This window comes from Calliopsis andreniformis, unplaced genomic scaffold (genome assembly GCF_051401765.1).
Source record: "Calliopsis andreniformis isolate RMS-2024a unplaced genomic scaffold, iyCalAndr_principal scaffold0018, whole genome shotgun sequence".
In the NCBI taxonomy this organism is placed as follows: domain Eukaryota; kingdom Metazoa; phylum Arthropoda; class Insecta; order Hymenoptera; family Andrenidae; genus Calliopsis; species Calliopsis andreniformis.
The window spans coordinates 14,211,739-14,355,917 of NW_027480430.1; positions in this window are offsets into that span (position 1 = coordinate 14,211,739).

Sequence of the window (144,179 nt, forward strand, 5' to 3'; positions counted from 1 at the left end):
ATTGAGGATTGATGGTTGAGGACTGAGGATTGACGTTTGAGTATTGAGGATTGAAGATTGAGTGTCGTGGACTGAGGATTGAGGTTTGAGTGTTGAAGATTGAGATTTGAGGACAGACAATTGATGATTGCGGACTGAGTATTGAATACTGAGAATTGAGGATATTCTATTGAGGATTGAAAATTGAGGATTGAGGATTGAGGACTGATGGTTGAGACTGTGGGTTGAGCATTGAGCGTTGAGGACTGAGGCTTGAAGATTGAGGATCGAGGATTGATGTTGAAGATTGGGGTTTGAGAATTGACGATGGAGGATTAAGGACTGAGGTTTGAGAATTGAGGATTGAGGCTTGAGGATTGTGGATTGAGGATTGAGGATGAGGATTGACGATTGAGGATTGAGGGTTGAGGATTGAGTATTGAGGACTGGTGGTTGAGGATTGAGGATTGAGGATTGAGGGTTGATTACTGAGGGTTGAGTGTTGAGGATTGAGAATTGGGGATTGAAGATTGAAGATTGAGTATAGAGGATTGAGCATTGAAGACTGAGGACAGAGGGTTGAGTATTGAGTATTGAGGATTGAGGATTGAGCATTGATGGTTGAGGATAAAGGATTGAAAGTTGAGGATTGAGGATTGAGGATTGAGTATTGATGATTGAGGATTGATGGTCGAGTATTGAGTATTGAGGATCGAGGATTGTGGATTGAGGATTGAGGGTTGAAGATTGAGGATTGGGGACTGAGTGTTGAGCGTTGAATTATGAGAATTGATGTTTGTGAATAGAGATTCGAAGATTGCAGATTGAGTATTGAGTATTGAAAACTGTGAATTGATGATATTCTATTGAGGATTGTGAATTGACAACTGATTGTTGTGGACTGAGGTCTGAAGATTGAGGATTCAGGATTGAGGATTCAGGTTTGATGTTTGAGGACTAAGGATTGAGGATTGAGGATTGAGGATTGAGGATTGAGGATTGAGGATTGAGGATTGAAGATTGAGGATTGAGGATGAGGGCTGAGGGTTTAGGATTGAGGTTTGAGGACTGAGGACTGAGATTGAGGATTGAGAATTGAGGATTGATGATTGAGGATTAAAGATTGAGGATTTGGTATTGAGGATTGAAGAATGAGGATTGAGGATTGAGGATTGAGGATTGAGGATTGAGGATTGAAGATTGAGGATTGGCGACTGAGTGTTGTGGGTTGAGTGATGAGAATTGATGTTTGTGGATAGAGATTTGAAGGTTGCAGATTGAGTATTGAGTAATGAAAACTGTGAATTGATGATATTCTATCGAGGATTGAGGATTGACAACTGATTGTAGAGGACTGAGGGCTGAATATTGAGGATTCAGGATTCGAGGATTCAGGATTGAGGTTTGAGGATTGAAGATTGAGTATTGATGATTGAAGATGAGGGCTGAGGGTTGAGGATTGAGGTTAGAGGACTGAGGACCGAGGATTGAGGAGTGAGTGCTGAAGATTGAGGATTCAGGATTGAGGATTAAGGATTGAGGTTGAGGATTGAGGATTGAGGACTCAGGATTGAGGATTCGGGATTGAGGTTTGAGGACTGAGGAGTGAGGATTGAGGATTGAGGATTGAGGATTGAGGATTGAGGATTGAAGATTGAGGATTGGGTATTGAGGATTGAAGAATGAGGATTGAGGATTGAGGATTGAGGATTGAGGATTGAGGAATGAGGATTGAAGATTGAGAATTGAGGGTTGAAGATTGAGGATTGAGGACTGAGGATTCAGGATTGAGGATTGAAGATTGAGGATTGGGAATTGAGGATTGACGATTGAGGATTGAGTACTGAGGATTGAGGATTGAGGATTGAGGATTTAAGGTCGAGTATTCAGGATTGGAGATTGACGATTGAGGATTGAGGTCCGAGGATTGATGATTGAGGATTGAAGATTGAGTATTGAGGATTGAAGATTGAGGATTGAGGATTGAGGATAGAGAATTGAGGATGAGGGCTGAGGGTTGAGGATTGAGGTTTGAGGACTGAGGTCTGAGGATTGAGGATTGAGAATTGAGGATTGAGGATTGAGGATTGAAGATTGAGGATTTGGTATTGAGGATTGAAGAATGAGGATTGAGTATTGAGGATTGAGGATTGAGGATTGAGGATTGAATATTGAGTATTCAGGATTGGAGATTGACGATTGAGGATTGAGGATCGAGGATTGAGGATTGGGGACTGAGTGTTGAGGGTTGAATTATGGGAATTGATGTTTGTGAATAGAGATTCGAAGATTGCAGATTGAGTATTGAGTATTGAATACGGTGAATTGATGATATTCTTTTGAGGATTGTGAATTGACAACTGATTGTTGAGGACTGAGGTCTGAAGATTGAGGATTCAGGATTGAGGATTCAGGTTTGATGTTTGAGGACTAAGGATTGAGGATTGAGGATTGAGGATTGAGGATTGAGGATTGAGGATTGTGGATTGAAGATTGAGGATTGGGTATTGCGCATTGAACATTGAGGATTGAGGATTGAGTATTGAGGATTGAGTATTCAGGACTGAAGAGTGAATATTGATGATTGATGATTGAGGATTGAGTATTGATGGTTGTGGATTGAGGACGAGGACTGAGGGTTGAGTATTGCTGTTTGAGGTCTGAGGATTGAATATTGACGATTGAGGATTGAGGATTGAGGATAGAGGATTGAAGATTGAGGATTGAAGATTGAGAATTGAGGATTGAAGATTGAGGATTGAGGATTGCGGATTAAGGATTGAGGATTGAATATTAGGGATTGAGGATTGACAATTGATTGTTGAGGACTGACGGCTGAAGATTGAGGATTCAGGATTGAGGATTCCGGATTGAGGTTTGAGGACTGAGGATTGAGGGTTGAGGATTGAGAATTGAGGATTGAGGATTGAGGATTGACGCTTGAGTATTGAGGATTGAGGATGGAGGATAGAAGAGAGAGGACAGAGTATTGCGGATTGAGTGTTGAGAGTTGATGTTTGAGGATTGCGATTTGATTATTGAATATTGAGGATTGAGTATTGAATCATGAGAATTCAGGATATTCTATTGAGTATTGAGAATTGAGGATTGATGGTTGAGTATTGAGGATTGATGGTTGAGGGTTGTGTGTTGAATATTGAGGATTGACGATTGAGGATTGAGGATTGAGGATTGAGGATTGAAGATTGAGTATTGATGATTGAAGGTTGAGGATTGAGGATTCATGTTTGAGGATTGAGGTCGGGGACTGACGGTTGAGGATTGAGCTTTGAGGATTGAGGATTGAAGATTGAGGACTGAGGATTGATGATTGAGGATTGAGTATTGATGGTTGTGGATTGAGGACGAGGACTGAGGGTTGAGTATTGCTGTTTGAGGTCTGAGGATTGAAGATTGATGATTGAGGATTGAGGATTGAGGATTGAGGATTGAGGATTGTAGATTGCAGATAGAGTATTGAGGATTGAGGATTGAGGATTGAAGAATGAGGATTGAGGATTGAGGATTGAGTATTGAGGATTGAGGATTGAGGATTGAAGATTGAATATTGATGATTTAAGGTTGAGGATCGAGGATTGAGGGTTGTGGATTGAGGACGAGGACTGAGGATTGAAGACTGAGTATTGAGGAATGAAAATTGAGCTTTGAGGATTGAGGACTGAGGATTGAGGATTGAGGATTGACGATTGAGGATTGAAGATTCAGTATTGAGTGTTGAAGATTGAGAATTGAAGATAGAGGATTGAACATTGAGGACTGAGTGTTGAGGGTTGAGTGATGAGAATTGATGTTTGTGGATAGTGATTTGAAGATTGCAGATTGAGTATTGAGTAATGAAAACTGTGAATTTATGATATTCTATTGAGGATTGAGGATTGACAACTGTTTGTTGAGGAGTGAGAGCTGAAGATTGAGGATTCAGGATTGAGGATTAAGGAATGAGGTTTGAGGACTGAGGGCTGAAGTCTGAGGATTCAGGATTGAGGATTCAGAATTGAGGTTTGAGGACTGAGGATTGAGGATTGAAGATTGAGTATTGAGGATTGAAGGTTGAGGATTGAGGGTTGAGAGTTGAGGATTGAGGATGAGGGCTGAGGGTTGATGATTGAGGTTAGATTACTGAGAACTGAGGATTGAGGATTGAGAAGTGAGGATTGAGGATTGAGGATTGAAGATTGAGGATTGGGTATTGAGGATTGAAGAATGAGGATTGAGGATTGAGGATTGAGGATTGAGGATTGAAGATTGAGCATTGAGGATTGATGATTGACGCTTGAGGATTGAGAATTGAGGATTGAGGATTGAGGATTGAGCATTGAAGACTGAGTATTGAGGATTGAACGTTGAGGATTGTGGATTGAGGATTGAGAATTGATAATTGAATAATGAGGATTGGGGACTGAGTGTTGAGGGTTGAGTGATGAGGATTGATGTTTGTGGATAGAGATTTGAAGATTGCAGATTGAGTATTGAGTAATGAAAACTGTGAATTTATGATATTCTATTGAGCATTGAGGATTGACAACTGATTGTTGAGGAGTGTGTGCTGAAGATTGAGGATTCAGGGTTGAGGATTAAGGATTGAGGTTTGAGGGCTGAATATTGAGGATTGAGGATTGAGGATTGAGGATTGAGGATTGAAGATTGAGGATTGAGGATTGAGGTTTGTGGATGGAGGACGAGGTCTCAGGGATGAGTATTGATGTTTGAGTTCTGAGGATTGAGGATTGAGGATTGAGAATTGAGGATTGAGGATTGAGGACTGAAGATTGATGATTGATGATTGAGGGTAGAGGATTGAGGATTGAGGATTGAGGATTGAAGAATGAGTATTGAGGATTGAGGATTGAGGATTGAAGATTGCAGATTGAGTATTGAGGATTGAAGATTGAGGATTGAAGATTGAGGATTGGTGATTGAGGATTGAGGATTGAGGAATGAGGATTGAGGATTGAAGATTGAGGATTGGGTATTGAGGATTGAAGAATGAGGATTGAGGATTGATGATTGACTGATTGAGGAATGAAGATTGAGTATTGAGGATTGAAGGTTGACGGTTGAGTATTGAGGATTGAGGATTGAGGATTGAGGATTGAGGATTGAGGATTGAAGATTGAGTATCGAGGATTGAAGATTGAAGATTGAGGATTGAGGATTGAGGGTTGTGGATTGAGGACGAGGTCTCAGGGATGAGTATTGATGTTTGAGTTCTGAGGACTGAGGATTGAGGATTGAAGGTTGAGGATTGTGGATTGAGGATTGAGAATTGAGTATTGAATATTGAGGATTGGGGACTGAGTCTTGAGGGTTGAGTGATGTGAATTGATGTTTGTGGATAGAGATTTGAAGATTGCAGATTGAGTATTGAGTAATGAAAACTGTCAATTTATGATATTCTATTGAGGATTGAGGATTGACAACTGATTGTTGAGGAGTGAGAGCTGAAGATTGAGGATTCAGGATTGAGGATTAAGGATTGAGGTTTGAGGACTGAGGATTGAGGATTGAGTATTGAGGATTAAGGATTGAGGATTGAGGATTGAATATTGATGGTTGAAGATTGAGGATTGAGGATTGAGGGTTGTGGATTGAGGACGAGGTCTCAGGGATGAGTATTGATGTTTGAGTTCTGAGGGCTGAGGGTTGAGGTTCGAGAATTGAGGATTGAGGATTGAGGATTGAAGATTGAGGATTGAGTATTGAGGATTGAAGGTTGAGGATTGAGGATTGAGAATTGAGGATTGAGGATGAGGGCTGAGGGTCGAGGATTGAGGTTAGAGGACTGAGGACTGAGGATTGAGGATTAAGAAGTGAGGATTGAGGATTGAGAATTGAAGATTGAGGATTGGGTATTGAGGATTGAAGAATGAGGATTGAGGATTGAGGATTGAGGATTGAGGATTGAAGATTGAGCATTGAGGATTGAAGATTGACGATTGAGGATTGAGAATTGAGGATTGAGGATTGCGGATTGAGGATTGAGGATTGAAGATTGAGGATTGGTGACCGAGTGTTGAGGTTTGAGTGATGAGAATTGATGTTTGTGGATAGAGATTTGAAGATTGCAGGTTGAGTATTGAGTATTGTGACCTATGAATTGAGGATATTCTATTGAGGACTGAGGATTGACAACTGATTGCTGAGGACTGAGGGCTGAAGATTGAGGATTCAGGATTGAGGATTCAGGATTGAGGTTTGAGGACTGAGGATTGAGGACTGAGTATTGAGGATTGAGGATTGAGGATTGAGGATTGAAGATTGAGGATAGGGTATTGAGGATTGAACATTGAGGATTGAAGATAGAGTATTGAGGATTGAGAATTGAGCATTGAGGATGAGGGCTGAGGGTTGAGGATTGAGGTTAGAGGACTGAGGACTGAGGATTGAGGATTGAGAAGTAAGGATTGAGGATTGAGGATTGAAGATTGAGGATTGGGTATTGAGGATTGAAGATTGCAGATTGAGTATTGAGTATTGAAGGTTGAGGATAGAGGATTGAGGATTGATGATTGAGGATTGAGGATTGAAGATTGAGGATTGGGTATTGAGGATTGAAGAATGAGGATTGAGGATTGAGGATTGAGGATTGAGGATTGAGGATTGAGGATTGAAGATTGAGGATTGAGGATTGAGGGTCGTGGATTGAGGACGAGGACACAGGTTTGAGTATTGATGTTTGAGTTCTGAGGATTGAGGATTGAGGTTTGAGAATTGAGGATTGAGGATTCAGGACCGAAGATTGAGGATTGTGCATTGAGGATTGAAGAATGAGGATTGAGAATTGAGGATTGAGTATTGAGGATTGAAGATTGAGTATTGAGGATTGAAGATTGACGATTGAGGATTGAGAATTCAGGATTGATGATTGAGGATTGTGTATTGAGGATTGAAGATTGAGTATTGAGTATTGAAGATTGACGATTGAGGATTGAGAATTGGGGATTGAGGATTCAGGATTGAGGATTGAGCATTGAAGATTGAGTATTGAGGATTGAAGGTTGAGGATTGTGGATTGAGGGTTAAGGATTGAGGATTGAATATTGAGGATCGGGGACTGAGTGTTGAGGTTTGAGTGATGAGGATTTATGTCTGTGGATAGAGATTTGAAGATTGCAGATTGAGTATTGAGTAATGAAAACTGTGAATTTATGATATTCTATTGAGGATTGAGGATTGACAACTGATTGTTGAGGAGTGTGTGCTGAAGATTGAGGATTCAGGGTTGAGGATTAAGGATTGAGGTTTGAGGACTGAGGATTGAGGATTGAGGATTGAGGATTGAGGATTGAGGATTGAAGATTGAGGATTGAGGATTGAGGTTTGTGGATGGAGGACGAGGTCTCAGGGATGAGTATTGATGTTTGAGTTCTGAGGATTGAGGATTGAGGATTGAGAATTGAGGATTGAGGATTGAGGATTGAAGATTGAGGATTGATGATTGAGGGTTGAGGATTGAGAATTGAGGATTGAGGATTGAAGATTTAGTATTGAGGGTTGAAGATTGAGGATTGAGGATAGAGGATTGAGGATTGAGGATTAAAGATTGAGGATTGAGGATTGAGGATTGAAGATTTAGTATTGAGGGTTGAAGATTGAGGATTGAGGATTGAGGATTGAGGATTGAGGATTAAAGATTGAGGATTGAGGATTGAGGATTGAGGATTGAGGATTGAGGATTGAAGAATGAGTATTGAGGTTTGAGGACTGAGGATTGAGGATTGAGGATTCAGGATTGAGGATTCGGGATTGAGGTTTGAGGACTGAGAACTGAGGATTGAGGATTGAGGATTGAGGATTGAGGATTGAGGATTGAAGATTGAGGATTGGGTATTGAGGATTGAAGAATGAGGATTGAGGATTGAGGATTGAGGATTGAGGATTGAGGAATGAGGATTGAAGATGGAGCATTCAGGATTGAAGATTGAGGATTGAGGATTGAGGTTTCAGGATTGAGTATTGAAGATTGAGGATTGGGGATTGAGGATTGACGATTGAGGATTGAGTATTGAGGATTGAGGATTGAGGATTGAGGATTTAAGGTCGAGTATTCAGGATTGGAGATTGACGATTGAGGAATGAGGACCGAAGATTGAGGATTGAGGATTGAAGATTGAGTATTGAGGATTGAAGATTGAGGATTGAGGATTGTGGATTGAGGATTGGGGATTGAAGATTGAGGACTGGGGACTGAGTGTTGAGGGTTGAGTGATGAGAATCGATGTTTGTGGATAGAGATTTGAAGATTGCAGGTTGAGTATTGAGTATTGGGACCTGTGAATTGAGGATGTTCTATTGAGGATTGAGGATTGACAACTGATTGTTGAGGACTGAGGGCTGAAGATTGAGGATTCAGGATTGAGGATTCAGGATTGAGGTTTGAGGACTGAGGATTGAGGATTGAGTATTGAACATTGAGGATTGAGGATTGAGTATTGAGGATTAAGGATTGTGGATTGAGGATTGAGAATTGGGGATTGAATATTGAGGATTGGGGACTGAGTGTTGAGGGTTGAGTGATGAGAATTGATGTCTGTGGATAGAGATTTGAAGATTGCAGATTGAGTATTGAGTAATGAAAACTGTGAATTTATGATATTCTATTGAGGATTGAGGATTGACAACTGATTGTTGAGGACTGAGGGCTGAAGATTGAGGATTCAGGATTGAGGAATAAGGATTGAGGTTTGAGGACTGAGGATTGAGGATTGAGGATTGACGATTGAGGATCGAGTATTGAGGATTGAGGATTGAGGATTGAATATTGAGGATTGGGTATTCAGGATTGAACATTGAGGATTGAGGATTGAATATTGAGGATTGAGGATTGAGGATTGAAGATTGAATATTGATGATTGAAGGTTGAGGATCGAGGATTGAGGGTTGTGGATTGTGGACGAGGACTGAGGATTGACGATTGAGTATTGAGGAATGAAAATTGAGGATTGAGGATTGAGGACTGAGGATTGAGGATTGAGGATTGAGGATTGACGATTGAGGATTGAAGATTGAGTATTGAGGAATGAACATTGAGTACTGAGGATTGAAGGTTGAGGATTGAGTATTGAGGATTGAGAATTGAGGATTGAGGATGAGGGCTGAGGGTTGAGGATTGAGGTTAGAGGACTGAGGACTGAAGACTGAGGATTGATGATTGAAGGGTGAGGTTTGTGGATTGAGGATTGAGAATTGAGAATTGAATATTGAGGATTGGGGACTGAGTGTTGAGGGCTGAGTGATGAGAATTGATGTTTGTGGATAGAGATTTGAAGATTGCAGATTGAGTATTGAGTAATGAAGACTGTGAATTTATGATATTCTATTGAGGATTGAGGATTGACAACAGATTGTTGAGGAGTGAGAGCTGAAAATTGAGGATTCAGGATTGAGGATTAAGGATTGAGGTTTGAGGACTGAGGATTGAGGATTGAGTATTGAGGATTAAGGATTGAGGATTGAGGATTGAATATTGATGGTTGAAGATTGAGGATTGAGGATTGAGGGTTGTGGATTGAGGACGAGGTCTCAGGGATGAGTATTGATGTTTGAGTTCTGAGGGCTGATGATTGAGGTTCGAGAATTGAGGATTGAGGATTGAGGATTGAAGATTGAGGATTGGGTATTGAGGATTGAAGAATGAGGATTGAGGATTGATGATTGAGGATTGAGGAATGAAGATTGAGTATTGAGGATTGTAGGTTGACGGTTGAGGATTGAGGATTGAGGATTGAAGATTGAGTATTCAGGATTGGAGATTGACGAATGAGGATTGAGGACCGAGGATTGAGGGTTGAGGATTGAAGATTGAGCATTGAGGATTGAAAATTGACGATTGAGGATTGAGAATCGAGGATTGAGGATTGAGGCATGAGCATTGAAGTTTGAGTATTGAGGATTGAATGTTGAGGATTGTGGATTGAGTATTGAGGATTGAGGATTGAATATTGAGGATTCAGGATTCGAGGATTCAGGATTGAGGTTTGAGGACTGAGGATTGAGGATTGAGGATTGAGGATTGAGGATTGAGGATTGAGGATCGAGGATTGTGGATTGAGGATTGAGGATTGAAGATTGAGGATTGGGGACTGAGTGTTGAGGGTTGAATTATGGGAATTGATGTATGTGAATAGAGATTCGAAGATTGCAGATTGAGTATTGAGTATTGAACACTGTGAATTGATGATATTCTATTGAGGATTGTGAATTGACAACTGATTGTTGAGGACTGAGGTCTGAAGATTGAGGATTCAGGATTGAGGATTCAGGTTTGATGCTTGAGGACTAAGGATTGAGGATTTAGTATTGAGGATTGAGGATTGAGGATTGAGGATTGAGGATTGAGGATTGAAGATTGAGGATTGAGGATTGAGGATGAGGGCTGAGGGTTGAGGATTGAGGTTTGAGGACTGAGGACTGAGGATTGAGGATTGAAGCCTGACGATTGAGGATTGAGGATTGTGGATGGAGGATTGAAGATTGAGTATTGAGGATTGAAGACTGAGGATCGAGGATTGATGATTGAGGATTGAGTATTGATGGTTGTGGATTGAGGACGAGGACTGAGGGTTGAGTATTGCTGTTTGAGGTCTGAGGATTGAAGATTGATGATTGAGGATTGAGGATTGTGGATTGAGGATTGAAGATCGAGAATTGAAGATTGAGTATTGAGGATTGAAGATTGAGGATTGAGGATTGAGGATTGAGAATTGAGGATGAGGGCTGAGGGTTTAGGATTGAGGTTTGAGGACTGAGGACTGAGGATTGAGGATTGAGAATTGAGGATTGAGGATCGAGGACTGAAGATTGAGGATTTGGTATTCAGGATTGAAGAATGAGGATTGAGGATTGAGGATTGAGGATTGAGGATTGAGGATTGAAGATTGAGTATTCAGGATTGGAGATTGACGATTGAGGATTGAGGACCGAGGATTGAGGAATGCGGATTGAAGATTGAGTATTGAGGATTGAAGATTGACGATTGAGGATTGAGAGTTGAGGATTGTGGATTGTGTATTGAGGATTGAGGATTGAATATTGAGGATTGGGGACTGAGTGTTGTGGGTTGAGTGATGAGAATTGATGTTTGTGGATAGAGATTTGAAGATTGCAGATTGAGTATTGAGTATTGAAAACTGTGAATTGATGATATTCTATTGAGGATTGAGGATTGACAACTGATTGTAGAGGACTGAGGGCTGAATATTGAGGATTCAGGGTTCGAGGATTCAGGATTGAGGTTTGAGGACTGAGGATTCAGGCTTGAGGATTGAAGGTTGAGGATTGTGGATTGAGTATTGAGAATTGAGGATTGAGGATTGAGGATTGAGGATTGAGGATTGTGGATTGAAGATTGAGGATTGGGTATTTCGTATTGAACATTGAGGATTGAGGATTGAGGATTGAGGATGAGGATTGACGCTTGAGCATTGAGGATTGAGCATGGAGGATTGAAGAGAGAGGACAGAGGATTGAGGATTGAGTGTTGAGAGTTGATGTTTGACGATTGCGATTTGATTACTGAATATTGAGGATTGAGTATTGAATCATGAGAATTCAGGATATTCTATTGAGTATTGAGAATTGAGGATTGATGGTTGAGTATTGAGGATTGATGGTTGAAGGTTGTGTGTTGAATATTGAGGATTGACGATTGAGGATTGAGGATTGAGGATTGAGGGTTGAAGATTGGGTATTGATGATTGAATGTTGAGGATTGAGGATTCATGTTTGAGGATTGAGGACGGGGACTGACGGTTGAGGATTGAGGTTTGAGGTTTGAGGATTGAAGGTTGGGGACTGAGGATTGATGATTGTGGATTGAGTATTGATGGTTGTGGATTGAGGACGACGACTGAGGGTTGAGTATTGCTGTTTGAGGTCTGAGGATTGAAGATTGATGATTGAGGATTGAGGATTGGGGATTGAGGATTGAAGATTGAGGAATGAAGATTGAGTATTGAGGATTGAAGATTGAGGATTGAGGATTGAGGATTGAGAATTGAGGATGAGGGCTGAGGGCTTAGGATCGAGGTTTGAGGACTGAGTACTGAGGATTGAGGATTGGGAATTGAGGATTGAGGATTGAGGATTGAAGATTGAGGATTTGGTATTGAGGATTGAAGAATGAGGATTGAGGATTGAGGATTGAGGATTGAGGATTGAGGATTGTGGATTGAAGATTGAGGATTGGGTATTGCGCATTGAACATTGAGGATTGAGGATTGAGGATTGAGGATTGAGGATTGACGCTTGAGCATTGAGGATTGAGCATGGAGGATTGAAGAGAGAGGACAAAGGATTGAGGATTGAGTGTTGAGAGTTGATGTTTGAGGATTGCGATCTGATTATTGAATATTGAGGATTGAGTATTGAATCATGAGAATTCAGGATATTCTATTGAGTATTGAGAATTCAGGATTGATGGTTGAGCATTGAGGATTGATGGTTGAAGGTTGTGTGTTGAATATTGAGGATTGACGATTGAGGATTGAGGATTGAGGATTGAGGATTGAAGATTGGGTATTGATGATTGAATGTTGAGGATTGAGGATTCATGTTTGAGGATTGAGGACGGGGACTGACGGTTGAGGATTGAGGTTTGAGGTTTGAGGATTGAAGGTTGGGGACTGAGGATTGATGATTGTGGATTGAGTATTGATGGTTGTGGATTGAGGACGACGACTGAGGGTTTAGTATTGCTGTTTGAGGTCTGAGGATTGAAGATTGATGATTGAGGATTGAGGATTGAGGATTGAGGATTGAAGATTGAGGATTGAAGATTGAGTATTGAGGATTGAAGATTGAGGATTGAGGATTGAGGATTGAGAATTGAGGATGAGGGCTGAGGGTTTAGGATTGAGGTTTGAGGACTGAGTACTGAGGATTGAGGATTGGGAATTGAGGATTGAGGATTGAGGATTGAAGATTGAGGATTTGGTATTGAGGACTGAAGAATGAGGATTGAGGATTAAGGATTGAGGATTGAGGATTGAGGATTGAAGATTGAGTATTCAGGATTGGAGATTGACGATTGAGGATTGAGGACCGAGGATTGAGGATTGAGGATTGAAGATTGATGATTGAGGATTGAGGATTGAGGATTGAGGATTGAAGATTGAGGATTGAATATTGAGTATTGAGGATTGAAGATTGATGATTGAGGATTGAGGATTGAGGATTGAGGATTGAGGGTTGAGGATTGAAGATTGAATATTATGATTGAAGATTGAGGATTGAGGAATGATGGCTGTGGATTGAGGAAGAGGACTGAGGGTTGAATATTGATGTTTGAGGTCTGAGGATTCAGGATTGATGATTGAGAATTGAGGATTGAGGATTGAGGATTGAAGATTGAGGATTGGGTATTGAGGATTGAAGAATGAGTATTGAGGATTGAGGATTGAGGATTGTAGATTGCAGATAGAGTATTGAGGATTGAGGATTGAGGATTGAAGAATGAGGATTGAGGATTGAGGATTGAGTATTGAGGATTGAGGATTGAGGATTGAAGATTGAATATTGATGATTTAAGGTTGAGGATCGAGGATTGAGGGTTGTGGATTGAGGACGAGGACTGAGGATTGAAGACTGAGTATTGAGGAATGAAAATTGAGCTTTGAGGATTGAGGATTGAGGATTGAGGATTGAGGATTGACGATTGAGGATTGAAGATTCAGTATTGAGTGTTGAAGATTGAGAATTGAAGATAGAGGATTGAACATTGAGGACTGAGTGTTGAGGGTTGAGTGATGAGAATTGATGTTTGTGGATAATGATTTGAAGATTGCACATTGAGTATTGAGTAATGAAAACTGTGAATTTATGATATTCTATTGAGGATTGAGGATTGACAACTGTTTGTTGAGGAGTGAGAGCTGAAGATTGAGGATTCAGGATTGAGGATTAAGGAATGAGGTTTGAGGACTGAGGGCTGAAGACTGAGGATTCAGGATTGAGGATTCAGAATTGAGGTTTGAGGACTGAGGATTGAGGATTGAAGATTGAGTATTGAGGATTGAAGGTTGAGGATTGAGGGTTGAGAGTTGAGGATTGAGGATGAGGGCTGAGGGTTGATGATTGAGGTTAGATTACTGAGAACTGAGGATTGAGGATTGAGAAGTGAGGATTGAGGATTGAGGATTGAAGATTGAGGATTGGGTATTGAGGATTGAAGATTGAGGATTGAGGATTGAGGTTTGTGGATGGAGGACGAGGTCTCAGGGATGAGTATTGATGTTTGAGTTCTGAGGATTGAGGATTGAGGATTGAGAATTGAGGATTGAGGATTGAGGATTGAAGATTGATGATTGATGATTGAGGGTAGAGGATTGAGAATTGAGGATTGAGGATTGAAAATTGAGCTTTGAGGACTGAGGATTGAGGATTGAGGGTTGAAGATTGAGTATTGATGATTGAGGATGAGGGCTGAGGGTTGAGGATTGAGGTTTGAGGACTGAGGTCTGAGGATTGAGGATTGAGAATTGAGGATTGAGGATTGAGGATTGAAGATTGAGGATTTGGTATTGAGGATTGAAGAATGAGGATTGAGTATTGAGGATTGAGGATTGAGGATTGAGGATTGAATATTGAGTATTCAGGATTGGAGATTGACGATTGAGGATTGAGGACCGAGGACTGAGGATTGGGGACTGAGTGTTGAGGGTTGAATTATGGGAATTGATGTTTGTGAATAGAGATTCGAAGATTGCAGATTGAGTATTGAGTATTGAATACGGTGAATTGATGATATTCTTTTGAGGATTGTGAATTGACAACTGATTGTTGAGGACTGAGGTCTGAAGATTGAGGATTCAGGTTTGATGTTTGAGGACTAAGGATTGAGGATTGAGGATTGAGGATTGAGGATTGAGGATTGAGGATTGTGGATTGAAGATTGAGGATTGGGTATTGCGCATTGAACATTGAGGATTGAGGATTGAGTATTGAGGATTGAGTATTGAGGACTGAAGAGTGAATATTGATGATTGATGATTGAGGATTGAGTATTGATGGTTGTGGATTGAGGACGAGGACTGAGGGTTGAGTATTGCTGTTTGAGGTCTGAGGATTGAATATTGATGATTGAGGATTGAGGATTGAGGATAGAGGATTGAAGATTGAGGATTGAAGATTGAGAATTGAGGATTGAAGATTGAGGATTGAGGATTGCGGATTAAGGATTGAGGATTGAATATTAGGGATTGAGGATTGACAATTGATTGTTGAGGACTGACGGCTGAAGATTGAGGATTCAGGATTGAGGATTCCGGATTGAGGTTTGAGGACTGAGGATTGAGGGTTGAGGATTGAGAATTGAGGATTGAGGATTGAGGATTGACGCTTGAGTATTGAGGATTGAGGATGGAGGATAGAAGAGAGAGGACAGAGTATTGCGGATTGAGTGTTGAGAGTTGATGTTTGAGGAGTGCGATTTGATTATTGAATATTGAGGATTGAGTATTGAATCATGAGAATTCAGGATATTCTATTGAGTATTGAGAATTGAGGATTGATGGTTGAGTATTGAGGATTGATGGTTGAGGGTTGTGTGTTGAATATTGAGGATTGACGATTGAGGATTGAGGATTGAGGATTGAGGATTGAAGATTGAGTATTGATGATTGAAGGTTGAGGATTGAGGATTCATGTTTGAGGATTGAGGTCGGGGACTGACGGTTGAGGATTGAGGTTTGAGGATTGAGGATTGAAGATTGAGGACTGAGGATTGATGATTGAGGATTGAGTATTGATGGTTGTGGATTGAGGACGAGGACTGAGGTTTGAGTATTGCTGTTTGAGGTCTGAGGATTGAAGATTGATGATTGAGGATAATGGATTGAGGATTGAGGATTGAAAATTGAGAATTGAAGATTGAGTATTGAGGATTGAAGATTGAGGATTGAGGATTGAGGATTGAGAATTGAGGATGAGGGCTGAGGGTTTAGGATTGAGGTTTGAGGACTGAGGACTAAGGATTGAGGATTGAGAATTGAGGATTGAGGATTGAGGATTGAAGATTGAGTATTCAGGATTGGAGATTGACGATTGAGGATTGAGGACCGAGGATTGAGGATTGAGGATTGAAGATTGAGTATTGAGGATTGAAGATTGACGATTGAGGATTGAGAGTTGAGGATTGAGGATTGAGGAATGAGCATTGAAGGTTGAGTATTGAGGATTGAAGGTTGAGGATTGTGGATTGTGTATTGAGGATTGAGGATTGAATATTGAGGATTGGGGACTGAGTGTTGTGGGTTGAGTGATGAGAATTGATGTTTGTGGATAGAGATTTGAAGATTGCAGATTGAGTATTGAGTATTGAAAACTGTGAATTGATGATATTCTATTGAGGATTGAGGATTGACGACTGATTGTAGAGGACTGAGGGCTGAATATTGAGGATTCAGGATTCGAGGATTCAGGATTGAGGATTGAAGAATGAGGATTGAGGATTGAGGATTGAGGATTGAGGATTGAGGATTGAAGTTTGAGTATTCAGGATTGGAGATTGACGAATGAGGATTGAGGACCGAGGATTGAGGGTTGAGGATTGAAGATTGAGCATTGAGGATTGAAAATTGACGATTGAGGATTGAGAATCGAGGATTGAGGATTGAGGCATGAGCATTGAAGGTTGAGTATTGAGGATTGAATGTTGAGGATTGTGGATTGAGTATTGAGGATTGAGGATTGAATATTGAGGATTCAGGATTCGAGGATTCAGGATTGAGGTTTGAGGACTGAGGATTGAGGATTGAGGATTGAGGATTGAGGATTGAGGATTGAGGATCGAGGATTGTGGATTGAGGATTGAGGATTGAAGATTGAGGATTGGGGACTGAGTGTTGAGGGTTGAATTATGGGAATTGATGTATGTGAATAGAGATTCGAAGATTGCAGATTGAGTATTGAGTATTGAACACTGTGAATTGATGATATTCTATTGAGGATTGTGAATTGACAACTGATTGTTGAGGACTGAGGTCTGAAGATTGAGGATTCAGGATTGAGGATTCAGGTTTGATGCTTGAGGACTAAGGATTGAGGATTTAGTATTGAGGATTGAGGATTGAGGATTGAGGATTGAGGATTGAGGATTGAAGATTGAGGATTGAGGATTGAGGATGAGGGCTGAGGGTTGAGGATTGAGGTTTGAGGACTGAGGACTGAGGATTGAGGATTGAAGCCTGACGATTGAGGATTGAGGATTGTGGATGGAGGATTGAAGATTGAGTATTGAGGATTGAAGACTGAGGATCGAGGATTGATGATTGAGGATTGAGTATTGATGGTTGTGGATTGAGGACGAGGACTGAGGGTTGAGTATTGCTGTTTGAGGTCTGAGGATTGAAGATTGATGATTGATGCTTGAGGACTAAGGATTGAGGATTTAGTATTGAGGATTGAAGATTGAGGATTGAGGATTGAGGATTGAGAATTGAGGATGAGGGCTGAGGGTTTAGGATTGAGGTTTGAGGACTGAGGACTGAGGATTGAGGATTGAGAATTGAGGATTGAGGATCGAGGATTGAAGATTGAGGATTTGGTATTCAGGATTGAAGAATGAGCATTGAGGATTGATGATTGAGGATTGAGGATTGAGGATTGAAGATTGAGTATTCAGGATTGGAGATTGACGATTGAGGATTGAGGACCGAGGATTGAGGATTGCGGATTGAAGATTGAGTATTGAGGATTGAAGATTGACGATTGAGGATTGAGAGTTGAGGATTGTGGATTGTGTATTGAGGATTGAGGATTGAATATTGAGGATTGGGGACTGAGTGTTGTGGGTTGAGTGATGAGAATTGATGTTTGTGGATAGAGATTTGAAGATTGCAGATTGAGTATTGAGTATTGAAAACTGTGAATTGATGATATTCTATTGAGGATTGAGGATTGACAACTGATTGTAGAGGACTGAGGGCTGAATATTGAGGATTCAGGGTTCGAGGATTCAGGATTGAGGTTTGAGGACTGAGGATTCAGGCTTGAGGATTGAAGGTTGAGGATTGTGGATTGAGTATTGAGAATTGAGGATTGAGGATTGAGGATTGAGGATTGAGGATTGTCGAATGAAGATTGAGGATTGGGTATTTCGTATTGAACATTGAGGATTGAGGATTGAGGATTGAGAATGAGGATTGACGCTTGAGCATTGAGGATTGAGCATGGAGGATTGAAGAGAGAGGACAGAGGATTGAGGATTGAGTGTTGAGAGTTGATGTTTGACGATTGCGATTTGATTACTGAATATTGAGGATTGAGTATTGAATCATGAGAATTCAGGATATTCTATTGAGTATTGAGAATTGAGGATTGATGGTTGAGTATTGAGGATTGATGGTTGAAGGTTGTGTGTTGAATGTTGAGGATTGACGATTGAGGATTGAGGATTGAGGATTGAGGATTGAGGGTTGAAGATTGGGTATTGATGATTGAATGTTGAGGATTGAGGATTCATGTTTGAGGATTGAGGACGGGGACTGACGGTTGAGGATTGAGGTTTGAGGTTTGAGGATTGAAGGTTGGGGACTGAGGATTGATGATTGTGGATTGAGTATTGATGGTTGTGGATTGAGGACGACGACTGAGGGTTGAGTATTGCTGTTTGAGGTCTGAGGATTGAAGATTGATGATTGAGGATTGAGGATTGGGGATTGAGGATTGAAGATTGAGGAATGAAGATTGAGTATTGAGGATTGAAGATTGAGGATTGAGGATTGAGGATTGAGAATTGAGGATGAGGGCTGAGGGCTTAGGATCGAGGTTTGAGGACTGAGTACTGAGGATTGAGGATTGGGAATTGAGGATTGAGGATTGAGGATTGAAGATTGAGGATTTGGTATTGAGGATTGAAGAATGAGGATTGAGGATTGAGGATTGAGGATTGAGGATTGAGGATTGTGGATTGAAGATTGAGGATTGGGTATTGCGCATTGAACATTGAGGATTGAGGATTGAGGATTGAGGATTGAGGATTGACGCTTGAGCATTGAGGATTGAGCATGGAGGATTGAAGAGAGAGGACAAAGGATTGAGGATTGAGTGTTGAGAGTTGATGTTTGAGGATTGCGATCTGATTATTGAATATTGAGGATTGAGTATTGAATCATGAGAATTCAGGATATTCTATTGAGTATTGAGAATTGAGGATTGATGGTTGAGTATTGAGGATTGATGGTTGAAGGTTGTGTGTTGAATATTGAGGATTGACGATTGAGGATTGAGGATTGAGGATTGAGGATTGAAGATTGGGTATTGATGATTGAATGTTGAGGATTGAGGATTCATGTTTGAGGATTGAGGACGGGGACTGACGGTTGAGGATTGAGGTTTGAGGTTTGAGGATTGAAGGTTGGGGACTGAGGATTGATGATTGTGGATTGAGTATTGATGGTTGTGTATTGAGGACGACGACTGAGGGTTTAGTATTGCTGCTTGAGGTCTGAGGATTGAAGATTGATGATTGAGGATTGAGGATTGAGGATTGAGGATTGAAGATTGAGGATTGAAGATTGAGTATTGAGGATTGAAGATTGAGGATTGAGGATTGAGGATTGAGAATTGAGGATGAGGGCTGAGGGTTTAGGATTGAGGTTTGAGGACTGAGTACTGAGGATTGAGGATTGGGAATTGAGGATTGAGGATTGAGGATTGAAGATTGAGGATTTGGTATTGAGGACTGAAGAATGAGGATTGAGGATTAAGGATTGAGGATTGAGGATTGAGGATTGAAGATTGAGTATTCAGGATTGGAGATTGACGATTGAGGATTGAGGACCGAGGATTGAGGATTGAGGATTGAAGATTGATGATTGAGGATTGAGGATTGAGGATTGAGGATTGAAGATTGAGGATTGAATATTGAGTATTGAGGATTGAAGATTGATGATTGAGGATTGAGGATTGAGGATTGAGGATTGAGGGTTGAGGATTGAAGATTGAATATTATGATTGAAGATTGAGGATTGAGGAATGATGGCTGTGGATTGAGGAAGAGGACTGAGGGTTGAATATTGATGTTTGAGGTCTGAGGATTCAGGATTGATGATTGAGAATTGAGGATTGAGGATTGAGGATTGAAGATTGAGGATTGGGTATTGAGGATTGAAGAATGAGTATTGAGGATTGAGGATTGAGGATTGTAGATTGCAGATAGAGTATTGAGGATTGAGGATTGAGGATTGAAGAATGAGGATTGAGGATTGAGGATTGAGTATTGAGGATTGAGGATTGAGGATTGAAGATTGAATATTGATGATTTAAGGTTGAGGATCGAGGATTGAGGGTTGTGGATTGAGGACGAGGACTGAGGATTGAAGACTGAGTATTGAGGAATGAAAATTGAGCTTTGAGGATTGAGGATTGAGGATTGAGGATTGAGGATTGACGATTGAGGATTGAAGATTCAGTATTGAGTGTTGAAGATTGAGAATTGAAGATAGAGGATTGAACATTGAGGACTGAGTGTTGAGGGTTGAGTGATGAGAATTGATGTTTGTGGATAATGATTTGAAGATTGCAGATTGAGTATTGAGTAATGAAAACTGTGAATTTATGATATTCTATTGAGGATTGAGGATTGACAACTGTTTGTTGAGGAGTGAGAGCTGAAGATTGAGGATTCAGGATTGAGGATTAAGGAATGAGGTTTGAGGACTGAGGGCTGAAGACTGAGGATTCAGGATTGAGGATTCAGAATTGAGGTTTGAGGACTGAGGATTGAGGATTGAAGATTGAGTATTGAGGATTGAAGGTTGAGGATTGAGGGTTGAGAGTTGAGGATTGAGGATGAGGGCTGAGGGTTGATGATTGAGGTTAGATTACTGAGAACTGAGGATTGAGGATTGAGAAGTGAGGATTGAGGATTGAGGATTGAAGATTGAGGATTGGGTATTGAGGATTGAAGAATGAGGATTGAGGATTGAGGATTGAGGATTGAGGATTGAAGATTGAGTATTGAGGATTGAGGATTGAAGATTGAATATTGATGATTTAAGGTTGAGGATCGAGGATTGAGGGTTGTGGATTGAGGACGAGGACTGAGGATTGAAGACTGAGTATTGAGGAATGAAAATTGAGCTTTGAGGATTGAGGATTGAGGATTGAGGATTGAGGATTGACGATTGAGGATTGAAGATTCAGTATTGAGTGTTGAAGATTGAGAATTGAAGATAGAGGATTGAACATTGAGGACTGAGTGTTGAGGGTTGAGTGATGAGAATTGATGTTTGTGGATAATGATTTGAAGATTGCAGATTGAGTATTGAGTAATGAAAACTGTGAATTTATGATATTCTATTGAGGATTGAGGATTGACAACTGTTTGTTGAGGAGTGAGAGCTGAAGATTGAGGATTCAGGATTGAGGATTAAGGAATGAGGTTTGAGGACTGAGGGCTGAAGACTGAGGATTCAGGATTGAGGATTCAGAATTGAGGTTTGAGGACTGAGGATTGAGGATTGAAGATTGAGTATTGAGGATTGAAGGTTGAGGATTGAGGGTTGAGAGTTGAGGATTGAGGATGAGGGCTGAGGGTTGATGATTGAGGTTAGATTACTGAGAACTGAGGATTGAGGATTGAGAAGTGAGGATTGAGGATTGAGGATTGAAGATTGAGGATTGGGTATTGAGGATTGAAGAATGAGGATTGAGGATTGAGGATTGAGGATTGAGGATTGAAGATTGAGTATTGAGGATTGAAGATTGACGATTGAGGATTGAGAATTGAGGATTGAGGATTGCGGATTGAGGATTGAGGATTGAAGATTGAGGATTGGTGACCGAGTGTTGAGGTTTGAGTGATGAGGATTGATGTTTGTGGATAGAGATTTGAAGATTGCAGATTGAGTATGAGTAATGAAAACTGTGAATTTATGATATTCTATTGAGGATTGAGGATTGACAACTGATTGTTGAGGAGTGTGTGCTGAAGATTGAGGATTCAGGGTTGAGGATTAAGGATTGAGGTTTGAGGACTGAGGATTGAGGATTGAGGATTGAGGATTGAGGATTGAGGATTGAAGATTGAGGATTGAGGATTGAGGTTTGTGGATGGAGGACGAGGTCTCAGGGATGAGTATTGATGTTTGAGTTCTGAGGATTGAGGATTGAGGATTGAGAATTGAGGATTGAGGATTGAGGATTGAAGATTGATGATTGATGATTGAGGGTAGAGGATTGAGAATTGAGGATTGAGGATTGAAAATTGAGCTTTGAGGATTGAGGATTGAGGATTGAGGATTGAGGATTGACGATTGAGGATTGAAGATTCAGTATTGAGTGTTGAAGATTGAGAATTGAAGATAGAGGATTGAACATTGAGGACTGAGTGTTGAGGGTTGAGTGATGAGAATTGATGTCTGTGGATAGAGATTTGAAGATTGCAGATTGAGCATTGAGTAATGAAAACTGTGAATTTATGATATTCTATTGAGGATTGAGGATTGACAACTGTTTGTTGAGGAGTGAGAGCTGAAGATTGAGGATTCAGGATTGAGGATTAAGGAATGAGGTTTGAGGACTGAGGGCTGAAGACTGAGGATTCAGGATTGAGGATTCAGAATTGATGTTTGAGGACTGAGGATTGAGGATTGAAGTTTGAGTATTGAGGATTGAAGGTTGAGGATTGAGGGTTGAGAGCTGAGGATTGAGGATGAGGGCTGAGGGTTGAGGATTGAGGTTAGAGGACTGAGGACTGAGGATTGAGGATTGAGAAGTGAGGATTGAGGATTGAGGATTGAAGATTGAGGATTGGGTATTGAGGATTGAAGAATGAGGATTGAGGATTGAGGATTGAGGATTGAGGATTGAAGATTGAGCATTGAGGATTGATGATTGATGCTTGAGGATTGAGAATTGAGGATTGAGGATTGAGGATTGAGCATTGAAGACTGAGTATTGAGGATTGAACGTTGAGGATTGTGGATTGAGGATTGAGAATTGATAATTGAATAATGAGGATTGGGGACTGAGTGTTGAGGGTTGAGTGATGAGGATTGATGTTTGTGGATAGAGATTTGAAGATTGCAGATTGAGTATTGAGTAATGAAAACTGTGAATTTATGATATTCTATTGAGGATTGAGGATTGACAACTGTTTGTTGTGGAGTGAGAGCTGAAGATTGAGGATTCAGGATTGAGGATTAAGGAACGAGGTTTGAGGACTGAGGGCTGAAGATTGAGGATTCAGGATTGAGGATTCAGAATTGAGGTTTGAGGACTGAGGATTGAGGATTGAAGATTGAGTATTGAAGATTGAGGATTTGGGACTGAGGATTGAAGATTGAGGATTGGTGATTGAGGATTGAGGATTGAGGATTGAGGATTGAGGATTGAAGATTGAGGATTGGGTATTGAGGATTGAAGAATGAGGATTGAGGATTGATGATTGACTGACTGAGGAATGAAGATTGAGTATTGAGGATTGAATGTTGACGGTTGAGTATTGAGGATTGAGGATTGAGGATTGAGGATTGAGGATTGAGGATTGAAGATTGAGTATCGAGGATTGAAGATTGAAGATTGAGGATTGAGAATTGAGGGTTGTGGATTGAGGACGAGGTCTCAGGGATGAGTATTGATGTTTGAGTTCTGAGGACTGAGGATTGACGATTGAAGGTTGAGGATTGTGGATTGAGGATTGAGAATTGAGTATTGAATATTGAGGATTGGGGACTGAGTCTTGAGGGTTGAGTGATGTGAATTGATGTTTGTGGATAGAGATTTGAAGATTGCAGATTGAGTATTGAGTAATGAAAACTGTCAATTTATGATATTCTATTGAGGATTGAGGATTGACAACTGATTGTTGAGGAGTGAGAGCTGAAGATTGAGGATTCAGGATTGAGGATTAAGGATTGAGGTTTGAGGACTGAGGATTGAGGATTGAGTATTGAGGATTAAGGATTGAGGATTGAGGATTGAATATTGATGGTTGAAGATTGAGGATTGAGGATTGAGGGTTGTGGATTGAGGACGAGGTCTCAGGGATGAGTATTGATGTTTGAGTTCTGAGGGCTGAGGATTGAGGTTCGAGAATTGAGGATTGAGGATTGAGGATTGAAGATTGAGGATTGGGTATTGAGGATTGAAGAATGAGGATTGAGGATTGAGGATTGAGGATTGAGGATTGAAGATTGAGTATTGAGGATTGAAGACTGAGGATTGAGGATTGAGCATTGAAGATTGAGGATTTGGGACTGAGGATTGAAGATTGAGGATTGATGATTGAGGATTGAGGATTGAGGATTGAGGATTGAGGATTGAAGATTGAGGATTGGGTATTGAGGATTGAAGAATGAGGATTGAGGATTGATGATTGACTGATTGAGGAATGAAGATTGAGTATTGAGGATTGAATGTTGACGGTTGAGTATTGAGGATTGAGGGTTGGGGATTGAGGATTGAGGATTGAGGATTGAAGATTGAGTATCGAGGATCGAAAATTGATGATTGAGGATTGAGGATTGAGGATTGAGGATTGAGGATTGAGGATTGAAGATTGAGTATCTAGGATTGAAGATTGATGACTGAGGATTGAGGATTGAGGATTGAGTATTGAAGATTCAGGATTGAAGATTGAGTATTGAGGATTGAAGATTGAGGATTGAGGATTGCGGATTGAGGATTGAGGATTGAAGATTGAGGATTGGGGACTGAGTGTTGAGGGTTGAGTGATGAGAATTGATGTTTGTGGATAGAGATTTGAAGATTGCAGATTGAGTACTGAGTAATGAAAACTGAGAATTTATGATATTCTATTGAGGATTGAGGATTGACAACTGTTTGTTGAGGACTGAGGGCTGAAGATTGAGGATTCAGCATTGAGGATTCAGCAATGAGGTTTGAGGACTCTGGGCTGAAGATTGAGGATTCAGGATTGAGGATTCAGAATTGAGGTTTGAAGACTGAGGATTGAGGATTGAAGATTGAGTATTGAGGATTGAAGGTTGAGGATTGAGGATTGAGAATTGAGGATTGAGGATGAGGGCTGAGGGTCGAGGATTGAGGTTAGAGGACTGAGGACTGAGGATTGAGGATTAAGAAGTGAGGATTGAGGATTGAGAATTGAAGATTGAGGATTGGGTATTGAGGATTGAAGAATGAGGATTGAGGATTGAGGATTGAGGATTGAGGATTGAAGATTGAGTATTGAGGATTGAAGATTGACGATTGAGGATTGAGAATTGAGGATTGAGGATTGCGGATTGAGGATTGAGAATTGAAGATTGAGGATTGGTGACCGAGTGTTGAGGTTTGAGTGATGAGAATTGATGTTTGTGGATAGAGATTTGAAGATTGCAGGTTGAGTATTGAGTATTGTGACCTATGAATTGAGGATATTCTATTGAGGACTGAGGATTGACAACTGATTGCTGAGGACTGAGGGCTGAAGATTGAGGATTCAGGATTGAGGATTCAGGATTGAGGTTTGAGGACTGAGGATTGAGGACTGAGTATTGAGGATTGAGGATTGAGGATTGAGGATTGAAGATTGAGGATAGGGTATTGAGGATTGAACATTGAGGATTGAAGATTGAGTATTGAGGATTGAGAATTGAGGATTGAGGATGAGGGCTGAGGGTTGAGGATTGAGGTTAGAGGACTGAGGACTGAGGATTGAGGATTGAGAAGTAAGGATTGAGGATTGAGGATTGAAGATTGAGGATTGGGTATTGAGGATTGAAGATTGCAGATTGAGTATTGAGTATTGAAGGTTGAGGATAGAGGATTGAGGATTGATGATTGAGCATTGAGGATTGAAGATTGAGGATTGGGTATTGAGGATTGAAGAATGAGGATTGAGGATTGAGGATTGAGGATTGAGGATTGAGGATTGAGGATTGAAGATTGAGGATTGAGGATTGAGGGTCGTGGATTGAGGACGAGGACACAGGTTTGAGTATTGATGTTTGAGTTCTGAGGATTGAGGATTGAGGTTTGAGAATTGAGGATTGAGGATTCAGGACTGAAGATTGAGGATTGTGCATTGAGGATTGAAGAATGAGGATTGAGAATTGAGGATTGAGTATTGAGGATTGAAGATTGAGTATTGAGGATTGAAGATTGACGATTGAGGATTGAGAATTCAGGATTGATGATTGAGGATTGAGTATTGAGGATTGAAGATTGAGTATTGAGTATTGAAGATTGACGATTGAGGATTGAGAATTGGGGATTGAGGATTCAGGATTGAGGATTGAGCATTGAAGATTGAGTATTGAGGATTGAAGGTTGAGGATTGTCGATTGAGGGTTAAGGATTGAGGATTGAATATTGAGGATTGGGGACTGAGTGTTGAGGGTTGAGTGATGAGGATTTATGTCTGTGGATAGAGATTTGAAGATTGCAGATTGAGTATTGAGTAATGCAAACTGTGAATTTATGATATTCTATTGAGGATTGAGGATTGACAACTGATTGTTGAGGAGTGTGTGCTGAAGATTGAGGATTCAGGGTTGAGGATTAAGGATTGAGGTTTGAGGACTGAGGATTGAGGATTGAGGATTGAGGATTGAGGATTGAGGATTGAAGATTGAGGATTGAGGATTGAGGTTTGTGGATGGAGGACGAGGTCTCAGGGATGAGTATTGATGTTTGAGTTCTGAGGATTGAGGATTGAGGATTGAGGATTGAGGAATGAGGATTGAAGATGGAGCATTCAGGATTGAAGATTGAGGATTGAGGATTGAGGATTCAGGATTGAGTATTGAAGATTGAGGATTGGGGATTGAGGATTGACGATTGAGGATTGAGTATTGAGGATTGAGGATTGAGGATTGAGGATTTAAGGTCGAGTATTCAGGATTGGAGATTGACGATTGAGGAATGAGGACCGAAGATTGAGGATTGAGGATTGAAGATTGAGTATTGAGGATTGAAGATTGAGGATTGAGGATTGTGGATTGAGGATTGGGGATTGAAGATTGAGGACTGGGGACTGAGTGTTGAGGGTTGAGTGATGAGAATCGATGTTTGTGGATAGAGATTTGAAGATTGCAGGTTGAGTATTGAGTATTGGGACCTGTGAATTGAGGATGTTCTATTGAGGATTGAGGATTGACAACTGATTGTTGAGGACTGAGGGCTGAAGATTGAGGATTCAGGATTGAGGATTCAGGATTGAGGTTTGAGGACCGAGGATTGAGGATTGAGTATTGAACATTGAGGATTGAGGATTGAGTATTGAGGATTAAGGATTGTGGATTGAGGATTGAGAATTGGGGATTGAATATTGAGGATTGGGGACTGAGTGTTGAGGGTTGAGTGATGAGAATTGATGTCTGTGGACAGAGATTTGAAGATTGCAGATTGAGTATTGAGTAATGAAAACTGTGAATTTATGATATTCTATTGAGGATTGAGGATTGACAACTGATTGTTGAGGACTGAGGGCTGAAGATTGAGGATTCAGGATTGAGGAATAAGGATTGAGGTTTGAGGACTGAGGATTGAGGATTGAGGATTGAGGATTGAGGATTGAGGATCGAGTATTGAGGATTGAGGATTGAGGATTGAAGATTGAGGATTGGGTATTCAGGATTGAACATTGAGGATTGAGGATTGAATATTGAGGATTGAGGATTGAGGATTGAAGATTGAATATTGATGATTGAAGGTTGAGGATCGAGGATTGAGGGTTGTGGATTGTGGACGAGGACTGAGGATTGAAGATTGAGTATTGAGGAATGAAAATTGAGGATTGAGGATTGAGGACTGAGGATTGAGGATTGAGGATTGAGGATTGACGATTGAGGATTGAAGATTGAGTATTGAGGAATGAACATTGAGTACTGAGGATTGAAGGTTGAGGATTGAGTATTGAGGATTGAGAATTGAGGATTGAGGATGAGGGCTGAGGGTTGAGGATTGAGGTTAGAGGACTGAGGACTGAAGACTGAGGATTGATGATTGAAGGGTGAGGTTTGTGGATTGAGGATTGAGAATTGAGGATTGAATATTGAGGATTGGGGACTGAGTGTTGAGGGCTGAGTGATGAGAATTGATGTTTGTGGATAGAGATTTGAAGATTGCAGATTGAGTATTGAGTAATGAAGACTGTGAATTTATGATATTCTATTGAGGATTGAGGATTGACAACTGATTGTTGAGGAGTGAGAGCTGAAAATTGAGGATTCAGGATTGAGGATTAAGGATTGAGGTTTGAGGACTGAGGATTGAGGATTGAGTATTGAGGATTAAGGATTGAGGATTGAGGATTGAATATTGATGGTTGAAGATTGAGGATTGAGGATTGAGGGTTGTGGATTGAGGACGAGGTCTCAGGGATGAGTATTGATGTTTGAGTTCTGAGGGCTGATGATTGAGGTTCGAGAATTGAGGATTGAGGATTGAGGATTGAAGATTGAGGATTGGGTATTGAGGATTGAAGAATGAGGATTGAGGATTGAGGATTGAGGATTGAGGATTGAAGATTGAGTATTGAGGATTGAAGATTGAGGATTGAGGATTGAGCATTGAAGATTGAGGATTTGGGACTGAGGATTGAAGATTGAGGATTGATGATTGAGGATTGAGGATTGAGGATTGAGGATTGAGGATTGAAGCTTGAGGATTGGGTATTGAGGATTGAAGAATGAGGATTGAGGATTGATGATTGACTGATTGAGGAATGAAGATTGAGTATTGAGGATTGAATGTTGACGGTTGAGTATTGAGGATTGAGGATTGGGGATTGAGGATTGAGGATTGAGGATTGAAGATTGAGTATCGAGGATTGAAAATTGATGATTGAGGATTGAGGATTGAGGATTGGGGATTGAGGATTGAGGATTGAGGATTGAAGATTGAGTATCTAGGATTGAAGATTGATGACTGAGGATTCAGGATTCAGGATTGAGTATTGAAGATTGAGGATTGAAGATTGAGTATTGAGGATTGAAGATTGAGGATTGAGGATTGCGGATTGAGGATTGAGGATTGAAGATTGAGGATTGGGGACTGAGTGTTGAGGGTTGAGTGATGAGAATTGATGTTTGTGGATAGAGATGTGAAGATTGCAGATTGAGAACTGAGTAATGAAAACTGTGAATTTATGATATTCTATTGAGGATTGAGGATTAACAACTGTTTGTTGAGGGCTGAGGGCTGAAGATTGAGGATTCAGCATTGAGGATTCAGCAATGAGGTTTGAGGACTGAGGGCTGAAGATTGAGGATTCAGGATTGAGGATTCAGAATTGAGGTTTGAGGACTGAGGATTGAGGATTGAAGATTGAGTATTGAGGATTGAAGGTTGAGGATTGAGGATTGAGAATTGAGGATTGAGGATGAGGGCTGAGGGTCGAGGATTGAGGTTAGAGGACTGAGGACTGAGGATTGAGGATTGAGAAGTGAGGATTGAGGATTGAGAATTGAAGATTGAGGATTGAGGATTGAGGATTGAAGATTGAGTATCTAGGATTGAAGATTGATGACTGAGGATTGAGGATTCAGGATTGAGTATTGAAGATTGAGGATTGAAGATTGAGTATTGAGGATTGAGGATTGATGATTGAGGATTGAGGATTGAAGATTGAGCATTGAGGATTGAAGATTGACGATTGAGGATTGAGAATTGAGGATTGAGGATTGAGGATTGAGCATTGAAGACTGAGTATTGAGGATTGAAGGTTGAGGATTGTGGATTGAGGATTGAGAATTGATAATTGAATAATGAGGATTGGGGACTGAGTGTTGAGGGTTGAGTGATGAGGATTGATGTTTGTGGATAGAGATTTGAAGATTGCAGATTGAGTATTGAGTAATGAAAACTGTGAATTTATGATATTCCATTGAGGATTGAGGATTGACAACTGATTGTTGAGGACTGAGGGCTGAAGATTGAGGATTCAGGATTGAGGAATAAGGATTGAGGTTTGAGGACTGAGGTTTGAGTATTGCTGTTTGAGGTCTGAGGATTGAAGATTGATGATTGAGGATTGAGGATTGAGGATTGAGGATTGAAGATTGAGAATTGAAGATTGAGTATTGAGGATTGAAGATTGAGGATTGAGGATTGAGGATTGAAGATTGAGTATTGATGATTGAAGGTTGAGGATTGAGGATTCATGTTTGAGGATTGAGGTCGGGGACTGACGGTTGAGGATTGAGGTTTGAGGATTGACGATTGAAGATTGAGGACTGAGGATTGATGATTGAGGATTGAGTATTGATGGTTGTGGATTGAGGTCGAGGACTGAGGTTTGAGTATTGCTGTTTGAGGTCTGAGGATTGAAGATTGATGATTGAGGATTGAGGATTGAGGATTGAAGATTGAGAATTGAAGATTGAGTATTGAGGATTGAAGATTGAGGATTGAGGATTGAGGATTGAGGATTGAAGATTGAGTATTGATGATTGAAGGTTGAGGATTGAGGATTCATGTTTGAGGATTGAGGACGGGGACTGACGGTTGAGGATTGAGGTTTGAGGATTGAGGATCGAAGATTGAGGACTGAGGATTGATGATTGTGGATTGAGTATTGATGGTTGTGGATTGAGGACGATGACTGAGGGATGAGTATTGCTGTTTGAGGTATGAGGATTGAGGATTGAGGATTGAGGATTGAAGATTGAGTATTCAGGATTGGAGATTGACGATTGAGGATAGGGGACCGAGGATTGAGGATTGAGGATTGAAGATTGAGTATTGAGGATTGAAGATTGACGATTGAGGATTGAGAATTGAGGATTGAGGATTGAGGAATGAGCATTGAAGGTTGAGTATTGAGGATTGAAGGTTGAGGATTGTGGATTGGGTATAGAGGATTGAGGATTGAATATTGAGGATTGGCGACTGAGTGTTGTGGGTTGAGTGATGAGAATTGATGTTTGTGGATAGAGATTTGAAGGTTGCAGATTGAGTATTGAGTAATGAAAACTGTGAATTGATGATATTCTATCGAGGATTGAGGATTGACAACTGATTGTAGAGGACTGAGGGCTGAATATTGAGGATTCAGGATTCGAGGATTCAGGATTGAGGTTTGAGGACTGAGGATTGAGGATTGAGGATTGAGGATTGAGGATTGAGGATTGAGGATTGAAGATTGAGGATTGGGTATTGAGGATTGAAGAATGAGTGTTGAGGATTGAGGATTGAGGATTGAGGATTGAGGATTGAAGATTGAGTATTGAGTATTGAAAGCTGTGAATTGAGGATATTCTATTGAGGATTGAGGATTGACAACTGATTGTTGAGGACTCAGGGCTGAAGATTGAGGATTCAGGATTGAGGAATCAGGATTGAAGTTCGAGGACTGAGGATTGAGGATTGAGGATTGAAGATTGAGTATTGATGATTGAAGATGAGGGCTGAGGGTTGAGGATTGAGGTTAGAGGACTGAGGACCGAGGATTGAGGAGTGAGTGCTGAAGATTGAGGATTCAGGATTGAGGATTAAGGATTCAGGTTGAGGATTGAGGATTGAGGACTCAGGATTGAGGATTCGGGATTCAGGTTTGAGGACTGAGGACTGAGGATTGAGGATTGAGGATTGATGATTGAGGATTGAGGATTGAGGATTGAGGATTGAGGATTGAAGATTCAGGATTGAGGATTGAGGTTTGTGGATGGAGGACGAGGTCTCAGGGATGAGTATTGATGTTTGAGTTCTGAGGATTGAGGATTGAGGATTGAGAATTGAGGATTGAGGATTGAGGATTGAAGATTGAGGATTGGGTATTGAGGATTTAAGAATGAGGATTTAGGATTGCGGATTGAGGATTGAGGATTGAAGATTGAGTATTGAGGATTGAAGATTGAGGATTGAGGATTGAAGATCGAGTATTGAGGATTGAAGATTGAGGATTGAGGATTGAGGTTTGAGGATTGAGAATTGAGGATTGAGGATTGAAGATTTAGTATTGAGGGTTGAACATTGAGGATTGAGGATTGAGGATTGAGGATTGGGGATTACAGATTGAGGATTGAGGATTGAGGATTGAGGATTGAGGATTGAGGAATGAGGATTGAAGATTGAGTATTGAGGATTGAAGATTGAGGATTGAGGATTGAGGATTCAGGATTGAGGATTGAATATTGAGGATTGGGGATTGAGGATTGACGATTGAGGATTGAGTATTGAGGATTGAGGATTGAGGATTGAGGATTTAAGGTTGAGTATCCAGGATTGGAGATTGACGATTGAGGATGAGGACTGAGGTTTGAGGATTGAGGACTGAGGATTGAGGATTGAGGATTGATGGTTCAGTATTCAGGATTGAAGATTGAGAATTGAGGATTGAGGATTGAACATTGAGTACTGAGTGTTGAGGTTTGAGTGATGAGGATTGATGATTGTGGATAGAGATTTGAAGATTGCAGATTGAGTATCGAGCATTGAAAACTGTGAATTGATGATATTCTATTGAGGATTGAGCATTGACAACTGATTGTGGAGGACTGAATGCTGAAGCTAGAGGATTCAGAATTGAGGATTCAGGATTGAGGTTTGAGGAGAGAGGACTGAGGATTGAGGATTGAGGATTGAGAAATGAGGATTGAGGATTGAGGATTGAAGATTGAGGATTGGCTGTTGAGGATTGAACATTGAGCATTGAGGATTGAGGATTGAGGATTGAGGATTGAAGGTTGAATATTGATGAATGAAGATTGAGGATTTAGGATAGAGGGTTGTGGATTGAGAACGAGGACTGAGGGTTCAGTGTTGATGCCTGAGGTCTGAGGATTGAGGATTGAGTATTGCGAAATGAGGATTGAGGATTGAGGATTGAAGATTGAGGATTGGGTATTGAGGTTTGAAGAATGAGGATTGAAGATTGAGGATTGGGGATTGAGTATTGAGGATTGAGAATTGAGGATTGAGGATTGAAGATTGAGGATTGGGTATTGAGGATTGACGAATGAGGATTGAGGATTGCGGATTGAGGATTGAAGATTGAGTATTGAGGATTGAAGACTGAGGATTGAGGATTGAGTATTGAGGATTGGGGATTGAGTATTGCGAATTGAAGATTCAGTATTGAGGATTGAAGATTCAGAATTGAGGATGAGGATTGAACATTGAGTACTGAGTGCTGAGGGTTGAGTAATGAGAATTTATGTTTCTGGATAGAGATTTGAAGATTGCTGATTGAGTATTGAGTATTGAAAACTGTGAATTGAGGATATTCTATTGAGGATTGAGGATTGACAACTGAATGTTGAGGACTGAGGGCTGAAGATTGAGGATTCAGGATTGAGGATTCAGAACTGAGGTTTGAGGATTGATGATTGAGGATTGAGGATTGATTATTGAGGATTGGGGATTGAGGATTGCGAATTGAAGATTCAGTATTGAGGATTGAAGATTCAGAATTGAGGATGAGGATTGAACATTGAGTACTGAGTGTTGAGGTTTGAGTGATGAGAATTTATGTTTCAGGATAGAGATTTGAAGATTGCAGATTGAGTATTGTGTATTGAAAACTGTGGATTGAGGATATTCTATTGAGGATTGAGGATTGACAACTGAATGTTGAGGTCTGAGGGCTGAAGATTGAGGATTCAGGATTGAGGATTCAGAATTGAGGTTTGAGGACTGAGGAATGAGGATTGAAGATTGAGTATTGAGGATTGAAGATTGAGGGTTGAGGATTGAGGATTGAGGATTGAGGATTGAGGATGAGGGTCGAGGATTGAGGTTAGAGGACTGAGGACTGAGGATTGAGGATTGAGAAGTGAGGATTGAGGATTGAGTATTGAAGATTCAGGATTGGGTATTGAGGATTGAAGAATGAGGATTGAGGATTGAGGATTGAGGATTGAGGATTGAAGATTGAGCATTGAGGATTGAAGATTGACGTTTGAGGATTGAGAATTGAGGATTGAGGATTGAGGATTGAGCATTGAAGACTGAGTATTGAGGATTGAAGGTTGAGGATTGTGGATTGAGGATTGAGAATTGATAATTGAATAATGAGGATTGGGGACTGAGTGTTGAGGGTTGAGTGATGAGGATTGATGTTTGTGGATAGAGATTTGAAGATTGCAGATTGAGTATTGAGTAATGAAAGCTGTGAATTTATGATATTCCATTGAGGATTGAGGATTGACAACTGATTGTTGAGGAGTGTGTGCTGAAGATTGAGGATTCAGGGTGGAGGATTAAGGATTGAGGTTTGAGGACTGAGGATTGAGGATTGAGGATTGAGGATTGAGGATTGAGGATTGAAGATTGAGTATTGAGGATTGAGGTTTGTGGATGGAGGACGAGGTCTCAGGGATGAGTATTGATGTTTGAGTTCTGAGGATTGAGGATTGAGGACTGAGAATTGAGGATTGAGGATTGATGATTGAAGATTGAGGATTGATGATTGAGGGTTGAGGATTGAGAATTGAGGATTGAGGATTGAAGATTTAGTATTGAGGGTTGAAGATTGAGGATTGAGGATAGAGGATTGAGGATTGAGGATTAAAGATTGAGGATTGAGGATTGAGGATTGAAGATTTAGGATTGAGGGTTGAAGATTGAGGATTGAGGGTTGAGCATTGAGGATTGAGGATTAAAGATTGAGGATTGAGGATTGAGGATTGAGGATTGAGGATTGAGGATTGAAGAATGAGTATTGAGGATTGAGGATTGAGGATTGAAGATTGCAGATTGAGTATTGAGGATTGATGATTGAGGATTGAGGATTGAGGTTTGAGGATTGAGGATTGAGGATTGAGGATTGAAGATTGAGTATTGAGGATTGAAGACTGACGATTGAGGATTGAGGGTTGAGGATTGAGGATTGAGGGTTGAAGATTGAGTATTGAGGATTGAAAATTGAGGATTGAGGATTGACGATTGAGGATTGAGGATTGAGAATTGAACATTGAGGACTGAGTGTTGAGGGTTGAGTGATGAGAATTGATGTTTGTGGATAGAGATTTGAAGATTGCAGATTGAGTATTGAGTATTGTAAACTGTGAATTGAGGATATTCTATTGAGGATTGAGGATTGACAACGGATTGTTAAGGACTGAGGGCTGAAAATTGAGGATTCAGGGTTGAGGATTCAGAATTGAGGTTTGTGGACTGAGGATTGAGGACTGAAGATTGAGTATTGAGGATTGAAGGTTGAGGATTGAGGATTGAGAATTGAGGATTGAGGATGAGGGCTGAGGGTTGAGGATTGAGGTTAGAGGACTGAGGACCGAGGATTGAGGAGTGAGTGCTGAAGATTGTGGATTCAGGATTGAGGATTAAGGATTGAGGTTTGAGGACTGAGGATTGAGGATTGAGGATTCAGGATTGAGGATTCGGGATTGAAGTTTGAGGACTGAGAACTGAGGATTGAGGATTGAGGATTGAGGATTGAGGATTGAGGATTGAAGATTGAGGATTGGGTATTGAGGATTGAAGAATGAGGATTGAGGATTGAGGATTGAGGATTGAGGTTTGAGGACTGAGGATTGAGGATTGAGGATTGAGGAATGAGGATTGAAGATTGAGAATAGAGGATTGAGGGTTGTGGATTGAAGACGAGGACTGCGGATTGAGTATTGATGTTTGAGGTCTGAGGATTGAGGATTGAGGATTGAGGATTGAGGATTGAAGATTGAGCATTGAGGATTGATTATTGACGCTTGAGGATTGAGAATTGAAGATTGAGGATTGAGGATTGAGTATTGAAGACTGAGTATTGAGGATTGAAGGTTGAGGATTGTGGATTGAGGATTGAGAATTGATAATTGAATAATGAGGATTGGGGACTGAGTGTTGAGGGTTGAGTGATGAGGATTTATGTCTGTGGATAGAGATTTGAAGATTGCAGATTGAGTATTGAGTAATGAAAACTGTGAATTTATGATATTCTATTGAGGATTGAGGATTGACAACTGATTGTTGAGGACTGAGGGCTGAAGATTGAGGATTCAGGTTTGAGGAATAAGGATTGAGGTTTGAGGACTGAGGATTGAGGATTGAGGATTGAGGACTGAGGATCGAGTATTGAGGATTGAGGATTGAGGATTGAAGATTGAGGATTGGGTATTCAGGATTGAACATTGAGGATTGAGGATTGAATATTGAGGATTGAGGATTGAGGATTGAAGATTGAATATTGATGATTGAAGGTTGAGGATCGAGGATTGAGGGTTGTGGATTGTGGACGAGGACTGAGGATTGAAGATTGAGTATTGAGGAATGAAAATTGAGGATTGACGATTGAGGACTGAGGATTGAGGATTGAGGATTGAGGATTGACGATTGAGGATTGAAGATTGAGTATTGAGGAATGAACATTGAGTACTGAGGATTGAAGGTTGAAGATTGAGTATTGAGGATTGAGAATTGAGGATTGAGGATGAGGGCTGAGGGTTGAGGATTGAGGTTAGAGGACTGAGGACTGAAGACTGAGGATTGATGATTGAAGGTTGAGGTTTGTGGATTGAGGATTGAGAATTGAGGATTGAATATTGAGGATTGGGGACTGAGTGTTGAGGGTTGAGTGATGAGAATTGATGTTTGTGGATAGAGATTTGAAGATTGCAGATTGAGTATTGTGTAATGAAGACTGTGAATTTATGATATTCTATTGAGGATTGAGGATTGACAACTGATTTTTGAGGAGTGAGAGCTGAAAATTGAGGATTCAGGATTGAGGATTAAGGATTGAGGTTTGAGGACTGAGGATTGAGGATTGAGTATTGAGGATTAAGGATTGAGGATTGAGGATTGAATATTGATGGTTGAAGGTTGAGGATTGAGGATTGGGGGTTGTGGATTGAGGACGAGGTCTCAGGGATGAGGATTGATGTTTGAGTTCTGAGGGCTGATGATTGAGGTTCGAGAATTGAGGATTGAGGATTGAGGATTGAAGATTGAGGATTGGGTATTGAGGATTGAAGAATGAGGATTGAGGATTGAGGATTGAGGATTGAGGATTGAAGATTGAGTATTGAGGATTGAAGATTGAGGATTGAGGATTGAGCATTGAAGATTGAGGATTTGGGACTGAGGATTGAAGATTGAGGATTGATGATTCAGGATTGAGGATTGAGGATTGAGGATTGAGGATTGAAGATTGAGGATTGGGTATTGAGGATTGAAGAATGAGGATTGAGGATTGATGATTGACTGATTGAGGAATGAAGATTGAGTATAGAGGATTGAATGTTGACGGTTGAGTATTGAGGATTGAGGATTGGGGATTGAGGATTGAGGATTGAGGATTGAAGATTGAGTATCGAGGATTGAAAATTGATGATTGAGGATTGAGGATTGAGGATTGAGGATTGAAGGTTGAGTATCTAGGATTGAAGATTGATGACTGAGGATTGAGGATAGAGGATTGAGTATTGAAGATTGAGGATTGAAGATTGAGCATTGAGGATTGAAGATTGAGGATTGAGGATTGCGGATTGAGGATTGAGGATTGAAGATTGAGGATTGGGGACTGAGTGTTGAGGGTTGAGTGATGAGAATTGATGTTTGTGGATAGAGATGTGAAGATTGCAGATTGAGTACTGAGTAATGAAAACTGTGAATTTATGATATTCTATTGAGGATTGAGGATTGACAACTGTTTGTTGAGGACTGAGGGCTGAAGATTGAGGATTCAGCATTGAGGATTCAGCAATGAGGTTTGAGGACTGAGGGCTGAAGATTGAGGATTCAGGATTGAGGATTCAGAATTGAGGTTTGAGGACTGAGGATTGAGGATTGAAGATTGAGTATTGAGGATTGAAGGTTGAGTATTGAGGATTGAGAATTGAGGATTGAGGATGAGGGCTGAGGGTCGAGGATTGAGGTTAGAGGACTGAGGACTGAGGATTGAGGATTGAGAAGTGAGGATTGAGGATTGAGAATTGAAGATTCAGGATTGGGTATTGAGGATTGAAGAATGAGGATTGAGGATTGAGGATTGAGGATTGAGGATTGAAGATTGAGCATTGAGGATTGAAGATTGACGATTGAGGATTGAGAATTGAGGATTGAGGATTGAGGATTGAGCATTGAAGACTGAGTATTGAGGATTGAAGGTTGAGGATTGTGGATTGAGGATTGAGAATTGATAATTGAATAATGAGGATTGGGGACTGAGTGTTGAGGGTTGAGTGATAAGGATTGATGTTTGTGGATAGAGATTTGAATATTGCAGATTGAGTATTGAGTAATGAAAGCTGTGAATTTATGATATTCCATTGAGTATTGAGGATTGACAACTGATTGTTGAGGAGTGTCTGCTGAAGATTGAGGATTGAGGGTTGAGGATTGAGGATTCAGGATTGAGGATTGAAGATTTAGGATTGAGGGTCGAAGATTGAGGATTGAGGATTGAGGATTGAGGATTGAGGATTAAAGATTGAGGATTGAGGATTGAGGATTGAGGATTGAGGGTTGAGGATTGAAGATTGAATATTGATGATTGAAGATTGAGGATTGAGGATTGATGGTTGTGGATTGAGGACGAGGACTGAGGGTTGAATATTGATGTTTGAGGTCTGAGGATTCAGGATTGAGGATTGAGAATTGAGGATTGAGGATTGAGGATTGAAGATTGAGGATTGGGTATTGAGGATTGAAGAATGAGTATTGAGTATTGAGGATTGAGGATTGTAGATTGCATATAGGGTATTGAGGATTGAGGATTGAGGATTGAAGAATGAGGATTGAGGATTGAGGATTGAGTATTGAGGATTGAGGATTGAGGATTGAAGATTGAATATTGATGATTGAAGGTTGAGGATCGAGGATTGAGGGTTGTGGATTGAAGACGAGGACTGAGGATTGAAGATTGAGTATTGAGGAATGAAAATTGAGGATTGAGGATTGAGGATTGAGGATCGAGGATTGAGGTTTGACGATTGAGGATTGAAGATTCAGTATTGAGTGTTGAAGATTGAGAATTGAGTATAGAGGATTGAACATTGAGGACTGAGTGTTGAGGGTTGAGTGATGAGAATTGATGTTTGTGGATAGAGATATGAAGATTGCAGATTGAGTATTGAGTAATGAAAACTGTGAATTTATGATATTCTATTGAGGATTGAGGATTGACAACTGTTTGTTGTGGAGTGAGAGCTGAAGATTGAGGATTCAGAATTGAGGATTAAGGAATGAGGTTTGAGGACTGAGGGCTGAAGATTGAGGATTCAGGATTGAGGATTCAGAATTAAGGTTTGAGGACTGAGGATTGAGGATTGAAGATTGAGTATTGAAGATTGAGGATTTGGGACTGAGGATTGAAGATTGAGGATTGGGTATTGAGGATTGAAGAATGAGGATTGAGGATTGATGATTGACTGATTGAGGAATGAAGATTGAGTATTGAGGATTGAAGGTTAACGGTTGAGTATTGAGGATTGAGGATTGAGGATTGAGGATTGAGGATTGAGTATTGAAGATTGAGGATTGAATATTGAGTATTGAGGATTGAAGAATGAGGATTGAGGATTGATGATTGAGGATTGAGGAATGAAGATTGAGTATTGAGGATTGTAGGTTGACGGTTGAGGATTGAGGATTGAGGATTGAGGATTGAGGATTGAGGATTGAGGATTGAAGATTGAGTATCGAGGATTGAAGATTGATGACTGAGGATTGAGGATTGAGGATTGAGTATTGAAGATTGAGTATTGAAGATTGAGGATTGAAGATTGAGTATTGAGGATTGAAGATTGAGGATTGAGTATTGCGGATTGAGGATTGAGGATTGAAGATTGAGGATTGGAGACCGAGTGTTGAGGTTTGAGTGATGAGAATTGATGTTTGTGGATAGAGATTTGAAGATTGCAGGTTGAGTATTGAGTATTGTGACCTATGAATTGAGGATATTCTATTGAGGACTGAGGATTGACAACTGATTGCTGAGGACTGAGGGCTGAAGATTGAGGATTCAGGATTGAGGATTCAGGATTGAGGTTTGAGGACTGAGGATTGAGGACTGAGTATTGAGGATTGAGGATTGAGGATTGAGGAATGAAGATTGAGGATAGGGTATTGAGGATTGAACATTGAGGATTGAAGATTGAGTATTGAGGATTGAGAATTGAGGATTGAGGATGAGGGCTGAGGGTTGAGGATTGAGGTTAGAGGACTGAGGACTGAGGATTGAGGATTGAGAAGTGAGGACTGAGGATTGAGGATTGAAGATTGAGGATTGGGTATTGAGGATTGAAGATTGCAGATTGAGTATTGAGGATTGAAGGTTGAGGATAGAGGATTGAGGATTGATGATTGAGGATTGAGGATTGAAGATTGAGGATTGGGTATTGAGGATTGAAGAATGAGGATTGAGGATTGAGGATTAAGGATTGTGGATTGAGGATTGAGGATTGAAGATTGAGGATTGAGGATTGAGGGTCGTGGATTGAGGACGAGGACACAGGTTTGAGTATTGATGTTTGAGTTCTGAGGATTGAGGATTGAGGTTTGAGAATTGAGGATTGAGGGTTCAGGATCGAAGATTGAGGATTGTGTATTGAGGAATGAAGAATGAGGATTGAGAATTGAGGATTGAGTATTGAGGATTCAAGATTGAGTATTGAGGATTGAAGATTGACGATTGAGGATTGAGAATTGAGGATTGATGATTGAGGATTGAGTATTGAGGATTGAAGATTGAGTATTGAGTATTGAAGATTGACGATTGAGGATTGAGAATTGGGGATTGAGGATTCAGGATTGAGGATTGAGCATTGAAGATTGAGTATAGAGGATTGAAGGTTGAGGATTGTGGATTGAGGGTTGAGGATTGAGGATTGAGGATTGAGTATTGAAGACTGAGTATTGAGGATTGAAGGTTGAGGATTGTGGATTGAGAATTGAGAATTGATAATTGAATAATGAGGATTGGGGACTGAGTGTTGACGGTTGAGTGATGAGGATTTATGTTTGTGGATAGAGATTTGAAGATTGCAGATTGAGTATTGAGTAATGAAAACTGTGAATTTATGATATTCTATTGAGGATTGAGGATTGACAACTGATTGTTGAGGAGTGTGTGCTGAAGATTGAGGATTCAGGGTGGAGGATTAAGGATTGAGGTTTGAGGACTGAGGATTGAGGATTGAGGATTGAGGATTGAGGATTGAGGATTGAAGATTGAGTATTGAGGATTGAGGTTTGTGGATGGAGGACGAGGTCTCAGGGATGAGTATTGATGTTTGAGTTCTGAGGATTGAGGATTGAGGACTGAGAATTGAGGATTGAGGATTGATGATTGAAGATTGAGGATTGATGATTGAGGGTTGAGGATTGAGAATTGAGGATTGAGGATTGAAGATTTAGTATTGAGGGTTGAAGATTGAGGATTGAGGATAGAGGATTGAGGATTGAGGATTAAAGATTGAGGATTGAGGATTGAGGATTGAAGATTTAGGATTGAGGGTTGAAGATTGAGGATTGAGGGTTGAGCATTGAGGATTGAGGATTAAAGATTGAGGATTGAGGATTGAGGATTGAGGATTGAGGATTGAGGATTGAAGAATGAGTATTGAGGATTGAGGATTGAGGATTGAAGATTGCAGATTGAGTATTGAGGATTGATGATTGAGGATTGAGGATTGAGGTTTGAGGATTGAGGATTGAGGATTGAGGATTGAAGATTGAGTATTGAGGATTGAAGACTGACGATTGAGGATTGAGGGTTGAGTATTGAGGATTGAGGATTGAGGATTGAAGATTGCAGATTGAGTATTGAGGATTGATGATTGAGGATTGAGGATTGAGGTTTGAGGATTGAGGATTGAGGATTGAGGATTGAAGATTGAGTATTGAGGATTGAAGACTGACGATTGAGGATTGAGGGTTGAGGATTGAGGATTGAGGGTTGAAGATTGAGTATTGAGGATTGAAAATTGAGGATTGAGGATTGACGATTGAGGATTGAGGATTGAGAATTGAACATTGAGGACTGAGTGTTGAGGGTTGAGTGATGAGAATTGATGTTTGTGGATAGAGATTTGAAGATTGCAGATTGAGTATTGAGTATTGTAAACTGTGAATTGAGGATATTCTATTGAGGATTGAGGATTGACAACGGATTGTTAAGGACTGAGGGCTGAAAATTGAGGATTCAGGGTTGAGGATTCAGAATTGAGGTTTGTGGACTGAGGATTGAGGACTGAAGATTGAGTATTGAGGATTGAAGGTTGAGGATTGAGGATTGAGAATTGAGGATTGAGGATGAGGGCTGAGGGTTGAGGATTGAGGTTAGAGGACTGAGGACCGAGGATTGAGGAGTGAGTGCTGAAGATTGTGGATTCAGGATTGAGGATTAAGGATTGAGGTTTGAGGACTGAGGATTGAGGATTGAGGATTCAGGATTGAGGATTCGGGATTGAAGTTTGAGGACTGAGAACTGAGGATTGAGGATTGAGGATTGAGGATTGAGGATTGAGGATTGAAGATTGAGGATTGGGTATTGAGGATTGAAGAATGAGGATTGAGGATTGAGGATTGAGGATTGAGGTTTGAGGACTGAGGATTGAGGATTGAGGATTGAGGAATGAGGATTGAAGATTGAGAATAGAGGATTGAGGGTTGTGGATTGAAGACGAGGACTGCGGATTGAGTATTGATGTTTGAGGTCTGAGGATTGAGGATTGAGGATTGAGGATTGAGGATTGAAGATTGAGCATTGAGGATTGATTATTGACGCTTGAGGATTGAGAATTGAAGATTGAGGATTGAGGATTGAGTATTGAAGACTGAGTATTGAGGATTGAAGGTTGAGGATTGTGGATTGAGGATTGAGAATTGATAATTGAATAATGAGGATTGGGGACTGAGTGTTGAGGGTTGAGTGATGAGGATTTATGTCTGTGGATAGAGATTTGAAGATTGCAGATTGAGTATTGAGTAATGAAAACTGTGAATTTATGATATTCTATTGAGGATTGAGGATTGACAACTGATTGTTGAGGACTGAGGGCTGAAGATTGAGGATTCAGGTTTGAGGAATAAGGATTGAGGTTTGAGGACTGAGGATTGAGGATTGAGGATTGAGGACTGAGGATCGAGTATTGAGGATTGAGGATTGAGGATTGAAGATTGAGGATTGGGTATTCAGGATTGAACATTGAGGATTGAGGATTGAATATTGAGGATTGAGGATTGAGGATTGAAGATTGAATATTGATGATTGAAGGTTGAGGATCGAGGATTGAGGGTTGTGGATTGTGGACGAGGACTGAGGATTGAAGATTGAGTATTGAGGAATGAAAATTGAGGATTGACGATTGAGGACTGAGGATTGAGGATTGAGGATTGAGGATTGACGATTGAGGATTGAAGATTGAGTATTGAGGAATGAACATTGAGTACTGAGGATTGAAGGTTGAAGATTGAGTATTGAGGATTGAGAATTGAGGATTGAGGATGAGGGCTGAGGGTTGAGGATTGAGGTTAGAGGACTGAGGACTGAAGACTGAGGATTGATGATTGAAGGTTGAGGTTTGTGGATTGAGGATTGAGAATTGAGGATTGAATATTGAGGATTGGGGACTGAGTGTTGAGGGTTGAGTGATGAGAATTGATGTTTGTGGATAGAGATTTGAAGATTGCAGATTGAGTATTGTGTAATGAAGACTGTGAATTTATGATATTCTATTGAGGATTGAGGATTGACAACTGATTTTTGAGGAGTGAGAGCTGAAAATTGAGGATTCAGGATTGAGGATTAAGGATTGAGGTTTGAGGACTGAGGATTGAGGATTGAGTATTGAGGATTAAGGATTGAGGATTGAGGATTGAATATTGATGGTTGAAGGTTGAGGATTGAGGATTGGGGGTTGTGGATTGAGGACGAGGTCTCAGGGATGAGGATTGATGTTTGAGTTCTGAGGGCTGATGATTGAGGTTCGAGAATTGAGGATTGAGGATTGAGGATTGAAGATTGAGGATTGGGTATTGAGGATTGAAGAATGAGGATTGAGGATTGAGGATTGAGGATTGAGGATTGAAGATTGAGTATTGAGGATTGAAGATTGAGGATTGAGGATTGAGCATTGAAGATTGAGGATTTGGGACTGAGGATTGAAGATTGAGGATTGATGATTCAGGATTGAGGATTGAGGATTGAGGATTGAGGATTGAAGATTGAGGATTGGGTATTGAGGATTGAAGAATGAGGATTGAGGATTGATGATTGACTGATTGAGGAATGAAGATTGAGTATAGAGGATTGAATGTTGACGGTTGAGTATTGAGGATTGAGGATTGGGGATTGAGGATTGAGGATTGAGGATTGAAGATTGAGTATCGAGGATTGAAAATTGATGATTGAGGATTGAGGATTGAGGATTGAGGATTGAAGGTTGAGTATCTAGGATTGAAGATTGATGACTGAGGATTGAGGATAGAGGATTGAGTATTGAAGATTGAGGATTGAAGATTGAGCATTGAGGGTTGAAGATTGAGGATTGAGGATTGCGGATTGAGGATTGAGGATTGAAGATTGAGGATTGGGGACTGAGTGTTGAGGGTTGAGTGATGAGAATTGATGTTTGTGGATAGAGATGTGAAGATTGCAGATTGAGTACTGAGTAATGAAAACTGTGAATTTATGATATTCTATTGAGGATTGAGGATTGACAACTGTTTGTTGAGGACTGAGGGCTGAAGATTGAGGATTCAGCATTGAGGATTCAGCAATGAGGTTTGAGGACTGAGGGCTGAAGATTGAGGATTCAGGATTGAGGATTCAGAATTGAGGTTTGAGGACTGAGGATTGAGGATTGAAGATTGAGTATTGAGGATTGAAGGTTGAGTATTGAGGATTGAGAATTGAGGATTGAGGATGAGGGCTGAGGGTCGAGGATTGAGGTTAGAGGACTGAGGACTGAGGATTGAGGATTGAGAAGTGAGGATTGAGGATTGAGAATTGAAGATTCAGGATTGGGTATTGAGGATTGAAGAATGAGGATTGAGGATTGAGGATTGAGGATTGAGGATTGAAGATTGAGCATTGAGGATTGAAGATTGACGATTGAGGATTGAGAATTGAGGATTGAGGATTGAGGATTGAGCATTGAAGACTGAGTATTGAGGATTGAAGGTTGAGGATTGTGGATTGAGGATTGAGAATTGATAATTGAATAATGAGGATTGGGGACTGAGTGTTGAGGGTTGAGTGATAAGGATTGATGTTTGTGGATAGAGATTTGAATATTGCAGATTGAGTATTGAGTAATGAAAGCTGTGAATTTATGATATTCCATTGAGTATTGAGGATTGACAACTGATTGTTGAGGAGTGTCTGCTGAAGATTGAGGATTGAGGGTTGAGGATTGAGGATTCAGGATTGAGGATTGAAGATTTAGGATTGAGGGTCGAAGATTGAGGATTGAGGATTGAGGATTGAGGATTGAGGATTAAAGATTGAGGATTGAGGATTGAGGATTGAGGATTGAGGGTTGAGGATTGAAGATTGAATATTGATGATTGAAGATTGAGGATTGAGGATTGATGGTTGTGGATTGAGGACGAGGACTGAGGGTTGAATATTGATGTTTGAGGTCTGAGGATTCAGGATTGAGGATTGAGAATTGAGGATTGAGGATTGAGGATTGAAGATTGAGGATTGGGTATTGAGGATTGAAGAATGAGTATTGAGTATTGAGGATTGAGGATTGTAGATTGCATATAGGGTATTGAGGATTGAGGATTGAGGATTGAAGAATGAGGATTGAGGATTGAGGATTGAGTATTGAGGATTGAGGATTGAGGATTGAAGATTGAATATTGATGATTGAAGGTTGAGGATCGAGGATTGAGGGTTGTGGATTGAAGACGAGGACTGAGGATTGAAGATTGAGTATTGAGGAATGAAAATTGAGGATTGAGGATTGAGGATTGAGGATCGAGGATTGAGGTTTGACGATTGAGGATTGAAGATTCAGTATTGAGTGTTGAAGATTGAGAATTGAGTATAGAGGATTGAACATTGAGGACTGAGTGTTGAGGGTTGAGTGATGAGAATTGATGTTTGTGGATAGAGATATGAAGATTGCAGATTGAGTATTGAGTAATGAAAACTGTGAATTTATGATATTCTATTGAGGATTGAGGATTGACAACTGTTTGTTGTGGAGTGAGAGCTGAAGATTGAGGATTCAGAATTGAGGATTAAGGAATGAGGTTTGAGGACTGAGGGCTGAAGATTGAGGATTCAGGATTGAGGATTCAGAATTAAGGTTTGAGGACTGAGGATTGAGGATTGAAGATTGAGTATTGAAGATTGAGGATTTGGGACTGAGGATTGAAGATTGAGGATTGGGTATTGAGGATTGAAGAATGAGGATTGAGGATTGATGATTGACTGATTGAGGAATGAAGATTGAGTATTGAGGATTGAAGGTTAACGGTTGAGTATTGAGGATTGAGGATTGAGGATTGAGGATTGAGGATTGAGTATTGAAGATTGAGGATTGAATATTGAGTATTGAGGATTGAAGAATGAGGATTGAGGATTGATGATTGAGGATTGAGGAATGAAGATTGAGTATTGAGGATTGTAGGTTGACGGTTGAGGATTGAGGATTGAGGATTGAGGATTGAGGATTGAGGATTGAGGATTGAAGATTGAGTATCGAGGATTGAAGATTGATGACTGAGGATTGAGGATTGAGGATTGAGTATTGAAGATTGAGTATTGAAGATTGAGGATTGAAGATTGAGTATTGAGGATTGAAGATTGAGGATTGAGTATTGCGGATTGAGGATTGAGGATTGAAGATTGAGGATTGGAGACCGAGTGTTGAGGTTTGAGTGATGAGAATTGATGTTTGTGGATAGAGATTTGAAGATTGCAGGTTGAGTATTGAGTATTGTGACCTATGAATTGAGGATATTCTATTGAGGACTGAGGATTGACAACTGATTGCTGAGGACTGAGGGCTGAAGATTGAGGATTCAGGATTGAGGATTCAGGATTGAGGTTTGAGGACTGAGGATTGAGGACTGAGTATTGAGGATTGAGGATTGAGGATTGAGGAATGAAGATTGAGGATAGGGTATTGAGGATTGAACATTGAGGATTGAAGATTGAGTATTGAGGATTGAGAATTGAGGATTGAGGATGAGGGCTGAGGGTTGAGGATTGAGGTTAGAGGACTGAGGACTGAGGATTGAGGATTGAGAAGTGAGGACTGAGGATTGAGGATTGAAGATTGAGGATTGGGTATTGAGGATTGAAGATTGCAGATTGAGTATTGAGGATTGAAGGTTGAGGATAGAGGATTGAGGATTGATGATTGAGGATTGAGGATTGAAGATTGAGGATTGGGTATTGAGGATTGAAGAATGAGGATTGAGGATTGAGGATTAAGGATTGTGGATTGAGGATTGAGGATTGAAGATTGAGGATTGAGGATTGAGGGTCGTGGATTGAGGACGAGGACACAGGTTTGAGTATTGATGTTTGATTTCTGAGGATTGAGGATTGAGGTTTGAGAATTGAGGATTGAGGGTTCAGGATCGAAGATTGAGGATTGTGTATTGAGGAATGAAGAATGAGGATTGAGAATTGAGGATTGAGTATTGAGGATTCAAGATTGAGTATTGAGGATTGAAGATTGACGATTGAGGATTGAGAATTGAGGATTGATGATTGAGGATTGAGTATTGAGGATTGAAGATTGAGTATTGAGTATTGAAGATTGACGATTGAGGATTGAGAATTGGGGATTGAGGATTCAGGATTGAGGATTGAGCATTGAAGATTGAGTATAGAGGATTGAAGGTTGAGGATTGTGGATTGAGGGTTGAGGATTGAGGATTGAGGATTGAGTATTGAAGACTGAGTATTGAGGATTGAAGGTTGAGGATTGTGGATTGAGAATTGAGAATTGATAATTGAATAATGAGGATTGGGGACTGAGTGTTGACGGTTGAGTGATGAGGATTTATGTTTGTGGATAGAGATTTGAAGATTGCAGATTGAGTATTGAGTAATGAAAACTGTGAATTTATGATATTCTATTGAGGATTGAGGATTGACAACTGATTGTTGAGGAGTGTGTGCTGAAGATTGAGGATTCAGGGTGGAGGATTAAGGATTGAGGTTTGAGGACTGAGGATTGAGGATTGAGGATTGAGGATTGAGGATTGAGGATTGAAGATTGAGTATTGAGGATTGAGGTTTGTGGATGGAGGACGAGGTCTCAGGGATGAGTATTGATGTTTGAGTTCTCAGGATTGAGGATTGAGGACTGAGAATTGAGGATTGAGGATTGATGATTGAAGATTGAGGATTGATGATTGAGGGTTGAGGATTGAGAATTGAGGATTGAGGATTGAAGATTTAGTATTGAGGGTTGAAGATTGAGGATTGAGGATAGAGGATTGAGGATTGAGGATTAAAGATTGAGGATTGAGGATTGAGGATTGAAGATTTAGGATTGAGGGTTGAAGATTGAGGATTGAGGGTTGAGCATTGAGGATTGAGGATTAAAGATTGAGGATTGAGGATTGAGGATTGAGGATTGAGGATTGAGGATTGAAGAATGAGTATTGAGGATTGAGGATTGAGGATTGAAGATTGCAGATTGAGTATTGAGGATTGATGATTGAGGATTGAGGATTGAGGTTTGAGGATTGAGGATTGAGGATTGAGGATTGAAGATTGAGTATTGAGGATTGAAGACTGACGATTGAGGATTGAGGGTTGAGGATTGAGGATTGAGGGTTGAAGATTGAGTATTGAGGATTGAAAATTGAGGATTGAGGATTGACGATTGAGGATTGAGGATTGAGAATTGAACATTGAGGACTGAGTGTTGAGGGTTGAGTGATGAGAATTGATGTTTGTGGATAGAGATTTGAAGATTGCAGATTGAGTATTGAGTATTGTAAACTGTGAATTGAGGATATTCTATTGAGGATTGAGGATTGACAACGGATTGTTAAGGACTGAGGGCTGAAAATTGAGGATTCAGGGTTGAGGATTCAGAATTGAGGTTTGTGGACTGAGGATTGAGGACTGAAGATTGAGTATTGAGGATTGAAGGTTGAGGATTGAGGATTGAGAATTGAGGATTGAGGATGAGGGCTGAGGGTTGAGGATTGAGGTTAGAGGACTGAGGACCGAGGATTGAGGAGTGAGTGCTGAAGATTGTGGATTCAGGATTGAGGATTAAGGATTGAGGTTTGAGGACTGAGGATTGAGGATTGAGGATTCAGGATTGAGGATTCGGGATTGAAGTTTGAGGACTGAGAACTGAGGATTGAGGATTGTGGATTGAGGATTGAGGATTGAGGATTGAAGATTGAGGATTGGGTATTGAGGATTGAAGAATGAGGATTGAGGATTGAGGATTGAGGATTGAGGATTGAGGAATGAGGATTGAAGATTGAGTATTCAGGATTGAAGATTGAGGATTGAGGATTGAGTATTCAGGACTGAGTATTGAAGATTGAGGATTGGGGATTGAGGATTGACGATTGAGGATTGAGTATTGAGGATTGAGGATTGAGGATTGAGGATTTAAGGTCGAGTATTCAGGATTGGAGATTGACGATTGAGGAATGAGGACCGAGGATTGAGGATTGAGGATTGAAGATTGAGTATTGAGGATTGAAGATTGAGGATTGAGGATTGTGGATTGAGGATTGGGGATTGAAGATTGAGGACTGGGGACTGAGTGTTGAGGGTTGAGTGATGAGAATCGATGTTTGTGGATAGAGATTTGAAGATTGCAGGTTGAGTATTGAGTATTGAGACCTATGAATTGAGGATATTCTATTGTGGACTGAGTATTGACAACTGATTGCTGAGGACTGAGGGCTGAAGGTTGAGGATTCAGGATTGAGGATTCAGGATTGAGGTTTGAGGACTGAGGATTGAGGATTGAGGATTGAGGATTGAAGATTGAGGGTTGGGGACTGAGTGTTGAGGGTTGAGTGATGAGAATTGATGTTTGTGGATAGAGATTTGAAGATTGCAGGTTGAGGATTGAGTATTGAGACCTATGAATTGAGGATATTCTATTGAGGACTGAGGATTGACAACTGATTGCTGAGGACTGAGGGCTGAAGATTGAGGATTCAGGATTGAGGATGCAGGATTGAGGTTTGAGGACTGAGGATTGAGGATTGAGGATTGAGGATTGAGGATTGTAGATTGAGGATTGAGGATTGAGGATTGAAGATTGAGGATTGGGTATTCAGGATTGAACATTGAGGATTGAGGATTGAGTATTGAGTATTGAGGATTGAGGATTGAAGATTGAATATTGATGATTGAAGGTTGAGGATCGAGGATTGAGGGTTGTGGATTGAGGACGAGGACTGAGGATTGAAGATTGAGTATTTAGGAATGAAAATTGAGGATTGAGGATTGAGGATTGAGGATTGAGGATTGAGGATTGAGGATTGAGGATTGAGGATTGAGGATTGAGCATTGAAGACTGAGCATTGATGATTGAAGGTTGAGGATTGTGGATTTAGGATTGAGAATTGAGGATTCAATATTGAGGATTGGGGACTGAGTGTTGAGGGTTGAGTGATAAGAAGTGATGTTTGTGGATAGAGATTTGAAGATTGCAGATTGAGTATTGAGTTATGAAAACTATGAATTTATGATATTCTATTGAGGATTGAGGATTGACAACTGATTGTTGAGGAGTGAGAGCTGAAGATTGAGGATTCAGGATTGAGGATTAAGGATTGAGGTTTGAGGACTGAGGATTGAGGATTGAGGATTGAGGATTGAGGATTGAGGATTGAAGATTGAGTATTGAGTATTGAGGGTTGTGGATTGAGGACGAGGTCTCAGGGATGAGTATTGATGTTTGAGTTCTGAGGGCTGAGGATTGGGGATTGAGAATTGAGGATTGAGGATTGAGGATTGAAGATTGAGGATTGGGTATTGAGGATTGGAGAATGAGGATTGAAGATTGAGGATTGGGTATTGAGGATTGAAGAATGAGGATTGAGGATTGAGGATTGAGGATTGTGGATTGAGGATTGAGGATTGAAGATTGAGGATTGAGGATTGAGGGTCGTGGATTGAGGACGAGGACACAGGTTTGAGTATTGATGTTTGAGTTCTGAGGATTGAGGATTGAGGTTTGAGAATTGAGGATTGAGGGTTCAGGATCGAAGATTGAGGATTGTGTATTGAGGAATGAAGAATGAGGATTGAGAATTGAGGATTGAGTATTGAGGATTGAAGATTGAGTATTGAGGATTGAAGATTGACGATTGAGGATTGAGAATTGAGGATTGATGATTGAGGATTGAGTATTGAGGATTGAAGATTGAGTATTGAGTATTGAAGATTGACGACTGAGGATTGAGAATTGGGGATTGAGGATTCAGGATTGAGGATTGAGCATTGAAGATTGAGTATAGAGGATTGAAGGTTGAGGATTGTGGATTGAGGGTTGAGGATTGAGGATTGAGGATTGAGTATTGAAGACTGAGTATTGAGGATTGAAGGTTGAGGATTGTGGATTGAGAATTGAGAATTGATAATTGAATAATGAGGATTGTGGACTGAGTGTTGAGGGATGAGTGATGAGGATTTATGTTTGTGGATAGAGATTTGAAGATTGCAGATTGAGTATTGAGTAATGAAAACTGTGAATTTATGATATTCTATTGAGGATTGAGGATTGACAACTGATTGTTGAGGAGTGTGTGCTGAAGATTGAGGGTTCAGGGTTGAGGATTAAGGATTGAGGTTTGAGGACTGAGGATTGAGGATTGAGGATTGAGGATTGAGGATTGAGGATTGAAGATTGAGTATTGAGGATTGAGGTTTGTGGATGGAGGACGAGTTCTCAGGGATGAGTATTGATGTTTGAGTTCTGAGGATTGAGGATTGAGGACTGAGAATTGAGGATTGAGGATTGATGATTGAAGATTGAGGATTGATGATTGAGGGTTGAGGATTGAGAATTGAGTATTGAGGATTGAAGATTTAGTATTGAGGGTTGAAGATTGAGGATTGAGGATAGAGGATTGAGGATTGAGGATTAAAGATTGAGGATTGAGGATTGAGGATTGAAGATTTAGGATTGAGGGTTGAAGATTGAGGATTGAGGATTGAGGATTGAGGATTGAGGATTAAAGATTGAGGATTGAGGATTGACGATTGAGGATTGAGGATTGAGGATTGAAGAATGAGTATTGAGGATTGAGGATTGAGGATTGAAGATTGCAGATTGAGTATTGAGGATTGATGATTGAGGATTGAGGATTGAGGTTTGAGGATTGAGGATTGAGGATTGAGGATTGAAGATTGAGTATTGAGGATTAAAGACTGACGATTGAGGATTGAGGGTTGAGGATTGAGGATTGAGGGTTGAAGATTGAGTATTGAGGATTGAAAATTGAGGATTGAGGATTGACGATTGAGGATTGAGGATTGAGAATTGAACATTGAGGACTGAGTGTTGAGGGTTGAGTGATGAGAATTGATGTTTGTGGATAGAGATTTGAAGATTGCAGATTGAGTATTGAGTATTGTAAACTGTGAATTGAGGATATTCTATTGAGGATTGAGCATTGACAACTGATTGTTGAGGAGTGAGAGCTGAAGATTGAGGATTCAGGATTGAGGATTAAGGATTGAGGTTTGAGGACTGAGGATTGAGGATTGAGGATTGAGGATTGAGGATTGAGGATTGAAGATTGAGTATTGAGTATTGAGGGTTGTGGATTGAGGACGAGGTCTCAGGGATGAGTATTGATGTTTGAGTTCTGAGGATTGAGGATTGAGGACTGAGAATTGAGGATTGAGGATTGATGATTGAAGAATGAGGATTGATGATTGAGGGTTGAGGATTGAGAATTGAGGATTGAGGATTGAAGATTTAGTATTGAGGGTTGAAGATTGAGGATTGAGGATAGAGGATTGAGGATTGAGGATTAAAGATTGAGGATTGAGGATTGAGGATTGAAGATTTAGGATTGAGGGTTGAAGATTGAGGATTGAGGATTGAGGATTGAGGATTGAGGATTAAAGATTGAGGATTGAGGATTGAGGATTGAGGATTGAGGATTGAGGATTGAGGATTGAAGAATGAGTATTGAGGATTGAGGATTGAGGATTGAAGATTGCAGATTGAGTATTGAGGATTGATGATTGAGGATTGAGGATTGAGGTTTGAGGATTGAGGATTGAGGATTGAGGATTGAAGATTGAGTATTGAGGATTAAAGACTGATGATTGAGGATTGAGGGTTGAGGATTGAGGATTGAGGGTAGAAGATTGAGTATTGAGGATTGAAAATTGAGGATTGAGGATTGACGATTGAGGATTGAGGATTGAGAATTGAACATTGAGGACTGAGTGTTGAGGGTTGAGTGATGAGAATTGATGTTTGTGGATAGAGATTTGAAGATTGCAGATTGAGTATTGAGTATTGTAAACTGTGAATTGAGGATATTCTATTGAGGATTGAGGATTGACAACGGATTGTTAAGGACTGAGGGCTGAAAATTGATGATTCAGGGTTGAGGATTCAGAATTGAGGTTTGTGGACTGAGGATTGAGGACTGAAGATTGAGTATTGAGGATTGAAGGTTGAGGATTGAGGATTGAGAATTGAGGATTGAGGATGAGGGCTGAGGGTTGAGGATTGAGGTTAGAGGACTGAGGACCGAGGATTGAGGAGTGAGTGCTGAAGATTGTGGATTCAGGATTGAGGATTAAGGATTGAGGTTTGAGGACTGAGGATTGAGGATTGAGGATTCAGGATTGAGGATTCGGGATTGAAGTTTGAGGACTGAGAACTGAGGATTGAGGATTGAGGATTGAGGATTGAGGATTGAGGATTGAAGATTGAGGATTGGGTATTGAGGATTGAAGAATGAGGATTGAGGATTGAGGATTGAGGATTGAGGATTGAGGATTGAGGAATGAGGATTGAAGATTGAGTATTCAGGATTGAAGATTGAGGATTGAGGATTGAGTATTCAGGACTGAGTATTGAAGATTGAGGATTGGGGATTGAGGATTGACGATTGAGGATTGAGTATTGAGGATTGAGGATTGAGGATTGAGGATTTAAGGTCGAGTATTCAGGATTGGAGATTGACGATTGAGGAATGAGGACCGAGGATTGAGGATTGAGGATTGAAGATTGAGTATTGAGGATTGAAGATTGAGGATTGAGGATTGTGGATTGAGGATTGGGGATTGAAGATTGAGGACTGGGGACTGAGTGTTGAGGGTTGAGTGATGAGAATCGATGTTTGTGGATAGAGATTTGAAGATTGCAGGTTGAGTATTGTGTATTGAGACCTACGAATTGAGGATATTCTATTGAGGACTGAGTATTGACAACTGATTGCTGAGGACTGAGGGCTGAAGGTTGAGGATTCAGGATTGAGGATTCAGGATTGAGGTTTGAGGACTGAGGATTGAGGATTGAGGATTGAGGATTGAAGATTGAGGATTGGGGACTGAGTGTTGAGGGTTGAGTGATGAGAATTGATGTTTGTGGATAGAGATTTGACGATTGCAGGTTGAGGATTGAGTATTGAGACCTATGAATTGAGGATATTCTATTGAGGACTGAGGATTGACAACTGATTGCTGAGGACTGAGGGCTGAAGATTGAGGATTCAGGATTGAGGATGCAGGATTGAGGTTTGAGGACTGAGGATTGAGGATTGAGGATTGAGGATTGAGGATTGTAGATTGAGGATTGAGGATTGAGGATTGAAGATTGAGGATTGGGTATTCAGGATTGAACATTGAGGATTGAGGATTGAGTATTGAGTATTGAGGATTGAGGATTGAAGATTGAATATTGATGATTGAAGGTTGAGGATCGAGGATTGAGGGTTGTGGATTGAGGACGAGGACTGAGGATTGAAGATTGAGTATTTAGGAATGAAGATTGAGGATTGTGGATTTAGGATTGAGAATTGAGGATTCAATATTGAGGATTGGGGACTGAGTGTTGAGGGTTGAGTGATAAGAAGTGATGTTTGTGGATAGAGATTTGAAGATTGCAGATTGAGTATTGAGTTATGAAAACTATGAATTTATGATATTCTATTGAGGATTGAGGATTGACAACTGATTGTTGAGGAGTGAGAGCTGAAGATTGAGGATTCAGGGTTGTGGATTGAGGACGAGGTCTCAGGGATGAGTATTGATGTTTGAGTTCTGAGGGCTGAGGATTGAGGATTGAGAATTGAGGATTGAGGATTGAGGATTGAAGATTGAGGATTGGGTATTGAGGATTGAAGAATGAGGATTGAGGATTGAGGATTGAGGATTGAGGATGGAAGATTGAGTATTGAGGATTGAAGGTTGAGGATTGAGGATTGAGTATTGAAGATTGAGGATTGGGTATTGAGGATTGAGGAATGAGGATTGAGGATTGACGACTGAGGATTGAGAATTGAGGATTGAGGATTGAGGATTGAGGGGTGAGGATTGAGGATTGAGGATTGAGGATTGAAGATTTAGTATTCAGGGTTGAAGATTGAGGATTGAGGATTGAGGATTGAGGATAGAGGATTAAAGATTGAGGATTGAGGATTGAGGATTGAGGATTGAGGATTGAAGAATGAGTATTGAGGATTGAGGATTGAGGACAGAAGATTGCAGATTGAGTATTGATGATTGAAGATTGAGAATTGAGGATTGAGGATTGAGGATTGTGGATTGAGGATTGAAGATTGAGGATTGGGTGTTGAGGATTGGAGAATGAGGATTGAGGATTGAGGATTGAGGATTGAGGATTGAAGATTGAGCATTGAGGATTGAAGATTGACGATTGAGGATTGAGAATTGAGGATTGAGGATTGAGGATTGAGCATTGAAGACTGAGCATTGATGATTGAAGGTTGAGGATTGAGGATGGAAGATTGAGTATTGAGGATTGAAGAATGAGGATTGAGGATTGAGTATTGAGGATTGAGGATTTGGGACTGAGGATTGAAGATTGAGGATTGATGATTGAGGATTGAGGATTGAGGATTGAGGATTGAAGATTGAGGATTGGGTATTGAGGATTGAAGAATTAGGATTGAGGATTGAGGATTGAGGATTGAGGATGGAAGATTGAGTATTGAGGATTGAAGAATGAGGATTGAGGATTGAGTATTGAGGATTGAGGATTTGGGACTGAGGATTGAAGATTGAGGATTGATGATTGAGGATTGAGGATTGAGGATTGAGGATTGAGGATTGAGGATTGAAGATTGAGGATTGGGTATTGACGATTGAAGAATGAGGATTGAGGATTGATGATTGACTGATTGAGGAATGAAGATTGAGTTTTGAGGATTGAAGGTTGACGGTTGAGTATTGAGGATTGAAGATTGAGGATTGAGGATTGAGGATTGAGGATTGAAGATTGAGTATCGAGGACTGAAGATTGATGATTGAGGATTGAGGATTGAGGATTGAGTATTGAAGATTGAGGATTGAAGATTGAGTATTGAGGATTGAAGAATGAGGATTGAGGATTGATGATTGAGGATTCAGGAATGAAGATTGAGTATTGAGGATTGAAGGTTGACGGTTGAGGATTGAGGACTGAGGATTGAGGATTGAGGATTGAGGATTGAGGATTGAAGATTGAGTATTGAGGATTGAAGGTTGATGACTGAGGATTGAGAATTGAGGATTGAGGATGAGGGCTGAGGGTTGAGGATTGAGGTTAGAGGACTGAGGACTGAGGGTTGAGGATTGAGAAGTGAGGATTGAGGATTGAGAATTGAAGATTGAGGATTGGGTATTGAGGATTGAAGAATGAGGATTGAGGATTGAGGATTGAGGATTGAGGATTGAAGATTGAGCATTGGGGATTGAAGATTGACGATTGAGGATTGAGAATTGAGGATTGAGGATTGAGGGTTGAGGATTGAGGATTGAGGATTGAGGATTGAAGATTTAGTATTCAGGGTTGAAGGTTGAGGATTGAGGATTGAGGATAGAGGATTAAAGATTGAGGATTGAGGATTGAGGATTGAGGATTGAGGATTGAAGAATGAGTATTGAGGATTGAGGATTGAGGGTTGAGGATTGAAGATTGAGTATTGAGTATTGAGGGTTGTGGATTGAGGACGAGGTCTCAGGGATGAGTATTGATGTTTGAGTTCTGAGGGCTGAGGATTGAGGATTGAGAATTGAGGATTGAGGATTGAGGATTGAAGATTGAGGATTGGGTATTGAGGATTGAAGAATGAGGATTGAGGATTGAGGATTGAGGATTGAGGATGGAAGATTGAGTATTGAGGATTGAAGGTTGAGGATTGAGGATTGAGTATTGAAGATTGAGGATTGGGTATTGAGGATTGAGGAATGAGGATTGAGGATTGACGACTGAGGATTGAGAATTGAGGATTGAGGATTGAGGATTGAGGGGTGAGGATTGAGGATTGAGGATTGAGGATTGAAGATTTAGTATTCAGGGTTGAAGATTGAGGATTGAGGATTGAGGATTGAGGATAGAGGATTAAAGATTGAGGATTGAGGATTGAGGATTGAGGATTGAGGATTGAAGAATGAGTATTGAGGATTGAGGATTGAGGACAGAAGATTGCAGATTGAGTATTGATGATTGAAGATTGAGAATTGAGGATTGAGGATTGAGGATTGTGGATTGAGGATTGAAGATTGAGGATTGGGTGTTGAGGATTGGAGAATGAGGATTGAGGATTGAGGATTGAGGATTGAGGATTGAAGATTGAGCATTGAGGATTGAAGATTGACGATTGAGGATTGAGAATTGAGGATTGAGGATTGAGGATTGAGCATTGAAGACTGAGCATTGATGATTGAAGGTTGAGGATTGAGGATGGAAGATTGAGTATTGAGGATTGAAGAATGAGGATTGAGGATTGAGTATTGAGGATTGAGGATTTGGGACTGAGGATTGAAGATTGAGGATTGATGATTGAGGATTGAGGATTGAGGATTGAGGATTGAGGATTGAGGATTGAAGATTGAGGATTGGGTATTGAGGATTGAAGAATTAGGATTGAGGATTGAGGATTGAGGATTGAGGATGGAAGATTGAGTATTGAGGATTGAAGAATGAGGATTGAGGATTGAGTATTGAGGATTGAGGATTTGGGACTGAGGATTGAAGATTGAGGATTGATGATTGAGGATTGAGGATTGAGGATTGAGGATTGAGGATTGAGGATTGAAGATTGAGGATTGGGTATTGACGATTGAAGAATGAGGATTGAGGATTGATGATTGACTGATTGAGGAATGAAGATTGAGTTTTGAGGATTGAAGGTTGACGGTTGAGTATTGAGGATTGAAGATTGAGGATTGAGGATTGAGGATTGAGGATTGAAGATTGAGTATCGAGGACTGAAGATTGATGATTGAGGATTGAGGATTGAGGATTGAGTATTGAAGATTGAGGATTGAAGATTGAGTATTGAGGATTGAAGAATGAGGATTGAGGATTGATGATTGAGGATTCAGGAATGAAGATTGAGTATTGAGGATTGAAGGTTGACGGTTGAGGATTGAGGACTGAGGATTGAGGATTGAAGGTTGGTGACTGAGGATTGAGAATTGAGGATTGAGGATGAGGGCTGAGGGTTGAGGATTGAGGTTAGAGGACTGAGGACTGAGGGTTGAGGATTGAGAAGTGAGGATTGAGGATTGAGAATTGAAGATTGAGGATTGGGTATTGAGGATTGAAGAATGAGGATTGAGGATTGAGGATTGAGGATTGAGGATTGAAGATTGAGCATTGGGGATTGAAGATTGACGATTGAGGATTGAGAATTGAGGATTGAGGATTGAGGATTGAGGGTTGAGGATTGAGGATTGAGGATTGAGGATTGAAGATTTAGTATTCAGGGTTGAAGGTTGAGGATTGAGGATTGAGGATTGAGGATAGAGGATTAAAGATTGAGGATTGAGGATTGAGGATTGAGGATTGAGGATTGAAGAATGAGTATTGAGGATTGAGGATTGAGGGTTGAGGATTGAAGATTGAGTATTGAGTATTGAGGGTTGTGGATTGAGGACGAGGTCTCAGGGTTGAGTATTGATGTCTGAGTTCTGAGGGCTGAGGATTGAGGATTGAGAATTGAGGATTGAGGATTGAGGATTGAAGATTGAAGATTGGGTATTGAGGATTGAAGAATGAGGATTGAGGATTGAGGATTGAGGGTTGAGGATGGAAGATTGAGTATTGAGGATTGAAGAATGAGGATTGAGGATTGAGTATTGAGGATTGAGGATTTGGGACTGAGGATTGAAGATTGAGGATTGATGATTGAGTATTGAGGATTGAGGATTGAGGATTGAGGATTGAAGATTGAGGATTGGGTATTGACGATTGAAGAATGAGGATTGAGGAATGATGATTGACTGATTGAGGAATGAAGATTGAGTATTGAGGATTGAAGGTTGACGGTTGGGTATTGAGGATCGAAGAATGAGGATTGAGGATTGAGGATTGAGGATTGAGGATTGAATATTGAGTATTGAGGATTGAAGATTGACTATTGAGGATTGCGAATTGAGGATTGAGGATTGAGGATTGAGGATTGAAGATTGAGTACTGAGGATTGAAGGTTGAGGATCGTGGATTGAGGATTGAGGATTGAGGTTTGAATATTGAGGATTGGGGACTCAGTGTTGAGGGTTGAGTGATAAGAAGTGATGTTTGTGGATAGAGATTTGAGGTTTGCAGATTGAGTATTGAGTTATGAAAACTGTGAATTTATGATATTCTATTGAGGATTGAAGATTGAGGATTGAGGATTGAGGATTGAGGATTGAAGATTGAGTATCGAGGACTGAAGATTGATGATTGAGGATTGAGGATTGAGGATTGAGTATTGAAGATTGTGGATTGAAGATTGAGTATTGAGGATTGAAGAATGAGGATTGAGGATTGATGATTGAGGATTGAGGAATGAAGATTGAGTATTGAGGATTGAAGGTTGACGGTTGAGGATTGAGGACTGAGGATTGAGGATTGAGGATTGAGGATTGAGGATTGAAGATTGAGTATTGAGGATTGAAGGTTGATGACTGAGGATTGAGAATTGAGGATTGAGGATGAGGGCTGAGGGTTGAGGATTGAGGTTAGAGGACTGAGGACTGAGGGTTGAGGATTGAGAAGTGAGGATTGAGCATTGAGAATTGAAGATTGAGGATTGGGTATTGAGGATTGAAGAATGAGGATTGAGGATTGAGGATTGAGGATTGAGGATTGAAGATTGAGCATTGAGGATTGAAGATTGACGATTGAGGATTGAGAATTGAGGATTGAGGATTGAGGATTGAGGATTGAAGACTGAGGATTGGGTATTCAGGATTGAACATTGAGGATTGAGGATTGAGTATTGAGTATTGACGATTGAGGATTGAAATTGAATATTGATGATTGAAGGTTGAGGATCGAGGATTGAGGGTTGTGGATTGAGGACGAGGACTGAGGATTGAAGATTGAGTATTTAGGAATGAAAATTGAGGATTGAGGATTGAGGATTGAGGATTGAGGATTGAGGATTGAGGATTGACGATTGAGGATTGAAGATTCAGTAGTGAGTGTTGAAGATTGAGAATTGAGGATAGAGGATTCAACATTGGGGACTGAGTGTTGAGGGTTGAGTGATGAGAATTGATGTTTGTGGATAGAGATTTGAAGATTGCAGATTGAGTATTGAGTAATGAAAACTGTGAATTTATGATATTCTATTGAGGATTGAGGATTGACAACTGTTTGTTGAGGACTGAGGGCTGAAGATTGAGGATTCAGGATTGAGGATTAAGGAATGAGGTTTGAGGACTGAGGGCTGAAGATTGAGGATTCAGGATTGAGGATTCAGAATTGAGGTTTGAGGACTGAGGATTGAGGATTGAGGATTGCGGATTGAGGATTGAGGATTGAGGGTTGAAGATTCAGGATTGAGGATTGAGGTTTGTGGATGGAGGACGAGGTCCCAGGGATGAGTATTGATGTTTGAGTTCTGAGGATTGAGGATTGAGGATTGAGAATTGAGGATTGAGGATTGAGGATTGAAGATTGAGGATTGGGTATTGAGGATTTAAGAATGAGGATTGAGGATTGCGGATTGAGGATTGAGGATTGAAGATTGAGTATTGAGGGTTGAAGATTCAGGATTGAGGATTGAGGTTTGTGGATGGAGGACGAGGTCACAGGGATGAGTATTGATGTTTGAGTTCTGAGGATTGAGGATTGAGGATTGAGAATTGAGGATTGAGGATTGAGGATTGAAGATTGAGGATTGGGTATTGAGGATTTAAGAATGAGGATTGAGGATTGCGGATTGAGGATTGAGGATTGAAGATTGAGTATTGAGGATTGAAGATTGAGGATTGAGGATTGAAGATCGAGTATTGAGGATTGAAGATTGAGGATTGAGGATTGAGGTTTGAGGATTGAGAATTGAGGATTGAGGATTGAAGATTTAGTATTGAGGGTTGAACATTGAGGATTGAGGATTGAGGATTGAGGATTGGGGATTACAGATTGAGGATTGAGGATTGAGGATTGAGGATTGAGGATTGAGGAATGAGGATTGAAGATTGAGTATTGAGGATTGAAGATTGAGGATTGAGGATTGAGGATTCAGGATTGAGGATTGAATATTGAGGATTGGGGATTGAGGATTGACGATTGAGGATTGAGTATTGAGGATTGAGGATTGAGGATTGAGGATTTAAGGTTGAGCATCCAGGATTGGAGATTGACGATTGAGGATGAGTACTGAGGTTTGAGGATTCAGGACTGAGGATTGAGGATTGAGGATTGAAGGTTCAGTATTCAGGATTGAAGATTGAGAATTGAGGATTGAGGATTGAACATTGAGTACTGAGTGTTGAGGTTTGAGTGATGAGGATTGATGTTTGTGGATAGAGATTTGAAGATTGCAGATTGAGTATCGAGCATTGAAAACTGTAAATTGATGATATTCTATTGAGGATTGAGCATTGACAACTGATTGTTGAGGACTGAATGCTGAAGCTTGAGGATTCAGAATTGAGGATTCAGGATTGAGGTTTGAGGAGAGAGGACTGAGGATTGAGGATTGAGGATTGAGAAATGAGGATTGAGGATTGAGGATTGAAGATTGAGGGTTGGCTGTTGAGGTTTGAACATTGAGGATTGAGGATTGAGGATTGAGGATTGAGGATTGAAGGTTGAATATTGATGAATGAAGATTGAGGATTTAGGATTGAGGGTTGTGGATTGAGAACGAGGACTGAGGGTTCATTGTTGATGCCTGAGGTCTGAGGATTGAGGATTGAGGATTGCGAACTGAGGATTGAGGATTGAGGATTGAAGATTGAGGATTGGGTATTGAGGATTGAAGAATGAGGATTGAAGATTGAGGATTGGGGATTGAGTATTGAGGATTGAGAATTGAGGATTGAGGATTGAAGATTGAGGATTGGGTATTGAGGATTGACGAATGAGGATTGAGGATTGCGGATTGAGGATTGAAGGTTGAGTATTGAGGATTGAAGATTGAGGATTGAGGATTGAGTATTGAGGATTGGGGATTGAGTATTGCGAATTGAAGATTCAGTATTGAGGATTGAAGATTCAGAATTGAGGATGAGGATTGAACATTGAGTACTGAGTGTTGAGGGTTGAGTGATGAGAATTTATGTTTCTGGATAGAGATTTGAAGATTGCTGATTGAGTATTGAGTATTGAAAACTGCGAATTGAGGATATTCTATTGAGGATTGAGGATTGACAACTGAATCTTGAGGTCTGAGGGCTGAAGATTGAGGATTCAGGATTGAGGATTCAGAATTGAGGTTTGAGGACTGAGGAATGAGGATTGAAGATTGAGTATTGAGGATTGAAGATTGAGGTTTGAGGATTGAGGATTGAGGATTGAGGATTGAGGATGAGGGCTGAGGGTTGAGGATTGAGGTTTGAGGACTAAGGACAGAGGATCGAGGATTGAGAATTGAGGATTGAGGATTGAGGATTGAAGATTGAGGATTGGGTATTGAGGATCGAAGAATGAGGATTGAGGATTGAGGATTGAGGACTGAGGATTGAGAATTGAGGATTGAATATTGAGGATTGGCGACTGAGTGTTGAGGGTTGAGTGATGAGAATTGATGTTTGTGGATAGAGATTTGAAGATTGCAGATTGAGTATCGAGTAATGAAAACTGTGAATTTATGATATTCTATTGAGGATTGAGGATTGACAACTGTTTGTTGAGGACTGAGGGCTGAAGATTGAGGATTCAGAATTGAGGATTAAGGATTGAGGTTTGAGGACTGAGGATTGAGGATTGAGGATTGAAGATTGAGGATTGGGTATTGAGGATTGAGGAATGAGGATTGAGGATTGAGGATTGAGGATTGAGGATTGAGGATTGAAGATTGAGTATTGAGCATTGAAGATTGACGATTGAGGATTGAGGATTGAGGATTGGGGATTGAAGATGGTGGATTGAAGATTGAGTATTGAGGATTGAAGATTGAGGGTTGAGGATTGAGGATTGAACATTGAGGACTGAGTGTTGAGGGTTGAGTGACGAGAATTGATATTTGTGGAAGGAGATTTGAAGATTGCAGATTGAGTATTGAGTATTGTAAACTGTGAATTGAGGATATTCTATTGAGGATTGAGGATTGACAACTGTTTGTTGAGGACTGAGGGCTGAAGATTGAGGATTCAGAATTGAGGATTAAGGATTGAGGTTTGAGGACTGAGGATTGAGGATTGAGGATTGAAGATTGAGGATTGGGTATTGAGGATTGAGGAATGAGGATTGAGGATTGAGGATTGAGGATTGAGGATTGAAGATTGAGGATTGGGTATTCAGGATTGAACATTGAGGATTGGGTATTGAGGATTGAAGAATGAGGATTGAGGATTGAGGATTGAGGATTGAGGATTGAAGATTGAGCATTGAGGATTGAAGATTGACGACTGAGGATTGAGAATTGAGGATTGAGGATTGAGGATTGAGGGTTGAGGATTGAGGATTGAGGATTGAGGATTGAAGATTTAGTATTCAGGGTTGAAGATTGAGGATTGAGGATTGAGGATTGAGGATAGAGGATTAAAGATTGAGGATTGAGGATTGAGGATTGAGGATTGAGGATTGAAGAATGAGTATTGAGGATTGAGGATTGAGGACAGAAGATTGCAGATTGAGTATTGATGATTGAAGATTGAGAATTGAGGATTGAGGATTGAGGATTGTGGATTGAGGATTGAGTATTGAGGATTGGGGATTGAGTATTGCGAATTGAAGATTCAGTATTGAGGATTGAAGATTCAGAATTGAGGATGAGAATTGAACATTGAGTACTGAGTGTTGAGGGTTGAGTGATGAGAATTTATGTTTCTGGATAGAGATTTGAAGATTGCTGATTGAGTATTGAGTATTGAAAACTGTGAATTGAGGATATTCTATTGAGGATTGAGGATTGACAACTGAATCTTGAGGTCTGAGGGCTGAAGATTGAGGATTCAGGATTGAGGATTCAGAATTGAGGTTTGAGGACTGAGGAATGAGGATTGAAGATTGAGTATTGAGGATTGAAGATTGAGGTTTGAGGATTGAGGATTGAGGATTGAGGATTGAGGATGAGGGCTGAGGGTTGAGGATTGAGGTTTGAGGACTAAGGACAGAGGATCGAGGATTGAGAATTGAGGATTGAGGATTGAGGATTGAAGATTGAGGATTGGGTATTGAGGATCGAAGAATGAGGATTGAGGATTGAGGATTGAGGACTGAGGATTGAGAATTGAGGATTGAATATTGAGGATTGGCGACTGAGTGTTGAGGGTTGAGTGATGAGAATTGATGTTTGTGGATAGAGATTTGAAGATTGCAGATTGAGTATCGAGTAATGAAAACTGTGAATTTATGATATTCTATTGAGGATTGAGGATTGACAACTGTTTGTTGAGGACTGAGGGCTGAAGATTGAGGATTCAGAATTGAGGATTAAGGATTGAGGTTTGAGGACTGAGGATTGAGGATTGAGGATTGAAGATTGAGGATTGGGTATTGAGGATTGAGGAATGAGGATTGAGGATTGAGGATTGAGGATTGAGGATTGAGGATTGAAGATTGAGTATTGAGCATTGAAGATTGACGATTGAGGATTGAGGATTGAGGATTGGGGATTGAAGATGGTGGATTGAAGATTGAGTATTGAGGATTGAAGATTGAGGGTTGAGGATTGAGGATTGAACATTGAGGACTGAGTGTTGAGGGTTGAGTGACGAGAATTGATATTTGTGGAAGGAGATTTGAAGATTGCAGATTGAGTATTGAGTATTGTAAACTGTGAATTGAGGATATTCTATTGAGGATTGAGGATTGACAACTGTTTGTTGAGGACTGAGGGCTGAAGATTGAGGATTCAGAATTGAGGATTAAGGATTGAGGTTTGAGGACTGAGGATTGAGGATTGAGGATTGAAGATTGAGGATTGGGTATTGAGGATTGAGGAATGAGGATTGAGGATTGAGGATTGAGGATTGAGGATTGAAGATTGAGGATTGGGTATTCAGGATTGAACATTGAGGATTGGGTATTGAGGATTGAAGAATGAGGATTGAGGATTGAGGATTGAGGATTGAGGATTGAAGATTGAGCATTGAGGATTGAAGATTGACGACTGAGGATTGAGAATTGAGGATTGAGGATTGAGGATTGAGGGTTGAGGATTGAGGATTGAGGATTGAGGATTGAAGATTTAGTATTCAGGGTTGAAGATTGAGGATTGAGGATTGAGGATTGAGGATAGAGGATTAAAGATTGAGGATTGAGGATTGAGGATTGAGGATTGAGGATTGAAGAATGAGTATTGAGGATTGAGGATTGAGGACAGAAGATTGCAGATTGAGTATTGATGATTGAAGATTGAGAATTGAGGATTGAGGATTGAGGATTGTGGATTGAGGATTGAAGATTGAGGATTGGGTGTTGAGGATTGGAGAATGAGGATTGAGGATTGAGGATTGAGGATTGAGGATTGAAGATTGAGCATTGAGGATTGAAGATTGACGATTGAGGATTGAGAATTGAGGATTGAGGATTGAGGATTGAGCATTGAAGACTGAGCATTGATGATTGAAGGTTGAGGATTGTGCATTGAGGATTGAGAATTGAGAATTGAATATTGAGAGATTGGGGACTGAGTGTTGAGGGTTGAGTGATAAGAAGTGATGTTTGTGGATAGAGATTTGAAGATTGCAGATTGAGTATTGAGTTATGAAAACTGTGAATTTATGATATTCTATTGAGGATTGAGGATTGAGGGTTGAGGATTGAAGATTGAGTATTGAGTATTGAGGGTTGTGGATTGAGGACGAGGTCTCAGGGATGAGTATTGATGTTTGAGTTCTGAGGGCTGAGGATTGAGGATTGAGAATTGAGGATTGAGGATTGAGGATTGAAGATTGAGGATTGGGTATTGAGGATTGAAGAATTAGGATTGAGGATCGAGGATTGAGGATTGAGGATGGAAGATTGAGTATTGAGGATTGAAGAATGAGGATTGTGGATTGAGTATTGAGGATTGAGGATTTGGGACTGAGGATTGAAGATTGAGGATTGATGATTGAGGATTGAGGATTGAGGATTGAGGATTGAGGATTGAAGATTGAGGATTGGGTATTGACGATTGAAGAATGAGGATTGAGGATTGATGATTGACTGATTGAGGAATGAAGATTGAGTATTGAGGATTGAAGGTTGACGGTTGAGTATTGAGGATTGAAGATTGAGGATTGAGGATTGAGGATTGAGGATTGAAGATTGAGTATCGAGGACTGAAGATTGATGATTGAGGATTGAGGATTGAGGATTGAGTATTGAAGATTGAGGATTGAAGATTGAGTATTGAGGATTGAAGAATGAGGATTGAGGATTGATGATTGAGGATTCAGGAATGAAGATTGAGTATTGAGGATTGAAGGTTGACGGTTGAGGATTGAGGACTGAGGATTCAGGATTGAGGATTGAGGATTGAGGATTGAAGATTGAGTATTGAGGATTGAAGGTTGATGACTGAGGATTGAGAATTGAGGATTGAGGATGAGGGCTGAGGGTTGAGGATTGAGGTTAGAGGACTGAGGACTGAGTGTTGAGGATTGAGAAGTGAGGATTGAGGATTGAGAATTGAAGATTGAGGATTGGGTATTGAGGATTGAAGAATGAGGATTGAGGATTGAGGATTGAGGATTGACGATTGAAGATTGAGCATTGAGGATTGAAGATTGACGATTGAGGATTGAGAATTGAGGATTGAGGATTGAGGATTGAGGGATGAGGATTGAGGATTGAGGATTGAGGATTGAAGATTTAGTATTCAGGGTTGAAGATTGAGGATTGAGGATTGAGGATTGAGGATAGAGGACTAAGATTGAGGATTGAGGATTGAGGATTGAGGATTGAGGATTGAAGAATGAGAATTGAGGATTGAGGATTGAGGACAGAAGATTGCAGATTGAGTATTGAGGATTGAAGATTGAGGATTGAGGATTGAGGATTGAGGATTCAGGATTGAGGATTGAAGATTGAGGATTGGGTGTTGAGGATTGGAGAATGAGGATTGAGGATTGAGGATTGAGGATTGAGGATTGAAGATTGAGCATTGAGGATTGAAGATTGACGATTGAGGATTGAGAATTGAGGATTGAGGATTGAGGATTGAGCATTGAAGACTGAGCATTGATGATTGAAGGTTGAGGATTGTGGATTGAGGATTGAGAATTGAGAATTGAATATTGAGAGATTGGGGACTAAGTGTTGAGGGTTGAGTGATAAGAAGTGATGTTTGTGGATAGAGATTGGAAGATTGCAGATTGAGTATTGAGTTATGAAAACTGTGAATTTATGATATTCTATTGAGGATAGAGGATTGAGGGTTGAGGATTGAAGATTGAGTATTGAGTATTGAGGGTTGTGGGTTGAGGACGAGGTCTCAGGGATGAGTATTGATGTTTGAGTTCTGAGGGCTGAGGATTGAGGATTGAGAATTGAGGATTGAGGATTGAGGATTGAAGATTGAGGATTGGGTATTGAGGATTGAAGAATTAGGATTGAGGATTGAGGATTGAGGATTGAGGATGGAAGATTGAGTATTGAGGATTGAAGAATGAGGATTGTGGATTGAGTATTGAGGATTGAGGATTTGGGACTGAGGATTGAAGATTGAGGATTGATGATTGAGGATTGAGGATTGAGGATTGAGGATTGAGGATTGAAGATTGAGGATTGGGTATTGACGATTGAAGAATGAGGATTGAGGATTGATGATTGACTGATTGAGGAATGAAGATTGAGTATTGAGGATTGAAGGTTGACGGTTGAGTATTGAGGATTGAAGATTGAGGATTGAGGATTGAGGATTGAGGATTGAAGATTGAGTATCGAGGACTGAAGATTGATGATTGAGGATTGAGGATTGAGGATTGAGGATTGAGGATTGAGGATTGAAGATTGAGTACTGAGGATTGAAGGTTGAGGATTGAGGATTGAAGAATGAGTATTGAGGATTGAGGATTGAGGATTGAAGATTGTAGATTGAGTATTGAACATTGAAGATTGAGGATTGAGGATTGAGGATTGAGGATTGAGGATTGAGGATTGAGGATTGAAGATTGAGGATTGAGGATTGAGGATTGAGGATTGAAGATTGAGTATTGAGGATTGAAGATTGAAGATTGAGGATTGGGTATTGAGGATTGAAGAATGAGGATTGAGGATTGAGTGTTGAGGATTGAGGATTGAGGATTGAGGATTGAGAATTGAGGATTGAGGATTGAGGATTGAAGATTGAGGATTGGGTATTGAGGATTGAAGAATGAGGATTGAGGATTGAGGATTGAGGATTGAGGATTGAGGATTGAAGATTGAGTATTGAGCATTGAAGATTGACGATTGAGGATTGAGGATTGAGGATTGAGGATTGAGGATTGAGGATTGAAGACCGAGTATTGAGGATTGAAGATTGAAGATTGAGGATTGGGTATTGAGGATTGAAGAATGAGGATTGAGGATTGAGTGTTGAGGATTGAGGATTGAGGATTGAGGATTGAGAGTTGAGGATTGAGGATTGAGGATCGAAGATTGAGGATTGGGTATTGAGGATTGAAGAATGAGGATTGAGGATTGAGGATTGAGGATTGAGGATTGAGGATTGAAGATTGAGTATTGAGCACTGAAGATTGACGATTGAGGATTGAGGATTGAGGATTGAGGATTGAGGATTGAGGATTGAAGATGGTGGATTGAAGATTGAGTATTGAGGATTGAAGATTGAGGATTGAGGATTGAGGATTGAACATTGAGGACTAAGTGTTGAGGGTTGAGTGATGAGAATTGATATTTGTGGATAGAGATTTGAAGACTGCAGATTGAGTATTGAGTAATGAAAACTGTGAATTTATGATATTCTATTGAGGATTGAGGATTGACAACCGATTGTTGAGGAGTGAGTGCTGAAGATTGAGGATTCCGGATTGAGGAATAAGGATTGGGGTTTGAGGACTGAGGATTGAGGATTGAGGGTTGAGGATTGAGGATTGAGTATTGAAGATTGAGGATTGAGGATTGAGGGTTGTGGATTGAGGACGAGGTCTCAGGGATGAGTATTGATGTTTGAGTTCTGAGGATTGTGGATTGAGGTTTGAGAATTGAGGATTGAGGATTGATGATTGAGGATTGAGGATTGGGTATTGAGAATTGAAGAATGAGGATTGAGGATCGAGGATTGAGGATTGAGGATGGAGAATTGAACATTGAGGACTGAGTGTTGAGGGTTGAGTGATGAGAATTGATGTTTGTGGATAGAGATTTGAAGATTGCAGAACGAGTGTTGAGTATTGTAAACTGCGAATTGAGGATATTCTATTGAGGATTGAGGATTGACAACGGATTGTTGAGGACTGAGGGCTGAAAATTGAGGATTCAGGGTTGAGGATTCAGAATTGAGGTTTGTGGACAGACGATTGAGGTCTGAAGGTTGAGTATTGAGGATTGAAGATTGACTATTGAGGATTGCGAATTGAGGATTGAGGATTGAGGATTGAGGATTGAAGATTGAGTACTGAGGATTGAAGGTTGAGGATCGTGGATTGAGGATTGAGGATTGAGGTTTGAATATTGAGGATTGGGGACTGAGTGTTGAGGGTTGAGTGTTGAGAATTGATGTTTGTGGATAGAAATTTGAAGATTGCAGGTTGAGTATTGAGTATTAAAAACTGTGAATTCATGATATTCTATTGAGGATTGAGGATTGACAATTGATTGTTGAGGACTGAGGGCTGAAGATTGAGGATTCAGGATTGAGGATTCGGGATTGAGGTTTGAGGACTGAGGATTTAGGGTTGAGGGTTGAGGATTGAGGATTGACGCTTGAGGATTGAGGATTGAGGATGGAGGATTGAAGAGAGAGGACTGAGTGTTGAGGATTGTGTGTTGAGGATTGAGGAGTGAGGATTGAGGATTGAGAATTGCGGATTGAGGAGTGAGGATTGAAGATTGAGGATTGGGTATTGAGGATTGATGAATGAGGATTGAATATTGAGGATTGAGGATTGAGGATTGAGGATTGAAGATTGAGTATTGAGCATTGAAGATTGACGATTGAGGATTGAGGATTGAGGATTGAGGATTGAAGATGGTTGTTTGAAGATTGAGTATTGAGGATTGAAGATTGAGGATTGAGGATTGAGGATTGAACATTGAGGACTGAGTGTTGAGGGTTGAGTGATGAGAATTGATGTTTGTGGAAAGAGGTTTGAAGATTGCAGATTGAGTATTCAGTATTGTAAACTGTGAGTTGAGGATATTCTATTGAGGATTGAGGATTAACAACGGATTGTTGAGGACTGAGGGCTGAAAATTGAGGATTCAGGATTGAGGATTCAGAATTGAGGTTTGTGGACAGAGGATTGAGGACTGAAGATTGAGTATTGAGGATTGAAGGTTGAGGACTGAGGATTGAGGATTGAGAATTGAGGATTGAGGATTGAGGATTGAAGATTGAGGATTGGGTATTGAGGATTGAAGAATGAGGATTGAGGATTGAGGGTTGAGGATTGAGGATTGAGGAATGAGGATTGAAGATTGAGTATTGAGGATTGAAGATTGAGGATTGGGTATTGAGGATCGAAGAATGAGGATTGAGGATTGGGGATTGAATATTGAGTATTGAGGATTGAAGATTGACTATTGAGGATTGCGAATTGAGGATTGAGGGTTGAGGATTGAGGATTGGGTATTGAGGATTGAGTATTGAGGATTGAAGATTGACTATTGAGGATTGCGAATTGAGGATTGAGGATTGAGGATTGAGGATTGAAGATTGAGGATTGAGGATTGAGGATTGAGGATTGGGGATTGAGGATTGCGAATTGAAGATTCAGTATTGAGGATTGAAGGTTCAAATTGAGCATGAGGACTGAACATTGAGTACTGAGTGTTGAGGTTTGAGTGATGAGAATTTATGTTTCTGGATAGAGATTTGAAGATTGCAGATTGAGTATTGAGTATTGAAAACTGTGAGTTGAGGATATTCTAGTGAGGATTGAGGATTGACAGCTGAATGTTGAGGACTGAGGGCTGAAGATTAACGATTCAGTATTGAGGATTCAGAATTGAGGTTTGAGGACTGAGGATTGAGGATTGAAGATTGAGTATTGAGGATTGAAGATTGAGGGTTGAGGATTGAGGATTGAGGATTGAGGATGAGGGCTGAGGGTTGAGGATTGAGGTTTGAGGACTAAGGACAGAGGATTGAGGATTGAGGGTTGAGGATTGAAGATTGAGTATTGAGTATTGAGGGTTGTGGATTGAGGACGAGGTCTCAGGGATGAGTATTGATGTTTGAGTTCTGAGGGCTGAGGATTGAGGATTGAGAATTGAGGATTGAGGATTGAGGATTGAAGATTGAGGATTGGGTATTGAGGATTGAAGAATGAGGATTGAGGATTGAGGATTGAGGATGGAGGATGGAAGATTGAGTATTGAGGATTGAAGAACGAGGATTGAGGACTGATGATTGAGGATTGAGGAATGAAGATTGAGTATTGAGGATTGAAGGTTGACGGTTGAGGATTGAGGACTGAGGATTGAGGATTGAGGATTGAGGATTGAGGATTGAAGATTGAGTATTGAGGATTGAATGTTGATGACCGAGGATTGAGAATTGAGGATTGAGGATGAGGGCTGAGGGTTGAGGATTGAGGTTAGAGGACTGAGGACTGAGGGTTGAGGATTGAGAAGTGAGGATTGAGGATTGAGAATTGAAGATTGAGGTTTGGGTATTGAGGGTTGAAGAATGAGGATTGAGGATTGAGGATTGAGGATTGAGGATTGAAGATTGAGCATTGAGGATTGAAGATTGACGATTGAGGATTGAGAATTGAGGATTGAGGATTGAGGATTGAGGGCTGAGGATTGAGGATTGAGGATTGAGGATTGAAGGTTTAGTATTCAGGGCTGAAGATTGAGGATTGAGGATTGAGGATTGAGGATAGAGGATTAAAGATTGAGGATTGAGGATTGAGGATTGAGGATTGAGGATTGAAGAATGAGTATTGAGGATTGAGGATTGAGGACAGAAGATTGCAGATTGAGTATTGAGGATTGAAGATTGAGGATTTAGGATTGAAGATTGAGTATTGAGTATTGAGGGTTGTGGATTGAGGACGAGGTCTCAGGGATGAGTGTTGATGTTTGAGTTCAGAGGGCTGAGGATTGAGGATTGAGAATTGAGGATTGATGATTGAGGATTGAAGATTGAGGATTGGGTATTGAGGATTGAAGAATGAGGATTGAGGATGGAAGATTGAGTATTGAGGATTGAAGAATGAGGATTGAGGATTGAGTATTGAGGATTGAGGATTTGGGACTGAGGATTGAAGATTGAGGATTGATGATTGAGTATTGAGGATTGAGGATTGAGGATTGAGGATTGAAGATTGAGGATTGGGTATTGACGATTGAAGAATGAGGATTGAGGATTGATGATTGACTGATTGAGGAATGAAGATTGAGTATTGAGGATTGAAGGTTGACGGTTGAGTATTGAGGATTGAAGATTGAGGATTGAGGATTGAGGATTGAGGATTGAAGATTAAGTATCGAGGACTGAAGATTGATGATTGAGGATTGAGGATTGAGGATTGAGTATTGAAGATTGAGGATTGAAGATTGAGTATTGAGGATTGAAGAATGAGGATTGAGGATTGATGATTGAGGATTGAGGAATGAAGATTGAGTATTGAGGATTGAAGGTTGACGGTTGAGGATCGAGGACTGAGGATTGAGGATTGAGGATTGAGGATTGAGGATAGAGGATTGAGGATTGAGGATTGAAGATTGACGATTGAGTATTGAGAATTGAGGATTGAGGATTGAGGATTGAGCATTGAAGACTGAGTATTGAGGATTGAAGGTTGAGGATTGTGGATTGAGGATTGAGAATTGATAATTGAATAATGAGGATTGGGGACTGAGTTTTGAGGGTTGAGTGATGAGGATTGATGTTTGTGGATAGAGATTTGAAGATTGCAGATTGAGTATTGAGTAATGAAATCTGTGAGTTTATGATATTCTATTGAGGATTGAGGATCGACAACTGATTGTTGAGGAGTGTGTGCTGAAGATTGAGGATTCAGGGTTGAGTATTAAGGATTGAGGTTTGAGGACTGAGGATTGAGGATTGAGGATTGAGGATTGAGGATTGAGGATTGAGGATTGAAGATTGAGGATTGAGGATTGAGGTTTGTGGATGGAGGACGAGGTCTCAGGGATGAGTATTGATGTTTGAGTTCTGAGGATTGAGGATTGAGGATTGAGAATTGAGGATTGAGGATTGAGGATTGAAGATTGAGTATTGGGTATTGAGAATTGAAGAATGAGGATCGAGGATTGCGGATTGAGGATTGAGGATTGAAGATTGAGTATTGAGGATTGAAGATTGAGGATTGAGGATTGAAGATCGAGTATTGAGGATTGAAGATTGAGGATTGAGGATTGAGTGTTGAGGATTGAGAATTGAGGATTGAGGATTGAAGATTTAGTATTGAGGGTTGAAGATTGGGAATTGAGGATTGAGGATTGAGGATTGAGGATTAAAGATTGAGGATTGAGGATTGAGTATTGAGGATTGAGGATTGAGGATTGAGGATTTAAGAATGAGTATTGACAATTGAGGATTGAGGATTGAAGATTGCAGATTGAGTATTGAGGATTGAAGATTGAGGATTGAGGATTGAGGATTGAGGATTGAGGATTGAGGATTGAGGATTGAAGATTGAGTATTGAGGATTGACGAGTGACGATTGAGGATTGAGGATTGAGGATTGAGGATTGTGGATTGAAGAGTGAGTATTGAGGATTGAAAATTGAGGATTGAGGATTGAGGATTGAGGATTGAGGATCGAGGATTGAGGATTGAGGATGGAGAATTGAACATTGAGGACTGAGTGTTGAGGGTTGAGTGATGAGAATTGATGTTTGTGGATAGAGATTTGAAGATTGCAGAACGAGTGTTGAGTATTGTAAACTGCGAATTGAGGATATTCTATTGAGGATTGAGGATTGACAACGGATTGTTGAGGACTGAGGGCTGAAAATTGAGGATTCATGGTTGAGGATTCAGAATTGAGGTTTGTGGACAGACGATTGAGGACTGAAGGTTGAGTATTGAGGATTGAAGATTGACTATTGAGGATTGCGAATTGAGGATTGAGGATTGAGGATTGAGGATTGAAGATTGAGTACTGAGGATTGAAGGTTGAGGATCGTGGATTGAGGATTGAGGATTGAGGTTTGAATATTGAGGATTGGGGACTGAGTGTTGAGGGTTGAGTGATAAGAAGTGATGTTTGTGGATAGAGATTTGAAGATTGCAGATTGAGTATTGAGTTATGAAAACTGTGAATTTATGATATTCTATTGAGGATTGAGGATTGAGGGTTGAGGATTGAAGATTGAGTATTGAGTATTGAGGGTTGTGGATTGAGGACGAGGTCTCAGGGATGAGTATTGATGTTTGAGTTCTGAGGGCTGAGGATTGAGGATTGAGAATTGAGGATTGAGGATTGAGGATTGAAGATTGATGATTGGGTATTGAGGATTGAAGAATGAGGATTGAGTATTGAGGATTGAGGATTGAGGATGGAAGATTGAGTATTGAGGATTGAAGAATGAGGATTGAGGATTGAGTATTGAGGATTGATGATTTGGGACTGAGGATTGAAGATTGAGGATTGATGATTGAGGATTGAGGATTGAGGATTGAGGATTGAGGATTGAAGATTGAGGATTGGGTATTGACGATTGAAGAATGAGGATTGAGGATTGATGATTGACTGATTGAGGAATGAAGATTGAGTATTGAGGATTGAAGGTTGACGGTTGAGTATTGAGGATTGAAGATTGAGTATTGAGGATTGAGGATTGAGGATTGAAGATTGAGTATCGAGGACTGAAGATTGATGATTGAGGATTGAAGATTGACGATTGAGGATTGAGAATTGAGGATTGAGAATTGAGGATTGAGGATTGAAGATTTAGTATTGAGGGTTGAAGATTGAGGATTGAGGATTGAGGACTGAGGATTGAGGATTAAAGATTGAGGATTGAGGATTGAGGATTGAGGATTGAGGATTGAGGATTGAAGATTGAGTATTGAGGATTGAAGGTTGAGGATTGAGGGTTGAAGAATGAGTATTGAGGATTGAGGATTGAGGATTGAAGATTGTAGAATGAGTATTGAACATTGAAGATTGAGGATTGAGGATTGAGGATTGAGGATTGAGGATTGAGGATTGAGGATTGAAGATTGAGGATTGAGGATTGAGGATTGAGGATTGAAGATTGAGTATTGAGGATTGAAGATTGAAGATTGAGGATTGGGTATTGAGGATTGAAGAATGAGGATTGAGGATTGAGTGTTGAGGATTGAGGATTGAGGATTGAGGATGGAGAATTGAGGATTGAGGATTGAGGATTGAAGATTGAGGATTGGGTATTGAGGATTGAAGAATGAGGATTGAGGATTGAGGATTGAGGATTGAGGATTGAGGATTGAAGATTGAGTATTGAGCATTGAAGATTGACGATTGAGGATTGAGGATTGAGGATTGAGGATTGAGGATTGAGGATTGAAGACCGAGTATTGAGGATTGAAGGTTGAAGATTGAGGATTGGGTATTGAGGATTGAAGAATGAGGATTGAGTATTGAGTGTTGAGGATTGAGGATTGAGGATTGAGGATTGAGAATTGAGGATTGAGGATTGAGGATTGAAGATTGAGGATTGGGTATTGAGGATTGAAGAATGAGGATTGAGGATTGAGGATTGAGGATTGAGGATTGAGGATTGAAGATTGAGTATTGAGCACTGAAGATTGACGATTGAGGATTGAGGATTGAGGATTGAGGATTGAAGATGGTGGATTGAAGATTGAGTATTGAGGATTGAAGATTGAGGATTGGGGATTTAGGATTGAACATTGAGGACTGAGTGTTGAGGGTTGAGTGATGAGAATTGATATTTGTGGAAAGAGATTTGAAGATTGCAGATTGAGTATTGAGTATTGTAAACTGTGAATTGAGGATATTCTATTGAGGATTGAGGATTGACAACGGATCGCTAAGGACTGAGGGCAGAAGATTGAGGATTCAGGATTGAGGATTCAGAAATGAGGTTTGAGGACTGAGGATTGAGGATTGAAGATTGAGTATTGAGGATTGAAGGTTGAGGATTGTGGATTGAGAATTGACGATTGAGGATTGAGAATTGAGGATTATGGGTTGAGGGTTGAGCATTGAAGACTGAGTATCGAGGATTGAAGGTTGAGGATTGTGGATTGAGGATTGAGAATTGAGGATTGAATATTGAGGATTGGGGACTGAGTGTTGAGGCTTGATTGATGAGAATTGATTTTTGTGGATAGAGATTTGAAGACTGCAGATTGAGTATTGAGTAATGAAAACTGTGAATTTATGATATTCTATTGAGGATTGAGGATTGACAACAGATTGTTGAGGAGTGAGTGCTGAAGATTGAGGATTCCGGATTGAGGAATAAGGATTGAGGTTTGAGGACTGAGGACTGAGGATTGAGGAGTGAGTGCTGAAGATTGAGGATTCAGGATTGAGGATTAAGGATTGAGGTTTGAGGACTGAGGATTGAGGATTGAGGATTCAGGATTGAGGATTCGGGATTGAGGTTTGAGGACTGCGGACTGAGGATTGAGGATTGAGAATTGAGGATTGAGGATTGAGGATTGAAGATTGAGGATGGGATATTGAGGATTGAAGGATGAGGATTGAAGATTGAGTATTGACGATTGAAGATTGAGTATTGAGGATTGAAGACCGAGTATTGAGGATTGAAGATTGAAGATTGAGGATTGGGTATTGAGGATTGAAGAATGAGGATTGAGGATTGAGGATTGAAGATCGAGTATTGAGGATTGAAGGTTGAGGATTGAGCATTGAGGGTTGAGGATTGAGGATTGAGGATTGAGGATTGGGTATTGAGGATCGAAGAATGAGGATTGACGATTGAGGATTGAATATTGAGTATTGAGCATTGAAGATTGACTATTGAGGATTGCGAATTGAGGATTGTGGATTGAGGATTGAGGATTGAGGCTTGAATATTGAGGATTGGGTACTGAGTGTTGAGGGTTGAGTGATGAGAATTGATGTTTGTGGATAGTGATTTGAAGATTGCAGGTTGAGTATTGAGTATTGAAAACTGTGAATTCATGACATTCTATTGAGGATTGAGGATTGACCACTGATTGTTCAGGACTGACGGCTGAAGATTGAGGATTCAGGATTGAGTATTCAGGATTGAGGTTTGAGGACTGAGGATTGAGGGTTGAGGATTGAGGATTGAGGATTGAGGATTGAGGATTGAAGACTGAGGATTGGGTATTGAGGTTTGAACATTGATGATTGAGGATTGAGGTTTGAGGAGTGAAGGTTGAGGTTTGAGGATTGAGGATTGAGGATTGAGGATTGAGGATTGAAGATTCAATATTGATTATTAAAGATTGAGGGTCGAGGATTGAGTGTTGAGGATTGAGGATTGAGGATTGAGGATTGAGAATTGAGGATTGAGGATTGAGGATTGAAGATTGAGGATTGGGTATTGAGGATTGAAGAATGAGGATTGAGGATTGAGGATTGAGGATTGAGGATTGAGGATTGAAGATTGAGTATTGAGCATTGAAGATTGACGATTGAGGATTGAGGATTGAGGATTGAGGATTGAGGATTGAGGATTGAAGACCGAGTATTGAGGATTGAAGGTTGAAGATTGAGGATTGGGTATTGAGGATTGAAGAATGAGGATTGAGTATTGAGTGTTGAGGATTGAGGATTGAGGATTGAGGATTGAGAATTGAGGATTGAGGATTGAGGATTGAAGATTGAGGATTGGGTATTGAGGATTGAAGAATGAGGATTGAGGATTGAGGATTGAGGATTGAGGATTGAGGATTGAAGATTGAGTATTGAGCACTGAAGATTGACGATTGAGGATTGAGGATTGAGGATTGAGGATTGAAGATGGTGGATTGAAGATTGAGTATTGAGGATTGAAGATTGAGGATTGGGGATTGAGGATTGAACATTGAGGACTGAGTGTTGAGGGTTGAGTGATGAGAATTGATATTTGTGGAAAGAGATTTGAAGATTGCAGATTGAGTATTGAGTATTGTAAACTGTGAATTGAGGATATTCTATTGAGGATTGAGGATTGACAACGGATTGTTAAGGACTGAGGGCAGAAGATTGAGGATTCAGGATTGAGGATTCAGAAATGAGGTTTGAGGACTGAGGATTGAGGATTGAAGATTGAGTATTGAGGATTGAATGTTGAGGATTGTGGATTGAGAATTGACGATTGAGGATTGAGAATTGAGGATTATGGGTTGAGGGTTGAGCATTGAAGACTGAGTATCGAGGATTGAAGGTTGAGGATTGTGGATTGAGGATTGAGAATTGAGGATTGAATATTGAGGATTGGGGACTGAGTGTTGAGGCTTGATTGATGAGAATTGATTTTTGTGCATAGAGATTTGAAGACTGCAGATTGAGTATTGAGTAATGAAAACTGTGAATTTATGATATTCTATTGAGGATTGAGGATTGACAACAGATTGTTGAGGAGTGAGTGCTGAAGATTGAGGATTCCGGATTGAGGAATAAGGATTGAGGTTTGAGGACTGAGGATTGAGGATTGAGGGTTGAGGATTGAGGATTGAGTATTGAAGATTGAGGATTGAGGATTGAGGGTTGTGGATTGAGGACGAGGTCTCAGGGATGAGTATTGATGTTTGAGTTCTGAGGATTGTGGATTGAGGATTGAGAATTGAGGATTGAGGATTGAGGATTGATGATTGAGGATTGGGTATTGAGAATTGAAGAATGAGGATTGAGGCTTGAGGATTGAGGACTGAGGATTGAGGATTGAGAATTGAGGATTGAGGATTGAGGATTGAAGATTGAGTATTGGGGATTGAAGATTGAGGATTGAGGATTGAGAATTGAGGATTGAGGGTGTGGGCTGAGGGTTGAGGATTGAGGTTAGAGGACTGACGACTGAGGGTTGAGGATTGAGAAGTGAGGATTGAGGATTGAGAATTGAAGATTGAGGATTAGGTATTGAGGATTGAAGAATGAGGATTGAGGATTGAGGATTGAGGATTGAGGATTGAAGATTGAGCATTGAGGATTGAAGATTGACGATTGAGGATTGAGAATTGAGGATTGAGGATTGAGGATTGAGCATTGAAGACTGAGTATTGAGGATTGAAGGTTGAGGATTGTGGATTGAGGATTGAGAATTGATAATTGAATAATGAGGATTGGGGACTGAGTGTTCAGGGTTGAGTGATGAGGATTGATGTTTGTGGATAGAGATTTGAAGATTGCAGATTGAGTATTGAGTAATGAAAACTGTGAGTTTATGGTATTCTATTGAGGATTGAGGATTGACAACTGATTGTTGAGGAGTGTGTGCTGAAGATTGAGGATTCAGGGTTGAGGATTAAGGATTGAGGTTTGAGGACTGAGGATTGAGGATTGAGGATTGAGGATTGAGGATTGAGGATTAAGGATTGAAGATTGAGGATTGAGGATTGAGGTTTGTGGATGGAGGACGAGGCCTCAGGGATGAGTATTGATGTTTTCGTTCTGAGGATTGAGGATTGAGGATTGAGAATTGATGATTGAGGATTGAGGATTGAAGATTGAGGATTGGGTATTGAGGATTGAATATTGAGTATTGAGGATTGAAGATTGACTATTGAGGATTGCGAATTGAGGATTGAGGATTGAGGATTTTGGATTGAAGATTGAGTATTGAGGATTGAGGATTGAGGATCAGGGCTGAGGGTTGAGGATTGAGGTTTGAGGACTAAGGACAGAGGATTGAGGATTGAGGATTGAGAATTGAGGATTGAGGATTGAGGATTGAAGATTGAGTATTGACGATTGAAGATTGAGTATTGAGGATTGAAGACCGAGTATTGAGGATTGAAGATTGAAGATTGAGGATTGGGTATTGAGGATTGAAGAATGAGCATTGAGGATTGAGGATTGAAGATCGAGTATTGAGTATTGAAGGTTGAGGATTGAGCATTGAGGGTTGAGTATTGAGAATTGAGGATTGAGGATTGAAGATTTAGTATTGAGGGTTGAATATTGAGGATTGAGGATTGAGGACTGAGGATTGAGGATTAAAGATTGAGGATTGAGGATTGAGGATTGAGGATTGAGGATTGAGGATTGAGGATTGAAGATTGAGTATTGAGGATTGAAGGCTGAGGATTCAGGATTGACGAATGAGTATTGAGGATTGAGGATTGAGGATTGAAGATTGTAGATTGAGTATTGAACATTGAAGATTGAGTATTGAGGATTGAGGATTGAGGATTGAGGATTGAGGATTGAGGATTGAAGATTGATGATTGAGGATTGAGGATTGAGGATTGAAGATTGAGTATTGAGGATTGAAAATTGAGGATTGAGGATTGAGAATTGAGGATTGAGGATTGAGGATTGAGAATTGAACATTGAGGACTGAGTGTTGAGGGTTGAGTGATGAGAATTGATGTTTGTGGATAGAGATTTGAAGATTGCAGATTGAGAATTGAGTATTGTAAACTGTGAGTTGAGGATATTCTATTGAGGATTGAGGATTGACAACGGATTGTTGAGGACTAAGGGCTGAAAATTGAGGATTCAGGATTGAGGATTCAGAATTGAGGTTTGTGGACAGAGGATTGAGGACTGAAGATTGAGTATTGAGGATTGAAGGTTGAGGATTGAGGATTGAGAATTGAGGATTGAGGATGAGGGCTGAGGGTTGAGGATTGAGGGTAGAGGACTGAGGACTGAGGATTGAGGAGTGAGTGCTGAAGATTGAGGGTTCAGGATTGAGGATTAAGGATTGAGGTTTGAGGCCTGAGGATTGAGGATTGAGGATTCAGGATTGAGGATTCGGGATTGAGGTTTGAGGACTGAGGACTGAGGATTGAGGATTGAGAATTGAGGATTGAGGATTGAGGATTGAAGACTGAGGATTGGGTATTGAGGATTGAAGAATGAGGATTGAGGATTGAGGGTTGAGGATTGAGGATTGAGGAATGAGGATTGAAGATTGAGGATTGAGGATTGAAGATTGAGGATTGGGTATTGAGGATCGAAGAATGAGGATTGAGGATTGAGGATTGAATATTGAGTATTGAGGACTGAAGGTTGACTATTGAGGATTGCGAATTGAGGATTGAGGATTGAGGATTGGGTATTGAGGATCGAAGAATGAGGATTGAGGATTGAGGATTGAATATTGAGTATTGAGGATTGAAGATTGACTATTGAGGATTGCGAATTGTGGATTGTGGATTGAGGATTGAGGATTGAGGCTTGAATATTGAGGATTGGGGACTGAGTGTTGAGGGTTGAGTGATGAGAATTGATGTTTGTGGATAGTGATTTGAAGATTGCAGGTTGAGTATTGAGTATTGAAAACTGTGAATTCATGACATTCTATTGAGGAGTGAGGATTGACCACTGATTGTTCAGGACTGACGGCTGAAGATTGAGGATTCAGGATTGAGGATTCAGGATTGAGGTTTGAGGACCGAGGATTGAGGGTTGAGGATTGAGGATTGAGGATTGAGGATTGAGGATTGAAGACTGAGGATTGGGTATTGAGGTTTGAACATTGATGATTGAGGATTGAGGTTTGAGGAGTGAAGGTTGAGGTTTGAGGATTGAGGATTGAGGATTGAAGATTGAATATTGATGATTAAAGATTGAGGGTCGAGGATTGAGGGTTGTGGATTGAGGACGAGGACTGAGTGTTGAATATTGATGTCTGAGGTCTGAGGGTTGAGGATTGAGAATTGAGAATTGAGGATTGAGGATTGAAGACTGAGGATTGGGTATTGAGGGTTGACGAACGGGGATTGAGGATTGCGGATTGAGGGTTGAAGATGGAGTACTGAGGATTGAAGATTGAGGATTGAGGATTGAGGATTGAGGATTGGGGATTGAGGATTGCGAATTGAAGATTCAGTATTGAGTATTGAAGGTTCAAAATTGAGGATGAGGACTGAACATTGAGTACTGAGTGTTGAGGTTTGAGTGGTGAGAATTTATGTTTCTGGATAGAGATTTGAAGATTGCAGATTGAGTATTGAGTATTGTAAACTGCGAATTGAGGATATTCTATTGAGGATTGAGGATTGACAACGGATTGTTGAGGACTGAGGGCTGAAAATTGAGGATTCACGGTTGAGGATTCAGAATTGAGGTTTGTGGACAGACGATTGATGACTGAAGGTTGAGTATTGAGGATTGAAGATTGAGGATTCAGGATTGAGGATTAAGGATTGAGGTTTGAGGACTGAGGATTGAGGATTGAGGATTCAGGATTGAGGATTCGGGATTGAGGTTTGAGGACTCTGGACTGAGGATTGAGGATTGAGAATTGAGGATTGAGGATTGAGGATTGAAGATTGAGGATGGGGTATTGAGGATTGAAGAATGATGATTGAAGATTGAGTATTGACGATTGAAGATTGAGGATTGAGGATTGAAGACCGAGTATTGAGGATTGAAGATTGAAGATTGAGGATTGGATATTGAGGATTGAAGAATGAGGATTGAGGATTGAGGATTGAGGATTGAGGATTGAAGATTGAGTATTGAGGATTGAAGATTGAGGATTGAGGGTTGAAGATCGAGTATTGAGGATTGAAGATTGAGGATTGAGCATTGAGGGTTGAGGATTGAGAATTGAGGATTGACGATTGAAGATTTAGTATTGAGGGTTGAAGATTGAGGATTGAGGATTGAGGACTGAGGATTGAGGATTAAAGATTGAGGATTGAGGATTGAGGATTGAGGATTGAGGATTGAGGATTGAAGATTGAGTATTGACGATTGAAGGTTGAGGATTGAGGATTGAAGAATGAGGATTGAGGATTGAGGATTGAGGATTGAAGATTGAGGATTGAGGATTGAGGATTGAGGATTGAAGATTGAGTATTGAGGATTGAAAATTGAGGACTGAGGATTGAGAATTGAGGATTGAAGATTGAGTATTGAGGATTGAAAATTGAGGACTGAGGATTGAGGATTGAGGATTGAGGAATGAGGATTGAAGATTGAGGATTGAGGATTGAAGATTGAGGATTGGGTATTGAGGATCGAAGAATGAGGATTGAGGATTGAGGATTGAATATTGAGTATTGAGGATTGAAGATTGACTATTGAGGATTGCGAATTGAGGGTTGAGGATTGAGGATTGAGGATTGGGGATTGAGGATTGCGAATTGAAGATTCAGTATTGAGGATTGAAGGTCCAAATTGAGGATGAGGACTGAACATTGAGTACTGAGTGTTGAGGTTTGAGTGATGAGAATTTATGTTTCTGGATAGAGATTTGAAGATTGCAGATTGAGTATTGAGTATTGAAAACTGTGAGTTGAGGATATTCTAGTGAGGATTGAGGATTGACAGCTGAATGTTGAGGACTGAGGGCTGAAGATTAACGATTCAGTAGTGAGGATTCAGAATTGAGGTTTGAGGACTGAGGATTGAGGATTGAAGATTGAGTATTGAGGATTGAAGATTGAGGGTTGAGAATTGAGGATTGAGGATTGAGGGTGAGGGCTGAGGGTTGAGGATTGAGGTTTGAGGACTAAGGACAGAGGATTGAGGATTGAGGATTGAGGATTGAGGATTGAAGATTGAGTATTGAGGATTGAAAATTGAGGATTGAGGATTGAGGATTGAGGATTGAGGATCGAGGATTGAGGATTGAGGATGGAGAATTGAACATTGAGGACTGAGTGTTGAGGGTTGAGTGATGAGAATTGATGTTTGTGGATAGAGATTTGAAGCTTGCAGAACGAGTGTTGAGTATTGTAAACTCCGAATTGAGGATATTCTATTGAGGATTGAGGATTGACAACGGATTGTTGAGGACTGAGGGCTGAAAATTGAGGATTCACGGTTGAGGATTCAGAATTGAGGTTTGTGGACAGACGATTGAGGACTGAAGGTTGAGTATTGAGGATTGAAGATTGAGGATTCAGGATTGAGGATTAAGGATTGAGGTTTGAGGACTGAGGATTGAGGATTGAGGATTCAGGATTGAGGATTCGGGATTGAGGTTTGAGGACTCTGGACTGAGGATTGAGGATTGAGAATTGAGGATTGAGGATTGAGGATTGAAGATTGAGGATGGGGTATTGAGGATTGAAGAATGATAATTGAAGATTGAGTATTGACGATTGAAGATTGAGGATTGAGGATTGAAGACCGAGTATTGAGGATTGAAGATTGAAGATTGAGGATTGGATATTGAGGATTGAAGAATGAGGATTGAGGATTGAGGATTGAGGATTGAGGATTGAAGATTGAGTATTGAGGATTGAAGATTGAGGATTGAGGGTTGAAGATCGAGTATTGAGGATTGAAGATTGAGGATTGAGCATTGAGGGTTGAGGATTGAGAATTGAGGATTGACGATTGAAGATTTAGTATTGAGGGTTGAAGATTGAGGATTGAGGATTGAGGACTGAGGATTGAGGATTAAAGATTGAGGATTGAGGATTGAGGATTGAGGATTGAGGATTGAGGATTGAAGATTGAGTATTGACGATTGAAGGTTGAGGATTGAGGATTGAAGAATGAGGATTGAGGATTGAGGATTGAGGATTGAAGATTGAGGATTGAGGATTGAGGATTGAGGATTGAAGATTGAGTATTGAGGATTGAAAATTGAGGACTGAGGATTGAGAATTGAGGATTGAAGATTGAGTATTGAGGATTGAAAATTGAGGACTGAGGATTGAGGATTGAGGATTGAGGATTGAGGATGAGGGCTGAGGGTTGAGGATTGAGGTTTGAGGACTAAGGACAGAGGATTGAGGATTGAGGATTGAGAATTGAGGATTGAGGATTGAGGATTGAAGATTGAGGATTGGGTATTGAGGATCGAAGAATGAGAATTGAGGATTGAAGATTGAGTATTGAGGATTGAAGATTGAGGGTTGAGGATTGAGGATTGAGGATTGAGAATGAGGGCTGAGGGTGGAGGATTGTGGTTTGAGGACTAAGGAGAGAGGATTGAGGATTGAGGATTGAGGATTGAGGATTGAGGATTGAAGATTGAGTATTGAGGATTGAAGGTTGAGGATTGTGGATTGAGGATTGAGGATTGAGGCTTGAATATTGAGGATTGGGGACTGAGTGTTGAGGGTTGAGTGATGAGAATTGATGTTTGTGGATAGAGATTTGAAGATTGCAGGTTGAGTATTGAGTATTGAAAACTGTGAATTCATGACATTCTATTGAGGATTGAGGATTGACCACTGATTGTTCAGGACTGACGGCTGAAGATTGAGGATTCAGGATTGAGGATTCAGGATTGAGGTTTGAGGACTGAGGATTGAGGGTTGAGGATTGAGGATTGAGGATTGAGGATTGAGGATTGAAGACTGAGGATTGGGTATTGAGGTTTGAACATTGATGATTGAGGATTGAGGTTTGAGGTGTGAAGATTGAGGTTTGAGGATTGACGATTGAGGATTGAGGATTGAGGATTGAAGATTGAATATTGATGATTAAAGATTGAGGGTCGAGGATTGAGGGTTGTGGATTGAGGACGAGGACTGAGTGTTGAATATTGATGTCTGAGGTCTGAGGATTGAGGATTGAGAATTGAGAATTGAGGATTGAGGATTGAAGATTGAGGATTGGGTATTGAGTGTTGACGAACGGGGATTGAGGATTGCGAATTGAGGATTGAGGATTGAGGATTGAGGATTGAAGATTGAGGATTGAGGATTGAGGATTGAGGATTGAGGGTGAGGGCTGAGGGTTGAGGATTGAGGTTTGAGGACTAAGGACAGAGGATTGAGGATTGAGGATTGAGAATTGAGGATTGAGGATTGAGGATTGAAGATTGAGGATTGGGTATTGAGGATCGAAGAATGAGAATTGAGGATTGAAGATTGAGTATTGAGGATTGAAGATTGAGGGTTGAGGATTGAGGATTGAGGATTGAGAATGAGGGCTGAGGGTGGAGGATTGTGGTTTGAGGACTAAGGAGAGAGGATTGAGGATTGAGAATTGAGGATTGAGGATTGAGGATTGAAGATTGAGGATTTGGTATTGAGGATCGAAGAATGAGGATTGAGCATTGAGGATTGAATATTGAGTATTGAGGATTGAAGATTGACTATTGAGGATTGCGAATTGAGGATTGAGGATTGAGGATTTTGGATTGAAGATTGAGGATTGAGGATTGAGGATTGAGGATGAGGGCTGAGGGTTGAGAATTGAGGTTTGAGGACTAAGGACAGAGGATTGAGGATTGAGGATTGAGAATTGAGGATTGAGGATTGAGGATTGAAGATTGAGGATTGGGTATTGAGGATCGAAGAATGAGGATTGAGGATTGAGGATTGAGGACTGAGGATTGAATATTGAGTATTGAGGGTTGAAGATTGAGTATCGAGGATTGCGAATTGAGGATTGAGGATTGAGGATTGAGGATTGAAGATTGAGTATTGAGGATTGAAGGTTGAGGATTGTGGATTGAGGATTGAGGATTGAGGCTTGAATATTGAGGATTGGGGACTGAGTGTTGAGGGTTGAGTGATGAGAATTGATGTTTGTGGATAGAGATTTGAAGATTGCAGGTTGAGTATTGAGTATTGAAAACTGTGAATTCATGACATTCTATTGAGGATTGAGGATTGACCACTGATTGTTCAGGACTGACGGCTGAAGATTGAGGATTCAGGATTGAGGATTCAGGATTGAGGTTTGAGGACTGAGGATTGAGGGTTGAGGATTGAGGATTGAGGATTGAGGATTGAGGATTGAAGACTGAGGATTGGGTATTGAGGTTTGAACATTGATGATTGAGGATTGAGGTTTGAGGTGTGAAGATTGAGGTTTGAGGATTGACGATTGAGGATTGAGGATTGAGGATTGAAGATTGAATATTGATGATTAAAGATTGAGGGTCGAGGATTGAGGGTTGTGGATTGAGGACGAGGACTGAGTGTTGAATATTGATGTCTGAGGTCTGAGGATTGAGGATTGAGAATTGAGAATTGAGGATTGAGGATTGAAGATTGAGGATTGGGTATTGAGTGTTGACGAACGGGGATTGAGGATTGCGGATTGAGGGTTGAAGATGGTGTATTGAGGATTGAAGATTGAGGATTGAGGTTTGAGGATTGAGGATTGGGGATTGAGGATTGCGAATTGAAGATTCAGTATTGAGGATTGAAGGTTCAAAATTGAGGATGAGGACTGAACATTGAGTACTGAGTGTTGAGGTTTGAGTGATGAGAATTTATGTTTCTGTATAGAGATTTGAAGATTGCAGATTGAGTATTGAGTATTGAAAACTGTGAGTTGAGGATATTCTAGTGAGGATTGAGGATTGACAGCTGAATGTTGAGGACTGAGGGCTGAAGATTAACGATTCAGTATTGAGGATTCAGAATTGAGGTTTGAGGACTGAGGATTGAGGATTGAAGATTGAGTATTGAGGATTGAAGATTGAGGGTTGAGGATTGAGGATTGAGGATTGAGGATTGAGGATTGAAGATTGAGTATTGAGCATTGAAGATTGACGATTGAGGATTGAGGATTGAGGATTGAGGATTGAAGATGGTGGTTTGAAGATTGAGTATTGAGAATTGAAGATTGAGGACTGAGGATTGAGGATTGAACATTGAGGACTGAGTGTTGAGGGTTGAGTGATGAGGATTGATGTTTGTGGAAAGAGATTTGAAGATTGCAGATTGAGTATTGAGTATTGTAAACTGTGAGTTGAGGATATTCTATTGAGGATTGAGGATTGACAACGGATTGTTGAGGACTGAGGGCTGAAAATTGAGGATTCACGGTTGAGGATTCAGAATTGAGGTTTGTGGACAGACGATTGAGGACTGAAGGTTGAGTATTGAGGATTGAAGATTGAGGATTCAGGATTGAGGATTAAGGATTGAGGTTTGAGGACTGAGGATTGAGGATTGAGGATTCAGGATTGAGGATTCGGGATTGAGGTTTGAGGACTCTGGACTGAGGATTGAGGATTGAGAATTGAGGATTGAGGATTGAGGATTGAAGATTGAGGATGGGGTATTGAGGATTGAAGAATGATGATTGAAGATTGAGTATTGACGATTGAAGATTGAGGATTGAGGATTGAAGACCGAGTATTGAGGATTGAAGATTGAAGATTGAGGATTGGATATTGAGGATTGAAGAATGAGGATTGAGGATTGAGGATTGAGGATTGAGGATTGAAGATTGAGTATTGAGGATTGAAGATTGAGGATTGAGGGTTGAAGATCGAATATTGAGGATTGAAGATTGAGGATTGAGCATTGAGGGTTGAGGTTTGAGAATTGAGGATTGACGATTGAAGATTTAGTATTGAGGGTTGAAGATTGAGGATTGAGGATTGAGGACTGAGGATTGAGGATTAAAGATTGAGGATTGAGGATTGAGGATTGAGGATTGAGGATTGAGGATTGAAGATTGAGTATTGACGATTGAAGGTTGAGGATTGAGGATTGAAGAATGAGGATTGAGGATTGAGGATTGAGGATTGAAGATTGAGGATTGAGGATTGAGGATTGAGGATTGAAGATTGAGTATTGAGGATTGAAAATTGAGGACTGAGGATTGAGAATTGAGGATTGAAGATTGAGTATTGAGGATTGAAAATTGAGGACTGAGGATTGAGGATTGAGGATTGAGGAATGAGGATTGAAGATTGAGGATTGAGGATTGAAGATTGAGGATTGGGTATTGAGGATCGCAGAATGAGGATTGAGGATTGAGGATTGAATATTGAGTATTGAGGATTGAAGATTGACTATTGAGGATTGCGAATTGAGGATTGAGGATTGAGGATTGAGGATTGGGTATTGAGGATCGAAGAATGAGGATTGAGGATTGAGGATTGAATATTGAGTATTGAGGATTGAAGATTGACTATTGAGGATTGCGAATTGAGGATTGAGGATTGAGGATTGAGGATTGAAGATTGAGGATTGAGGATTGAGGATTGAGGATGAGGGCTGAGGGTTGAGGATTGAGGTTTGAGGACTAAGGACAGAGGATTGAGGATTGAGGATTGAGAATTGAGGATTGAGGATTGAGGATTGAAGATTGAGGATTGGGTATTGAGGATCGAAGAATGAGAATTGAGGATTGAAGATTGAGTATTGAGGATTGAAGATTGAGGGTTGAGGATTGAGGATTCAGGATTGAGAATGAGGGCTGAGGGTTGAGGATTGAGATTTGAGGACTAAGGACAGAGGATTGAGTATTGAGAATTGAGGATTGAGGATTGAGGATTGAAGATTCAGGATTGGGTATTGAGGATCGAAGAATGAGGATTGAGGATTGAGGATTGAATATTGAGTATTGAGGATTGAAGATTGACTATTGAGGATTGCGAATTGAGGATTGAGGATTGAGGATTGGGGATTGAATATTGAGGATTGAGGATTGAGGATTGAGGATGAGGGCTGAGCGTTGAGGATTGAGGTTTGAAGACTAGGGTCAGAGGATTGAGGATTGAGGATTGAGAATTGAGGATTGAGGATTGAGGATTGAAGATTGAGGATTGGGTATTGAGGATCGAAGAATGAGGATTGAGGATTGAGGATTGAGGACTGAGGATTGAATATTGAGTATTGAGGATTGAAGATTGAGTATTGAGGATTGCGAATTGAGGATTGAGGATTGAGGATTGAGGATTGAAGGTTGAGTATTGAGGATTGAAGGTTGAGGATTGTGGATTGAGGATTGAGGATTGAAGATTGAGTATTGAGGATTGAAGATTGTGTATTGAGGATAGAAGATTGAGGGTTGAGGATTGAGGATTCAGGATTGAGGATGAGGGCTGAGGGTTGAGGATTGAGGTTTGAGGACCTAGGACAGAGGATTGAGGATTGAGTATAGAGGATTGAGGATTGTGGATTGAAGATTGAGGATTGGGTATTGAGGATCGAAGAATGAGGATTGAGGATTGAGGATAGAGGATTGAGGATTGAATATTGAGTATTGAGGATTGAGGATTGAGGATTGAGCATTGAAGATTGAGTATTGAGGATTGAAGGTTGAGGATTGTGGATTGAGGATTGAGGATTGAGGTTTGAATATTGAGGGTTGGGGACTGAGTGTTGAGGGTTGAGTGTTGAGAATTGATGTGTGTGGATAGAGATTTGAAGATTGCAGGCTGAGTATTGAGTATTGAAAACTGTGAATTCATGATATTCTATTGAGGATTGAGGATTGACAATTGATAGTTGAGGACTGAGGGCTGAAGATTGAGGATTCAGGATTGAGGATTAAGGATTGAGGTTTGAGGACTGAGGATTGAGGATTGAGGATTGGGGATTGAGGATTGAGGATTGACGATTGAGGATTGAGGATTGAGGATTAAGGATTGAGGTTTGAGGACTGAGGATTGAGGATTGAGGATTCAGGATTGAGGATTCGGGATTGAGGTTTGAGGACTCTGGACTGAGGATTGAGGATTGAGAATTGAGGATTGAGGATTGAGGATTGAAGATTGAGGATGGGGTATTGAGGATTGAAGAATGATGATTGAAGATTGAGTATTGACGATTGAAGATTGAGGATTGAGGATTGAAGACCGAGTATTGAGGATTGAAGATTGAAGATTGAGGATTGGATATTGAGGATTGAAGAATGAGGATTGAGGATTGAGGATTGAGGATTGAGGATTGAAGATTGAGTATTGAGGATTGAAGATTGAGGATTGAGGGTTGAAGATCGAATATTGAGGATTGAAGATTGAGGATTGAGCATTGAGGGTTGAGGATTGAGAATTGAGGATTGACGATTGAAGATTTAGTATTGAGGGTTGAAGATTGAGGATTGAGGATTGAGGACTGAGGATTGAGGATTAAAGATTGAGGATTGAGGATTGAGGATTGAGGATTGAGGATTGAGGATTGAAGATTGAGTATTGACGATTGAAGGTTGAGGATTGAGGATTGAAGAATGAGGATTGAGGATTGAGGATTGAGGATTGAAGATTGAGGATTGAGGATTGAGGATTGAGGATTGAAGATTGAGTATTGAGGATTGAAAATTGAGGACTGAGGATTGAGAATTGAGGATTGAAGATTGAGTATTGAGGATTGAAAATTGAGGACTGAGGATTGAGGATTGAGGATTGAGGAATGAGGATTGAAGATTGAGGATTGAGGATTGAAGATTGAGGATTGGGTATTGAGGATCGCAGAATGAGGATTGAGGATTGAGGATTGAATATTGAGTATTGAGGATTGAAGATTGACTATTGAGGATTGCGAATTGAGGATTGAGGATTGAGGATTGAGGATTGGGTATTGAGGATCGAAGAATGAGGATTGAGGATTGAGGATTGAATATTGAGTATTGAGTATTGAAGATTGACTATTGAGGATTGCGAATTGAGGATTGAGGATTGAGGATTGAGGATTGAAGATTGAGGATTGAGGATTGAGGATTGAGGATTGAGGATGAGGGCTGAGGGTTGAGGATTGAGGTTTGAGGACTAAGGACAGAGGATTGAGGATTGAGGATTGAGAATTGAGGATTGAGGATTGAGGATTGAAGATTGAGGATTGGGTATTGAGGATCGAAGAATGAGAATTGAGGATTGAAGATTGAGTATTGAGGATTGAAGATTGAGGGTTGAGGATTGAGGATTGAGGATTGAGAATGAGGGCTGAGGGTGGAGGATTGTGGTTTGAGGACTAAGGAGAGAGGATTGAGGATTGAGAATTGAGGATTGAGGATTGAGGATTGAAGATTGAGGATTTGGTATTGAGGATCGAAGAATGAGGATTGAGGATTGAGGATTGAATATTGAGTATTGAGGATTGAAGATTGACTATTGAGGATTGCGAATTGAGGATTGAGGATTGAGGATTTTGGATTGAAGATTGAGGTTTGAGGATTGAGGATTGAGGATGAGGGCTGAGGGTTGAGGATTGAGGTTTGAGGACTAAGGACAGAGGATTGAGGATTGAGGATTGAGAATTGAGGATTGAGGATTGAGGATTGAAGATTGAGGATTGGGTATTGAGGATCGAAGAATGAGGATTGAGGATTGAGGATTGAGGACTGAGGATTGAATATTGAGTATTGAGGGTTGAAGATTGAGTATTGAGGATTGCGAATTGAGGATTGAGGATTGAGGATTGAGGATTGAAGATTGAGTATTGAGGATTGAAGGTTGAGGATTGTGGATTGAGGATTGAGGATTGAGGCTTGAATATTGAGGATTGGGGACTGAGTGTTGAGGGTTGAGTGATGAGAATTGATGTTTGTGGATAGAGATTTGAAGATTGCAGGTTGAGTATTGAGTATTGAAAACTGTGAATTCATGACATTCTATTGAGGATTGAGGATTGACCACTGATTGTTCAGGACTGACGGCTGAAGATTGAGGATTCAGGATTGAGGATTCAGGATTGAGGTTTGAGGACTGAGGATTGAGGGTTGAGGATTGAGGATTGAGGATTGAGGATTGAGGATTGAAGACTGAGGATTGGGTATTGAGGTTTGAACATTGATGATTGAGGATTGAGGTTTGAGGTGTGAAGATTGAGGTTTGAGGATTGACGATTGAGGATTGAGGATTGAGGATTGAAGATTGAATATTGATGATTAAAGATTGAGGGTCGAGGATTGAGGGTTGTGGATTGAGGACGAGGACTGAGTGTTGAATATTGATGTCTGAGGTCTGAGGATTGAGGATTGAGAATTGAGAATTGAGGATTGAGGATTGAGGATTGAAGATTGAGGATTGGGTATTGAGTGTTGACGAACGGGGATTGAGGATTGCGAATTGAGGATTGAGGATTGAGGATTGAGGATTGAAGATTGAGGATTGAGGATTGAGGATTGAGGATTGAGGGTGAGGGCTGAGGGTTGAGGATTGAGGTTTGAGGACTAAGGACAGAGGATTGAGGATTGAGGATTGAGAATTGAGGATTGAGGATTGAGGATTGAAGATTGAGGATTGGGTATTGAGGATCGAAGAATGAGAATTGAGGATTGAAGATTGAGTATTGAGGATTGAAGATTGAGGGTTGAGGATTGAGGATTGAGGATTGAGAATGAGGGCTGAGGGTGGAGGATTGTGGTTTGAGGACTAAGGAGAGAGGATTGAGGATTGAGAATTGAGGATTGAGGATTGAGGATTGAAGATTGAGGATTTGGTATTGAGGATCGAAGAATGAGGATTGAGCATTGAGGATTGAATATTGAGTATTGAGGATTGAAGATTGACTATTGAGGATTGCGAATTGAGGATTGAGGATTGAGGATTTTGGATTGAAGATTGAGGATTGAGGATTGAGGATTGAGGATGAGGGCTGAGGGTTGAGGATTGAGGTTTGAGGACTAAGGACAGAGGATTGAGGATTGAGGATTGAGAATTGAGGATTGAGGATTGAGGATTGAAGATTGAGGATTGGGTATTGAGGATCGAAGAATGAGGATTGAGGATTGAGGATTGAGGACTGAGGATTGAATATTGAGTATTGAGGGTTGAAGATTGAGTATTGAGGATTGCGAATTGAGGATTGAGGATTGAGGATTGAGGATTGAAGATTGAGTATTGAGGATTGAAGGTTGAGGATTGTGGATTGAGGATTGAGGATTGAGGCTTGAATATTGAGGATTGGGGACTGAGTGTTGAGGGTTGAGTGATGAGAATTGATGTTTGTGGATAGAGATTTGAAGATTGCAGGTTGAGTATTGAGTATTGAAAACTGTGAATTCATGACATTCTATTGAGGATTGAGGATTGACCACTGATTGTTCAGGACTGACGGCTGAAGATTGAGGATTCAGGATTGAGGATTCAGGATTGAGGTTTGAGGACTGAGGATTGAGGGTTGAGGATTGAGGATTGAGGATTGAGGATTGAGGATTGAAGACTGAGGATTGGGTATTGAGGTTTGAACATTGATGATTGAGGATTGAGGTTTGAGGTGTGAAGATTGAGGTTTGAGGATTGACGATTGAGGATTGAGGATTGAGGATTGAAGATTGAATATTGATGATTAAAGATTGAGGGTCGAGGATTGAGGGTTGTGGATTGAGGACGAGGACTGAGTGTTGAATATTGATGTCTGAGGTCTGAGGATTGAGGATTGAGAATTGAGAATTGAGGATTGAGGATTGAAGATTGAGGATTGGGTATTGAGTGTTGACGAACGGGGATTGAGGATTGCGGATTGAGGGTTGAAGATGGAGTATTGAGGATTGAAGATTGAGGATTGAGGTTTGAGGATTGAGGATTGGGGATTGAGGATTGCGAATTGAAGATTCAGTATTGAGGATTGAAGGTTCAAAATTGAGGATGAGGACTGAACATTGAGTACTGAGTGTTGAGGTTTGAGTGATGAGAATTTATGTTTCTGTATAGAGATTTGAAGATTGCAGATTGAGTATTGAGTATTGAAAACTGTGAGTTGAGGATATTCTAGTGAGGATTGAGGATTGACAGCTGAATGTTGAGGACTGAGGGCTGAAGATTAACGATTCAGTATTGAGGATTCAGAATTGAGGTTTGAGGACTGAGGATTGAGGATTGAAGATTGAGTATTGAGGATTGAAGATTGAGGGTTGAGGATTGAGGATTGAGGATTGAGGATTGAGGATTGAAGATTGAGTATTGAGCATTGAAGATTGACGATTGAGGATTGAGGATTGAGGATTGAAGATGGTGGTTTGAAGATTGAGTATTGAGAATTGAAGATTGAGGATTGAGGATTGAGGATTGAACATTGAGGACTGAGTGTTGAGGGTTGAGTGATGAGGATTGATGTTTGTGGAAAGAGATTTGAAGATTGCAGATTGAGTATTGAGTATTGTAAACTGTGAGTTGAGGATATTCTATTGAGGATTGAGGATTGACAACGGATTGTTGAGGACTGAGGGCTGAAAATTGAGGATTCAGGATTGAGGATTCAGAATTGAGGTTTGTGGACAGAGGATTGAGGACTGAAGATTGAGTATTGGGGATTGAAGATTGAGGATTGAGGATTGAGAACTGAGGATTGAGGATGAGGGCTGAGGGTTGAGGGTTGAGGTTAGAGGACTGAGGACTGAGGATTGAGGAGTGTGTGCTGAAGATTGAGGATTCAGGATTGAGGATTAAGGATTGAGGTTTGAGGACTGAGGATTGACGATTGAGGATTCAGGATTGAGTATTCGGGATTGATGTTTGAGGACTGAGGACTGAGGATTGAGGATTGAGAATTGAGGATTGAGGATTGAGGATTGAAGGTTGAGGATTGGGTATTGAGGATTGAAGAATGAGGATTGAGGATTGAGGGTTGAGGATTGAGGATTGAGGAATGAGGATTGAAGATTCAGGATTGAGGATTGAAGATTGAGGATTGGGTATTGAGGATCGAAGAATGAGGATTGAGGATGGAGGATTGAATATTGAGTACTGAGGATTGAAGGTTGACTATTGACGATTGCGAATTGAGGATTGAGGATTGAGGATTGAGGATTGGGTATTGAGGATCGAAGAATGAGAATTGAGGATTGAAGATTGAGTATTGAGGATTGAAGATTGAGGGTTGAGGATTGAGGATTCAGGATTGAGAATGAGGGCTGAGGGTTGAGGATTGAGATTTGAGGACTAAGGACAGAGGATTGAGTATTGAGAATTGAGGATTGAGGATTGAGGATTGAAGATTGAGGATTGGGTATTGAGGATCGAAGAATGAGGATTGAGGATTGAGGATTGAATATTGAGTATTGAGGATTGAAGATTGACTATTGAGGATTGCGAATTGAGGATTGAGGATTGAGGATTGGGGATTGAATATTGAGGATTGAGGATTGAGGATTGAGGATGAGGGCTGAGCGTTGAGGATTGTGGTTTGAGGACTAGGGTCAGAGGATTGAGGATTGAGGATTGAGAATTGAGGATTGAGGATTGAGGATTGAAGATTGAGGATTGGGTATTGCGGATCGAAGAATGAGGATTGAGGATTGAGGATTGAGGACTGAGGATTGAATATTGAGTATTGAGGATTGAAGATTGAGTATTGAGGATTGCGAATTGAGGATTGAGGATTGAGGATTGAGGATTGAAGATTGAGTATTGAGGATTGAAGGTTGAGGATTGTGGATTGAGGATTGAGGATTGAAGATTGAGTATTGAGGATTGAAGATTGAGTATTGAGGATTGAAGATTGAGGGTTGAGGATTGAGGATTCAGGATTGAGGATGAGGGCTGAGGGTTGAGGATTGAGGTTTGAGGACCTAGGACAGAGGATTGAGGATTGAGTATTGAGGATTGAGGATTGGGGATTGAAGATTGAGGATTGGGTATTGAGGATCGAAGAATGAGGATTGAGGATTGAGGATAGAGGATTGAGGATTGAATATTGAGTATTGAGGATTGAGGATTGAGGAGTGAGCATTGAAGATTGAGTATTGAGGATTGAAGGTTGAGGATTGTGGATTGAGGATTGAGGATTGAGGTTTGAATATTGAGGGTTGGGGACTGAGTGTTGAGGGTTGAGTGTTGAGAATTGATGTGTGTGGATAGAGATTTGAAGATTGCAGGCTGAGTATTGAGTATTGAAAACTGTGAATTCATGATATTCTATTGAGGATTGAGGATTGACAATTGATAGTTGAGGACTGAGGGCTGAAGATTGAGGATTCAGGATTGAGGATTCGGGATTGAGGTTTGTGGACTGAGGATTTAGGATTGAGGGTTGAGGATTGAGGATTGACGCTTGAGGATTGAGGATTGAGGATGGAGGATTGAAGAGAAAGGACTGAGTGTTGTGGATTGAAGATTGAGGATTGAGGATTGACGATTGAGGATTGAGGATGAGGGCTGAGGGTTGAGGATTGAGGTTTGAGTACTGAGGGCTGAAGATTGATGATTCAGGATTGAGGATTCAGAATTGAGATTTGAGGACTGAGGATTGAGGATTGAAGATGGAGTACAGAGGATTGAAGGTTGAGCATTGAGGATTGAGAATTGAGGATTGAGGATGAGGGCCGAGGGTTGAGGATTGAGGATAGAGGACTGAGGACTGAGGATTGAGGATTGAGAAGTGAGGATTGAGGATTGAGGATTGAAGATTGAGGATTGAGGATTGAAGACTGACGATTGAGGAATGAGAATTGAGGATTGATGAATGAGGATTGAGGATTGAGAATTGAGGATTGAGGATTGAAGATTGAGCATTGAGGATTGAAGACTGACGATTGAGGAATGAGAATTGAGGATTGAGGATTGAGGATTGAGCATTGAAGACTGAGTATTGAGGATTGAAGGTTGAGGATTGTGGATTGAGGATTGAGAATTGCTAATTGAATAATGCGGATTGGGGACTGAGTGTTGAGGGTTGAGTGATGACGATTGATGTTTGTGGATAGAGATTTGAAGATTGCAGGTTGAGTATTGAGTATTGAAAACTGTGAATTCATGACATTCTATTGAGGATTGAGGATTGACCACTGATTGTTCAGGACTGACGGCTGAAGATTGAGGATTCAGGATTGAGGATTCAGGATTGAGGTTTGAGGACTGAGGGTTGAGGGTTGAGGATTGAGGACTGAGGATTGAGGATTAAAGATTGAGGATTGAGGATTGAGGATTGAGGATTGAGGATTGAGGATTGAAGATTGAGTATTGACGATTGAAGGTTGAGGATTGAGGATTGAAGAATGAGGATTGAGGATTGAGGATTGAGGATTGAAGATTGAGGATTGAGGATTGAGGATTGAGGATTGAAGATTGAGTATTGAGGATTGAAAATTGAGGACTGAGGATTGAGAATTGAGGATTGAAGATTGAGTATTGAGGATTGAAAATTGAGGACTGAGGATTGAGGATTGAGGATTGAGGAATGAGGATTGAAGATTGAGGATTGAGGATTGAAGATTGAGGATTGGGTATTGAGGATCGAAGAATGAGGATTGAGGATTGAGGATTGAGGATTGAGGATTGAGGATTGAAGATTGAGTATTGACGATTGAAGGTTGAGGATTGAGGATTGAAGAATGAGGATTGAGGATTGAGGATTGAGGATTGAAGATTGAGGATTGAGGATTGAGGATTGAGGATTGAAGATTGAGTATTGAGGATTGAAAATTGAGGACTGAGGATTGAGAATTGAGGATTGAAGATTGAGTATTGAGGATTGAAAATTGAGGACTGAGGATTGAGGATTGAGGATTGAGGAATGAGGATTGAAGATTGAGGATTGAGGATTGAAGATTGAGGATTGGGTATTGAGGATCGAAGAATGAGGATTGAGGATTGAGGATTGAATATTGAGTATTGAGGATTGAAGATTGACTATTGAGGATTGCGAATTGAGGATTGAGGATTGAGGATTGAGGATTGGGGATTGAGGATTGCGAATTGAAGATTCAGTATTGAGGATTGAAGGTCCAAATTGAGGATGAGGACTGAACATTGAGTACTGAGTGTTGAGGTTTGAGTGATGAGAATTTATGTTTCTGGATAGAGATTTGAAGATTGCAGATTGAGTATTGAGTATTGAAAACTGTGAGTTGAGGATATTCTAGTGAGGATTGAGGATTGACAGCTGAATGTTGAGGACTGAGGGCTGAAGATTAACGATTCAGTAGTGAGGATTCAGAATTGAGGTTTGAGGACTGAGGATTGAGGATTGAAGATTGAGTATTGAGGATTGAAGATTGAGGGTTGAGAATTGAGGATTGAGGATTGAGGGTGAGGGCTGAGGGTTGAGGATTGAGGTTTGAGGACTAAGGACAGAGGATTGAGGATTGAGGATTGAGGATTGAGGATTGAAGATTGAGTATTGAGGATTGAAAATTGAGGATTGAGGATTGAGGATTGAGGATTGAGGATCGAGGATTGAGGGTTGAGAATTGAGGATTGAGGATTGAGGGTGAGGGCTGAGGGTTGAGGATTGAGGTTTGAGGACTAAGGACAGAGGATTGAGGATTCAGGATTGAGGATTAAGGATTGAGGTTTGAGGACTGAGGATTGAGGATTGAGGATTCAGGATTGAGGATTCGGGATTGAGGTTTGAGGACTCTGGACTGAGGATTGAGGATTGAGAATTGAGGATTGAGGATTGAGGATTGAAGATTGAGGATGGGGTATTGAGGATTGAAGAATGATGATTGAAGATTGAGTATTGACGATTGAAGATTGAGGATTGAGGATTGAAGACCGAGTATTGAGGATTGAAGATTGAAGATTGAGGATTGGATATTGAGGATTGAAGAATGAGGATTGAGGATTGAGGATTGAGGATTGAGGATTGAAGATTGAGTATTGAGGATTGAAGATTGAGGATTGAGGGTTGAAGATCGAATATTGAGGATTGAAGATTGAGGATTGAGCATTGAGGGTTGAGGATTTAGAATTGAGGATTGACGATTGAAGATTTAGTATTGAGGGTTGAAGATTGAGGATTGAGGATTGAGGACTGAGGATTGAGGATTAAAGATTGAGGATTGAGGATTGAGGATTGAGGATTGAGGATTGAGGATTGAAGATTGAGTATTGACGATTGAAGGTTGAGGATTGAGGATTGAAGAATGAGGATTGAGGATTGAGGATTGAGGATTGAAGATTGAGGATTGAGGATTGAGGATTGAGGATTGAAGATTGAGTATTGAGGATTGAAAATTGAGGACTGAGGATTGAGAATTGAGGATTGAAGATTGAGTATTGAGGATTGAAAATTGAGGACTGAGGATTGAGGATTGAGGATTGAGGAATGAGGATTGAAGATTGAGGATTGAGGATTGAAGATTGAGGATTGGGTATTGAGGATCGCAGAATGAGGATTGAGGATTGAGGATTGAATATTGAGTATTGAGGATTGAAGATTGACTATTGAGGATTGCGAATTCAGGATTGAGGATTGAGGATTGAGGATTGGGTATTGAGGATCGAAGAATGAGGATTGAGGATTGAGGATTGAATATTGAGTATTGAGTATTGAAGATTGACTACTGAGGATTGCGAATTGAGGATTGAGGATTGAGGATTGAGGATTGAAGATTGAGGATTGAGGATTGAGGATTGAGGATGAGGGCTGAGGGTTGAGGATTGAGGTTTGAGGACTAAGGACAGAGGATTGAGGATTGAGGATTGAGAATTGAGGATTGAGGATTGAGGATTGAAGATTGAGGATTGGGTATTGAGGATCGAAGAATGAGAATTGAGGATTGAAGATTGAGTATTGAGGATTGAAGATTGAGGGTTGAGGATTGAGGATTCAGGATTGAGAATGAGGGCTGAGGGTTGAGGATTGAGATTTGAGGACTAAGGACAGAGGATTGAGTATTGAGAATTGAGGATTGAGGATTGAGGATTGAAGATTCAGGATTGGGTATTGAGGATCGAAGAATGAGGATTGAGGATTGAGGATTGAATATTGAGTATTGAGGATTGAAGATTGACTATTGAGGATTGCGAATTGAGGATTGAGGATTGAGGATTGGGGATTGAATATTGAGGATTGAGGATTGAGGATTGAGGATGAGGGCTGAGCGTTGAGGATTGAGGTTTGAGGACTAGGGTCAGAGGATTGAGGATTGAGGATTGAGAATTGAGGATTGAGGATTGAGGATTGAAGATTGAGGATTGGGTATTGAGGATCGAAGAATGAGGATTGATGATTGAGGATTGAGGACTGAGGATTGAATATTGAGTATTGAGGATTGAAGATTGAGTATTGAGGATTGCGAATTGAGGATTGAGGATTGAGGATTGAGGATTGAAGGTTGAGTATTGAGGATTGAAGGTTGAGGATTGTGGATTGAGGATTGAGGATTGAAGATTGAGTATTGAGGATTGAAGATTGTGTATTGAGGATAGAAGATTGAGGGTTGAGGATTGAGGATTCAGGATTGAGGATGAGGGCTGAGGGTTGAGGAATGAGGTTTGAGGACCTAGGACAGAGGATTGAGGATTGAGTATTGAGGATTGAGGATTGTGGATTGAAGATTGAGGATTGGGTATTGAGGATCGAAGAATGAGGATTGAGGATTGAGGATAGAGGATTGAGGATTGAATATTGAGTATTGAGGATTGAGGATTGAGGATTGAGCATTGAAGATTGAGTATTGAGGATTGAAGGTTGAGGATTGTGGATTGAGGATTGAGGATTGAGGTTTGAATATTGAGGGTTGGGGACTGAGTGTTGAGGGTTGAGTGTTGAGAATTGATGTGTGTGGATAGAGATTTGAAGATTGCAGGCTGAGTATTGAGTATTGAAAACTGTGAATTCATGATATTCTATTGAGGATTGAGGATTGACAATTGATAGTTGAGGACTGAGGGCTGAAGATTGAGGATTCAGGATTGAGGATTAAGGATTGAGGTTTGAGGACTGAGGATTGAGGATTGAGGATTGGGGATTGAGGATTGAGGATTGAAGATTGAGGATTGAGGATTGGGTATTGAGGATTGACGAATGAGGATTGAGGATTGCGGATTGAGGATTGAAGATTGAGTATTGAGGATTGAAGATTGATGATTGAGGATTGAGTATTGAGGATTGGGTATTGAGGATTGCGAATTGAAGATTCAGTATTGGGGATTGAAGATTCAGAATTGAGGATGAGGATTGAACATTGAGTACTGAGTGTTGAGGGTTGAGTGATGAGAATTTATGTTTCTGCATAGAGATTTGAAGATTGCAGATTGAGTATTGAGTATCGAAAACAGTGAATTGAGGATATTCTATTGAGGATTGAGGATTGACAACTGAATGTTGAGGACTGAGGGCTGAAGATTGAGGATTCAGGATCGAGGATACAGAATTGAGGTTTGAGGACTGAGGAATCAGGATTGAAGACTGAGTATTGAGGATTGAAGATTGAGAGTTGAGGATTGAGGGTTGAGGATTGAGGATGAGGGCTGAGTGTTGAGTATTGAGGTTTGAGGCCTAAGGACAGAGCATTGAGGATTGAGAATAGAGGATTGAGGGTTGAGGATTGAAGATTGAGGATTGGGTATTGAGGATCGAAGAATGAGGATTGAGGATTGAGGATTGAGGACTGAGGATTGAATATTGAGTATTGGCGATTGAAGATTGACTATTGAGGATTGCGAATTGAGGATTGAGGATTGAGGATTGAGGACTGAGGATTGAAGATTGAGTATTGAGGATTGAAGATTGAGGATTGTGGACTGAGGATTGCGGATTGAGGCTTGAATATTGAGGATTGGGGACTGAGCGTTGAGGGTTGAATGATGAGAATTGATGTGTGTGGATAGAGATTTGAAGATTGCAGATTGAGTATTGAGTATTGAAAGCAGTGAATTGATGATATTCTATTGAGGATTGAGAATTGACAACTGATTGTTGAGGACTGATGTCTGAAGATAGAGGATTCAGGATTGTGGATTCAGGTTTGATGTTTGAGGACTGGGGATTGAGGATTGAGGATTGAGGATTGACGATTGAGGATTGAGGATTGAAGACTGAGGATTGGGTATTGAGGATTGAAGAATGAGGATTGAGGATTGAGGATTGAGGATTGAGGATTGAAGACTGAGTATTGGGGATTGAAGATTGAGGATTGATGACTGAGGATTGAGGATTGAGAATTGAGGATTGAGGATTGAAGATTGAGTACTGAGTATTGAAGGTTGAGGGTTCAGGATTGAGGATTGAGAATTGAAGACTGAGGATTGGGGATTGAGGATTGACGATTGAGGATTGAGTATTGAGGATTGAGAATTGAGGATTGATTATTGAAGGTTGAGTATTGAGGATTGAAGATTGAGGATCGAGGATTGAGGATTGAGGATTGAGGATTGAAGATTGAGGATTGGGGACTGAGTGTTGAGTGTTGAATGATGAGGATTGATGTTTGTGGATTGAGATTTGAACATTGTAGATTGAGTATTGAGTATTGAAAACTGTGAATTGATGATATTCTATTGAGGATTGAGAATTGACAACTGATTGTTGAGGACTGAGGTCTGAATGTTGAGGATTCAGGATTGAGGTTTCAGGTTTGAGGTTTGAGGACTGAGGATTGAGGATTCAGGATTGAGGATTCAGAATTGAGGTTTGAGGACTGAGGAATGAGGATTGAAGACTGTGTATTGAGGATTGAATATTGAGGGTTGTGAATTGAGGATTGAGGATTGAGGATGAGGGCTGAGGGTTGAGGATTGAGGATTGAGGATTGAGGATTGAGGATTGAAGACTGAGGATTGGGTATTGAGGTTTGAACATTGAGGATTAAGGATTGAGGTTTGAGGAGTGAAGATTGAGGATTGAGGATTGAGGATTGAAGATTGAGGATTGAGGATTGAAGGTTGAAGATTGAATATTGATGATTAAAGATTGAGGGTCGAGGATTGAGGGTTGTGGATTAAGGACGAGGACTGAGTGTTGAATATTGATGTCTGACGTCTGAGGATTGAGGATTGAGAATTGAGAATTGAGGATTGAGGATTGGAGATTGAGGATTGGGTATTGAGGGTTGACGAACGATGATTGAGGATTGAGGATTGAGGATTGAAGATTGAGTATTGAGGATTGAAGATTGAGGATTGAGGGTTGAAGATCGAGTATTGAGGATTGAAGATTGAGGATTGAGCATTGAGGGTTGAGGATTGAGAATTGAGGATTGACGATTGAAGATTTAGTATTGAGGGTTGAAGATTGAGGATTGAGGATTGAGGACTGAGGATTGAGGATTAAAGATTGAGGATTGAGGATTGAGGATTGAGGATTGAGGATTGAGGATTGAAGATTGAGTATTGACGATTGAAGGTTGAGGATTGAGGATTGAAGAATGAGGATTGAGGATTGAGGATTGAGGATTGAAGATTGAGGATTGAGGATTGAGGATTGAGGATTGAAGATTGAGTATTGAGGATTGAAAATTGAGGACTGAGGATTGAGAATTGAGGATTGAAGATTGAGTATTGAGGATTGAAAATTGAGGACTGAGGATTGAGGATTGAGGATTGAGGAATGAGGATTGAAGATTGAGGATTGAGGATTGAAGATTGAGGATTGGGTATTGAGGATCGAAGAATGAGGATTGAGGATTGAGGATTGAATATTGAGTATTGAGGATTGAAGATTGACTATTGAGGATTGCGAATTGAGGATTGAGGATTGAGGATTGAGGATTGGGGATTGAGGATTGCGAATTGAAGATTCAGTATTGAGGATTGAAGGTCCAAATTGAGGATGAGGACTGAACATTGAGTAGTGAGTGTTGAGGTTTGAGTGATGAGAATTTATGTTTCTGGATAGAGATTTGAAGATTGCAGATTGAGTATTGAGTATTGAAAACTGTGAGTTGAGGATATTCTAGTGAGGATTGAGGATTGACAGCTGAATGTTGAGGACTGAGGGCTGAAGATTAACGATTCAGTAGTGAGGATTCAGAATTGAGGTTTGAGGACTGAGGATTGAGGATTGAAGATTGAGTATTGAGGATTGAAGATTGAGGGTTGAGAATTGAGGATTGAGGATTGAGGGTGAGGGCTGAGGGTTGAGGATTGAGGTTTGAGGACTAAGGACAGAGGATTGAGGATTGAGGATTGAGGATTGAGGATTGAAGATTGAGTATTGAGGATTGAAAATTGAGGATTGAGGATTGAGGATTGAGGATTGAGGATCGAGGATTGAGGGTTGAGAATTGAGGATTGAGGATTGAGGGTGAGGGCTGAGGGTTGAGGATTGAGGTTTGAGGACTAAGGACAGAGGATTGAGGATTCAGGATTGAGGATTAAGGATTGAGGTTTGAGGACTGAGGATTGAGGATTGAGGATTCAGGATTGAGGATTCGGGATTGAGGTTTGAGGACTCTGGACTGAGGATTGAGGATTGAGAATTGAGGATTGAGGATTGAGGATTGAAGATTGAGGATGGGGTATTGAGGATTGAAGAATGATGATTGAAGATTGAGTATTGACGATTGAAGATTGAGGATTGAGGATTGAAGACCGAGTATTGAGGATTGAAGATTGAAGATTGAGGATTGGATATTGAGGATTGAAGAATGAGGATTGAGGATTGAGGATTGAGGATTGAGGATTGAAGATTGAGTATTGAGGATTGAAGATTGAGGATTGAGGGTTGAAGATCGAATATTGAGGATTGAAGATTGAGGATTGAGCATTGAGGGTTGAGGATTTAGAATTGAGGATTGACGATTGAAGATTTAGTATTGAGGGTTGAAGATTGAGGATTGAGGATTGAGGACTGAGGATTGAGGATTAAAGATTGAGGATTGAGGATTGAGGATTGAGGATTGAGGATTGAGGATTGAAGATTGAGTATTGACGATTGAAGGTTGAGGATTGAGGATTGAAGAATGAGGATTGAGGATTGAGGATTGAGGATTGAAGATTGAGGATTGAGGATTGAGGATTGAGGATTGAAGATTGAGTATTGAGGATTGAAAATTGAGGACTGAGGATTGAGAATTGAGGATTGAAGATTGAGTATTGAGGATTGAAAATTGAGGACTGAGGATTGAGGATTGAGGATTGAGGAATGAGGATTGAAGATTGAGGATTGAGGATTGAAGATTGAGGATTGGGTATTGAGGATCGCAGAATGAGGATTGAGGATTGAGGATTGAATATTGAGTATTGAGGATTGAAGATTGACTATTGAGGATTGCGAATTCAGGATTGAGGATTGAGGATTGAGGATTGGGTATTGAGGATCGAAGAATGAGGATTGAGGATTGAGGATTGAATATTGAGTATTGAGTATTGAAGATTGACTATTGAGGATTGCGAATTGAGGATTGAGGATTGAGGATTGAGGATTGAAGATTGAGGATTGAGGATTGAGGATTGAGGATTGAGGATGAGGGCTGAGGGTTGAGGATTGAGGTTTGAGGACTAAGGACAGAGGATTGAGGATTGAGGATTGAGAATTGAGGATTGAGGATTGAGGATTGAAGATTGAGGATTGGGTATTGAGGATCGAAGAATGAGAATTGAGGATTGAAGATTGAGTATTGAGGATTGAAGATTGAGGGTTGAGGATTGAGGATTGAGGATTGAGAATGAGGGCTGAGGGTGGAGGATTGTGGTTTGAGGACTAAGGAGAGAGGATTGAGGATTGAGAATTGAGGATTGAGGATTGAGGATTGAAGATTGAGGATTTGGTATTGAGGATCGAAGAATGAGGATTGAGGATTGAGGATTGAATATTGAGTATTGAGGATTGAAGATTGACTATTGAGGATTGCGAATTGAGGATTGAGGATTGAGGATTTTGGATTGAAGATTGAGGATTGAGGATTGAGGATTGAGGATGAGGGCTGAGGGTTGAGGATTGAGGTTTGAGGACTAAGGACAGAGGATTGAGGATTGAGGATTGAGAATTGAGGATTGAGGATTGAGGATTGAAGATTGAGGATTGGGTATTGAGGATCGAAGAATGAGGATTGAGGATTGAGGATTGAGGACTGAGGATTGAATATTGAGTATTGTGGGTTGAAGATTGAGTATTGAGGATTGCGAATTGAGGATTGAGGATTGAGGATTGAGGATTGAAGATTGAGTATTGAGGATTGAAGGTTGAGGATTGTGGATTGAGGATTGAGGATTGAGGCTTGAATATTGAGGATTGGGGACTGAGTGTTGAGGGTTGAGTGATGAGAATTGATGTTTGTGGATAGAGATTTGAAGATTGCAGGTTGAGTATTGAGTATTGAAAACTGTGAATTCATGACATTCTATTGAGGATTGAGGATTGACCACTGATTGTTCAGGACTGACGGCTGAAGATTGAGGATTCAGGATTGAGGATTCAGGATTGAGGTTTGAGGACTGAGGATTGAGGGTTGAGGATTGAGGATTGAGGATTGAGGATTGAGGATTGAAGACTGAGGATTGGGTATTGAGGTTTGAACATTGATGATTGAGGATTGAGGTTTGAGGTGTGAAGATTGAGGTTTGAGGATTGACGATTGAGGATTGAGGATTGAGGATTGAAGATTGAATATTGATGATTAAAGATTGAGGGTCGAGGATTGAGGGTTGTGGATTGAGGACGAGGACTGAGTGTTGAATATTGATGTCTGAGGTCTGAGGATTGAGGATTGAGAATTGAGAATTGAGGATTGAGGATTGAAGATTGAGGATTGGGTATTGAGTGTTGACGAACGGGGATTGAGGATTGCGGATTGAGGGTTGAAGATGGAGTATTGAGGATTGAAGATTGAGGATTGAGGTTTGAGGATTGAGGATTGGGGATTGAGGATTGCGAATTGAAGATTCAGTATTGAGGATTGAAGGTTCAAAATTGAGGATGAGGACTGAACATTGAGTACTGAGTGTTGAGGTTTGAGTGATGAGAATTTATGTTTCTGAATAGAGATTTGAAGATTGCAGATTGAGTATTGAGTATTGAAAACTGTGAGTTGAGGATATTCTAGTGAGGACTGAGGATTGACAGCTGAATGTTGAGGACTGAGGGCTGAAGATTAACGATTCAGTATTGAGGATTCAGAATTGAGGTTTGAGGACTGAGGATTGAGGATTGAAGATTGAGTATTGAGGATAGAAGATTGAGGGTTGAGGATTGAGGATTGAGGATTGAGGATTGAGGATTGAAGATTGAGTATTGAGCATTGAAGATTGACGATTGAGGATTGAGGATTGAGGATTGAAGATGGTGGTTTGAAGATTGAGTATTGAGAATTGAAGATTGAGGATTGAGGATTGAGGATTGAACATTGAGGACTGAGTGTTGAGGGTTGAGTGATGAGGATTGATGTTTGTGGAAAGAGATTTGAAGATTGCAGATTGAGTATTGAGTATTGTAAACTGTGAGTTGAGGATATTCTATTGAGGATTGAGGATTGACAACGGATTGTTGAGGACTGAGGGCTGAAAATTGAGGATTCAGGATTGAGGATTCAGAATTGAGGTTTGTCGACAGAGGATTGAGGACTGAAGATTGAGTATTGGGGATTGAAGATTGAGGATTGAGGATTGAGAATTGAGGATTGAGGATGAGGGCTGAGGGTTGAGGGTTGAGGTTAGAGGACTGAGGACTGAGGATTGAGGAGTGAGTGCTGAAGATTGAGGATTCAGGATTGAGGATTAAGGATTGAGGTTTGAGGACTGAGGATTGACGATTGAGGATTCAGGATTGGGTATTGAGGATCGAAGAATGAGGATTGAGGATTGAGGATTGAATATTGAGTATTGAGGATTGAAGATTGACTATTGAGGATTGCGAATTGAGGATTGAGGATTGAGGATTGGGGATTGAATATTGAGGATTGAGGATTGAGGATTGAGGATGAGGGCTGAGCGTTGAGGATTGAGGTTTGAGGACTAGGGTCAGAGGATTGAGGATTGAGGATTGAGAATTGAGGATTGAGGATTGAGGATTGAAGATTGAGGATTGGGTATTGAGGATCGAAGAATGAGGATTGAGGATTGAGGATTGAGGACTGAGGATTGAATATTGAGTATTGAGGATTGAAGATTGAGTATTGAGGATTGCGAATTGAGGATTGAGGATTGAGGATTGAGGATTGAAGGTTGAGTATTGAGGATTGAAGGTTGAGGATTGTGGATTGAGGATTGAGGATTGAAGATTGAGTATTGAGGATTGAAGATTGTGTATTGAGGATAGAAGATTGAGGGTTGAGGATTGAGGATTCAGGATTGAGGATGAGGGCTGAGGGTTGAGGATTGAGGTTTGAGGACCTAGGACAGAGGATTGAGGATTGAGTATTGAGGATTGAGGATTGTGGATTGAAGATTGAGGATTGGGTATTGAGGATCGAAGAATGAGGATTGAGGATTGAGGATAGAGGATTGAGGATTGAATATTGAGTATTGAGGATTGAGGATTGAGGATTGAGCATTGAAGATTGAGTATTGAGGATTGAAGGTTGAGGATTGTGGATTGAGGATTGAGGATTGAGGTTTGAATATTGAGGGTTGGGGACTGAGTGTTGAGGGTTGAGTGTTGAGAATTGATGTGTGTGGATAGAGATTTGAAGATTGCAGGCTGAGTATTGAGTATTGAAAACTGTGAATTCATGATATTCTATTGAGGATTGAGGATTGACAATTGATAGTTGAGGACTGAGGGCTGAAGATTGAGGATTCAGGATTGAGGATTAAGGATTGAGGTTTGAGGACTGAGGATTGAGGATTGAGGATTGGGGATTGAGGATTGAGGATTGAAGATTGAGGATTGAGGATTGGGTATTGAGGATTGACGAATGAGGATTGAGGATTGCGGATTGAGGATTGAAGATTGAGTATTGAGGATTGAAGATTGATGATTGAGGATTGAGTATTGAGGATTGGGTATTGAGGATTGCGAATTGAAGATTCAGTATTGGGGATTGAAGATTCAGAATTGAGGATGAGGATTGAACATTGAGTACTGAGTGTTGAGGGTTGAGTGATGAGAATTTATGTTTCTGCATAGAGATTTGAAGATTGCAGATTGAGTATTGAGTATCGAAAACAGTGAATTGAGGATATTCTATTGAGGATTGAGGATTGACAACTGAATGTTGAGGACTGAGGGCTGAAGATTGAGGATTCAGGATCGAGGATACAGAATTGAGGTTTGAGGACTGAGGAATCAGGACTGAAGACTGAGTATTGAGGATTGAAGATTGAGAGTTGAGGATTGAGGGTTGAGGATTGAGGATGAGGGCTGAGTGTTGAGTATTGAGGTTTGAGGCCTAAGGACAGAGCATTGAGGATTGAGAATAGAGGATTGAGGGTTGAGGATTGAAGATTGAGGATTGGGTATTGAGGATCGAAGAATGAGGATTGAGGATTGAGGATTGAGGACTGAGGATTGAATATTGAGTATTGGCGATTGAAGATTGACTATTGAGGATTGCGAATTGAGGATTGAGGATTGAGGATTGAGGACTGAGGATTGAAGATTGAGTATTGAGGATTGAAGATTGAGGATTGTGGACTGAGGATTGCGGATTGAGGCTTGAATATTGAGGATTGGGGACTGAGCGTTGAGGGTTGAATGATGAGAATTGATGTGTGTGGATAGAGATTTGAAGATTGCAGATTGAGTATTGAGTATTGAAAGCAGTGAATTGATGATATTCTATTGAGGATTGAGAATTGACAACTGATTGTTGAGGACTGATGTCTGAAGATAGAGGATTCAGGATTGTGGATTCAGGTTTGATGTTTGAGGACTGGGGATTGAGGATTGAGGATTGAGGATTGACGATTGAGGATTGAGGATTGAAGACTGAGGATTGGGTATTGAGGATTGAAGAATGAGGATTGAGGATTGAGGATTGAGGATTGAGGATTGAAGACTGAGTATTGGGGATTGAAGATTGAGGATTGATGACTGAGGATTGAGGATTGAGAATTGAGGATTGAGGATTGAAGATTGAGTACTGAGTATTGAAGGTTGAGGGTTCAGGATTGAGGATTGAGGATTGAGAATTGAAGACTGAGGATTGGGGATTGAGGATTGACGATTGAGGATTGAGTATTGAGGATTGAGAATTGAGGATTGATTATTGAAGGTTGAGTATTGAGGATTGAAGATTGAGGATCGAGGATTGAGGATTGAGGATTGAGGATTGAAGATTGAGGATTGGGGACTGAGTGTTGAGTGTTGAATGATGAGGATTGATGTTTGTGGATTGAGATTTGAACATTGTAGATTGAGTATTGAGTATTGAAAACTGTGAATTGATGATATTCTATTGAGGATTGAGAATTGACAACTGATTGTTGAGGACTGAGGTCTGAATGTTGAGGATTCAGGATTGAGGTTTCAGGTTTGAGGTTTGAGGACTGAGGATTGAGGATTCAGGATTGAGGATTCAGAATTGAGGTTTGAGGACTGAGGAATGAGGATTGAAGACTGTGTATTGAGGATTGAATATTGAGGGTTGTGAATTGAGGATTGAGGATTGAGGATGAGGGCTGAGGGTTGAGGATTGAGGATTGAGGATTGAGGATTGAGGATTGAAGACTGAGGATTGGGTATTGAGGTTTGAACATTGAGGATTGAGGATTGAGGTTTGAGGAGTGAAGATTGAGGATTGAGGATTGAGGATTGAAGATTGAGGATTGAGGATTGAAGGTTGAAGATTGAATATTGATGATTAAAGATTGAGGGTCGAGGATTGAGGGTTGTGGATTAAGGACGAGGACTGAGTGTTGAATATTGATGTCTGACGTCTGAGGATTGAGGATTGAGAATTGAGAATTGAGGATTGAGGATTGGAGATTGAGGATTGGGTATTGAGGGTTGACGAACGATGATTGAGGATTGAGGATTGAGGATTGAAGATTGAGTATTGAGGATTGAAGATTGAGGATTGAGGGTTGAAGATCGAGTATTGAGGATTGAAGATTGAGGATTGAGCATTGAGGGTTGAGGATTGAGAATTGAGGATTGACGATTGAAGATTTAGTATTGAGGGTTGAAGATTGAGGATTGAGGATTGAGGACTGAGGATTGAGGATTAAAGATTGAGGATTGAGGATTGAGGATTGAGGATTGAGGATTGAGGATTGAAGATTGAGTATTGACGATTGAAGGTTGAGGATTGAGGATTGAAGAATGAGGATTGAGGATTGAGGATTGAGGATTGAAGATTGAGGATTGAGGATTGAGGATTGAGGATTGAAGATTGAGTATTGAGGATTGAAAATTGAGGACTGAGGATTGAGAATTGAGGATTGAAGATTGAGTATTGAGGATTGAAAATTGAGGACTGAGGATTGAGGATTGAGGATTGAGGAATGAGGATTGAAGATTGAGGATTGAGGATTGAAGATTGAGGATTGGGTATTGAGGATCGAAGAATGAGGATTGAGGATTGAGGATTGAATATTGAGTATTGAGGATTGAAGATTGACTATTGAGGATTGCGAATTGAGGATTGAGGATTGAGGATTGAGGATTGGGGATTGAGGATTGCGAATTGAAGATTCAGTATTGAGGATTGAAGGTCCAAATTGAGGATGAGGACTGAACATTGAGTAGTGAGTGTTGAGGTTTGAGTGATGAGAATTTATGTTTCTGGATAGAGATTTGAAGATTGCAGATTGAGTATTGAGTATTGAAAACTGTGAGTTGAGGATATTCTAGTGAGGATTGAGGATTGACAGCTGAATGTTGAGGACTGAGGGCTGAAGATTAACGATTCAGTAGTGAGGATTCAGAATTGAGGTTTGAGGACTGAGGATTGAGGATTGAAGATTGAGTATTGAGGATTGAAGATTGAGGGTTGAGAATTGAGGATTGAGGATTGAGGGTGAGGGCTGAGGGTTGAGGATTGAGGTTTGAGGACTAAGGACAGAGGATTGAGGATTGAGGATTGAGGATTGAGGATTGAAGATTGAGTATTGAGGATTGAAAATTGAGGATTGAGGATTGAGGATTGAGGATTGAGGATCGAGGATTGAGGGTTGAGAATTGAGGATTGAGGATTGAGGGTGAGGGCTGAGGGTTGAGGATTGAGGTTTGAGGACTAAGGACAGAGGATTGAGGATTCAGGATTGAGGATTAAGGATTGAGGTTTGAGGACTGAGGATTGAGGATTGAGGATTCAGGATTGAGGATTCGGGATTGAGGTTTGAGGACTCTGGACTGAGGATTGAGGATTGAGAATTGAGGATTGAGGATTGAGGATTGAAGATTGAGGATGGGGTATTGAGGATTGAAGAATGATGATTGAAGATTGAGTATTGACGATTGAAGATTGAGGATTGAGGATTGAAGACCGAGTATTGAGGATTGAAGATTGAAGATTGAGGATTGGATATTGAGGATTGAAGAATGAGGATTGAGGATTGAGGATTGAGGATTGAGGATTGAAGATTGAGTATTGAGGATTGAAGATTGAGGATTGAGGGTTGAAGATCGAATATTGAGGATTGAAGATTGAGGATTGAGCATTGAGGGTTGAGGATTTAGAATTGAGGATTGACGATTGAAGATTTAGTATTGAGGGTTGAAGATTGAGGATTGAGGATTGAGGACTGAGGATTGAGGATTAAAGATTGAGGATTGAGGATTGAGGATTGAGGATTGAGGATTGAGGATTGAAGATTGAGTATTGACGATTGAAGGTTGAGGATTGAGGATTGAAGAATGAGGATTGAGGATTGAGGATTGAGGATTGAAGATTGAGGATTGAGGATTGAGGATTGAGGATTGAAGATTGAGTATTGAGGATTGAAAATTGAGGACTGAGGATTGAGAATTGAGGATTGAAGATTGAGTATTGAGGATTGAAAATTGAGGACTGAGGATTGAGGATTGAGGATTGAGGAATGAGGATTGAAGATTGAGGATTGAGGATTGAAGATTGAGGATTGGGTATTGAGGATCGCAGAATGAGGATTGAGGATTGAGGATTGAATATTGAGTATTGAGGATTGAAGATTGACTATTGAGGATTGCGAATTCAGGATTGAGGATTGAGGATTGAGGATTGGGTATTGAGGATCGAAGAATGAGGATTGAGGATTGAGGATTGAATATTGAGTATTGAGTATTGAAGATTGACTATTGAGGATTGCGAATTGAGGATTGAGGATTGAGGATTGAGGATTGAAGATTGAGGATTGAGGATTGAGGATTGAGGATTGAGGATGAGGGCTGAGGGTTGAGGATTGAGGTTTGAGGACTAAGGACAGAGGATTGAGGATTGAGGATTGAGAATTGAGGATTGAGGATTGAGGATTGAAGATTGAGGATTGGGTATTGAGGATCGAAGAATGAGAATTGAGGATTGAAGATTGAGTATTGAGGATTGAAGATTGAGGGTTGAGGATTGAGGATTGAGGATTGAGAATGAGGGCTGAGGGTGGAGGATTGTGGTTTGAGGACTAAGGAGAGAGGATTGAGGATTGAGAATTGAGGATTGAGGATTGAGGATTGAAGATTGAGGATTTGGTATTGAGGATCGAAGAATGAGGATTGAGGATTGAGGATTGAATATTGAGTATTGAGGATTGAAGATTGACTATTGAGGATTGCGAATTGAGGATTGAGGATTGAGGATTTTGGATTGAAGATTGAGGATTGAGGATTGAGGATTGAGGATGAGGGCTGAGGGTTGAGGATTGAGGTTTGAGGACTAAGGACAGAGGATTGAGGATTGAGGATTGAGAATTGAGGATTGAGGATTGAGGATTGAAGATTGAGGATTGGGTATTGAGGATCGAAGAATGAGGATTGAGGATTGAGGATTGAGGACTGAGGATTGAATATTGAGTATTGTGGGTTGAAGATTGAGTATTGAGGATTGCGAATTGAGGATTGAGGATTGAGGATTGAGGATTGAAGATTGAGTATTGAGGATTGAAGGTTGAGGATTGTGGATTGAGGATTGAGGATTGAGGCTTGAATATTGAGGATTGGGGACTGAGTGTTGAGGGTTGAGTGATGAGAATTGATGTTTGTGGATAGAGATTTGAAGATTGCAGGTTGAGTATTGAGTATTGAAAACTGTGAATTCATGACATTCTATTGAGGATTGAGGATTGACCACTGATTGTTCAGGACTGACGGCTGAAGATTGAGGATTCAGGATTGAGGATTCAGGATTGAGGTTTGAGGACTGAGGATTGAGGGTTGAGGATTGAGGATTGAGGATTGAGGATTGAGGATTGAAGACTGAGGATTGGGTATTGAGGTTTGAACATTGATGATTGAGGATTGAGGTTTGAGGTGTGAAGATTGAGGTTTGAGGATTGACGATTGAGGATTGAGGATTGAGGATTGAAGATTGAATATTGATGATTAAAGATTGAGGGTCGAGGATTGAGGGTTGTGGATTGAGGACGAGGACTGAGTGTTGAATATTGATGTCTGAGGTCTGAGGATTGAGGATTGAGAATTGAGAATTGAGGATTGAGGATTGAAGATTGAGGATTGGGTATTGAGTGTTGACGAACGGGGATTGAGGATTGCGGATTGAGGATTGAAGATTGACTATTGAGGATTGCGAATTGAGGATTGAGGATTGAGGATTGAGGATTGGGGATTGAGGATTGCGAATTGAAGATTCAGTATTGAGGATTGAAGGTCCAAATTGAGGATGAGGACTGAACATTGAGTAGTGAGTGTTGAGGTTTGAGTGATGAGAATTTATGTTTCTGGATAGAGATTTGAAGATTGCAGATTGAGTATTGAGTATTGAAAACTGTGAGTTGAGGATATTCTAGTGAGGATTGAGGATTGACAGCTGAATGTTGAGGACTGAGGGCTGAAGATTAACGATTCAGTAGTGAGGATTCAGAATTGAGGTTTGAGGACTGAGGATTGAGGATTGAAGATTGAGTATTGAGGATTGAAGATTGAGGGTTGAGAATTGAGGATTGAGGATTGAGGGTGAGGGCTGAGGGTTGAGGATTGAGGTTTGAGGACTAAGGACAGAGGATTGAGGATTGAGGATTGAGGATTGAGGATTGAAGATTGAGTATTGAGGATTGAAAATTGAGGATTGAGGATTGAGGATTGAGGATTGAGGATCGAGGATTGAGGGTTGAGAATTGAGGATTGAGGATTGAGGGTGAGGGCTGAGGGTTGAGGATTGAGGTTTGAGGACTAAGGACAGAGGATTGAGGATTCAGGATTGAGGATTAAGGATTGAGGTTTGAGGACTGAGGATTGAGGATTGAGGATTCAGGATTGAGGATTCGGGATTGAGGTTTGAGGACTCTGGACTGAGGATTGAGGATTGAGAATTGAGGATTGAGGATTGAGGATTGAAGATTGAGGATGGGGTATTGAGGATTGAAGAATGATGATTGAAGATTGAGTATTGACGATTGAAGATTGAGGATTGAGGATTGAAGACCGAGTATTGAGGATTGAAGATTGAAGATTGAGGATTGGATATTGAGGATTGAAGAATGAGGATTGAGGATTGAGGATTGAGGATTGAGGATTGAAGATTGAGTATTGAGGATTGAAGATTGAGGATTGAGGGTTGAAGATCGAATATTGAGGATTGAAGATTGAGGATTGAGCATTGAGGGTTGAGGATTTAGAATTGAGGATTGACGATTGAAGATTTAGTATTGAGGGTTGAAGATTGAGGATTGAGGATTGAGGACTGAGGATTGAGGATTAAAGATTGAGGATTGAGGATTGAGGATTGAGGATTGAGGATTGAGGATTGAAGATTGAGTATTGACGATTGAAGGTTGAGGATTGAGGATTGAAGAATGAGGATTGAGGATTGAGGATTGAGGATTGAAGATTGAGGATTGAGGATTGAGGATTGAGGATTGAAGATTGAGTATTGAGGATTGAAAATTGAGGACTGAGGATTGAGAATTGAGGATTGAAGATTGAGTATTGAGGATTGAAAATTGAGGACTGAGGATTGAGGATTGAGGATTGAGGAATGAGGATTGAAGATTGAGGATTGAGGATTGAAGATTGAGGATTGGGTATTGAGGATCGCAGAATGAGGATTGAGGATTGAGGATTGAATATTGAGTATTGAGGATTGAAGATTGACTATTGAGGATTGCGAATTCAGGATTGAGGATTGAGGATTGAGGATTGGGTATTGAGGATCGAAGAATGAGGATTGAGGATTGAGGATTGAATATTGAGTATTGAGTATTGAAGATTGACTATTGAGGATTGCGAATTGAGGATTGAGGATTGAGGATTGAGGATTGAAGATTGAGGATTGAGGATTGAGGATTGAGGATTGAGGATGAGGGCTGAGGGTTGAGGATTGAGGTTTGAGGACTAAGGACAGAGGATTGAGGATTGAGGATTGAGAATTGAGGATTGAGGATTGAGGATTGAAGATTGAGGATTGGGTATTGAGGATCGAAGAATGAGAATTGAGGATTGAAGATAGAGTATTGAGGATTGAAGATTGAGGGTTGAGGATTGAGGATTGAGGATTGAGAATGAGGGCTGAGGGTGGAGGATTGTGGTTTGAGGACTAAGGAGAGAGGATTGAGGATTGAGAATTGAGGATTGAGGATTGAGGATTGAAGATTGAGGATTTGGTATTGAGGATCGAAGAATGAGGATTGAGGATTGAGGATTGAATATTGAGTATTGAGGATTGAAGATTGACTATTGAGGATTGCGAATTGAGGATTGAGGATTGAGGATTTTGGATTGAAGATTGAGGATTGAGGATTGAGGATTGAGGATGAGGGCTGAGGGTTGAGGATTGAGGTTTGAGGACTAAGGACAGAGGATTGAGGATTGAGGATTGAGAATTGAGGATTGAGGATTGAGGATTGAAGATTGAGGATTGGGTATTGAGGATCGAAGAATGAGGATTGAGGATTGAGGATTGAGGACTGAGGATTGAATATTGAGTATTGTGGGTTGAAGATTGAGTATTGAGGATTGCGAATTGAGGATTGAGGATTGAGGATTGAGGATTGAAGATTGAGTATTGAGGATTGAAGGTTGAGGATTGTGGATTGAGGATTGAGGATTGAGGCTTGAATATTGAGGATTGGGGACTGAGTGTTGAGGGTTGAGTGATGAGAATTGATGTTTGTGGATAGAGATTTGAAGATTGCAGGTTGAGTATTGAGTATTGAAAACTGTGAATTCATGACATTCTATTGAGGATTGAGGATTGACCACTGATTGTTCAGGACTGACGGCTGAAGATTGAGGATTCAGGATTGAGGATTCAGGATTGAGGTTTGAGGACTGAGGATTGAGGGTTGAGGATTGAGGATTGAGGATTGAGGATTGAGGATTGAAGACTGAGGATTGGGTATTGAGGTTTGAACATTGATGATTGAGGATTGAGGTTTGAGGTGTGAAGATTGAGGTTTGAGGATTGACGATTGAGGATTGAGGATTGAGGATTGAAGATTGAATATTGATGATTAAAGATTGAGGGTCGAGGATTGAGGGTTGTGGATTGAGGACGAGGACTGAGTGTTGAATATTGATGTCTGAGGTCTGAGGATTGAGGATTGAGAATTGAGAATTGAGGATTGAGGATTGAAGATTGAGGATTGGGTATTGAGTGTTGACGAACGGGGATTGAGGATTGCGGATTGAGGGTTGAAGATGGAGTATTGAGGATTGAAGATTGAGGATTGAGGTTTGAGGATTGAGGATTGGGGATTGAGGATTGCGAATTGAAGATTCAGTATTGAGGATTGAAGGTTCAAAATTGAGGATGAGGACTGAACATTGAGTACTGAGTGTTGAGGTTTGAGTGATGAGAATTTATGTTTCTGAATAGAGATTTGAAGATTGCAGATTGAGTATTGAGTATTGAAAACTGTGAGTTGAGGATATTCTAGTGAGGACTGAGGATTGACAGCTGAATGTTGAGGACTGAGGGCTGAAGATTAACGATTCAGTATTGAGGATTCAGAATTGAGGTTTGAGGACTGAGGATTGAGGATTGAAGATTGAGTATTGAGGATAGAAGATTGAGGGTTGAGGATTGAGGATTGAGGATTGAGGATTGAGGATTGAAGATTGAGTATTGAGCATTGAAGATTGACGATTGAGGATTGAGGATTGAGGATTGAAGATGGTGGTTTGAAGATTGAGTATTGAGAATTGAAGATTGAGGATTGAGGATTGAGGATTGAACATTGAGGACTGAGTGTTGAGGGTTGAGTGATGAGGATTGATGTTTGTGGAAAGAGATTTGAAGATTGCAGATTGAGTATTGAGTATTGTAAACTGTGAGTTGAGGATATTCTATTGAGGATTGAGGATTGACAACGGATTGTTGAGGACTGAGGGCTGAAAATTGAGGATTCAGGATTGAGGATTCAGAATTGAGGTTTGTCGACAGAGGATTGAGGACTGAAGATTGAGTATTGGGGATTGAAGATTGAGGATTGAGGATTGAGAATTGAGGATTGAGGATGAGGGCTGAGGGTTGAGGGTTGAGGTTAGAGGACTGAGGACTGAGGATTGAGGAGTGAGTGCTGAAGATTGAGGATTCAGGATTGAGGATTAAGGATTGAGGTTTGAGGACTGAGGATTGACGATTGAGGATTCAGGATTGAGGACTCGGGATTGAGGTTTGAGGACTGAGGACTGAGGATGGAGGATTGAGAATTGAGGATTGAGGATTGAGGATTGAAGATTGAGGATTGGGTATTGAGGATTGAAGAATGAGGATTGAGGATTGAGGGTTGAGGATTGAGGATTGAGGAATGAGGATTGAAGATTCAGGATTGAGGATTGAAGATTGAGGATTGGGTATTGAGGATCGAAGAGTGAGGATTGAGAATTGAGGATTGAATATTGAGTACTGAGGATTGATGGTTGACTATTGAGGATTGCGAATTGAGGATTGAGGATTGAGGATTGAGGATTGGGTATTGAGGATCGAAGAATGAGGACTGAGGATTGAGGATTGAATATTGAGTATTGAGGATTGAAGATTGACTATTGAGGATTGCGAATTGAGGATTGAGGATTGAGGATTGAGGATTGAAGATTGAGGATTGAGGATTGAGGATTGAGGATGAGGGCTGAGGGTTGAGGATTGAGGTTTGAGGACTAAGGACAGAGGATTGAGGATTGAGGATTGAGAATTGAGGATTGAGGATTGAGGATTGAAGATTGAGGATTGGGTATTGAGGATCGAAGAATGAGAATTGAGGATTGAAGATTGAGTATTGAGGATTGAAGATTGAGGGTTGAGGATTGAGGATTCAGGATTGAGAATGAGTGCTGAGGGTTGAGGATTGAGATTTGAGGGCTAAGGACAGAGGATTGAGGATTGAGAATTGAGGATTGAGGATTGAGGATTGAGGATTGAAGACTGAGTATTGAGGATTGAAGATTGAGGATTGATGACTGAGGATTGAGGATTGAGAATTGAGGATTGAGGATTGAAGATTGAGTACTGAGTATTGAAGGTTGAGGGTTGAGGATTGAGGATTGAGGATTGAGAATTGAAGACTGAGGATTGGGGATTGAGGATTGACGATTGAGGATTGAGTATTGAGGATTGAGAATTGAGGATTGATTATTGAAGGTTGAGTATTGAGGATTGAAGATTGAGGATCGAGGATTGAGGATTGAGGATTGAGGATTGAGGATTGAAGATTGAGGATTGGGGACTGAGTGTTGAGTGTTGAATGATGAGGATTGATGTTTGTGGATTGAGATTTGAACATTGTAGATTGAGTATTGAGTATTGAAAACTGTGAATTGATGATATTCTATTGAGGATTGAGAATTGACAACTGATTGTTGAGGACTGAGGTCTGAATGTTGAGGATTCAGGATTGAGGTTTCAGGTTTGAGGTTTGAGGACTGAGGATTGAGGATTGAGGATTGAGGATTGAAGATTGAGGATTGAGGATTGAAGATTGAAGATTGAATATTGATGATTAAAGATTGAGGGTCGAGGATTGAGGGTTGTGGATTAAGGACGAGGACTGAGTGTTGAATATTGATGTCTGACGTCTGAGGATTGAGGATTGAGAATTGAGAATTGAGGATTGAGGATTGAAGATTGAGGATTGGGTATTGAGGATCGAAGAATGAGGATTGAGGATTGAGGATTGAATATTGAGTATTGAGGATTGAAGATTGACTATTGAGGATTGCGAATTGAGGATTGAGGATTGAGGATTGGGGATTGAATATTGAGGATTGAGGATTGAGGATTGAGGATGAGGGCTGAGCGTTGAGGATTGAGGTTTGAGGACTAGGGTCAGAGGATTGAGGATTGAGGATTGAGAATTGAGGATTGAGGATTGAGGATTGAAGATTGAGGATTGGGTATTGAGGATCGAAGAATGAGGATTGAGGATTGAGGATTGAGGACTGAGGATTGAATATTGAGTATTGAGGATTGAAGATTGAGTATTGAGGATTGCGAATTGAGGATTGAGGATTGAGGATTGGGGATTGAAGATTGAGGATTGGGTATTGAGGATCGAAGAATGAGGATTGAGGATTGAGGATAGAGGATTGAGGATTGAATATTGAGTATTGAGGATTGAGGATTGAGGATTGAGCATTGAAGATTGAGTATTGAGGATTGAAGGTTGAGGATTGTGGATTGAGGATTGAGGATTGAGGTTTGAATATTGAGGGTTGGGGACTGAGTGTTGAGGGTTGAGTGTTGAGAATTGATGTGTGTGGATAGAGGTTTGAAGATTGCAGGCTGAGTATTGAGTATTGAAAACTGTGAATTCATGATATTCTATTGAGGATTGAGGATTGACAATTGATAGTTGAGGACTGAGGGCTGAAGATTGAGGATTCAGGATTGAGGATTCGGGATTGAGGTTTGTGGACTGAGGATTTAGGATTGAGGGTTGAGGATTGAGGATTGACGCTTGAGGATTGAGGATTGAGGATGGAGGATTGAAGAGAAAGGACTGAGTGTTGTGGATTGAAGATTGAGGATTGAGGATTGACGATTGAGGATTGAGGATGAGGGCTGAGGGTTGAGGATTGAGGTTTGAGTACTGAGGGCTGAAGATTGATGATTCAGGATTGAGGATTCAGAATTGAGATTTGAGGACTGAGGATTGAGGATTGAAGATGGAGTACAGAGGATTGAAGGTTGAGCATTGAGGATTGAGAATTGAGGATTGAGGATGAGGGCCGAGGGTTGAGGATTGAGGATAGAGGACTGAGGACTGAGGATTGAGGATTGAGAAGTGTGGATTGAGGATTGAGGATTGAAGATTGAGGATTGAGGATTGAAGACTGACGATTGAGGAATGAGAATTGAGGATTGATGAATGAGGATTGAGGATTGAGAATTGAGGATTGAGGATTGAAGATTGAGCATTGAGGATTGAAGACTGACGATTGAGGAATGAGAATTGAGGATTGAGGATTGAGGATTGAGCATTGAAGACTGAGTATTGAGGATTGAAGGTTGAGGATTGTGGATTGAGGATTGAGAATTGCTAATTGAATAATGCGGATTGGGGACTGAGTGTTGAGGGTTGAGTGATGAGGATTGATGTTTGTGGATAGAGATTTGAAGATTGCAGATTGAGTATTGAGTAATGAAATCTGTGAATTTATGATATTCTACTGAGGATTGAGGATTGACAACTGTTTGTTGAGGAGTGAGTGCTGAAGATTGAGGATTCAGGATTGAGGATTAAGGATTGAGGTTTGAGGACTGAGGATTGAGGATTGAGGATTGGGGATTGAGGATTGAGAATTGAAGATTGAGGATTGAGGATTGGGTATTGAGGATTGACGAATGAGGATTGAGGATTGCGGATTGAGGATTGAAGATTGAGTATTGAGGATTGAAGATTGAGGATTGAGGATTGAGTATTGAGGATTGGGTATTGAGGATTGCGAATTGAAGATTCAGTATTGGGGATTGAAGATTCAGAATTGAGGATGAGGATTGAACATTGAGTACTGAGTGTTGAGGGTTGAGTGATGAGAATTTATGTTTCTGCATAGAGATTTGAAGATTGCAGATTGAGTATTGAGTATTGAAAACAGTGAATTGAGGATATTCTATTGAGGATTGAGGATTGACAACTGAATGTTGAGGACTGAGGGCTGAAGATTGAGGATTCAGGATTGAGGACACAGAATTGAGGTTTGAGGACTGACGAATCAGGATTGAAGACTGAGTATTGAGGATTGAAGATTGAGAGTTGAGGATTGAGGGTTGAGGATTGAGGATGAGGGCTGAGTGTTGAGTATTGAGGTTTGAGGCCTAAGGACAGAGGATTGAGGATTGAGAATAGAGGATTGAGGGTTGAGGATTGAAGATTGAGGATTGGGTATTGAGGATCGAAGAATGAGGATTGAGGATTGAGGATTGAGGACTGAGGATTGAATATTGAGTATTGACGATTGAAGATTGACTATTGAGGATTGCGAATTGAGGATTGAGGATTGAGGATTGAGGACTGAGGATTGAAGATTGAGTATTGAGGATTGAAGATTGAGGATTGTGGACTGAGGATTGCGGATTGAGGCTTGAATATTGAGGATTGGGGACTGAGCGTTGAGGGTTGAATGATGAGAATTGATGTGTGTGGATAGAGATTTGAAGATTGCAGATTGAGTATTGAGTATTGAAAGCAGTGAATTGATGATATTCTATTGAGGATTGAGAATTGACAACTGATTGTTGAGGACTGATGTCTGAAGATTGAGGATTCAGGATTGTGGATTCAGGTTTGATGTTTGAGGACTGGGGATTGAGGATTGAGGATTGAGGATTGAGGATTGAGGATTGACGATTGAGGATTGAGGATTGAAGACTGAGGATTGGGTATTGAGTATTGAAGAATGAGGATTGAGGATTGAGGATTGAGGATTGATGATTGAAGACTGAGTATTGAGGATTGAAGATTGAGGATTGATGACTGAGGATTGAGGATTGAGAATTGAGGATTGAGGATTGAAGATTGAGTACTGAGTATTGAAGGTTGAGGGTTGAGGATTGAGGATTGAGGATTGAGAATTGAAGACTGAGGATTGGGGATTGAGGATTGACGATTGAGGATTGAGTATTGAGGATTGAGAATTGAGGATTGATTATTGAAGGTTGAGTATTGAGGATTGAAGATTGAGGATCGAGGATTGAGGATTGAGGATTGAGGATTGAAGACTGAGGATTGGGGACTGAGTGTTGAGTGTTGAATGATGAGGATTGATGTTTGTGGATTGAGATTTGAACATTGTAGATTGAGTATTGAGTATTGAAAACTGTGAATTGATGATATTCTATTGAGGATTGAGAATTGACAACTGATTGTTGAGGACTGAGGTCTGAATGTTGAGGATTCAGGATTGAGGTTTCAGGTTTGAGGTTTGAGGATTGAGGATTGAGGATTGAGGATTGAGGATTGAAGATTGAGGATTGAGGATTGAAGATTGAAGATTGAATATTGATGATTAAAGATTGAGGGTCGAGGATTGAGGGTTGTGGATTAAGGACGAGGACTGAGTGTTGAATATTGATGTCTGACGTCTGAGGATTGAGGATTGAGAATTGAGAATTGAGGATTGAGGATTGAAGATTGAGGATTGGGTATTGAGGGTTGACGAACGAGGATTGAGGATTGCGGATTGAGGATTGAAGATTGAGTATTGAGGATTGAAGGTTGAGGATTGAGGATTGAGGATTGAGGATTGGCGATTGAGGATTGCGAATTGAAGTTTCAGTATTGAGGATTGAAGGTTCAAAATTGAGGATGAGGATTGAGCATTGAGTACTGAGTGTTGAGATTTGAGTGATGAGAATTTATGTCTCTGGATAGAGATTTGAAGATTGCAGATTGAGTATTGATTATTGAAAACTGTGAGTTGAGGATATTCTATTGAGGATTGAGGATTGACAACTGAATGTTGAGGACTGAGGGCTGAAGATTAAGGATATAGGGTTGAGGATTCAGAATTGAGGTTTGAGGACTGAGGATCGAGGATTGAAGATTGAGTATTGAGGATTGAAGATTGAGGGTTCAGGATTGAGGATTGAGGATTGAGGATTGAGGATGAGGGCTGAGGGTTGAGGATTGAGGTTTGAGGACTAAGGACAGAGGATTGAGGATTGAGAATTGAGGATTGAGGATTGAGGATTGAAGATTGAGGATTGGGTATTGAGGATCGGAGAATGAGGATTGAGGATTGAGGATTGAGGATTGAGGATTGAATATTGAGTATTGAGGATTGAAGATTGACTATTGAGGATTGCGAATTGAGGATTGAGGATTGAAGATTGAGGGTTGAGGATTGAGGATTGAGGATTGAGAATGAGGGCTGAGGGTTGAGGATTGTGGTTTGAGGACTAAGGAGAGAGGATTGAGGATTGAGAATTGAGGATTGAGGATTGAGGATTGAAGATTGAGGATTTGGTATTGAGGATCGAAGAATGAGGATTGAGGATTGAGGATTGAATATTGAGTATTGAGGATTGAAGATTGACTATTGAGGATTGCGAATTGAGGATTGAGGATTGAGGATTTTGGATTGAAGATTGAGGATTGAGGATTGAGGATTGAGGATGAGGGCTGAGGGTTGAGGATTGAGGTTTGAGGACTAAGGACAGAGGATTGAGGATTGAGGATTGAGAATTGAGGATTGAGGATTGAGGATTGAAGATTGAGGATTGGGTATTGAGGATCGAAGAATGAGGATTGAGGATTGAGGATTGAGGACTGAGGATTGAATATTGAGTATTGAGGGTTGAAGATTGAGTATTGAGGATTGCGAATTGAGGATTGAGGATTGAGGATTGAGGATTGAAGATTGAGTAGTGAGGATTGAAGGTTGAGGATTGTGGATTGAGGATTGAGGATTGAGGCTTGAATATTGAGGATTGGGGACTGAGTGTTGAGGGTTGAGTGATGAGAATTGATGTTTGTGGATAGAGATTTGAAGATTGCAGGTTGAGTATTGAGTATTGAAAACTGTGAATTCATGACATTCTATTGAGGATTGAGGATTGACCACTGATTGTTCAGGACTGACGGCTGAAGATTGAGGATTCAGGATTGAGGATTCAGGATTGAGGTTTGAGGACTGAGGATTGAGGGTTGAGGATTGAGGATTGAGGATTGAGGATTGAGGATTGAAGACTGAGGATTGGGTATTGAGGTTTGAACATTGATGATTGAGGATTGAGGTTTGAGGTGTGAAGATTGAGGTTTGAGGATTGACGATTGAGGATTGAGGATTGAGGATTGAAGATTGAATATTGATGATTAAAGATTGAGGGTCGAGGATTGAGGGTTGTGGATTGAGGACGAGGACTGAGTGTTGAATATTGATGTCTGAGGTCTGAGGATTGAGGATTGAGAATTGAGAATTGAGGATTGAGGATTGAGGATTGAAGATTGAGGATTGGGTATTGAGTGTTGACGAACGGGGATTGAGGATTGCGGATTGAGGGTTGAAGATGGAGTATTGAGGATTGAAGATTGAGGATTGAGGTTTGAGGATTGAGGATTGGGGATCGAGGATTGCGAATTGAAGATTCAGTATTGAGGATTGAAGGTTCAAAATTGAGGATGAGGACTGAACATTGAGTACTGAGTGTTGAGGTTTGAGTGATGAGAATTTATGTTTCTGAATAGAGATTTGAAGATTGCAGATTGAGTATTGAGTATTGAAAACTGTGAGTTGAGGATATTCTAGTGAGGATTGAGGATTGACAGCTGAATGTTGAGGACTGAGGGCTGAAGATTAACGATTCAGTATTGAGGATTCAGAATTGAGGTTTGAGGACTGAGGATTGAGGATTGAAGATTGAGTATTGAGGATTGAAGATTGAGGGTTGAGGATTGAGGATTGAGGATTGAGGATTGAGGATTGAAGATGGTGGTTTGAAGATTGAGTATTGAGTATTGAAGATTGAGGATTGAGGATTGAGGATTGAACATTGAGGACTGAGTGTTGAGGGTTGAGTGATGAGGATTGATGTTTGTGGAAAGAGATTTGAAGATTGCAGATTGAGTATTGAGTATTGTAAACTGTGAGTTGAGGATATTCTATTGAGGATTGAGGATTGACAACGGATTGTTGAGGACTGAGGGCTGAAAATTGAGGATTCAGGATTGAGGATTCAGAATTGAGGTTTGTCGACAGAGGATTGAGGACTGAAGATTGAGTATTGGGGATTGAAGATTGAGGATTGAGGATTGAGAATTGAGGATTGAGGATGAGGGCTGAGGGTTGAGGGTTGAGGTTAGAGGACTGAGGACTGAGGATTGAGGAGTGAGTGCTGAAGATTGAGGATTCAGGATTGAGGATTAAGGATTGAGGTTTGAGGACTGAGGATTGACGATTGAGGATTCAGGATTGAGGACTCGGGATTGAGGTTTGAGGACTGAGGACTGAGGATGGAGGATTGAGAATTGAGGATTGAGGATTGAGGATTGAAGATTGAGGATTGGGTATTGAGGATTGAAGAATGAGGATTGAGGATTGAGGGTTGAGGATTGAGGATTGAGGAATGAGGATTGAAGATTCAGGATTGAGGATTGAAGATTGAGGATTGGGTATTGAGGATCGAAGAATGAGGATTGAGGATTGAGGATTGAATATTGAGTACTGAGGATTGAAGGTTGACTATTGAGGATTGCGAATTGAGGATTGAGGATTGAGGATTGAGGATTGGGTATTGAGGATCGAAGAATGAGGACTGAGGATTGAGGATTGAATATTGAGTATTGAGGATTGAAGATTGACTATTGAGGATTGCGAATTGAGGATTGAGGATTGAGGATTGAGGATTGAAGATTGAGGATTGAGGATTGAGGATTGAGGATGAGGGCTGAGGGTTGAGGATTGAGGTTTGAGGACTAAGGACAGAGGATTGAGGATTGAGGATTGAGAATTGAGGATTGAGGATTGAGGATTGAAGATTGAGGATTGGGTATTGAGGATCGAAGAATGAGAATTGAGGATTGAAGATTGAGTATTGAGGATTGAAGATTGAGGGTTGAGGATTGAGGATTCAGGATTGAGAATGAGGGCTGAGGGTTGAGGATTGAGATTTGAGGGCTAAGGACAGAGGATTGAGGATTGAGAATTGAGGATTGAGGATTGAGGATTGAGGATTGAAGACTGAGTATTGAGGATTGAAGATTGAGGATTGATGACTGAGGATTGAGGATTGAGAATTGAGGATTGAGGATTGAAGATTGAGTACTGAGTATTGAAGGTTGAGGGTTGAGGATTGAGGATTGAGGATTGAGAATTGAAGACTGAGGATTGGGGATTGAGGATTGACGATTGAGGATTGAGTATTGAGGATTGAGAATTGAGGATTGATTATTGAAGGTTGAGTATTGAGGATTGAAGATTGAGGATCGAGGATTGAGGATTGAGGATTGAGGATTGAAGATTGAGGATTGGGGACTGAGTGTTGAGTGTTGAATGATGAGGATTGATGTTTGTGGATTGAGATTTGAACATTGTAGATTGAGTATTGAGTATTGAAAACTGTGAATTGATGATATTCTATTGAGGATTGAGAATTGACAACTGATTGTTGAGGACTGAGGTCTGAATGTTGAGGATTCAGGATTGAGGTTTCAGGTGTGAGGTTTGAGGACTGAGGATTGAGGATTGAGGATTGAGGATTGAAGATTGAGGATTGAGGATTGAAGATTGAAGATTGAATATTGATGATTAAAGATTGAGGGTCGAGGATTGAGGGTTGTGGATTAAGGACGAGGACTGAGTGTTGAATATTGATGTCTGACGTCTGAGGATTGAGGATTGAGAATTGAGAATTGAGGATTGAGGATTGAAGATTGAGGATTGGGTATTGAGGATCGAAGAATGAGGATTGAGGATTGAGGATTGAATATTGAGTATTGAGGATTGAAGATTGACTATTGAGGATTGCGAATTGAGGATTGAGGATTGAGGATTGGGGATTGAATATTGAGGATTGAGGATTGAGGATTGAGGATGAGCGCTGAGCGTTGAGGATTGAGGTTTGAGGACTAGTGTCAGAGGATTGAGGATTGAGGATTGAGAATTGAGGATTGAGGATTGAGGATTGAAGATTGAGGATTGGGTATTGAGGATCGAAGAATGAGGATTGAGGATTGAGGATTGAGGACTGAGGATTGAATATTGAGTATTGAGGATTGAAGATTGAGTATTGAGGATTGCGAATTGAGGATTGAGGATTGAGGATTGAGGATTGAAGATTGTGTATTGAGGATTGAAGGTTGAGGATTGTGGATTGAGGATTGAGGATTGAAGATTGAGTATTGAGGATTGAAGATTGAGGGTTGAGGATTGAGGATTCAGGATTGAGGATGAGGGCTGAGGGTTGAGGATTGAGGTTTGAGGACCTAGGACAGAGGATTGAGGATTGAGTATTGAGGATTGAGGATTGGGGATTGAAGATTGAGGATTGGGTATTGAGGATCGAAGAATGAGGATTGAGGATTGAGGATAGAGGATTGAGGATTGAATATTGAGTATTGAGGATTGAGGATTGAGGATTGAGCATTGAAGATTGAGTATTGAGGATTGAAGGTTGAGGATTGTGGATTGAGGATTGAGGATTGAGGTTTGAATATTGAGGGTTGGGGACTGAGTGTTGAGGGTTGAGTGTTGAGAATTGATGTGTGTGGATAGAGATTTGAAGATTGCAGGCTGAGTATTGAGTATTGAAAACTGTGAATTCATGATATTCTATTGAGGATTGAGGATTGACAATTGATAGTTGAGGACTGAGGGCTGAAGATTGAGGATTCAGGATTGAGGATTCGGGATTGAGGTTTGTGGACTGAGGATTTAGGATTGAGGGTTGAGGATTGAGGATTGACGCTTGAGGATTGAGGATTGAGGATGGAGGATTGAAGAGAAAGGACTGAGTGTTGTGGATTGAAGATTGAGGATTGAGGATTGACGATTGAGGATTGAGGATGAGGGCTGAGGGTTGAGGATTGAGGTTTGAGTACTGAGGGCTGAAGATTGATGATTCAGGATTGAGGATTCAGAATTGAGATTTGAGGACTGAGGATTGAGGATTGAAGATGGAGTACTGAGGATTGAAGGTTGAGGATTGAGGATTGAGAATTGAGGATTGAGGATGAGGGCCGAGGGTTGAGGATTGAGGATAGAGGACTGAGGACTGAGGATTGAGGATTGAGAAGTGAGGATTGAGGATTGAGTATTGAGAATTGAGGATTGAGGATTGAAGATTGAGGATTGGGGACTGAGTGTTGAGTGTTGAATGATGAGGATTGATGTTTGTGGATTGAGATTTGAACATTGTAGATTGAGTATTGAGTATTGAAAACTGTGAATTGATGATATTCTATTGAGGATTGAGAATTGACAACTGATTGTTGAGGACTGAGGTCTGAATGTTGAGGATTCAGGATTGAGGTTTCAGGTTTGAGGTTTGAGGACTGAGGATTGAGGATTCAGGATTGAGGATTCAGAATTGAGGTTTGAGGACTGAGGAATGAGGATTGAAGACTGTGTATTGAGGATTGAATATTGAGGGTTGTGAATTGAGGATTGAGGATTGAGGATGAGGGCTGAGGGTTGAGGATTGAGGATTGAGGATTGAGGAGTGAGGATTGAAGACTGAGGATTGGGTATTGAGGTTTGAACATTGAGGATTGAGGATTGAGGTTTGAGGAGTGAAGATTGAGGATTGAGGATTGAGGATTGAAGATTGAGGATTGAGGATTGAAGGTTGAAGATTGAATATTGATGATTAAAGATTGAGGGTCGAGGATTGAGGGTTGTGGATTAAGGACGAGGACTGAGTGTTGAATATTGATGTCTGACGTCTGAGGATTGAGGATTGAGAATTGAGAATTGAGGATTGAGGATTGGAGATTGAGGATTGGGTATTGAGGGTTGACGAACGATGATTGAGGATTGAGGATTGAGGATTGAAGATTGAGTATTGAGGATTGAAGATTGAGGATTGAGGGTTGAAGATCGAGTATTGAGGATTGAAGATTGAGGATTGAGCATTGAGGGTTGAGGATTGAGAATTGAGGATTGACGATTGAAGATTTAGTATTGAGGGTTGAAGATTGAGGATTGAGGATTGAGGACTGAGGATTGAGGATTAAAGATTGAGGATTGAGGATTGAGGATTGAGGATTGAGGATTGAGGATTGAAGATTGAGTATTGACGATTGAAGGTTGAGGATTGAGGATTGAAGAATGAGGATTGAGGATTGAGGATTGAGGATTGAAGATTGAGGATTGAGGATTGAGGATTGAGGATTGAAGATTGAGTATTGAGGATTGAAAATTGAGGACTGAGGATTGAGAATTGAGGATTGAAGATTGAGTATTGATAATTGAAAATTGAGGACTGAGGATTGAGGATTGAGGATTGAGGAATGAGGATTGAAGATTGAGGATTGAGGATTGAAGATTGAGGATTGGGTATTGAGGATCGAAGAATGAGGATTGAGGATTGAGGATTGAATATTGAGTATTGAGGATTGAAGATTGACTATTGAGGATTGCGAATTGAGGATTGGGGATTGAGGATTGAGGATTGGGGATTGAGGATTGCGAATTGAAGATTCAGTATTGAGGATTGAAGGTCCAAATTGAGGATGAGGACTGAACATTGAGTAGTGAGTGTTGAGGTTTGAGTGATGAGAATTTATGTTTCTGGATAGAGATTTGAAGATTGCAGATTGAGTATTGAGTATTGAAAACTGTGAGTTGAGGATATTCTAGTGAGGATTGAGGATTGACAGCTGAATGTTGAGGACTGAGGGCTGAAGATTAACGATTCAGTAGTGAGGATTCAGAATTGAGGTTTGAGGACTGAGGATTGAGGATTGAAGATTGAGTATTGAGGATTGAAGATTGAGGGTTGAGAATTGAGGATTGAGGATTGAGGGTGAGGGCTGAGGGTTGAGGATTGAGGTTTGAGGACTAAGGACAGAGGATTGAGGATTGAGGATTGAGGATTGAGGATTGAAGATTGAGTATTGAGGATTGAAAATTGAGGATTGAGGATTGAGGATTGAGGATTGAGGATCGAGGATTGAGGATTGAGGATGGAGAATTGAACATTGAGGACTGAGTGTTGAGGGTTGAGTGATGAGAATTGATGTTTGTGGATAGAGATTTGAAGATTGCAGAACGAGTGTTGAGTATTGTAAACTGCGAATTGAGGATATTCTATTGAGGATTGAGGATTGACAACGGATTGTTGAGGACTGAGGGCTGAAAATTGAGGATTCACGGTTGAGGATTCAGAATTGAGGTTTGTGGACAGACGATTGAGGACTGAAGGTTGAGTATTGAGGATTGAAGATTGAGGATTCAGGATTGAGGATTAAGGATTGAGGTTTGAGGACTGAGGATTGAGGATTGAGGATTCAGGATTGAGGATTCGCTATTGAGGTTTGAGGACTCTGGACTGAGGATTGAGGATTGAGAATTGAGGATTGAGGATTGAGGATTGAAGATTGAGGATGGGGTATTGAGGATTGAAGAATGATGATTGAAGATTGAGTATTGACGATTGAAGATTGAGGATTGAGGATTGAAGACCGAGTATTGAGGATTGAAGATTGAAGATTGAGGATTGGATATTGAGGATTGAAGAATGAGGATTGAGGATTGAGGATTGAGGATTGAGGATTGAAGATTGAGTATTGAGGATTGAAGATTGAGGATTGAGGGTTGAAGATCGAGTATTGAGGATTGAGGATTGAGGATTGAGCATTGAGGGTTGAGGATTGAGAATTGAGGATTGACGATTGAAGATTTAGTATTGAGGGTTGAAGATTGAGGATTGAGGATTGAGGACTGAGGATTGAGGATTAAAGATTGAGGATTGAGGATTGAGGATTGAGGATTGAGGATTGAGGATTGAAGATTGAGTATTGACGATTGAAGGTTGAGGATTGAGGATTGAAGAATGAGGATTGAGGATTGAGGATTGAGGATTGAAGATTGAGGATTGAGGATTGAGGATTGAGGATTGAAGATTGAGTATTGAGGATTGAAAATTGAGGACTGAGGATTGAGAATTGAGGATTGAAGATTGAGTATTGAGGATTGAAAATTGAGGACTGAGGATTGAGGATTGAGGATTGAGGAATGAGGATTGAAGATTGAGGATTGAGGATTGAAGATTGAGGATTGGGTATTGAGGATCGAAGAATGAGGATTGAGGATTGAGGATTGAGGATTGAGGATTGAGGATTGAAGATTGAGTATTGACGATTGAAGGTTGAGGATTGAGGATTGAAGAATGAGGATTGAGGATTGAGGATTGAGGATTGAAGATTGAGGATTGAGGATTGAGGATTGAGGATTGAAGATTGAGTATTGAGGATTGAAAATTGAGGACTGAGGATTGAGAATTGAGGATTGAAGATTGAGTATTGAGGATTGAAAATTGAGGACTGAGGATTGAGGATTGAGGATTGAGGAATGAGGATTGAAGATTGAGGATTGAGGATTGAAGATTGAGGATTGGGTATTGAGGATCGAAGAATGAGGATTGAGGATTGAGGATTGAATATTGAGTATTGAGGATTGAAGATTGACTATTGAGGATTGCGAATTGAGGATTGAGGATTGAGGATTGAGGATTGGGGATTGAGGATTGCGAATTGAAGATTCAGTATTGAGGATTGAAGGTCCAAATTGAGGATGAGGACTGAACATTGAGTACTGAGTGTTGAGGTTTGAGTGATGAGAATTTATGTTTCTGGATAGAGATTTGAAGATTGCAGATTGAGTATTGAGTATTGAAAACTGTGAGTTGAGGATATTCTAGTGAGGATTGAGGGTTGACAGCTGAATGTTGAGGACTGAGGGCTGAAGATTAACGATTCAGTAGTGAGGATTCAGAATTGAGGTTTGAGGACTGAGGATTGAGGATTGAAGATTGAGTATTGAGGATTGAAGATTGAGGGTTGAGAATTGAGGATTGAGGATTGAGGGTGAGGGCTGAGGGTTGAGGATTGAGGTTTGAGGACTAAGGACAGAGGATTGAGGATTGAGGATTGAGGATTGAGGATTGAAGATTGAGTATTGAGGATTGAAAATTGAGGATTGAGGATTGAGGATTGAGGATTGAGGATCGAGGATTGAGGGTTGAGAATTGAGGATTGAGGATTGAGGGTGAGGGCTGAGGGTTGAGGATTGAGGTTTGAGGACTAAGGACAGAGGATTGAGGATTCAGGATTGAGGATTAAGGATTGAGGTTTGAGGACTGAGGATTGAGGATTGAGGATTCAGGATTGAGGATTCGGGATTGAGGTTTGAGGACTCTGGACTGAGGATTGAGGATTGAGAATTGAGGATTGAGGATTGAGGATTGAAGATTGAGGATGGGGTATTGAGGATTGAAGAATGATGATTGAAGATTGAGTATTGACGATTGAAGATTGAGGATTGAGGATTGAAGACCGAGTATTGAGGATTGAAGATTGAAGATTGAGGATTGGATATTGAGGATTGAAGAATGAGGATTGAGGATTGAGGATTGAGGATTGAGGATTGAAGATTGAGTATTGAGGATTGAAGATTGAGGATTGAGGGTTGAAGATCGAGTATTGAGGATTGAAGATTGAGGATTGAGCATTGAGGGTTGAGGATTGAGAATTGAGGATTGACGATTGAAGATTTAGTATTGAGGGTTGAAGATTGAGGATTGAGGATTGAGGACTGAGGATTGAGGATTAAAGATTGAGGATTGAGGATTGAGGATTGAGGATTGAGGATTGAGGATTGAAGATTGAGTATTGACGATTGAAGGTTGAGGATTGAGGATTGAAGAATGAGGATTGAGGATTGAGGATTGAGGATTGAAGATTGAGGATTGAGGATTGAGGATTGAGGATTGAAGATTGAGTATTGAGGATTGAAAATTGAGGACTGAGGATTGAGAATTGAGGATTGAAGATTGAGTATTGAGGATTGAAAATTGAGGACTGAGGATTGAGGATTGAGGATTGAGGAATGAGGATTGAAGATTGAGGATTGAGGATTGAAGATTGAGGATTGGGTATTGAGGATCGAAGAATGAGGATTGAGGATTGAGGATTGAGGATTGAGGATTGAGGATTGAAGATTGAGTATTGACGATTGAAGGTTGAGGATTGAGGATTGAAGAATGAGGATTGAGGATTGAGGATTGAGGATTGAAGATAGAGGATTGAGGATTGAGGATTGAGGATTGAAGATTGAGTATTGAGGATTGAAAATTGAGGACTGAGGATTGAGAATTGAGGATTGAAGATTGAGTATTGAGGATTGAAAATTGAGGACTGAGGATTGAGGATTGAGGATTGAGGAATGAGGATTGAAGATTGAGGATTGAGGATTGAAGATTGAGGATTGGGTATTGAGGATCGAAGAATGAGGATTGAGGATTGAGGATTGAATATTGAGTATTGAGGATTGAAGATTGACTATTGAGGATTGCGAATTGAGGATTGAGGATTGAGGATTGAGGATTGGGGATTGAGGATTGCGAATTGAAGATTCAGTATTGAGGATTGAAGGTCCAAATTGAGGATGAGGACTGAACATTGAGTACTGAGTGTTGAGGTTTGAGTGATGAGAATTTATGTTTCTGGATAGAGATTTGAAGATTGCAGATTGAGTATTGAGTATTGAAAACTGTGAGTTGAGGATATTCTAGTGAGGATTGAGGATTGACAGCTGAATGTTGAGGACTGAGGGCTGAAGATTAACGATTCAGTAGTGAGGATTCAGAATTGAGGTTTGAGGACTGAGGATTGAGGATTGAAGATTGAGTATTGAGGATTGAAGATTGAGGGTTGAGAATTGAGGATTGAGGATTGAGGGTGAGGGCTGAGGGTTGAGGATTGAGGTTTGAGGACTAAGGACAGAGGATTGAGGATTGAGGATTGAGGATTGAGGATTGAAGATTGAGTATTGAGGATTGAAAATTGAGGATTGAGGATTGAGGATTGAGGATTGAGGATCGAGGATTGAGGGTTGAGAATTGAGGATTGAGGATTGAGGGTGAGGGCTGAGGGTTGAGGATTGAGGTTTGAGGACTAAGGACAGAGGATTGAGGATTCAGGATTGAGGATTAAGGATTGAGGTTTGAGGACTGAGGATTGAGGATTGAGGATTCAGGATTGAGGATTCGGGATTGAGGTTTGAGGACTCTGGACTGAGGATTGAGGATTGAGAATTGAGGATTGAGGATTGAGGATTGAAGATTGAGGATGGGGTATTGAGGATTGAAGAATGATGATTGAAGATTGAGTATTGACGATTGAAGATTGAGGATTGAGGATTGAAGACCGAGTATTGAGGATTGAAGATTGAAGATTGAGGATTGGATATTGAGGATTGAAGAATGAGGATTGAGGATTGAGGATTGAGGATTGAGGATTGAAGATTGAGTATTGAGGATTGAAGATTGAGGATTGAGGGTTGAAGATCGAATATTGAGGATTGAAGATTGAGGATTGAGCATTGAGGGTTGAGGATTTAGAATTGAGGATTGACGATTGAAGATTTAGTATTGAGGGTTGAAGATTGAGGATTGAGGATTGAGGACTGAGGATTGAGGATTAAAGATTGAGGATTGAGGATTGAGGATTGAGGATTGAGGATTGAGGATTGAAGATTGAGTATTGACGATTGAAGGTTGAGGATTGAGGATTGAAGAATGAGGATTGAGGATTGAGGATTGAGGATTGAAGATTGAGGATTGAGGATTGAGGATTGAGGATTGAAGATTGAGTATTGAGGATTGAAAATTGAGGACTGAGGATTGAGAATTGAGGATTGAAGATTGAGTATTGAGGATTGAAAATTGAGGACTGAGGATTGAGGATTGAGGATTGAGGAATGAGGATTGAAGATTGAGGATTGAGGATTGAAGATTGAGGATTGGGTATTGAGGATCGCAGAATGAGGATTGAGGATTGAGGATTGAATATTGAGTATTGAGGATTGAAGATTGACTATTGAGGATTGCGAATTCAGGATTGAGGATTGAGGATTGAGGATTGGGTATTGAGGATCGAAGAATGAGGATTGAGGATTGAGGATTGAATATTGAGTATTGAGTATTGAAGATTGACTATTGAGGATTGCGAATTGAGGATTGAGGATTGAGGATTGAGGATTGAAGATTGAGGATTGAGGATTGAGGATTGAGGATTGAGGATGAGGGCTGAGGGTTGAGGATTGAGGTTTGAGGACTAAGGACAGAGGATTGAGGATTGAGGATTGAGAATTGAGGATTGAGGATTGAGGATTGAAGATTGAGGATTGGGTATTGAGGATCGAAGAATGAGAATTGAGGATTGAAGATTGAGTATTGAGGATTGAAGATTGAGGGTTGAGGATTGAGGATTGAGGATTGAGAATGAGGGCTGAGGGTGGAGGATTGTGGTTTGAGGACTAAGGAGAGAGGATTGAGGATTGAGAATTGAGGATTGAGGATTGAGGATTGAAGATTGAGGATTTGGTATTGAGGATCGAAGAATGAGGATTGAGGATTGAGGATTGAATATTGAGTATTGAGGATTGAAGATTGACTATTGAGGATTGCGAATTGAGGATTGAGGATTGAGGATTTTGGATTGAAGATTGAGGATTGAGGATTGAGGATTGAGGATGAGGGCTGAGGGTTGAGGATTGAGGTTTGAGGACTAAGGACAGAGGATTGAGGATTGAGGATTGAGAATTGAGGATTGAGGATTGAGGATTGAAGATTGAGGATTGGGTATTGAGGATCGAAGAATGAGGATTGAGGATTGAGGATTGAGGACTGAGGATTGAATATTGAGTATTGTGGGTTGAAGATTGAGTATTGAGGATTGCGAATTGAGGATTGAGGATTGAGGATTGAGGATTGAAGATTGAGTATTGAGGATTGAAGGTTGAGGATTGTGGATTGAGGATTGAGGATTGAGGCTTGAATATTGAGGATTGGGGACTGAGTGTTGAGGGTTGAGTGATGAGAATTGATGTTTGTGGATAGAGATTTGAAGATTGCAGGTTGAGTATTGAGTATTGAAAACTGTGAATTCATGACATTCTATTGAGGATTGAGGATTGACCACTGATTGTTCAGGACTGACGGCTGAAGATTGAGGATTCAGGATTGAGGATTCAGGATTGAGGTTTGAGGACTGAGGATTGAGGGTTGAGGATTGAGGATTGAGGATTGAGGATTGAGGATTGAGGACTGAGGATTGGGTATTGAGGTTTGAACATTGATGATTGAGGATTGAGGTTTGAGGTGTGAAGATTGAGGTTTGAGGATTGACGATTGAGGATTGAGGATTGAGGATTGAAGATTGAATATTGATGATTAAAGATTGAGGGTCGAGGATTGAGGGTTGTGGATTGAGGACGAGGACTGAGTGTTGAATATTGATGTCTGAGGTCTGAGGATTGAGGATTGAGAATTGAGAATTGAGGATTGAGGATTGAAGATTGAGGATTGGGTATTGAGTGTTGACGAACGGGGATTGAGGATTGCGGATTGAGGGTTGAAGATGGAGTATTGAGGATTGAAGATTGAGGATTGAGGTTTGAGGATTGAGGATTGGGGATTGAGGATTGCGAATTGAAGATTCAGTATTGAGGATTGAAGGTTCAAAATTGAGGATGAGGACTGAACATTGAGTACTGAGTGTTGAGGTTTGAGTGATGAGAATTTATGTTTCTGAATAGAGATTTGAAGATTGCAGATTGAGTATTGAGTATTGAAAACTGTGAGTTGAGGATATTCTAGTGAGGACTGAGGATTGACAGCTGAATGTTGAGGACTGAGGGCTGAAGATTAACGATTCAGTATTGAGGATTCAGAATTGAGGTTTGAGGACTGAGGATTGAGAATTGAAGATTGAGGATTGAGGATTGAGGATTGAACATTGAGGACTGAGTGTTGAGGGTTGAGTGATGAGGATTGATGTTTGTGGAAAGAGATTTGAAGATTGCAGATTGAGTATTGAGTATTGTAAACTGTGAGTTGAGGATATTCTATTGAGGATTGAGGATTGACAACGGATTGTTGAGGACTGAGGGCTGAAAATTGAGGATTCAGGATTGAGGATTCAGAATTGAGGTTTGTCGACAGAGGATTGAGGACTGAAGATTGAGTATTGGGGATTGAAGATTGAGGATTGAGGATTGAGAATTGAGGATTGAGGATGAGGGCTGAGGGTTGAGGGTTGAGGTTAGAGGACTGAGGACTGAGGATTGAGGAGTGAGTGCTGAAGATTGAGGATTCAGGATTGAGGATTAAGGATTGAGGTTTGAGGACTGAGGATTGACGATTGAGGATTCAGGATTGAGGACTCGGGATTGAGGTTTGAGGACTGAGGACTGAGGATGGAGGATTGAGAATTGAGGATTGAGGATTGAGGATTGAAGATTGAGGATTGGGTATTGAGGATTGAAGAATGAGGATTGAGGATTGAGGGTTGAGGATTGAGGATTGAGGAATGAGGATTGAAGATTCAGGATTGAGGATTGAAGATTGAGGATTGGGTATTGAGGATCGAAGAGTGAGGATTGAGAATTGAGGATTGAATATTGAGTACTGAGGATTGATGGTTGACTATTGAGGATTGCGAATTGAGGATTGAGGATTGAGGATTGAGGATTGGGTATTGAGGATCGAAGAATGAGGACTGAGGATTGAGGATTGAATATTGAGTATTGAGGATTGAAGATTGACTATTGAGGATTGCGAATTGAGGATTGAGGATTGAGGATTGAGGATTGAAGATTGAGGATTGAGGATTGAGGATTGAGGATGAGGGCTGAGGGTTGAGGATTGAGGTTTGAGGACTAAGGACAGAGGATTGAGGATTGAGGATTGAGAATTGAGGATTGAGGATTGAGGATTGAAGATTGAGGATTGGGTATTGAGGATCGAAGAATGAGAATTGAGGATTGAAGATTGAGTATTGAGGATTGAAGATTGAGGGTTGAGGATTGAGGATTCAGGATTGAGAATGAGGGCTGAGGGTTGAGGATTGAGATTTGAGGGCTAAGGACAGAGGATTGAGGATTGAGAATTGAGGATTGAGGATTGAGGATTGAGGATTGAAGACTGAGTATTGAGGATTGAAGATTGAGGATTGATGACTGAGGATTGAGGATTGAGAATTGAGGATTGAGGATTGAAGATTGAGTACTGAGTATTGAAGGTTGAGGGTTGAGGATTGAGGATTGAGGATTGAGAAATGAAGACTGAGGATTGGGGATTGAGGATTGACGATTGAGGATTGAGTATTGAGGATTGAGAATTGAGGATTGATTATTGAAGGTTGAGTATTGAGGATTGAAGATTGAGGATCGAGGATTGAGGATTGAGGATTGAGGATTGAGGATTGAAGATTGAGGATTGGGGACTGAGTGTTGAGTGTTGAATGATGAGGATTGATGTTTGTGGATTGAGATTTGAACATTGTAGATTGAGTATTGAGTATTGAAAACTGTGAATTGATGATATTCTATTGAGGATTGAGAATTGACAACTGATTGTTGAGGACTGAGGTCTGAATGTTGAGGATTCAGGATTGAGGTTTCAGGTTTGAGGTTTGAGGACTGAGGATTGAGGATTGAGGATTGAGGATTGAAGATTGAGGATTGAGGATTGAAGATTGAAGATTGAATATTGATGATTAAAGATTGAGGGTCGAGGATTGAGGGTTGTGGATTAAGGACGAGGACTGAGTGTTGAATATTGATGTCTGACGTCTGAGGATTGAGGATTGAGAATTGAGAATTGAGGATTGAGGATTGAAGATTGAGGATTGGGTATTGAGGATCGAAGAATGAGGATTGAGGATTGAGGATTGAATATTGAGTATTGAGGATTGAAGATTGACTATTGAGGATTGCGAATTGAGGATTGAGGATTGAGGATTGGGGATTGAATATTGAGGATTGAGGATTGAGGATTGAGGATGAGGGCTGAGCGTTGAGGATTGAGGTTTGAGGACTAGGGTCAGAGGATTGAGGATTGAGGATTGAGAATTGAGGATTGAGGATTGAGGATTGAAGATTGAGGATTGGGTATTGAGGATCGAAGAATGAGGATTGAGGATTGAGGATTGAGGACTGAGGATTGAATATTGAGTATTGAGGATTGAAGATTGAGTATTGAGGATTGCGAATTGAGGATTGAGGATTGAGGATTGGGGATTGAAGATTGAGGATTGGGTATTGAGGATCGAAGAATGAGGATTGAGGATTGAGGATAGAGGATTGAGGATTGAATATTGAGTATTGAGGATTGAGGATTGAGGATTGAGCATTGAAGATTGAGTATTGAGGATTGAAGGTTGAGGATTGTGGATTGAGGATTGAGGATTGAGGTTTGAATATTGAGGGTTGGGGACTGAGTGTTGAGGGTTGAGTGTTGAGAATTGATGTGTGTGGATAGAGGTTTGAAGATTGCAGGCTGAGTATTGAGTATTGAAAACTGTGAATTCATGATATTCTATTGAGGATTGAGGATTGACAATTGATAGTTGAGGACTGAGGGCTGAAGATTGAGGATTCAGGATTGAGGATTCGGGATTGAGGTTTGTGGACTGACGATTTAGGATTGAGGGTTGAGGATTGAGGATTGACGCTTGAGGATTGAGGATTGAGGATGGAGGATTGAAGAGAAAGGACTGAGTGTTGTGGATTGAAGATTGAGGATTGAGGATTGACGATTGAGGATTGAGGATGAGGGCTGAGGGTTGAGGATTGAGGTTTGAGTACTGAGGGCTGAAGATTGATGATTCAGGATTGAGGATTCAGAATTGAGATTTGAGGACTGAGGATTGAGGATTGAAGATGGAGTACAGAGGATTGAAGGTTGAGCATTGAGGATTGAGAATTGAGGATTGAGGATGAGGGCCGAGGGTTGAGGATTGAGGATAGAGGACTGAGGACTGAGGATTGAGGATTGAGAAGTGTGGATTGAGGATTGAGGATTGAAGATTGAGGATTGAGGATTGAAGACTGACGATTGAGGAATGAGAATTGAGGATTGATGAATGAGGATTGAGGATTGAGAATTGAGGATTGAGGATTGAAGATTGAGCATTGAGGATTGAAGACTGACGATTGAGGAATGAGAATTGAGGATTGAGGATTGAGGATTGAGCATTGAAGACTGAGTATTGAGGATTGAAGGTTGAGGATTGTGGATTGAGGATTGAGAATTGCTAATTGAATAATGCGGATTGGGGACTGAGTGTTGAGGGTTGAGTGATGAGGATTGATGTTTGTGGATAGAGATTTGAAGATTGCAGATTGAGTATTGAGTAATGAAATCTGTGAATTTATGATATTCTACTGAGGATTGAGGATTGACAACTGTTTGTTGAGGAGTGAGTGCTGAAGATTGAGGATTCAGGATTGAGGATTAAGGATTGAGGTTTGAGGACTGAGGATTGAGGATTGAGGATTGGGGATTGAGGATTGAGAATTGAAGATTGAGGATTGAGGATTGGGTATTGAGGATTGACGAATGAGGATTGAGGATTGCGGATTGAGGATTGAAGATTGAGTATTGAGGATTGAAGATTGAGGATTGAGGATTGAGTATTGAGGATTGGGTATTGAGGATTGCGAATTGAAGATTCAGTATTGGGGATTGAAGATTCAGAATTGAGGATGAGGATTGAACATTGAGTACTGAGTGTTGAGGGTTGAGTGATGAGAATTTATGTTTCTGCATAGAGATTTGAAGATTGCAGATTGAGTATTGAGTATTGAAAACAGTGAATTGAGGATATTCTATTGCGGATTGAGGATTGACAACTGAATGTTGAGGACTGAGGGCTGAAGATTGAGGATTCAGGATTGAGGACACAGAATTGAGGTTTGAGGACTGAGGAATCAGGATTGAAGACTGAGTATTGAGGATTGAAGATTGAGAGTTGAGGATTGAGGGTTGAGGATTGAGGATGAGGGCTGAGTGTTGAGTATTGAGGTTTGAGGCCTAAGGACAGAGGATTGAGGATTGAGAATAGAGGATTGAGGGTTGAGGATTGAAGATTGAGGATTTGGTATTGAGGATCGAAGAATGAGGATTGAGGATTGAGGATTGAGGACTGAGGATTGAATATTGAGTATTGACGATTGAAGATTGACTATTGAGGATTGCGAATTGAGGATTGAGGATTGAGGATTGAGGACTGAGGATTGAAGATTGAGTATTGAGGATTGAAGATTGAGGATTGTGGACTGAGGATTGCGGATTGAGGCTTGAATATTGAGGATTGGGGACTGAGCGTTGAGGGTTGAATGATGAGAATTGATGTGTGTGGATAGAGATTTGAAGATTGCAGATTGAGTATTGAGTATTGAAAGCAGTGAATTGATGATATTCTATTGAGGATTGAGAATTGACAACTGATTGTTGAGGACTGATGTCTGAAGATTGAGGATTCAGGATTGTGGATTCAGGTTTGATGTTTGAGGACTGGGGATTGAGGATTGAGGATTGAGGATTGAGGATTGAGGATTGACGATTGAGGATTGAGGATTGAAGACTGAGGATTGGGTATTGAGTATTGAAGAATGAGGATTGAGGATTGAGGATTGAGGATTGATGATTGAAGACTGAGTATTGAGGATTGAAGATTGAGGATTGATGACTGAGGATTGAGGATTGAGAATTGAGGATTGAGGATTGAAGATTGAGTACTGAGTATTGAAGGTTGAGGGTTGAGGATTGAGGATTGAGGATTGAGAATTGAAGACTGAGGATTGGGGATTGAGGATTGACGATTGAGGATTGAGTATTGAGGATTGAGAATTGAGGATTGATTATTGAAGGTTGAGTATTGAGGATTGAAGATTGAGGATCGAGGATTGAGGATTGAGGATTGAGGATTGAAGACTGAGGATTGGGGACTGAGTGTTGAGTGTTGAATGATGAGGATTGATGTTTGTGGATTGAGATTTGAACATTGTAGATTGAGTATTGAGTATTGAAAACTGTGAATTGATGATATTCTATTGAGGATTGAGAATTGACAACTGATTGTTGAGGACTGAGGTCTGAATGTTGAGGATTCAGGATTGAGGTTTCAGGTTTGAGGTTTGAGGATTGAGGATTGAGGATTGAGGATTGAGGATTGAAGATTGAGGATTGAGGATTGAAGATTGAAGATTGAATATTGATGATTAAAGATTGAGGGTCGAGGATTGAGGGTTGTGGATTAAGGACGAGGACTGAGTGTTGAATATTGATGTCTGACGTCTGAGGATTGAGGATTGAGAATTGAGAATTGAGGATTGAGGATTGAAGATTGAGGATTGGGTAT